The sequence below is a fragment of the Mobula hypostoma genome, chromosome 7 (genome assembly GCF_963921235.1).
Source record: "Mobula hypostoma chromosome 7, sMobHyp1.1, whole genome shotgun sequence".
Taxonomy (NCBI): Eukaryota; Metazoa; Chordata; class Chondrichthyes; order Myliobatiformes; family Myliobatidae; genus Mobula; species Mobula hypostoma.
The window spans coordinates 77,395,685-77,503,374 of record NC_086103.1 but is presented as its reverse complement, the minus strand read 5'-3'; the positions used below and the strand labels follow the sequence as shown (position 1 = coordinate 77,503,374).

Below are 107,690 nucleotides of genomic sequence, written 5' to 3'. Positions count from 1 at the left end.
CAAAGTTACTACTTGCTCAGATGGCTAGGGAAATTTGGCATGTCTCCTATGGCTCTTTTCAATTTTTATATCTGCACCATTGAAATCAGCCTATTCAGAATCAGCACAGTTTGGCCTAAAAACTGTTCTGCCTAAAACCACAAGAGAGTGCAGTGTCGTGAATGCAGTCCTGTCTATCATACAAGCCAGCCTCTACTCCATTGACGCTATTTGCACTATCTGCTGTCACAGGAAAACAGCTAACATCATCGAGGACCATCCCCACCCCAACCTTATCACTCTCTCTTCTCCCATTGGGCAATAGATACAAATGTTTGAAAGCACGTAACATTAAGCTCTACTCTGTTATCAGACTCTTGAGAAGACAGTAAAGATCAAAGTTCAAAGTAAATTTTATTACCAAAGTACATATACAGTGGCATGCAAAAGTTTGGGCACCCCGGTCAAAATATCTGTGACTGTGACTAGTTAAGTGAGTAGAAGATGAACTGATCTCCAAAAGTCATAAAATTAAAGATAAAACATTCTTTTCAACGTTTTAAGCAAGATCAGTGTATTATAAGAGCATAAGACAAAGGAGCAGAAGTCGGCTATTCGGCCCATTGAGTCTGCTCCGCCATTTTATCATGAGCTGATCCATTCTCCCATTTAGTCCCACTCCCCCGCCTTCTCACTATAACTTTTGATGCCCTGGATACTCAGATACCTATCAATCTCTGCCTTAAATACACCCAATGACTTGGCCTCCACTGCTGACCGTGGCAACAAATTCCATAGATTCACCACCCCCTGACTTCGCATCTCTGTTCTGAATGGGCGCCCTTCAATCCTCAAGTCATGCCCTCTCGTACCAGACTCCCCCATCATGGGAAACAACTTTGCCACATCCACTCTGTCCATGCCTTTCAACATTCGAAATGTTTCTATGAGGTCTCCCCTCATTCTTCCAAACTCCAAGGAATACAGTCCAAGAGTGGACAAATGTTCCTCATATGTTAACCCTCTCATTCCCAGAATCATTCTAGTGAATCTTCTCTGTACCCTCTCCAATGTCAGCACATCCTTTCTTAAATAAGGAGACCAAAACTGCCCACAGTACTCCAAGTGAGGTCTCACCAGCGCCTTATAGAGCCTCAACATCACATCCCTGCTCCTATATTCTATTCCTCTAGAAATGAATGCCAACATTGCATTTGCCTTCTTCACTACCGACTCAACCTGGAGGTTAACCTTAAGGGTATCCTGTACGAGGGCTCCCAAGTCCCGTTGCATCTCAGAACTTTGAATTCTTTCCCCATTTAAATAATAGTCTGCCCGTTTATTACTTCTGCCAAAGTGCATAACCACACACTTTCCAACATTGTACTTCATTTGCCACTTCTTTGCCCATTCTTCCAATCTATCCAAGTCTCTCTGCAGACTCTCCGTTTCCTTAGCACTACTGGCCCCTCCACCTATCTTTGTATCTTCAGCAAACTTAGCCAGAAAGCCATCTATTCCATAATCCAAATCATTGATGTACACTGTAAAAAGAAATGGCCCCAACACGGACCCCTGTGGAACACCACTGGTAACCGGCAGCCAAACAGAATAGGATCCTTTTATTCCCACTCTCTGTTTCCTGCCAATCAGCCAATGCTCTATCCGCGTATGTAACTTTCCCGTAATTCCATGGGTTCTTATCTTGTTAAGTAGCCTTATGTGTGGCACCTTATCAAAGGCCTTCTGAAAATCCAAATATACAACATCCATTGCATCTCTCTTGTCTAGCCTACTTGTAATTTCCTCAAAAAATTGTAATAGGTTTGTCAGGCAGGATTTTCCTCTAAGGAATCCATGCTGAGTTCTGCCTATCTTGTCATATGCCTCCAAGTACTCCGTAACCGCATCCTTGACAATCGACTCCAACAACTTCCCAACCACCGATGTCAAGCTAACAGGTCTATAATTTCCATTTTGCTTCCTTGCCCCCTTCTTAAATAGCGGAGTGACATTTGCAATCTTCCAGTCCTCTGGAACCATGCCAGAATCTATTGACTTTTGAAAGATCATCGCTAATGCCTCCGCAATCTCCACAGGTACTTCCTTCCGAACACGAGGGTGCATTCCATCTGGTCCAGGTGATTTATCTACCTTTAGACTATTCAGCTTCCTGAGTACTTTCTCTGTCGTAATTGTGACTGCACACACTTCTCTTCCCTGCCACCCTTGAGTGTCTGGTATACTGCTGATGTCTTCCTCAGTGAAGACTGATGCAAAATACTCACTCAATTCCTCCGCCATCTCCTTATCTCCTATTACAATTTCTCCAGCATCATTTTCTATCAGTCCTATATCTACTCTCACCTGCCTTTTACTCTTTATATACTTGAAAAAGCTTTTAGTATCCTCTTTAATATTATTTGCTAGTTTCCTTCCATAGTTAATTTTTTCCCTCTTAATGACTGTCTTAGTTTCCTTTTGTAAGCTTTTAAAAACTTCCCAATCCTCTGTCTTCCCACTAATTTTTGTTTCCTTGTATGCCCTCTCCTTTGCTTTAACTTTGGCTTTGACTTCTCGTCAACCACGGTTGCATCCTTTTTCCATTCGAAAATTTCTTCTTTTTTGGAATATACCTGTCTTGCACCTTCCTCATTTCTCGCATAAACTCCAGCCACTGCTGCTCTGCCGTCTTTCCCACCAATGTCCCTTTCCAGTCAACTTTGGCCAGTTCCTCTCTCATGCCACTGTAATTTCCTTTACTCCACTGAAATACCGACACATCAGATTTCGGCTTCTCTTTTTCAAATTTCACAGTGAACTCAATTATGTTATGATCACTGTCTCCAAAGGGTTCCTTCACCTCAATCTCTCTATTCACCTCTGGTTCATTACACAATACCCAATCCAGTACAGCCGATCCCCTAGTGGGCTCTTTTTAGCTGTTCTAAAAAGCCATCTCGCAGACATTCTACAAATTCTCTCTCTTGAGATCCAGTGCCGACCTGACTTTCCCTATCCACTCGCATGTTAAAATCCCCCACAATTATCATAGCACTGCCCTTCTGACAAACCTTTTCTATTTCCTGTTGTAATTTGTAGTCCACATCACTGCAGCTGTTTGGACGCCTATAAATAACTGCCATCAGAGTCCTTTTACCCCTGCGATTTCTTAGCTCAACCCATAAAGATTCTGTGCCTTCCGATCCTATATCACCTCTTTCTAATGATTTAATATAATTTCTTACCAATAAAGCCACACCTCCCCCTCTGCCTACCTGCCTATCCTTCTAATACACCGTGTATCCTTGGACGTTCAGCTCCCAGTGACATGCATCCTTTAGCCACGTCTCAGTGATGGCCACAATATCATACCTGCCAATCTGTAGCTGTACGACAAGATCATCCACTTTATTCCTTATGCTGCGTGCATTTAAGTATTAACACCTTAAGACCAGTATTTGGTACTTTTCGCTTTGATTTCACTGCAACTTTATTGCTCTGCAACCCATCCCAATGGCTACACATTTGCCCCATCACCTGCCTGTCTTTCCTGACATCTTTACTGCTCACTATCTTAGATTTATTTCTGTTTTCCTCTTCCTCCGCTCTATCATTCCGGTTCCCATCCCCCTGCCAAATTAGCTTAAACCCTCCCTAACAGCTCTATTAAACTTTCCTGCCAGGATATTGGTCCCCTTCGGGTTCAGGTGTAACCTGTCCATTTTGAACAGGTCATACCTCCCCCAGAAGAGATCCCAATTATCCAAGAATCTGAAGCCCTGCCCCCTGCACCAGTCTCTCAGCCACGCATTTATCTGCCTGATCCTACTATTCTTGCCCTCGCTAGCACGTGGCACAGGTAGCAATCCCGAGATTACTACCCTGGAGGTCCTGCTTCTCAGCTTCCTTCCTAACTCCCAGAAATCTCTCTTCAGGACCTCCTCCTTTGTCCTATCTATATCATTGGTACCAACATGTACCAAGACAACTGGCTGCTCATCCTCCCCCTTTAGAATATTCAGGACCCGATCCGAGACATCCCGTACCCTGGCACCTGGGAGGCAACACTCCATGCGGGTATCTCTGTCAGGCTCACAGAATCTCCTGTCCATTCCCCTGACTATGGAATCCTCCACGACTACCACATTTCCCTTCTCCCTCTTTCTCGCCTGCACAACAGCGCCAGGCTCAGTGCCAGAGACCCGGTCACCGTGGGCGTCCCCTGTCAGGTCATTCCCCTCAATAGCATCTAGAACAAGATATTTGTTGCTGAGGGGGACAGCCACAGGTGTGCTCTCCACTATCCGGGCACTTCCCTTCCCTCTCCTGACAGTGACCCAGTTTTCTGACCCCTGTAGCCTAGGGATGACTACTGACTCCTGTAGCCTAGGGATGACTACCTCCCTGTAGCTCCTGTCTATCACCTCTTCACTTTCCCTGATAAGCAGTAGGTCGTCAAGCTGCAGCTGCAGATCCCTAACACGGTTTCTGAGGAGCTGCATCTCGGTGCACCTAGTGCAGATGTGGCCATCAGGGAAGCTGGAAGTCTCCCAGGATTCCCACATCTGACACCCTGAACAAAGCACTAACCCTGCAGGCATGCTATCTAATTCTACAGGAATGAAACAGGAAAAATAAGTCTACTCACCCACTTACCTTGCCAAACAGACGAACTTTTTAAACCGTTAGCTCATACCGTTAGCTGTGAGAGCCCTGCTGTTCCTGTCTGTACCGGTCGATTCGCGGGGGGGGGGGTGGAAGAGAAAAAAATAGTTGGCGCTTCGCTCTCGCCTCTTCCCATTTACCGCTGAAGCCCATTGAAGCCAAAGCCCTACACTCTGCTACCGCTCACTCCACTGCCCACTCCGACAGCTGCCCGCTGTATAGGGTGGTCTCCTTTTTAAACTCTCCCCGCTGTCCTGTTACGTCACGCGCCTGTGCAGTCTCGTCCTTCTTGCACTCGAAGGAGTTTTTTAAAAAACTGCCTTCCTTCAGAATTCAGCTCCCACGCCGCTCTGTAGTCCCGATTTTTGTTTTGTACAATTTTAGAGTAAAAAGAAGGAAAGGAGCACCATGCAAAAATTTGGGCACCCTAAGAGATTTGAGCTCTCAGATAACTTTTACAGTACCAAGGTCTCAGACCTTAATTAGCTTGTTAGGGCTATGGCTTGTTTACAGTCATCGTTAGGAAAGGCCAGGTGATGCAAATTTCAAAGCTTTATAAATACCCTGACTCCTCAAACCTTGTCCCAACAACCAGCAGCCATGGGCTCCTCTAAGCAGCTGCCTAGCACTCTGAAAATTAAAATAAATGATGCCCACAAAGCAGGAGAAGGCTATAAGAAGATAGCAAAGCGTTTTCAGGTAGCCGTTTCCTCAGTTCATAATGTAATTAAGAAATGGCAGTTAACAGGAATGGTGGAGGTCAAGTTGAGGTCTGGAAGACCAAGAAAACTTTCCGAGAGAACTGCTCGTAGGATTGCTAGAAAGGCAAGTCAAAACCCCCGTTTGACTGCAAAAGACCTTCAGGAAGATTTAGCAGACTCTGGAGTGGTGGTGCATTGTTCTACTGTGCAGCGACACCTGCACAAATAGGACCTTCATGGAAGAGTCATCAGAAGAAAACCTTTCCTGCGTCCTCACCACAAAATTCAGTGTCAGTAGTTTGCAAAGGAACATCTAAACAAGCCTGATGCATTTTGGGAACAAGTCCTGTGGACAGATGAAGTTAAAACAGACCTTTTTGGCTGTAATGAACAAAGGTATGTTTGGAGAAAAAAGGGTGCAGAATTTCATGAAAAGAACATCTCTCCAACTGTTAAGCATGGGGGTGGATCGATCATGCTTTGGGCTTGTGTTGCAGCCAGTGACACGGGGAACATTTCACTGGTAGAGAGAAGTATGGATTCAATTAAATACCAGCAAATTCTGGAAGCAAACATCACACCGTCTGTAAAAAAGCTGAAGATGAAAAGAGGATGGCTTCTACAACAGGATAATGATCCTAAACACACCTCAAAATCCACAATGGACTACCTCAAGAGGCACAAGCTGAAGGTTCTGCCATGGCTCTCACAGTCCCCTGACCTAAGCATCATCGAAAACCTGTGGCTAGACCTCAAAGGAGCAGTGCATGCAAGACGGCCCAAGAATCTCTCAGAACTAGAAGCCTTTTGCAAGGAAGAATGGGCAAAAATCCCCCAAACAAGAATTGAAAGACTCTTAGCTGGCTACAGAAAGCATTTACGAGCTGTGATACTTGCCTAAGGGGGTGTTACTAAGTACTGACCATGCAGGGTGCCCAAACTTTTGCTTTGGGCCCTTTTCATTTTTTGTTATTTGGAACTGTAAAAGATGGAAATAAAAAAGTAATCTTGCTTAAAATATTAAAGAAATGCGTCATCTTTAACTTTATGCCTTTTGGAAATCAGGTCAGCTTTTACTCGCTTAGCTACTCACAGTAACAGAAATTTTGACTGGGGTGCCCAAACTTTTGCATGCCCCTGTATGTCACCACATACAACCGTGAGATTCATTTTCTTGTGGGCATATTCAGCAAATCTATAGAATAGTAACTATAACAGGATCAATAAACCAGAGTGCAGAAGACCACAAACTATGCAAATGCAAATATAAATAAATAGCAATAAATAACGAGAACATGAAATAACATGATAAAGATTCCTTAAAGTGAAATCATTGGTTGTGGGAACACCTCAATTGATGGGCAGTGTTGTTCGAGTGCCTGGTTGTTGTGAGGTAGTAACTACTCTTGAACCTGGTGGTGCGAGTCCTGAGACTCTCGTAGCTTCGATCTGATGGTAGCAGTGAGAAAAGTGCGTGTCCTGGGTGGTGAGGATATCTGATGGATGCTGCTTTCCTACAGCAGCGTTTCACGTAGATGCGCTCAGTGGTTGGGAGGGCTCTACCCTTGATGTACTGGGCCGAATCTGCTACCTTTTGTAGGACTTTCCATTCAAAGTCATCGGTGTTTCCATACCAGGACATGATGCAGCCAGTCAATACACTCTCCACTACACATCTGTAGAAGTTTGTTAATGTTTTAAGATGTCATGCCAAATCTCCATACACTCCTAAGGAAGTAAAGACACTGCCATGATTTCTTTGCAATTGCACTTACCTGCTGGGTCCAAGACATTAAAAGATGAATTCTCAATCTCCTAATTTAGCTTGTTGTGACTTTGTCTACCTGCATCGCACTTTCTCTGTAGATATATTCTGCATTCAGTTTTTTTTAAATCTCAAAGCACTTAAATATGCTATGATCTGCTTGGATGGCACAAAAACAATACTTTTCACTGCATCTCAGTATAGATGGTATCAATAAAAATAGCAGAAGTTGGAATTATAGAATAGCTTCTTCCTCCTCCAAGATGTCAAGACCAGTATGGTCCCCCAAATGGGTTTTTATTGGGCTAAAGTAAAAATCCAAATCAATGATTTCAACTTTCATATAAACAGGAAGTAGACAAGATGTTCATTTTCAACTGCCATCGTATACACATGAATATCTAAATTGTAATTCAGTGCTACCTTGCCCTACAGTAGCATAGTGGTTAGCATGGCGATATTACAGCTTGGGGCATCAGAGTTCAAAGTTCAATCTGTAAAGATTTTGTATCCATCCTCCCCATGGAAGGCGTGAGTTTTCCCCAGGTACTCTGCTTTCCTTCCACAGTCCAAAGGCGTACCAGGTAAGTTAATTGGTCATTGTAAATTGCCCCATGATTAGGTTACGGTTAATCGCTGTTGCCAGGAGTTGCTGGGCTGATGTGTCTCAAAGGGCTGGGAGGGCCTACTCTGGACTGTATCACTAAACAAATCAGTAAAACGTCAAATAGATCCATTTAATATGAATAAGTTTGAAACGACTTCAAAGTTTCAGTGTGACAGCTTGCCAAAAAGTTAACATCAATGATGTCCTTTCAAAGAGGAAAAATCTTAAGTTATCTTTTACTGACGGGGTAAAACATGGTTGCGTAACGGTTAGCGCAATGCTTTTCAGTACACGCTCAATTCCCACCGCTGCCTGTAAGGAGTTTGTACGTTCTCTCCATGACCACGTGGGTTTCCTCCAGATACTCCAGTTTCCTCCCACAGTCCAAAGACATACTGGTTGGTGGGTTAAGTGGTCATTGTAAATTGTCCTGTGATTAGGCAAGGATTAAATCGGGGGATTGCTAGGCAGTGTGATTCAGTATGCCAATTCCGTGCAGTATCTCAATAAAATTAAAAGAACATTTTTTAAAAATGGACAACACATGGGTGGATAACTGTGGCAAGATCAGCAGAAACCTCGCAATGCAAAAGTCTAATATTGCTAAAAGGCATGTATAGATGCAAGGTGTTGGATGGGGTGAAGGAAGGATACCCGTCAGATGCATCCTGCAAAATACCTACATCTTTTGATGCTAATTGCTAGAGTTAAGTTGTGAATTTGTATGTCATATGCAAATAATCTTACTTATCAAACCCAAATGATGAACTCTTGGCAACCCCTATACAACAATACTTAATGCTTATGAAAATCATTCTCATTTGGAAAAGTCATGTAGGGATAGAATAATTTATAGTGCAGTACGTTACCCGTATTCTTAGGTCAAAGTTCAATGTACATTCAAAAATAGTTCAAAAAGTACGTGCAGCAAGAAACACCAAACACCTGCGAATGAAGAATATTCTATTCGCCACCATCCTTCTACCAGGGAGAGTAAAATTTAAGCATTGCAAATACTAGTTTTTGGGACTATTAAAAAGGTGCAATTAAGCACTGAGACAATAAAAGACTAACAATGAAACTTAGTACATTCATGATTGTAGATTTTATAGGCTAATGGTTTTAGATCTAGAATGCATGGTTCACCTGGCTGAGTTGGTGAATGCATTTCAGTCCTGTAGGGTGTATAGGGTCCAAGTATTAACCGGAAATTCTTTAATAGCATCAAATCCAAGCCAAAATGTCAGGAAGAATCTCAGTTACCTTTACATTGAAAAGCAGGACAGCTGCAAAAGGATGGATCAGTAACAAGATCAAGATGATGAAAAAATTCTTTGCACTTTTCTATGACTGGAAAAGCATAGAAATCTTAACATTGGCTGTGATGTTCTCAAAGTTAATTCTTTTAACATAATGCTTTGTCTAAAAAGGCTCTCTTGAAAATGAAATGTTCCTTTGGCATATAGATCAAAAACAGAATGGCAATAAGTTATTTCCTTCAGTGTAGATGGATAAATGTTTGCATAAAATGCAAGTTATTTCTCAAGTCCTGGCAGTCATAGGAATTAGCAGAAGGCTGAAATCCATACTTATGGCATTGAACTGCCTATTGCATCAATCAGAACTTTGAAAATGAAACACAAGCACCCTACGAACCCAGTTCAATCCAAAGGAGTTCACCCCAGACCAGTTACAATTTAAAAGCCTTTCATGAATCTTGTAGAGCCTTGTTGTCACTTGTAGCTGCTCCCAAAAGAACAAAATATCAGTACATCCAGTGCAGTAACACTGTATGAGCAAAACTTCTAGACCAGGGGTTCCCAACCTGGTGTCCACAGATCCCTTGCTTTAATGGCGTTAGTCCATGGCATAAAAAAGTTTGGGAACCCCTGAAAGATAGCTGAAAGTAAAGCTTGGGCAACTTCTCTTGGCACACTGACACAGTTCACGTTTTACTCCTTTTCAGTCATGTTCAGAATCTGGCCTTTCACTGAAACAATCAACTTTAATTTTATTCTCCTCTGCAGATATTGTGCATTTTCTCTGACATTTATAAATACAATCAGTTTAGAACAGCACCGTGCAGGTCCTTCAGCCCACAATATTGTGCCAATATTTTACCCCTTCCCTTCCCTCCCCTCCATTTTTCTTTCATCCCAGTGTGTATCCAATGATCTCTTAAATGTCCCTAATGTATGACACACTTTCTATGCACCAACCACTCTGTAAAGACTTGCCTCTGACAAACCCTTATACTTTCCTCCAACCACCTTAAAATTATACTTCCTCATAGTAGCCATTTCCAACCTGGGAAAAAGTCTCTGGCTGTCCACTTTCTATGCCTCTTATTATCTTGTACACCTCTATCAAGTCATCTCTCATCCTCCTTTGATCCAAAGAGAAAAGCCTTAGCTCACTTAAATTTGTCTCATCAGACATGCACTCTAATCCAGGCAGCATCCTGGTAAACCTCCACTATACCCTCTAAAGCTTCCATATCCTGCTTATAAGTGGGTGTGCTCTAACCAGAGCTTTACAGAGCTACTACGCTCTTGAACTCAATCCCCAACGAATGAAGGCCAACACTCACATGCCTTTTAAACCACCTTATCAACCTGTACTGCAATTTTGAGAGATCTATTGATGTGGACCCCAAGATCCTTCTGTTCTTATGCACTTGATGTGAATATTATTCCACAATCATGGAGAGAAAACAAAAAGAATTTCAACTCAGACAGTTCTTTTGTCGAGGAGCTCTTAAGGGGTGGGAAATACTCAATTTACATAATTCTAACCAAAGTCCATACATTGTTAGGAGGCAAGAAATAACCCTGCAAATCAAATATTTAAAAGCTAAGGGGTGCTTAAGTCAATTAATTGGTAATCATTACCAGCCAATTCAGTATCCCTCCAAAAATAATGCCATCAGAAAGTTTTAATTAATAATTGTGATCCTTTATACATAATGCATCATAGTTTCTGAATCCTAGGCTTCCTGTTACATAATTATTTGTGCTGTCTTGGTTTCTTAAGACAGATTCTCCAGAAGTCCTGAATAATAGGTGAAGATCAGAAGTAAAAAAATGGATTTTGAACCCATGATTGAGAAGAAAAAGCATTTCAGGATGTACATTGTAGACATTTCTCTGACATTAAATGTACCTTTGAAACTTTAAGGTAAAGCTATTAGTAGGTGGATAGTCGAAAGAATTCAGGTGAACACTGCAACAATATTCGATAATGAGGCAACAGCTGACAGATTTAAGGGACAATGTGAATCCAGTGTCAGGATAATAGGATACAGCTGGTGTTTTAACAGTAAGGTGGTCAGTTAGATTTTGGTCTGTATTAAGTACCTATCAGATATTCAAGAGATGAATATGCTAACTGGCAAGCTAGATAAATAAACAGCATGACTGAAATCCTGAATTTTGCACACTAAGCTCCTCTGTGGGATTTCAACTTTGTAAAAGTTTAAGTACATCATATTCATTGGTTCTCTTATCTACTGCAGATATCCTCAAGGGATTTGACTAAGACATAGGAGCAGAATTAAACGTTTTGGCCCGTTGAATTAGCTCTGCCATTAATAATGGCTGATCCATTATTCCCCTCCTCAGCCCCATTCTCCAGCCTTCTCCACGAAAGCTTTGATGCTGTGTCCAGTCAAGAACCTAACAAGCCCTGCTAAAAAGTACACCCAACAACCTGGCCTCCACAACTGCCTATGGTAATAAATTCACCACCCTGTGGCTAAAATAATTTCTCCACATCTGTTTTAAATAGATACCCCTCTATCCTGAGGCTATGCCTTCTTGTCCTAGACTCCCCCACCATGGGAAACACCCTTTCCACATCTACTCTGTCTAGGCCTTTCAACATTCGAAAGGTTTCAATGAGATCTCCGCCCCCCACTTTCTAAATTCCAGTGAGTACAGACCCAGAGCTACCAAACATCCTCATGTGATAATCCAGGATCATCCTTCTGAACCTCCTCTAAACCCTCTCCAATGCCAGCACATCTTTTCTTAGATAAGGCACCCAAAGTTGTTCATAATACTCAAGGTGAGGTCTCACCAGGGCCTATAAAGCATCAGCATCACATCCCTGCTCTTGTATTCTAGACCTCTTGAAATGAATGCTAACATTGCATTTCCCTTCCTCACCACTGACTCAACCTGTAAGGACTCCAAAGTCCCTTTGCATATTAGATTTTTGGATTTTCTCCCCATTTGAAAAATAGTCTGCACATTTACTTCTACTACCAAAGTGCATGACCATGCATTTTTCAACATTGTATTTCATTTGCCACTTTCTTGCCCATTCTCCTAATTTGTCTAAATCCTTTTGTAGCCTACCTGCTACCTCAACACTACCTGCCCCTCCACCAATCTTCATAATCATCTGCAAACTTGGTAACAAAGCCATCTAGTCCATCAACTAAATCATTGATATACAGCATAAAAAGCAACCCCAACAATGACCCCAGCAGAGCACTAGACACTGGCAACCAACCAGAAAAGGATCCTTTTATTCCCACTCACTGCCTCAAATCAATCAGCAAATGCTCTAACCATGCCAATAACTTTCCTGTAATACCATGGGCTCTTAATTTGGTAAGCAGCCTCATGTGTGGCACCTTGTTAAAGGCCTTCTGAAAATCCAAATACACAGCATTCACTGCATCCCCTTTATTTATTCTGCTTGTAATCTCCTCAAAGAATTCTAACAGGTTCATCAGGCAAGGTTTTCCCTTAGGAAAACTATGCTGACTTTTCCTATCTTGTCCTGTGTCAGCAAGTACTCCATAGCCTCATCCTTAACAATTGACTCCAACATCTTCCCAACCACCAAGGTCAGACTAACTGGTCTATAACTTCCTTTCTGCTACTTCCCTCCTTTCTTAAAGAGTGGAATGACATTTGCAATTTGTAATAGTAACTTCAATCACTTCTCTTCCCTCACACCCTTCAACACCTGGAAAACTGTTAGCATCTTCCACAGTGAAGACTGATGCAAAACACTTTAGTTCATCTGCCATCTTGTTCCCCATTATTATTTCTCCAGCCCAATTTTCTAGTGGCCCTATATCCACTTTTTTTTTCTATGCTTGAAAAAGCTTTTACTATCCACTTTGATATTGTTTGCTAGCTTGCTTTCATATTTCATCTTTTCCCACCTAATAATTCATTTAGGAGGGGTTTTAAAGCTTCCTAATTCTGTGTTACCACTAATTTTTGCCTTGTTGTATGTCCTCTCTTTTGCTTTTACATTAGCTTTGAGTTCCCTTGTCATCCCTGCCAGCAGCTCCTTCCAATTCACTTTGGCCATCTCTCTCATACCACTAATTTCCTTTACTCCACTGAAATACTGCTACATCAGACTTTGCTTTCTCCCTACCAAATTTCAAGTTGAACTGAATCTTATTGTGATTACTGCCTCCCAAGGATTCTTTTACCTCAAGCTCCCTAATCACCTCTGGTTCATTACATAAACATTCAATTCAGTATAGCTGATCCCATAGTAGGCTCAACAACAAATTGCTAAATAAAGCCATCTTGTAAGCATTCAACAAACTCGCCCTCAAGATCCATTTCCAACTTAATTTTCCCCAATTGACCTGCATGTTAAAATCTCCCATGACTATCATACCATTGCCCTTTTGACACACACCTTTTCTATTTTCCATTGTAATCTATGGTCTACGTCCCAGCTACAGTTGACAAAGGGTCTTGGCCTGAAACATCGACTGTACCTCTTCCTAGAGATGCTGCCTGGCCTGCTGTGTTCACCAGCAACTTTGATGTGTGTTGACAGTTGGGAGGCCTGTATACAACTGCCATCAGGGTCCTTTTACCCTTGCAGTTTTTTTTTTAAAAACTCAGCTCACAAGTATTCAACATCTTCTGATCCCATGTCACATCTTTCTAATGATTTGATGCCATTCTTTACCAGTGGAGCCACACCGCCCCTCTACCCACCTTCCTATCCATCCAATTTAACACGTCACCTTGGACATTCAGCTCCCAACTACAGTCATCTTTCAGCCACAATTCAGTGGTAGCCACATCATACCTGACAATTTGTAATAGTGCAACAAGATCATCCACCTTATTTCTTTTACCCTGCATTGAGAAAACACTGAGTACTGTATTTTCTACCCTTTTTGGTTCTGCATCCCCAATGTACTGATTCTCACCCTGCTGGCTGTAATTTTGTCCTGTCATCTGCCCTTCCTGACAGCCTGACTGCACATTCTTTGCCTTTTTACCATCTGTCCTATCCTGAGTCCCTTCACTCCAGTTCCCACTCCCCTGCCAAATTAGTTTAAACCCTCCCTAACAGCTCTAACAAACCTGCCTGTGGTTCAGGTACAACCTATCCCTTTTGAACAGATCATACCTCCTCTAGAAGAGATTCCAATAATGCAAGCAGCTGAAGCCCTGCCCCTTGCACTAGCTTCTCAGCCACACATTTATCTGCCAGATCATCCTGTTTCTACCCTCACTGGTGTGTGGCACAGGCAGCAATCTAGAAATTACCACCCTGGAGGTAGTTTCTCAGCTTTCTTTCTAGCTCTCTGAATGTTCTTTCAGGACCTCTTTGCTTTTCCATCCCATCTCATTGGTACCAATATGTGCCAAGACATCTGGCTGCCTCCCTCCCCCTTCAGAATGCTGTGGACATAATCCAAGATGTCCCTGACCCTGGAACCTGGGAGGCAACATACTACTTAGGTGTCCTGTACACACGTGCAGAATCTCCCATTTTAAATTCATGCCAACTTCTAATCCCTTTTGAAGTTCTGACAAATTAAGCATTGCACCTTATGATTTAGCATTTTTCATGTAAAGGGCATTAGGCTTACAGGTCTGCACTTCCTCATTTTGCAACTACCCATAAAAATAGGAGAGGCTGGCAAATGCAGCTCCACTTATGGGAACTGCTCCAGAGTCTCAAGATTAAGAGTGAGAAATGCTTTAACTATTGCCAGGACAAAATTCTCTGAGAGACCGATCATACTCTGGTGAATTTGTCAGCCTTCAGCCCTTCAAGATTTCTAACCTGGGTTTTGAAAATGAATAGTGATTGCCTTCTTGTCCTGCCTCTAGCAGCCCTGTATCCCTTTCAAGAAATGGAAGTGAACCTTTCCTAAGGCAATAGCACACATTCAATTGTTCTGCCATTTCATTGCTTACTGACACCCCCTTCTTTGCCAACTTCTAATCAAATGGTTCAATTTAATATCAGAGAATGTATACACTATACAACCTGAAATTCTTACTCTTCACAGAGACCTCCACAAACCCCAAAGAATGAATGATAGTAATATCAGAGCCCCAAAGACCCCTCCCAAGTACAGGCATCATCAACACTCCACCCCCCCCAGCAGAAACCATTCCTCCACTGCCCCCCAGCAGAACCACCAGCCCCCCCACACCAAGCAATAGCAAAAGCCCCCAAAGAGACCTTGATCTATGTTTACCTTCACTACTTTGTCTCTTCACACTAAGTTTGCAGAGAACAAATTGTGAAAGCTTTCTTTTTCTATCCTTCCCTGTCCTAAACTCCTCTTCCCTTTTGCTTCATTCCAAACCACTTCCAATCTTTGGTTTAGTTACCTTTTCCTGCCAAATTAACTGTTAACCCCTAGTCCCTCAGTAAATTTGTTATTAAACTTATCCAAGAATTCACTGTCCTAAATCCTGTGCAATCCAGTTTCTAGCCCAATAGTTTATCTTCAGTTTTACTGAACTTGTATCAACCTCACCCACAGATTACTGGTGTATGCAGCTATAAGATACAAATTTGGCCGTCACGTTTCCCTGTATTTACGTGCAGGAAACGTATCAAGCACTATTGAAGTCTTGATAAGCAAAACATCACATGTCCATTCTAGCTTAATGCTTTTGAACTTATTGCCCTTTGCGATGCTCGTTTAAAAACTATGCCTCAAGTTTTGCATAAAGGTAATTGTCTTTACATTCTGTATTCTCAGCACCAGTCTGCTATCAATAACCAGAGCAATTGACTTTACCAGGCATTGCACTGATATTGTCTCCTTCAACCTCACTTTTCCCCACTCTTACATCAAGTCTAGATGGTTGTAGCTAGTCTCAAGCTGGGCTCAGAAACTTACCAGTCATTCTAATTTATACATTGATCAGTCCACTGATCAATAACCCATGAGTGAAGTCATTCTGCAACCATTTTGTGCTGTTGAAACTAGTCTGAATTGAACTCAACTTCTCACTTAGAACATTGTATGAAGTCAATCCAAGGACACTTAAATCTTCTAATCATTTTTATTGTTCAAACTTGCAGAAACTTGCCCTCACAGCAGAGAGAATCAAAAATCATTTAAAACAGAACATTTACAGACTCCAAAAGTGATATGCTCATCCTGATCCAAGGTAGTGGAAGGACAAATATAGGATACAGTCTACACTTGCTTAACTATGTCAATGAGGAATTAAGGGGCAATAAATATACAAAACTTCATCACACAAAGCTAAAAAGCATTTTGTTCACCCAGATTCAACTCCATGCCCAATTCAGGATTTAATTTTTTTTTTTTTTTTTTTTTTTTTTAACTATAGTGACTCTAAAAAGTGGTAGGTGAGAGAAACCACAACAAAATTTAATTAGGAAATAAGACTGGCGTTTGAGGGAAATGGGTGTTCAGAGATTGGTTCACAGTGAAGACATTGCCACATTTGGGTGGGGGGGGGGAAGGGAAGTAGAAATTTGCATAGACATGCACAATACTGTGTTACTGTTTCATTAGGCTTAATACAAGTGATCAAAAATTATTGGACAGTGATCACACATGCAGTGACAAGCACAGGGATCAAGTACAGGCCCAAAAAGTCAGGTGTGACAAGGTCACTTTCCAGAATACTCACAAACTTGATTAGTTATGGACGATACTAAAAAGTTTTTGAAAATTTGAAGTACAGGGGGTGGACTTAAGTTAATAACATGAGATTCAAAGTGTTCTCTAGAAAGTAGTTCAGCCCCAAAATTTTCCAAGTTAATTTGATTCTCACCGACTTGACTAAATGGAAAAACCCATTAGTTGAAAGGTGGTCAGACACCGGATTCTCCTCGTGGATGGAGGAGACGGAAGGAGATGGGAAGTGGGGTCAATGGAAGGATTCAGGACAGAATGGAGCCTCCTGTTCTGCTAATACCTTCTGTATTTTCCATACATGAAGGCTACAAGTACAAAGTGCTATCTATTAACTGCTCAGGGGCAGTTTCTCCTCTTCCATACACCATTAAGTGACTAGCTTTCAGCAGTAGGAAAGCTAGTTAGGAGTTTGGCTTTGACCTCAGTGGCTTTACTTTAAGCAAAGTACCTAAGAAAGTGTTTCATTTCTATTGTGCGTGAGGATCAGAGATAGTAAGCTTTGATATCACAGTGACATCTGGGAAAAATGAATCTTGCAGAAGTAAATTGAAAAAAGTTCAGCAATTTCATTGTTTAAAAACCTTATTGAATATGCTCTGTTAGGTACATAACCAAGAGGCTATACCTATAGATGATTTTGGGCAGGGTTTGAGGGAGGGGAAGCTCATCTGAATTAAGGTGCATTATAGCAAACTCAGGTGTTATTCCTGTGCAAAACCTCAAACATTGAGGTCATCCTCCTTCACCCACCCACAGAAAGTATTTCAGCTGTAGATCTCAGCAGCCAAGAGAAAATGCAGAACTTTAAAAATTCATGAAGCTAATCAGATGCAAAATTCATAAACCAAATCTCATCCTTCCACTTTACATATAGCAAACTCTTCCTCTGTATTCCGGACTGAAGTCCGTTCTCTCAGGAAAGTGGTGAATGATCTTTACCACGGTGTCCAGTCATTACCACGGCCTTTCCTTAAACACCTCAGCAGTTCAAAGGGATCTTCTCCCTTTTGGGAGAAGTCATTCTGGGGGTAGCCAAAAGGATAAGATTGAAAGGAACCTTGATCATCTGGCATCTGTAAAATGCAATGTATTGTGAATGGCATGGAAGGTTTCCAAACATCATACAATTTGTTAAATACCAAGTTGGCCATTTAGCTGCACATGTTAAAAGAATGTGTGGTTAAACTTAGTTTAGTAATGAGTGCTGTATAGTAGCCATTTCCTCCGAGAGGACCAAAGCCAAGATAACAGACATAGCAACTTCATTAAATTTCTTCCTATACAGTACAGGTTTCAACCAGTCCTCAAATGTAATAATTTCTTCACATACAAACATCCAGCCATTCCAAGCTGATAGAGCAGGACTGGACTCCATTCCTTCCTTTACCTTTATGTTTCTATTATGCACCTTCTAGACCTCACTCATCCCAGCCATTCTTTACTAAAAGGGAAGTAATTTGAGGAAAACATTGACAGAAGCAGGCAAGCTAAATTTCCCCAACCCTGAAAATTAGCTTAGTAAGAGGGAAATGAAGCTAAACAAACAGAAGATGCAAAGCAAAACATTGTTCTAGCATCAGAAAGGTATGGTCTCTATACTCCTGTTCTTTTGACCCAACATTGACACAATGTTGTGGCACACCCCAAAGTAATCTCATTTGCTGGTTCTAAAGTCTTTCATTAAACCACCAGCTTTGTTTACTTATCCCAATATTTCCCCACCTTGATCAGCATTTCTAAGAGCACTTAGAATGATTTGTGAACAGGCACTGCACAAATGGGACTGTTGAGATTAGGCATACAAATCCCTGGATTACGTAGTTCTGCCAAGTGATTAGAGAAGCTTACCGACGGCAAGGAGTTTCTTGTACTCATGCTTGCATAGCCCAGAGGACCAAACCATTCTTCTAATGGGCTCGTAACCATGTTTGTGCTATGAAGAGGAGTCCATATACTCATGCCAGGTCTGAAATAAAAAATTGTGGCAAGAGAGCTTCATCTACTTGATAAAGACACTGGAATAAGCAATGATGTCAAGTCACAATTTTAAGACCTAATCTCCAGAATTGGCTGAGCCTCCAGCCAAGCTGTTTCAGAAAAATTGCGACAATCTCCTCTGCTCAAAATGGAAAGTTAATGCATTTCATATTTCAGTAACATTGGAAATATATTGTTCACACATTGATGTTTCCAATTCATTAAGGGTTAATTAATACATGAATGGCACAATTCATTACCATGTCATATGTGCGCACCTCAAAAGGAAAGAAAGAACTAGTCCTGTTTCCTGGGTTTTTCCCTTTCGAAAAGATTCTGAAGTTACAAAACACAGTGGCAATGAGGATATTTAAAAAGTTAAAGATAAAAGGGCATAAACGAGCTCATAAACCGAGTACTGGGTGATAAACATAAGCACAAATGGCTGGCTAAATAGCAAAGATAGATGTGCTCAATTGTACAACAGATAACCAAATGAATTGAGCAGTATTTTGAAGCAAATGAAAAGTGCCAGTGTTACCGGGCACAAGTGGAAAGACATACAATTTGCTAGAATTTTAACTGCTCCAACCAAAGGGAGGTTTGCCAATACCATAAACTTAATGCAGGAGCATTTAGAACCAAAACCATTGTGAATTGCAGAACACTAGGTTTCATAAGCAGGATAAAATTCAAGTTACATGGCTGAATTGAAGAAATAGTCCAAACATTGTCAGTTCAGTGATGGGCTTAATGATGCTCTGAGAGATTGTTCAGTTTGTGGAAGCTTGCAAAGCATTCAACAGCAGCTCATAACTGAAGCACAACTTACACTTAAGATCAGTTGAAATAGCTGTATCGATGGAAACAGCAGCCAGAGATGCAATTGAGTTGCAGTCAGCAATGAAAGTGACTGAACAAAACTGCAACTTCCAAACAGAAACCTGACTGGCTAAACAAATTGTGTTACCATTGTGGCAGGGCCTCACACACCAGACCAATGCAGATTTAAAGGCTGAACTTGCAGAAAATGAAACAAAGTAGAACACATACAAAGAGCATGTCAGGCAGACAAAAATAAAAGGACTCCATAGGGAAGGAAAAGGGTAAAGTCAAGTTGCAGTTTCAAAAAGAACACTAATCTGCCCTTTTGGCATAATGAGAATATCTGATGAGTGACCAGGACTGAGTGGCCTTGAGATTTACAGTGAAAACTAACAAGCAAAATGGCTTACACCAGAAGTGAACAGCAACTTGATTCATATGGAATTGGACACTGGCTTGGCTGTTTTAGTCATTCCACAAAACAAGTTTGAACAGCATTTCAAAAATATTGAACTGAAGTCTGCAGATATTCAACTAAGAACTTATACTGGAGAAAAGACAACCCCTGTGGGAGTGACATTTGTAACAGTGAAATACGACAAACAGGCCACATTGACCTTGTATGTGGTAAAAGTGGGAGCGCCAGCAATGGGATTGTGATTGGCTGAGACAACTTCAATTTAATTGGAGATCAATCCAGTATTTGCATGCCACATCCCCCACCATAGAGTCGACTGAAACTGAATTAAGAAAATGTATCAGATGATACCACAGCAGTGTTCAAGGATGGCATTGGAAAACTCAAACATTAAGGGCAAAATAGTGTTAAATGAAAATGCGGCACCCAAGTTTTTCCAAAGCCCATCTGGTTCCTTGTACCATCTCTGATAAAGTAACCAGTGAGCTAGATCACATGGAGGCTGAAGGGATTCCTTCCAAGGTTGAGTGGAGCCCTTGGGCAATGCCAGTGGTCCCAGTAGTCAAGGGTCTGTCAGGATCTGTGGTGATTTTAAGACTGCCATCAACTCAGTATTGATAGTAGATCAGCACCCTCTGCCCAAGGTAGAGGATAGCTTTGCAAACCTTTCTGGATGGAAACACTTCAGCAAAGTGTACTTTACTGGGCCTTCCTAGAGATAGAGATTGAAGGGTCTAGACTGTTTCTCACCACAAACACTCAAACTTTTTTGCTACAATAGGCTTATTGTTAGAGTAGCATCTGTACTTTGACAGAAAGTGATAGACTAGGTCCTTCAAGGCTACCCAGAAACTCAGTTACCTGGATGACTTCATTGTTGTCAGCAACGTACATCTCAAATCCAGATAGTGTTATTATGATTAGAAGATCATGGGCTCAGAGCACAATGCAACAAGTCTGAATTACTTAAACCAATCACCTACTGTGGTTACACCATTGACACAGAAGAATTACACCAGTGCACTGAGAAAACTCTCAGTGGTGGATCCCCCAAAGCCAAAGGACATGTCACAGATGCAGAGAAAAAATATGTACAGATTGAAAGAGGCCTGGAGTATGGTTTGGGGTGTAAAACATTTCAGCCCATACTTGTATGGGAGAGAGTTTGCCCTCATTACTGATCAACCACTTTTGTCCAGTTTCAATCCACTGAAGGGCATTTCACCATCAGCAACACAAATGCAGAGATGGGCTCTGTTTCTAAGGGGACAATTACAAGATTGAATTCAAGAGGACAACTAATCATGGAAATGTTGATGGGTTGTTCATTTACTCTTGAAAAATGAAATACCAGAAAAAGAAGAGGCCATTGCTCATGATGTATTCTCCCTAATGCAGATTGAAAATCTCCCTATCATGACAATGAGGAGTCAAAGGGAAACAAGAAAACCCACAGTCTCAGGTCTACATGGTCACCACGAGTGTCTGGAATGTGCAGCAGAAATCTCAGTTCCCCAATTTTTATCAGCCCCAGGATGAACTTGACAGAGGTTGCCTTACGTGGGGATTGAAATGTTTTCTACCATTCAGCCTGAGAGCTAATGTGCTGGAGGAGCAACTGCCCAGTTTTCTAGGAGTGGTTATATTGAAGGCATTGGCTTGAAGATTTGTCTGGTGACCTGGGATAGATTGGCAGATTGAGCAGCTTGCCATGCACTGTTAAGAATGCCAACATGTCCAGAAGATGCCAAGGGCACTGCTTCCATCCCTGGGACCAGACCTGCATTTCCCAGGAAAAGGATTCATGTGGATTTTGACAGACCATTCATGGGCACACATTTCTTGTTAGTAGTGGTGACAGCTGGAAAGTGACTAGGTGTTCCTAAGATCCTCCACTACAGCCTTGCACACCAGTGTTGCGAAGCTTCAAGGTCCAATGTTCCAGGACACTTGGGGACAGTGGACCATAGTAGTGGAACAGTTCCAGTCATTCCTGAACATGACTGGAATAAGACATTACATCTGCACTATACCACCCACCCACAAATTGCTTGGTGGAAAGGTTTCTCCAGAGTCTAAAGAATGCACAGCAAGCAGTGCCAGCAGAACACTACCTTGACACTGAATCAGAAGCTTGCCAATTTTCCTCCTTGCATATGGTAATGTAGCACACTCCATAACCAACAACTTGCCAGCTATGCTGTTCCCAGGTGATCCCTTGGATCTGCACAAACCCAGCCTCAGGACAACAGAAACAAATGGCTCCTCAAACAAGTTTGATGTTTCACTCCCAGCAAGGGGCTAGAGGTGATCACAAGTGGGTACTTGAAAAAAGATTAAGGACAGAATTGGGCCACTCCTACTCAGAAGGATTGTTTGGTGTTATCTGGAGACAATGCAATCAGCTGAGGAGAACAGGCAATTGTTGAATTGTTGTTGAATGTGCCAAACTGTCAGAACCACCTGCTGCAGTCAGTCCCTGAATCAGCTGCTACAACCAGAGGACCAAGAACCAGAGATTGTTTTCACATCCACTAGTCTCTTCTGCCAAGCAGAGTGACTTCCCTTGTCAGGAAAGATGTTGCTCCACATGAGTAGGAAATCCTCTATCGTTATTAAATCTGTATTCCTGAATGGAACAATTTAAAATTTACTATGCTGTGGATATCTATAAAAGTGTATTATATATAGATATTTATATGCAAAATATACACACAATTACTAGATAAAGGCATTACACATTTGAGCTGAGATGCATTCTACATTGAATTGAGATTATAGCTAAACATGGAAGTATGTTGTGTATTTAATATTTCTGTACTTTTGTGAATATTGTTCAAGTATTGCTTACACAATTTGTTATTGGTTATATGTAAAAGTACATGAATGGCATACGTCAATATGCCACCACATCATAACTGCACACCTTGCCAAAGTTAAATTTAAAAAAAAATGGAGTAGACATACTTATCCTGGGTTCCTCTGTTTTTCTTATGGTTACAACACAGCAGTGCCAAAAGACACTTCCTGACATCCAAACCTATCAATTAAACTATTCAGGAGAATTGAATGTTCTCTACTAGGCTGGCTGAATGCAACTTGATATCCAAGACAAAGCTTTGATTGGCATCTGCTCACAACCCAACATTACTCATCACTGGCACACATTACGTGCTGCAGACAATGTACGAAATGCACTGTTTTTACTTGTCTAGACAATACCATTAGCATCTTCCAAACCTGCATCCTCTTGTGCACCAAGAGCAAAAGGTGCATGGTTCAGAAGAGAAGAAAAAAACCCCAATCACATGCTAATTGCCCTTTAGTTCATGCACCATCCCAATTTGAAAATTTAGGTGTGTGATGTGTTCTAGTCTGGATTATTCTTACTAGTTTTGGTGATTTTAAAGAATCGGGGCAGCCTGCAGATAATGAACACCGAGCTAAATCTATTCTGTGTTTTCACTTATTTTTTTAAAAATATATATTGCCATTTGTGCAATTCTTTTTTCATGTGGGGGGGGGAAATGTTTGATTTTTTTCTTTGAATGGGTTGGTTCCATGAGTTCTCTTGTTTTGTGACTGTGGTGAAGATGAATTTCAGTGTTGTATACTCTGAATCTTTGAAATAAATCTCAGGCTCATAAATTGGTTTTGAAATACCAGAATTCACACCCCAATTCAGGAACCTTCATCCAAAGGATTGCAACAGTTCAAGGAAGCCTCAACACCACTTCAGAGAAGTTAAGAACAAGTAAATATTGGAATTTCTAGTGACACCCAGGGGAAATAAACACTTTTGATTAGTGGGAAGGGCCAAGGAACAAAGGTTACAGAACCACAGAGCAGAGTCAGAAATGCACTTCAGAGGAATTGTCTGATTACATATACAATCCAATTTTTGACAAGTCTGACACCTCTCCAATTATCCCTACCCAATAGATTTACCAGAATACAATTCAATGGAGGAGTCACCCAAGGAACAATTTACACCTTGATTTGTTCTCAGAAAAGGTTGCTCAAAGTGAAGGGAGTGCAGAACAAAAGAACCATTTTAAACTTTAGAGCCAGGCATTGAAGAGGTGCTTGATGTATTGTGTTGCAGAAAATTAGAATAATATTCCACCCCGCATCTACTTTTAGGTTTGCCAAGTGGTAGATGATCATGAAATGAAGCCTCAAGCAACAGAAAATCTGCAGATGCTGGAAGTCCAAGCAACACACACAAGATGTTGAAGGAACTCAGCAGGCCAGGCAGCATCGATGGGGAGAAAAGTATAGTTGACCTTTTGGGCCGAGACCCTTCAACAGGCAATAAAGCTTGTTAAATGTGATTAAGATACTGATCAAAGACTATCATTCCAAGTCTTACTCCCTTCAGATTGACTCCACAGATTAACATACCCATTTCATACATCTACAGTATTTCACTTACACTGACTTCAGGCTGTCCCCCTGCTCGGCTGGTGGGTCCCAAGCATGAAGAGCCTTCCTCCATAGCCTGATCTGCTTGTCCCAGGAGCGCCGGCTGTATTTCTTATACTTATTAGGAGTCTGTGGGTGTATTCCTGGCACTCTGTGTCTCCTTTAAAAACAAAGGGAAAAATGGTTTATAACGCCACTTGCTTTCAAAATTAAGTGCCGGATTTGAACATTTGCATCATTCCATCTTTATTGTAGTGGAGGACCACAACATGCACTCAAGCAGATTTGAGTCCATCAGACCCAGATGGACTTGATATTCAAGCTTTGTGAGCGACTCTGAAAATGTGCAAGAAGCATTATAATGGTAGAGGAGTCCTGCTTTTGATTTGTGGGAGGGGAAGATAAAAGGTGGGCATGGTAATTTAGGTAAACTCAATTTTCCCCGTTATTCACTACACACGTTGAATGCAAATATTTACTCCTCGGGCATGTGGGTGAGGTTGGCCTTTTCAGTTGCAGACAACCATTGTTACAAGATTTCAAAAATCACAGTTCAAGATTAAAGGTGACATGCAAGGAGTCTTAGTTTAATTTTTTTTCCTGTTGCAAAAGCAGCAGTGTACTCTGACTACTGAAATGGAGATGGTAATACAGCATGGAAATGAACTTTGGCCCAACTCATCCATGCTAGCCCAAATGCCCATCCTATTGATACTAGTTCAAGATACCATTGAATTTCCTCTTGTGAACTAATATTCTATTAATGGTAGCATGTGTTCATTACCATTCTGATATGAACTTTCCATATCAGTTTCAGTAATTAATTTCCAGGAAATGCAATACAACAGAATTGGTTATCATACAACAGGATTTCCCTTGACCAATAAATTTATGAAACAATACTTGCTTTGGAACTTCCTGCAGATATCTTGGATAAGCAGGAGTGTTTTTTCCATAATCTATCTGCTTTTGTCTCCGCTTCAGCACCGTTTCATCAGTTTCAATTTCTGATGGCTTACATCCTTCAGTTGAAGAGCCACAGGGTGGAGGGGAAAAACTCCAATGCCTGCAAGTTTAGGGTGGAAGAGGAAACCACTTCAAATGAGCTCGGTCTTCAAGTAATGTTTGTCAGTTTTATACAGCTCGATACCATCTCTTCAGTTGACACTAATTGAACAAGGTTTGGCGTGCAAGCTAAATGCGCAAAGGTAGAGCAGGAAGTTATTTGGGCCAAATGATGGTATTACACTATCAAAGACATGCTATTGTTACTGTGCCACAGTTATTCTGTGAAAAATGATTTTGTAAAGCTGATGACATACTGCTCCTGGTTTTTAAAACCAACATGAAACTCAAGTATATTTATGACTTAAAACCATTTATAAGGAAACAGTGGGCAATTCAAGCACCAGCACCCTATTTGGTGTGAACATGTGTTCATGTTTCAGCTATGCTAGCTGGAGACTTTACACTCCATAATGGAGAGGATACCATAATTCTCAATTTGGTAATCAAAGTCAATACATCATCCATCAAATAACCCAAGAAACTCCTCAGGATTACTGTACAAGAATTTTACTCTAGGTTTAGCCTCTGGTGCCAGGGTGTCACCCCATTAAGTTACAGATTCTGAGTCTGTAAAGCAGCATGAAAACAGGCCACTCAGCCCAATTGGTCCATGCTGACCACTATCCTCCCATCTGGTCCCAGCTGCCTGCATTCAGCCGAAATCCAAGCCCTTCCATTCCATGTACCTGTCCAAATGCTTCTTAAATTGTAGTTGTACCCATCCATCCCAAGCATTTCCTCTGGCAGCTCATTCCAGGTACTCACTACCCTCTGTCTAAGGGTCTCCCAAGTCTTTCCGCTCTCATCTTGTATCTGTACTCTAATGTTGGTCTCCTCAATCCTGGGGAAAAGACTATGATCATCTACCTTGACCCTTATGATTTTAAGCTTCTGAGGTTTTCCCCGCATTCATCTGCCCTGCAAGGAATAAAATTTCAGTATGAACAGCATCTTCCTTTAACACAGGCCATCTAGACCAGGCCGCATTTTTTTATAAATCTCTTCTGCATTGCCTCCAACTTCATGAAGTCTTTCTATAACAGGATGACCAAAACTACTTAGTACTCCAAGTTATTCTGACAAAAAGTGTCCTGTTAGCAATGGGAAAGCACCAGGCAGAAAAAGGATATTAAAAAAATTATTGGCTTAACTTTTTAAAAAAAATGGTTCTAACCAAGTTCAATTGCTAGGTGAAGAGCATCAATGGGATAGAATTGGTCTTCAATATCAAACGCCGTAAAGTGTGATCCAGCTTCCCTTACTCCATAGTTATCACTAATACCCTCTACCTGAAGTTCAGAAAAGCTTCAGAATATTTATAAATACAACAGATTTTGTTTGAGGAATACTGACTTATTCTCCCAGCTCCATTCTCTGTTGGGTTCTGTTTCTGTACCCACTCCAATGCTGGCAGTTCGTGGTGTGTAAACACTTGGCCTAATGAACAGAAGTCACAAGTTAGTTCTCTAGAAGGCAAACAGCCGCTTAATTTCAGTAAATACATTGGGAATATTTACAATGGAACATTTCACTAATTACAGATTCCAATTTTATCTTCCCAACTAAAAGCTTTTCAGTAGAATATCGATATTAAGTCAAGAGTCTCCAGATAACTTTTTGATATTACATGAAGGGTAATGAAACAAACTGTGCCATTGAATTCTCATGCTTTTACAGATTCTTCCCCTAGCTAAATGATTGATTGAAAAAAACCTCTTTATTTTGAATAAATAAGCTTCTAAGAGCTCAAGAAAACTTCATTCATGAGATTGATCTGCTTAAAAGAAATTGTCTGCTCCAACTATCTCAAAAAGTTTATATTGGATTTGCCTCGATCATACTTTTAGTCAGAGAGCAAACATTCATGCACAAGCAGTGCAAGTCCACAAGTGAACTTTTAAGCCAAGCTATCAATCCAGAAAAAATATAGTTTACTGTGTTTGATTAGACTGGAATTAGAATGAAAGATACTGGAGTTGCTACTGAACAACCCCTGGAAAGGACTTCATGTGGGAAACACTAAAGGTCACATTCTCAAATTGTACATTCATCTCATTGAGAGATATCAGATATACCACTCCCTGCACAATTGGCATTTCCATTGACAGAAGGTGGGCCGGGGGGGGGGGGCGGGGGTGGAGGGGAGAAATTATTTTAGTTAAAAAACCCAAATATATCAGCTGCTGGACTATACATTTTACTGAAGTGAAAAATTCATTTACAACCAGTGAGCATATCTTTGAATTTTAAAAGAGTCCACTGGAATGTTTGCCTACATGAGCATAGGCCAAATGAAGGCCGGGTGACAGCACTTGTCATTCTCCAATCAGATAACCCAATGAAATCACAAAACAAACTTTCAGTATTAAGAAAGCACTCTCTAGTAGGAGTGGAGATGTTTCCATTGAAAGGAAATTGGGGAATTTATAAAATCTTAAATTCAGGATGTCTGCCAGCTAATCTCACTGGTACACAGAGTCATAGGCACTCTTAGCGTGGAAACTGAGCACAAGTGAAATGAAACAAAATCTGAGGTCTGTCAGTGTTGATCTTGTTAGCTTTCAAGCTAAAAAAAAGTCCCTTGCATTCATAGATAATGCCAGTATTACCAGCATGATTGTGGCAATTCAGGAAACAGACACTGCTCTATTGTGTTGGTTTAATACCTTTTCACTGCCCAACTGGCAGTGTTAACTTCTGGCATCGCTGTGGCACCAATGCTTCCAAAGTCCATCCACGGAACATGGGCATTTCCAATAGGGAGGCTGTAAAGATAACCAGTGCAGATTGAGTACAATTGCAAAGGATGGGTAAGTGTGAACTTTAGTACTGAAGGATCAGATGTTCTGGGACAGTTCTATATTAGTCACTGAAGATTCTTGGCAAGGAACAATGAGAAATGTTCATAATGTAAACTATTCATGACTAACACTATTGAACACATTCCCTAATTTATCCAGTATTTCACCTTGAGTCAGTCAGGTTGTATGATAAATTCATATATCCTGAATGGCTCAATTTAAATAAAAAATTCATATCATCTGGAAATTTAGCAACCAAAGGAAACAGTAATTTTAATCCAACTATTGAGTCTATACTTAAGTGTGTGTGTGGGGGGGGGGAAGAGAAAGAGGAGGAGGGTGGAAGAACAGAAAGAACACTACCATTCCACTTAATGCATTTGAGCTGGAGTTCACATGATACAAGCAAACACAAGAGCTAATTTGCTTGTATCACCAGTCTCCCTCCTACTACATAAATGTAGCATTTGTCCTCAGTAATAAATAGCAAATAAAGGGTTTACAAATTAGATTTACAAAGTTGTAATTAATGCAAATAAAAAATTCCAGCTCATCTTAATCTTTCCTAATCCAGAAGATATTTTAAAAGCAAAGCAACAATTAAAGCAATTCACTAGGTGGCAGCATTACTAGCATTATGAGGTTATGACAGATCCAGTGACCAAAAAAAACAAGAACTGTATGCATGGGGAGGGAAAGGTTCAGTCAATCCATAACTCAACTCTAGAACTGTCAGTAACAAAGATGATATACAGACAAGATGAAGGACCAGGATAATATAGCAAAGAGAGTGATGAGCTCAAGTTTAACAGAATACCCATAATATGCACCATCTTAATTTTGAGGACACATTTGAACATAGATGAAATTCTATTAATTATCTTCTGAACCCTGTAGTTAGTCATTAACAATGACTTATCAATCTGATTCACTTTCAAAATAGAACATGCACAATGAAACAGCTCATTCTGATCACTTTCTCTACAGAAAATTCACATTAAAACAGCCTATGGATGAAAAGAGCTATCTTGTTCCACATTTGTCTTCAATCTTCAAATACAAACTTAATAACTAAGATTTCCAAGTGAGTTATCAGCAAATAAGAAAGTTAATTAAACTAGATTAAAATATCAACAATACACCTAGCAGCTAAGCTCTAAATCATCATAACCTGTTTGCTTGGGGATCAAGACCATAAAAGTTAGACTGCATTATTATTTCTCTCCCCCTATTTCCTTTACCATGTCATTCAATGACAGCTGAAGCCTTTAAATACTACTCCATCTTCAAGGGGTGGGCATTGTCTCACAATTCAACCTATTGGCCTGCTTCACAATAAAAGTTAAGGGTCATGAATTTTTATTTCTCTTCATTGAAATTTATCATTAAGATCTGATGAAATATTACAATGTTAAGTGTATCCTGCACACTAAAATAATATGAATCCAGTGACTGATCTTTTAAAGAGAACTTATAATATCTACAATATTAAGATTCAATTATATCTCGTTAGATGTTTAACCCTTACCGAACAGTTGATAAATTTAGATGCTTTACATAGATTTTAAAACTAAAGAGTGATTTATACTTTAACATTTTACTGTTTATAAAGAAAGTTTGTGAATTACCTATAAATGTTAAATGAAAAACTTTGCAGGTTACATTTGAGCCACACTAATGCATGCTGGGATATCCTAAATCTGCAACCTTAGCTTCCGAAGTACATCCACACTGAACATGTAAAAGTGAGTTAGTTATGTTTGTCTTCTACTAGAAATTCTTTGTTAAAGAACAAAGAGATTTATGCATTAAATATTAATTGGGATCTTGTAACTCCATCTCAACATGAAGCATTACCTTAAAATCTGAAATCAGCTAATTCATTTTCTTTTCCTTCTAAGTCTTTATGATCTGTCTCTTTCTCCTTTGATTTATGTCAACCCTCTAATCTGATTGTGTCCTTATGAAGCAACTTGTTATGTTTTAGTAAGTTAGAAATAATACATAGCAGAAGTTATTTTTAAGATTGTGTAATGGTTTTGATGTGAATCTTTTGTGAGATTTTAACTCAAAACACTGGATTATGGGAAACTAAGGTATAACAGCTAGTTGTTGTATACTTATAAGATAGCAGGCCACTAACCTTCTCTCTTATTGGTTTGCTTTCCTGTAATCTTTGTGGGGATTTAGTTGAAATATACCATGAATGAAAAAAAAATTGATGAACTCTCTTCTTCAGAGCTTGGCCAGTGAGCTAGACATTCTGTATCTGACCTAAGTAACTAGACAAAGGGCATTGGCTCTTGCTGTGATAGCAGGTCAGCACAATCCAAGTTTCGTCAAACAAACTTTTGAAAGTGAAAAGGCAGGTCTGTGCAGTTAGATCATATTGACAGAGAAAATAACCTCCTATTCTGAACTTCAAACAGGTGAAATGTAGTTGGCAATCCCGCTCCACGGTGAGAAAGACGGCATTCATCATTAAGGACCCCCATTACCCAGGACATGCTCTCTTCTCATTGTTATCGTCAGGGAGGAGGTAAAGGTACACACTTGATGATTCAGAAAAAGCTTCTTCCCCTCCGTCATCTGATTTCTGAATGGACATTGAACCCGTGAACACTACCTCATTATGCTTTTCCCTTTTTTTGCACTACTTTAATTTAACTTATATATATATTTACTATAATTCACAATTTTTATTATTCTGTATTGCAATGTACTGCTGCCACTAAACAACTAATTTCACAACATATGCCAATGATATTAAACCTGATTCTAATTGTGGTATTACACTGCCAAATTCAGAGTAATGCTCTCTTTATTATGTCCAAATGATGCCCCATGATCTCTTTCCCAAAACAGCAGCCAGATATTTTATTGCTTCTACAGATTAGACTCTCTGTAGCTTTGTATAGGACGGCAAAGCAAAGTTTCATACAACTATCCATGGCCACCACTCAAACTCGTTTCATGTGGAACCTGTCGTGACAGCAGACAAACCTCGCATGGGTGACGTTCAGTCAGGACTGAAGTTTAGAAGTTTGTTACGATTCGATTCATCAAGCCAAGTTGCTGCTAACTTTGAATTGGTGGTTGCTAAAGTTATGAATGAAAGTAGAAAACCCAGTTATATGGTTCAAGCTGGGGCAATCTTTCTGCTTTTCTTCTGCACATCAATGATGTTTTCTTGTGATTAATTTGTATATTTGTGTTTATAAATTATCATGTAATGATTTCAAGGATATCTGAGTAATAAGAATTTTCAAATGTGAAAACATTTAACCTTTCAAATGTTAATTATAAAAATATTTGAATCTTATCCTAACAGTTATCTAACTATTTTGGATTCTAGTCATTCATGTCCTTCTCCGCTTCTTCAAATTTGCTATTCTGTCTCTAAAACTCCATGTCAGAATGGATAATTCTTTGGACATTAGAAGCCCTCTGTGTCTTCAGCCAAGCATCAAATATGTTAGTCAGCCTCTTCTCCATTTTGTTCAATGCTTTCTTGCCTTTCGAAAGAATGGTGCTGGAAACTGATGTGATATTTTAACTGGGGGCCAAACCTTATGTCTGTATTTGTGAAGCCCAGATTTCTACAAACTCTATTAAGTGTTTTATTGGCATATTCTTAGATATTACAGTCAAGATTGTGCTGAGCTGTGCCTCCGCCAAGGTTGTGTCTCAGGCAGTTTGTTTTAAGTTCTCTTTTTGGTTGGTAGGAATGGTTTTGAGCACAGAACAGGGAGTTAGGGTGAAGTTAGGGTTTAAGGACAGGAATCTGCAGGAATTAGAGGAGAGGCTGGAGTCTAAGTCTCTGCTCTTCATTTGAAGGCCAGCAACATGGACGTGGTTGGATGACGGGCCAGCAGACCAATGAGGATGAGGGCTGGTGCCCCCACACACCTACACCCCCACCCACCCACCCCCGGTAGGTCAGTGAGTTATCGGAGTGTGCTGGGATCAAGGTTCTGTGCGGGCAGGAGGAATTTGAGGCCTAGTGTTTGGGGTCCTGTCACTGGCAAGTTCGGGGCTTGAGGCCTGGAGTTGGGGGTCCTCATCCATCATCGTCATGAGTCCTGACTTGATACTGAAGATCGAAACCCGAAGGTCAATTGGATGTCCAGATTGAAGTCTGAAGGTTGATTGAAGTTGAGAAGGGGAGGCCCGACAGCCTGAGCCCTGAGTCTGCAATCTCTGTGAGCCTGCTGGGGGAGTCGAAGGCCCAGTATCTGAGAATCTGCGAGTCCAACTGGAGGCCATACCAACCTGGCCTTGGGTTAGAAGTGTGTGTGTGTGTGTGTGTGTGTGTGTGTGAGAGTGTGTGCGTGCGTGTGTGAATGAGTGTGTGTGTACCTGTGTATGTGTGTGTGTGTGTGTGTGTGTGTGTGTGTGTGTGTGTGATTGTGTGCGTGCGTGTGTGAATAAGTGTGTGTGTGCCTGTGTATGTGTGTGTGTGCGTGTGTGTGTGTGTGTGAGTGTGCGCGCGTGTGTGAATGAGTGTGTGTGTGCCTGTGTATGTGTGTGTGTGCATGTGCGAGCATGTGTGTGTGTGTGTGTGTGTGTGTGTGTGTGAGTGTGTGCCTGTGTGTGTGCATGCGTGCATATGTGAGCATGTGTGTGCACGTGCGTGTGTGTGTGCGAGTGCGTGAGTGTGTGTGAGAGTGTGAGTGTGTGTGTGACTGTGTGCGTGAGAGTGTGTGTGTGAGAGTGTGAGTGAGTGTGTGTGAGTGTGTGTGCCTGTGTCTGAGTGTGGTTGGAAGGGAGGAACAGAACAGAGCCTGCTTTGTCACTGTAATGTTCTGCCAAGCATGGTGGGCATGCTGTGATTGCATCAGAATGTGTGCTGACACTTCTGGGCTGCCCTCGGCACCTCTTCTGCGTTTCACTGTACCTTTCATGTGATAAATAAACCCGATTCCAAATCCAGGTATCAGTTCTTGCCATCTCCCACCATTTAAAAATTATATTATCTTGCAATTTTTTTTCCTTCATTTTATCAGCCAGTTCAAATATCTTCACTGTTGGGATGGATACACAAACATAAAGGGTAAGTTTTGTGTGGGGACTTATTACTGCAGAATTTTAGGTATTGTGTGCAATAGAACTAGCCTTATACATCCAAGGCTGTCCATCTCCTTTCTCTGTCACTGTGGGGAGAACAAGTCCTAATCATGCGATTTGTCGCTGGGCATGGGTTTGGCATAAGTGATGGAAGTGTAAAATCTCTAGAGTTGTATGGGAACATTTAGAGAGTGTAGTTCATAATTGGCTGGTGGGGTGAGGTGACGGATGCAAGTGAGAGATTGGTATCAACTTTAAAATATGCTGTTGGCATTCAGGGTTGCAAACAGGTGGCAAGGGAGTTGGGGGCCTGAGGGACAACCAAAGTGAGATTAAAATTTTAAACTGGGGGTATTTACACAGTGCTGATGTCTTTGTCAATATCTGTAGTTTGGAATTACTGGCCAGTATATGTGAATGAAATTTACAAACAAGGTCCCTAGTCATGTGTTTCCTCAACGTTGGGTGCCACTGTGCAGCTCTGGTCATCAGTGAGTCATATGTGGTTTATGATAGCGCTGGTGAAAACATTGAGTGGTGGCAAACGTCACAAAGAATACAACAAAATACCTCATTAATGATACTTTCTCTGGTAAAAGATTCTGTAAACAAACACCACAAACAATGGAGAGGAGGGCAGAGGTGAGGAAGAGTCGAGGGTCAAAGCAAATGGATGTGAGGCGAAGTCGGGACGAGGTTGAGGCAGTAGACTCGAGGCAAAGTTGGGGTAAGTGAAGGCGAGGAAAAGTCAAGGCCCATCCACCTAAGCTGAGAGCCAGGAAAGACCCGAGGTTTGATCGATCTGAGCACCAGGTTGACTTGGAAAGGTTGGGTACAGGCCAAAAGGTGGCGGCAGGGTGCAGGCCCAGCATATCGAATTGGCTGGGCCCAGGTCCTAGACTGAGGACCGAGATGTTTTGACAATTTAAACACCGGGCCAGAGTGAAAAGGCAGGGAGTTGGAGCTAGAGGCCAGGGTTGGGTCACTTCTCCACGATGTTTACTTGGCTCTGCACTGAACTGAGGCTGCGGCCTGCTTCGGCTGCACGAGGCCTCATGTCTATGGACTCACTTTTGCTCTGAACACTATTCGCTTACTTCTATTGATCGCACTATGTTTTTTTTTCATCAGCACATTCGGTGTTCGATGGTCTTTTTATTGGGTTCTTTTGAGTTTCTTTGTTTTGTGGCTGCCGGTTGGGAGACGAATCTCAAGGTTGTATAATGTATACATATTCTGATAATAAATGTACTTTGAACTTGGCAGAAATAACTAGAAGCAAAATCACAAAACAGATCCTGGATTACATTCAGCAAGTGGTTTTCAAATTAAATTTCATTGAGAAGCACAGATAATAGAGTCAGATGCAAAAGGAATTCTTGGTCATGACTTCACAATTTTTTCATTGGATTTTATCTGCCAAGTTTCTCTCCATTCCACCATTCTATGTCTTCTTGAAATCTTTACCTATCTTCCTCACTACTTATAGAAGCTTGAAGAGGACAGCACAGGAACAGGCCATTCGGCCCACAATGCTGTGCTGAACCAGCTAAAAGGCAAATCTAAAACATCCAAACACTAATCCCCCCTGCCTACACAATCCCTCCATCTTCCTCATATTCATGTGCTTATCTAAATGCCTCTAATGTATTTGCCTCTACCACCATACCAGGCATCCAGCACTCTCCGAGTAAAAAACTTGGCCCTCATATCCCCTTTGAACCCGTCCCCTCTCGCCTTCATTTCATGCCCTTTAGTATTAGATATTTCTACCCTGGGAAACAAATACTCCCTGTCTACTCTATCTATGACTCTCATAATCTTATAAGCCTCTCTCCACTCAGCCTCTGGCACTCCAAAGAAAACAACCCAAGTTTATCCAGCCCCTCCAGATAGCACATGCCCTCTACTCTCCAGGTAGTGTGTCGTTTTCAGATTTTGAAATTGTGCCAAGTGGCCCTGTTCCAATTTCAAGGCCTAATTTGCTCATGGAAGACGACCCACTACGAGGTTCAGCAGATGATTCCAGCTGTGACGGAACACAGGGTCTGCTAGGCCGGTATTTAGCAGAGCACAGAGGAACCGAGTCAGAATCAGGTTTAATATCACTGACTTACATTGTGCATTTTTTTTTTGTTTTGCAGCAGCTGTACAGTGCAATACATTAAAAACTGTAAATTACAGTAAGAAATATATTAAATAAGTAATGTAAAAAGAGAGCAAAAATAGTGAAATCGTGTTCATGGGTTGGTTCATTGACTGTTCAGAAGTCTGATGATGGAGGGGAAATTAGACTATGAGAACACTCAATCCTCTTTTATTGTCATTTAGAAATACATACATGTGTTAAGAAATGATACAATGTTTCTCTGGAGTGGTATCACAGAAAACAGGACAGACCAAAGACTAACATTGACAGAACTACATTATTATCACACACAGTTACAGCAGTGCAAAGCAATACCATAATTTGATGAAGAACAAACCATGGGCACAGTAAAAAAAGTCTCAAAGTCCCCGAGTCGATCGACTCCCGAGTCCCCTATAGCAGGCGGCAAAAGGGAGAAACTCCCTGCCGTAAACCTCCAGGCACCGTTAACTTGCCGATACCTTGGAAGTAGCCGACCACAGCCAACACTGAGTCCGTCCGTCCAAAAACTTTGAGCTTCTGACCAGCCTCTCTGATACAGCCGCCCGAGCGCCATCCTCTGCCAAGTGCCTTCAACCTCGCCCCAACCACTGAAGGCCAGGATTTTGGGGCCTTCTGCTCTGGAGATTCCGGTTACTACACAGTAGCAGCGGCAGTGAAGCAGGCATTTCAGAAGTTTTCCAGATGTTCCTCTGTACTCTCACGTCCGTCTCCATCAAGTCAGAATTGTGCATAGTCCCCTACTTGACAGATAACAGACATCATTCACTGGAAAGGCCGCGCGCGCTGCCGTTGCGCCGCCATCTTCTCCTCCTCCTTTAGGAAGAAGCTGTTCCTAAAATATTGAACATGTCTTCATGCTCCTGTACCTCCTCTCTGGTGGTAGTAATACGAAAAGAGCACATCCTGGGAGTTGAGGGTCCTTAATGATGGATGACGCCTTCGTGAAGCATCGCCTTTTGAAGATGTCCTCAATGCTGATCCCTCAATGAGGACTGGTGTGTGTGTGTGTGTGTGTGTGAGATCCCTCTACCTCCCTCCCTGAATGTCCTCAATCAGTTCCTTGGTTTTACTGACATTGAGTGCAAGGTTGTCGTTGTGGCACCACTCAGCCAGCTGATCTATCCCACTCCTTGTCAGCATCTCAGATTCTGCCCACAACAGTTGTGTCATTATTATGGATGGCATTTGAGCTGTGCCTAGCCACACTCGTGGATGTAGAGTAGTGGTCCCCAACCTCTGGGCTGCGGACCGATACCGGGCATGCAGGGGTGCAGCGGTAGCCGGAGTGCACCCAGCACATCTTTAAGAGAAAAGCCAAAATAAAGGAGCTAATTAATTAGGTGTCGCCTGGCATGTAAATGTCGGCTCAGATCAGAGGCAATTGCCGATTTCACTTGCTTTACGCGACGTTCACTCCTCTTTCCAGGGCACTGGAGCCTTTAGCTGTTCCATTGTTCGGTCAAGTTAAACGCCAGCCCAGACAGGCTGAAAAGACAGGGCTGTCAGGATCGAGGTGACATGTTGAATCTATACAAGCTTCTAATAAAGTACAGGCACTGCCGTGCTTTCTTTGTAATGACAGTTACGTGCTGGTCCCAGGACAGATCCTCTGACACTTTTCGGAGAGAGAAATGTCGATCCTTACTGCCGAAGAATTTAAAGTTATTGACCCTCTCCACCTCAGTTCCTCTAATGAAGACTGGCTTCTGGGCGGCACCTAATTAATTAGCTTGTTTATTTCAGCTTTTCTCTTAAAGATGTGCTGGGTGCGTTCCAGCTACCGCTGCCCCGCTGCATGCTTCGCAGATCGGTATCGGTTCGCGGCCTGGAGGTTGGGGACCACCGGTGTAGAGAGAGTAGAGCAGTGGGTGAAGTGCACAGCCAGCCTTGATGTGAGCCTGTGGTGAAGTGAAAATGTTAAGATGAGTAAGAAGAACTTATACAAAACTCTGAGAAGGCTGGATATAGGGAAGGTGCATCCTGACTAGGGGATCTAGAATGCAGGACGGAGACATAAGAGAATGCAGATGTTGGAATCTGATTCATAACAAAAAGTGAACTGCCTGAAGAAATCAGTGGCTCAGGCAGCATCACTGAAGGCAAAGAACTGGTCAGTGTTTCAGATCAGGAACTTGGGCATGACCCATTCATGTCTGAGATAAAGAAAGTTTCTTCACTCAGAGGGTGGTAAGGCTTTGAAGTTTTCTGCTACAGAAGGCTGTGGGGCTAAGTTGCTGAATGTGTCTGAGAAAGAGATAAAAGAGAATTCTGAACAGAAAGAGTATGAGGCCAGACAGCAATATGGTACTGAAATACAGGACCAACACAATCACTGAGTAGTCTATTCTTAAATCCAATTTCCTAAAATAGAAAAAGCAAGCCATCTTAGGAAAGCTAGGATAGAAAGCCCCTTAAAAAGTATCAAAATTCTGCATAGACCTCACGGAGTATTGTGTTCATTTCTGGTCCCTTATTATAGGAAGGGTGTGGAAGTTTTAGAGAGGGTGCTGGTGAGATAAGAGAAGAGATGTTGAGTGAGCTAGATTTTTCTCTTTGGAACAGAAGGTGTATAAGATGATAAGAGGCACAGACAGGGGGACAGTCAGCATGGAGAGGACATAATTTTAAGGTGACTGGGGGAAGTATAGGGGTGTGTCAGAGGGAATTTTTTTTGCATAGTGAGTAGTGGATCTGTGGAGTGCACTGCCAGCGGTAGTCGGAGAGGCAGATACATTAGAAAGATTTAACAGATTCTCTTAAATGGAGGACAACATCCATCCATCCATCACCTTTTGAAGACGTCAACCATCAAGGACATCTTTGAAAGATAATGCTTCAAGTAGGCAGCATCTATTAAGGACCCCCACCCCCACAATAACCAGGACATGCCCTCTTCTCATTACAACCATTAGCAAAGAGGTACAGCAGCCTGAAGGTGCACGCTCAGTGTTTCAGGAACAGCTTCTTCCCTTCCACCAGCAGATTTCTGAACGTTCGCAAACCCAAGAACACAACCTCACCATTTTCCTCTCTTACATTGTGAATTATTCATTTTTTTAATATTCTTATTGTAACTTTTTTTTAACGCGCTATACTGCAGCTGCAAAACTACCAATTTCATGACATCTGTCAGTTATGAAAAAACCTGATTCTGATTCTTGATGAAAGAAGACTGAAGGGCTGTGTGGGAGGGAATTGTTAGACTGATCTTGGAGCGGGTTAAAAGGTTGGCACAGCATTGTGAGCTGAATGGCCTGTTCTCTGCTGTAGTGTTCTATGTGCTGTGATTTAGAACATTTTCACTTGATCCATTCAGGTTGGATTTAAATATAGGTTCCAGAATTAAATGGCTGATGGTAAACTGCTTTCCCCCCAGATATTGCTCTTTAGCCAAAATCTAGAATTAGATCTTTGAAAATCATGGCAAACTAAGGAGGAAGATCAAGGCTTTAAAATACAGAGCAATACCAAGATTGAAAAGAGCAAATTAAAAAACAGTCATAGAGTAAATGAGGAAATGATCAAAAAAAGTGCAGACAATAGAGGCAAGTATAACTTAAACTATTCTGAGCTTCTCGAAAACAACTAACATGGACAGTAATGATATAGCCATAAAAGCTAGGGCCTATTCCACACTGTATCTCAATAATAATATGTTATCTGATCTTCTGAGTGTTTCCAGTATTTGCTGTTTATGCTTCAGATCTCCAGCGTGTCCTTTGCCTAATGTTTGGCCATTGCTATTGGACCAGTCAAACGTCAGACAAAGGGAGGGAGAGAAGCATTGGGAACTTGAGGAGAATGTTAAGTCTGAGGACTGGGGGAGAAAGGAGGCCAAAGAGATGAGGAAGGACAATGATGATGAATTGTGAATAAGTCTTCATATGAACACAAAGGTTGCTGAGACTAAAGGCTGATTTATACTTGTGCGTATGGGCTACGCCGTAGGCCTAATTTATACTTTTGCATAGCCCTATGCCGTAGCGAGCATGTATAGTTGTGTCTGCGTCGCCCTGCAATTCACCGCCAAAACGCTAGTTGGCGGTGGGGTTTCTATGCCTCTGTGTTGAGTTTCTTTGTGAGAGACATGGACGAGGAAATACATTTCAAATATTTTCGAATGTCAGCAGGTAGATTTGACGATTTGGTTCATCGTCTCCAACCACTTATTTCGCATCAGTGTACAGACATGGCGGAGAACAGCAACCGGAAATGCGTAGGAGGAAATGCGATGCTACCAAGCGGACCAATCACAGTTGTTGCGGTCTGCGTTGCCACGACGCATGAGTTACATTTTTGGGGAGGTACACGTCAACCTGCGGTGTAGGGTATGTGGTACCTACGGTGTACATTTGATGCACAAGTATAAATCAGCCTTTAGAATGTGGAGGTCAGTCTGTAATTTATAAAATAAGGGGATTAATAACCATCGATTGATGAAAAAGTCAAGAAAGAATGACAAAAGCTGTGGGCAGGCTCTAAAATAGGAATTGGCAGATTAAGATTATGATCAGCAATCATTTTAGTAACTTTGCCTTATTCCTGGTAAAGACATTGATTTGTACCAGTTCCACAGATATAGATCCTAATCTCCAATGCTGAATAGCAAGGTTGCATGAAAAGAGTAAGTCACTGTTGGACAGAATCTGATGCAATCATTGCAAGTTTAGCAAATGACAACTGATTACTAGTGTAGAATTAATATGATTTATTTTTTTAATTATGCTACATGTTTTCCCTTGCTTAGTGAGCTTTAGCCAAGCATTTTTATCTTATTCTGAGCAAATGGTTCTCAAAATTAACTATTTTAACTACAAATTTGATCACTAAACCATGTCACAAGGTAGGCTGATCTAATCCAGTTATGCTTATCTACTGTGGTACTCAGCTTGGAAGTGTGACATGGAGTTTGTTCCTATCATTTGTTCAGACATTTATTCATTGGCAAGTTGTAAATTTGGTCACCTCCTTCATGGGCACTAGCCTCCATAGTGTCCAGGACATCTTCAAGGAGCAATGCCTCAAAAAGGCGCCATCCTTCATTAAGGACCCCCATCACCCAGGACACGCCCTGTTTTCATTGCTATCATCAAGGAGGAGGTACAGGAGCATGAAGGCACACACTCAGTGATTCAGGAACAGCTTCTTCCTCTCTGCAATCTGATTTCTGAATGGACATTGAACCCATGAACACTACCTCACTACTTTTTTAATTTTATATTTACACTACTTATTTAATTTAACTATTTAATAAATATATACTTACTGTAATTCACAGTTTTTTCCTAGTATTATCTACTGCATTGTACCGCTGCTGCAAAGACAACAAATTTCACACATGTGCCGGTGATATTAAACCTGATTCTGATTCTGATTATATATTGTGTATGTTCTTGTCTTTTCTCAAAAGGCATTGACTTTTTTTTTGCATGGGTAACTTCTTGGGCAGCAGTAGGCTTACTTTTTCTTCATTCAATTAGTTTATTCTTCATTGGCAAGTATTCTGAACAAATGATAGGAGCAATCTCCTTGCCACACTTTAAAGTTGAGTACTACAGTATACAAGCTTAACTGAATTAGATCAACTACCTGATGGCATGGTCTACCAATCAACTTTGTAATTAATCCCTGCAGAATGATGGCAAGTTTTGGGGCCGGTTGATTTTTGTTGTAGTTCAAACACCTACTGACAATAACACCGTCATGATGACAGCTCCAGGCTTTGTGCAGTTGTATGAATGTGAGACTTTTCACTGCTGGAGGTAGATCTGAAAAATAGGCTGTAGAAAATCAAACAGGAATTAGACATAGTCATATAACAATCCCAAACATTATTATAGTGACTGAATGTTAGGTTCCCATTCTCCCTTCAGAGATTGTACTTTCAGCCACTACCTCATTTCCTCACTTTCCATTGTATTTTTGTGATGTCTCTTTTCCTTGTGTCTTCCATCACTTTTGCTCCTCTTTAATTAGAGATGGGAAGAATGAGGTCATGGTATGAGTGCTCTGATATTTTACTTGAAGAGGTTATAATCAACATCTCTACTTCTCTCCATCTCTCAATTGCTCCTCAGTCTCCTAACTTCTTCAGATCACAAAATGCTTCTCTAGTTGGTCTCGAATAGCTGTTCCACCTTATGCAAGCTCACCTCAATCATTAGAACCAATACCTGCTCCTTTATTCAATTATTATTTCACTCCCCTTTCTGCCCTGATTCTTCTCTTCTTTCATTTACTTTTCCTTTAAAGGTTAAGCTTATTTGTGACCTTCTCAAGTAACTCACAAGTCCATTTGCTTCGGTACTGCTCAATCCCTATGCTCCCCTTCCTCTCTAAGGTTGTCAAGTGCTGCGCTACAGGTTAGTGTCTTACTTCTCTGAAATTCCTGTTTGATTTTCTACAGCCTATTTTTCAGATCTACCTCCAGCAGTGAAAAGTCTCACATTCTCTCCTCTATGATGGCGGTACTTTACTCATTCTGGTCCAGCTGGACCTTTTTGAATCAATTTGATCCTTCTTCCCTATTCCATTGTCATTCAGCTTTGTGGCCTAGTACCTCCATGGTTCCCTCTGACCTAAATAATCACTACATGCAGATCCCCATTTCCTCCCAGGCTCTAATGTAAGGGCATTTGGCTAAAATGTTATCAGAGGGTAGTGATTCTCTAGCACTGTCTACCCTAAAGGATATTTGATGTATTTAAAGAGAAAGTAAACAATTTTTGTAAAGAACAGGAATTCTGCAGATGCTGGAAATTCAAGCAACACACATCAAAGTTGCTGGTGAACGCAGCAGGCCAGGCAGCATCTATAGGAAGAGGCGCAGTCGACGTTTCAGGCCGAGACCCTTCATCAGGACTTCCTTCAGTTAGTCCTGACGAAGGGTCTCGGCCTGAAACGTCGACTGCGCCTCTTCCTATAGATGCTGCCTGGCCTGCTGCGTTCACCAGCAACTTTTGTAAAGATCAGGGAATTGACAGCTATGGCGAAGTGTAGAGGAATGTTGGGACAGATTAGCCAGGACCACATTGGAATGGCCTGGCAGGTTTGAGAAGCTCTCTCTTGCTTTTATGCCCACATTGCATGTTGAGCATTTTTTGTTCTTTTTTGTGGAGCTCCAGTATTAGCTTTATTTATTTAATGAGATACAGTGCGGAGTAAGTCCCTCTGGCCCTTTGAGCCGCGCCTCCCAGTCTTCCCACAATTCAATCCTAGCCTAATCACAGGACAATTTACAACGACCGATTAAACTACGTCTTTGGACTGTGGGAGGAAACCCGAGCACCCGGAGGAAACCCACGCGTCACAGGGAGAATGTACAAACTCCTTATGGGCAGCGGCGGGAATTGAACCCATGCCCCCTATACTGTAAAGAGTTGTGCTGTCATGCCACCCAAAGTTGTTTCTTTTCCATCTCCTGCATAGGCCATGTTAAGAGCGTGTTACCAAAATACTACCTGCATGTCTCCTGTCCCACCAGGGGCCCAAGTACCATGACCTTTGCTACACAACTATTAAAGATGCCTGCTTAGCCACCCCTGTCCAAACTTTGGTACCAGGCTGTGCAAACAGAGCATTGTACAATGCTGGTCGGAATAAATCGATGAGTGACTGCTTTGAGTTGACAGACTGGTCCACGTTCAAAGACTGAGCAGCCCCCTTAGACTGACCAGATTTTATCAGCAACTGTGTTGAGAACTGTGTACCAAAGAGAACAATGTGGATCTTCCCAGACTGGAAACCATGGATGAACTGGGAGATCCACTCACTACTGAAGTCTAGGACTGCGGCATTTAAATCAGGTGACCCTGACGCTTACAAGAAATCAAGATGCAACCTCCTTAAAGCAATCAGAGATGCGAAGAGATAATATCAGTCCAGGATCGAGCCCAAGACCAGCCATCATTTGCGTGCTATAATAGGCACACAAAGTCAGGCAGAATTGCCATCAATAGCCTATCTCTTCTCAGTGAGCTTGGTGCATTCTGTGCACATTGTGAACAGAAGGGGGTTGGTATGTCACCACCCACGGTGACAGTCTCCAATGCGCCTGAACCCACAGTAACCGTTGTGGACAAAGGGTCACTTTTCCAGAGAGTGAACCCACAGAAAGCATTTGACCCAGATGTTGTCACTGGCCGTGTCATTAGATCCCATGTAGGTCAGTAACTGGTGGTATTTGTAGATATTTTTAACCTTTCCCTGTTTCAACTTCAGGTCCCCAACTGCTTCAAGAAGACCACTGTAACGGTGGTAGCAAAGAAAAACAAGGCAACATGCCTTAATGACTACCGCCCAGTGGCTCTGACATCCACCATGATGAATTCCTTTCAGGAGCTGGTCAGTAAGTCCAGCCTCCTATACAACCTCAACTCACTGCAATTTGCCTCCCACAGAAACACGTCAGATGCCATCTTCCTGGCTCTACTCTCACCCTAGAACGTCTGAACAGTAAAGACACCTAAACACAAGAAATCCTGCAGATGCTAGAAATTCAAAGCAGCACACACAAAACGCTGGAGGAACTCAACAGGTCTGGCAGCATCTGTAGAAATGAATAAAGAGTCAACGTTTCAGGCTCAGACCTGTCTTCAGCGCTGGAAAGGAAGGGGGTAGACAACAGAATAAAAAAGTGGGGGAGGGGAAGGAGGATTTCTAGAAGGTGATAGGTGAAGCCAGGTGGGTGGGAAAGGTAAAGGGCTGGAGAGGAAGGCATCTGATAGGAGAGGAGAGTGGACCATAGGAGAAAGAGAAGGAGGAGGGGACCCGGGGAGATGATAGACAGGTGAGGAGGTAAGAGGCTACAGAGAGAAATAGAAGAGGGAAGAGGGAGGGGGGAGAGAATTTTTTTTTACCTGAAGGAAAAATCAATGTTCATGCCATCAGGTTGGAGGTTTCCCAGATGGAATATGAGGTGTTGCTCCTCCACCCTGAGGGTGGCCTCATCGTGGCACAAGAGGAGACCATGGACTCGGGTGTAAGAACGGAAATGGGAATCGGGATTAAAATAGTTGGCCACCGGGAAGTTCCGCTTTTGGCATAGGGAGCAGAAGTGTTCAGTGAAGCGGTCCCCAATTTACGACGGGCCTCAGCAATGTAGAGGAGGCACTGGAGCACTGGACACAATAGATGGCCCCGGCAAACTTGCAGGTAAGCGTTGCTTCATCTGCAAGGACTGACTGGGGCCCGGAACGGAGGTGGGGGGGAAGGTGAATGGGCAGGTGCAGCACTTTGGCCAACTGCAGGGGTAAGCGCTGGGAGGGAGATTAGTGGGGAGGGGCGAATGAACAAGGGAATGGTCCCTGTGGAAAGCGGGGCTGGGGGGGGGTGCAGGTACAGATATGTTTGGTGGTAAGATCCCTTTGGAGGTGGTGGAGGATGATATCTTAGTTACAGAGCCTCATGGGTGGTAGGTAAAGACTAGAGGGACTCTATCACTGTTAGGATGCAGGAAGATGGGGTGAGCGCAGATGCTTGGGAAATGGAGGAGATGGAGCTGAAGGCAGCATCAATGGTGGAGGAAGAGAAACCCCATTCTTTGAAGAAAGAGGGCATCCCTGAGGTCCTGGAAAGGAAAGCCTTGGGAAGAGAGGCAGTGGAGGTGAAGAAACTGAGAAAAGGGAGCAGCATTTTCACGGGAGGCAGGGTGGGAAGAGGTATGGTCGAGATAACCATGGGAATCAGTAGGTTTTTATAAAAGACGTCAGTCAACAATTGACGTACTGAGCTGTATCCACAACTCTCAGTAGTTTCTTGTGGTCACTGGGAGACTGCTACCAAACCAAGCCACGATGCTTCTAGATAAGATGTTTTTCATGGTGTATCAATCAAGAAATTGCAGACATACCAAATTTCTTTTGCTCCTAAGGAAGTAAAGACCCCTACATCGGACTATTGTTTACTGGTTTACAGCTCCACTTTCAATACTGTATTTCTAAGCAAACTCATCTGTAAACTGTGAGACCTGGAGAGTCAACACCTTCCCTGTCCAACTGGCTCTTCGACTTCCTGACCGACAGATCGCAATCAGTAAGGACAAGCAGCAACACTTCTGCAATGGTTATTGTCAACACAGGTGGCCCGCAAGGTTGAGTCCTCAGCCCCCTTCTCAATTCCCTGAACAGGTATGACCACGTGGCCAGAACCTGCTCTGACTTTCTCTACGAGTTTGCAGTGGCCTGTATCTCAAACAGCGATAGGTAGGAGTGCAGGAAGGAGACAGAGAGCTTAGGACTTATGACAAGGACTATTTCCTCTTTGCTGGAAAGCAATTGACTTTCGGAAGGGGGCGAGGGAAGATGTTTATGCACGTGCTTCAATCTTTATCAAACGTGCTGGGTTGAGAGGTTCTAGGATGTTCCTAGGAGTAAACATCACCACCAAGAAAGCTCACCAGCGCCTCTACGTCCTTAGGGAGCAAAAGAAATTTGGTATGTCTGCAATTTTTTTATCGATACACTATGGAAAGCATCTGATCAAGATGCAACATAGTTTGGTACAGCAGCGGCTCTGCCAGTGACCGCAGGAAACTGCTGGGAGTTGTGGATACAGCTCAGTACATCAAGGACACCAACCTCCCCTCCACAGACTCTCTCTATTCTTCTCACTGTCTCAGCAAAGCAGGCAGTATAATCAAAGGCTACATCCACCTTGGGCATTCTCTCCTCTCCCCAGGAAACATGAAAGCCTGAAAACACATTCCACCGGGCTCAAAGACTGCTTCTACCCCTCTGTCACAAGACGACGGATTGATTCCCTAGTACAATAAAATGTACTCTTGACTTAACAACCTACCTCATTATGATCTTGCATCTTATTGTCTACCTGCACTGCACTTTCTCTGTAGCCGTTGCACTTTAATCTGCACTCTGTTTTGGAAGATGGCACTGGAGTACCTCAGCGACTCTGTGCGGGCTGCGGGAACTTGAACCCGTTTTTCACTTGCACAGCTTGTTTACGTTTACAGTTGCTGATTTTTACAGTTTACAGTCACTGTTCTATAGATTTGCCAAGTATGCCCGCTGAAAAGGAATCTCAGGGTTGTATGTGGTGACATGTCTGTACTGATGATAAACTTTATTTTGAACTTTGTTTTGTTGATATACCATCTTCTCCCTCAATGCACTGTGTAACGATCTTATCCGTATGAGCAGTACGCAGGACAAACTTTTCACTGTATCTCAGTACCTGTGACAAGAACAAACCAGATCAATTCAATTGTCACCCCTTGCCCCTTACTCTTTTGCTACTTATATACTGCCCAGTAGTGACAACATCACTGAAAGACCCAGCATCACCGTTCCTGTTTGTGCTAATATATCTAGTTTTGTCTTTCCTCCACTCTTCAGCAGTTCCCTCCTTCCTAACATTGCCCATGGCCTCCCGATAATCAAGAATGCCTGTTTTGCACCAAGTTCTAGATAATATTAGCCACAACATACTCCAGTGGAGTTTTGGGATATATAAGTATTTCAAGGCGAACATCATGACCTGTGAAGACAATCTCATCGCTCTGCTTTGTAACAAGGTGTAACAGAAAGTCAAAGTAAAAAGATCCTATGGTGGAGGTGGGGATCAGAGCGATTCTGGAAGGGAATCATGTGGCCACCAGAGAAAATTGAGAAATAAAAATTATTCATGAAGCCTCAGTGACATTAGTATCACCATTTCCACTAACTGCCTTGATTTTACCACCACCACTGGTTTGATTTTCCTCCTGAGGATGTCCCAAAGATGACCTCTTACCCATCTCTGCCTAAAAGTTACCCCGCTGAACTTCTACTTCTGGCCTTTGCCTGTGAGTGTTTTATTACTTCCTTTAATATTCCTTAAACAAAAGATGTCCAAAATTCTTCCATGTGTATCTTGTCACTTTAAATTCCTCATTGGCTATCAGCCTCAATATTTTTGGCATTTCCTGATATATCAAATTAAATATTCTGGTAGTCACCTGCAAAGTTCTTTGCTTTTATTACCCCCATGACTGCTGAAGCTCTTTCCAACCTGCTGTACATCCCTCTTTTGGGTCAATGCTTCTGACAGCTTTTAACCGAAAATTTTTACTTGAAACTCAACATGACAAAGTTAAATTGGACAGCTATATGGACAGGAAAGGAATGGAGGGTTATGGACTGAGTGCAGGTCGGTGGGACTAGGTGAGAGTAAGAGTTCAGCATGGACTAGAAGGGCCGAGATGGTCTGTTTCCATACTGTAATTGTTATATGTTATATGTTTATATGACTGTACTCAGGAATAAGATCAATTTCAAGTTGCCCTGTCAAACTCCTTCAGCCCTTGTTTAACAATTTCTATAAATCAATTTATTAACTATTTTATTATGTTAGATTTCACATTGTAGGCGCTATTCAGAAGGGTTGTTGACTTTCTTTTAGATTTTGTAAACAACAGGAATTCTGCAGATGCTGGAAATTCAAGCAACACACATCGAAGTTGCTGGTGAACGCAGCAGGCCAGGCAGCATCTCTAGGAAGAGGTACAGTCGACGTTACAGGCCAAGACCCTTCGTCAGGACTAATTGAAGGAAGAGTTAGTAAGAGATATGAAAGTGGGAGGGGGAGGGGGAGATCCAAAATGTTAGGAGAAGACAGGAGGGGGAGGGATGGAGCCAAGAGCTGGACAGGTGATTGGCAAAGGGGATATGAGAGGATCATGGGACAGGAAGTCCAGGGAGAAAGACGGGGGGGACGCGGGGAACCAGAGGATGGGCAAGGGGTATAGTCAGAGGGACAAAAAGGAGAGAGAGAGAAAGAATGTGTGTATAAAAATAAAAAATGGATGGGGTACGAGGGGGAGGCGGGGCATTAGCAGAAGTTAGAGAAGTTGATGTTCATGTCATCAGGTTGGAGGCTACTCAGACGGAATATAAGGTGTTGTTCCCCCAGCCTGAGTGTGGCTTCATCTTTACAGTAGAGGAGGCCGTGGATAGACATGTCAGAATGGGAATGGGATGTGGAATTAAAATGTGTGGCCACTGAGAGATCCTGCTTTCTCTGGTGGACAGAGCGTAGGTGTTCAGCAAAGCGGTCTCCCAGTCTGCGTCGGGTCTCACCAATATATAAAAGGCCACATCAGGAGCACCGGACGCAGTATATCACCCCAGCCGACTCACAGGTGAAGTGTCGCCTCACCTGGGAGGACTGTTTGGGGCCCTGAATGGTGGTAAGGGAGGAAGTGTAAGGGCATGTGTAGCACTTGTTCCGCTTACAAGGATAAGTGCCAGGAGGGAGATCAGTGGGGAGGGATGGGAGGGACGAACGGACAAGGGAGTTGCGTAGGGAGCGATCCCTGCGGAAAGCGGAGAGAGAGGGGAGGGAAAGATGTGCTTAGTGGTGGGATCCCGTTGGAGGTGGCGGAAGTTACGGAGAATAATATGTTGGACCCGGAGGCTGGTGGGGTGGTAGGTGAGGACCAGGGGAACCCTACTCCTAGTGGGGTGGTGGGAGGATGGAGTGAGAGCAGATGTACGTGAAATGGGGGAGATGCGTTTGAGAGCAGAGTTGATAGTGGAGGAAGGGAAGCCCCTTTCTTTAAAAAAGGAAGACATCTCCCTCGTCCTGGAATGAAAAGCCTCATCCTGAGAGCAGATGCGGCGGAGACGGAGGAATTGCGAGAAGGGGATGGCATTTTTGCAAGAGACAGGGTGAGAAGAGGAATAGTCCAGATAGCTGTGAGAGTCAGTAGGCTTATAGTAGACATCAGTGGATAAGCTGTCTCCAGAGACAGAGACAGAAAGATCTAGAAAGGGGAGGAAGGTGTCGGAAATGGACCAGCTAAACTTGAGGGCAGGCTGAAAGTTGGAGGCAAAGTTAATAAAGTCAACGAGCTCAGCATGCGTGCAGGAAGCAGCGCCAATGCAGTCGTCGATGTAGCGAAGGAAAAGTGGGGGACAGATACCAGAATAGGCACGGAACATAGATTTTGTGTTTAGTTTGCATCCTAAAAGATTTTTAGCTAACTCAAAAAAGGCATATGATCTGATCTTGTGGTGAGGTGTGTGTAAAAGCTGCATGCTAAACAGTCTTTTCTGAGGCTTCACCACCAATGTGAATTTTCATTCCAGGAAATATCAGCTGAAGGTGAAGCTATTCACCTTCATTCATTGCAATGTGACTCTTGACATAACTGTGCTTTTTACACCACGCTACCCATATCAATAGCATATGCTTTTTATTAAAAGACATTTCAGTACACGCCCGGGTTTGAGAGAATGCAGGAAATCACCAAGCTGCTTTTAAACGCCAGTCCAGAAATTGCTCTGCACAGCTAAAGTATAAAGGAAACCGCGGCTTGATTGGCACTCATCTGCTCCAATCATGCGCGTCATAATGTTATTCCGTCACAGCTACTCTGGGAATTGGTCCCTGCCTCTCTGACGCCACAGGTAGTCGGTTGCGATTTGTCGGATTCAGAAAGCAGGGACTGGATTGGCTCCGGGAGTAAGGCGTCATCGCGGCAGATTTAAAATCCATTTTAAACCGGAAGTGAGCAGCTCGGGATTGTTTCTGAGTGGATGGTGGTTGCACATCAGCGGGGGGTAAGCGAGTGAAACTGGATTCGGAGAACTGGGTTTTACGGTAAAGAAAACCTGGGGCGGGAGCCGATTAAATAGTTTCTTTTCTTGGTGGGGAGAGCCTGTTAGCATTATACACCCTTATGAACCGGGCATTAGGTTAGGAGACAGAAGATCATGTCTTTTGGGGATTAGAGTTAGATCCTCTTTACTGGAAGTTGCGAAGAAAAGTATTGGAACTTCTTTGAAAACTGGTAATTGGCAAGAGAGTGAGAAGTGAAAGTCTTTTTAAAATGAATTTCAGTAGACACTGAGGTTTGAGATAATGCAGGAAGTCCACGAAGCTCTGATGATTGCTCTTTATTTCGAGAAGCTCCAGGATCCCTTGTGTTTATGAATGAGGAAAGGAAAACGTGATCTCACAGTGTCAGATAGGGAGGGATTAAATCCTGTAAGGCTGAAAGAAGACTAGATTCCATTTACTGGATGTCAGACCTAGACCAGGTTTCCTTCTCCTTCCCCTTCTCCTGTGGTCCACTTTCCTCTGCTATCAGATTCCTTTTTTTCCATCCCTTTATCTTTCCTACCCACCTGGCTTCACCTATCACCTTCTAGCTATCCTCCTTCTCTCACCACCTTTCTATTCTGGTGTGTTCTCCCTTCCTTTCCAGTCATGGAGAAGGATCTCGGTGCAAAACATTGTCTGTTTATTCATTTCCATAGATGCTGCCTGACCTGCTGAGTTCCTCCAGCATTTTGTGTGTGTTGGTAGACGTTAGACAACTGGGAAAGGAGGAAGGGAGAGAAAAAGACATTAGTCTTTGTTAGGAGTTAGGGTATAAGAGAGAAGAATCCTTTAACTTATTTTATAGTTATGTAATTATTTATATTTATGTTTGTATTTGTTTAGTTTATACTTATTTCTCTATCTGTTTAGAGATACAGCACAGAATAGGCACCACCCAGCAACCCTTGATTTACCTCCAGTTTAATCCTAGCCTAATCACAGGACAATTTACAATGACCAATTAGCCTACTAAATGGTACGTCTTTGTACTGTGCGAGGAAAACAGAGGACTTGGAGAAGACCCACACGTTCCACGGGAGGTCATACAATGTCCTTACAGGTGACAATAGAGTTGAGCTCTGACTCCCTGAGCTGTAATAGCATCACCTTAGTGGGCGATGCAGAGTTGGAGAGGGAAAAATGCTTTTTTATTTCGGCGAGTTAGGGTAGCCACTGGGAGATGGGCTTAATTTTGTTCCTCTCGAGGCCTGAATTGGGGTGAGACAATAGAAACAAACCCTGTTTACTGGAGGTTGAATTGAGAAAGAACATGTGTTCAGTCTGTTCCATTGACGAGAGAGTATGTCTGTATAGACCAAACCTTCTGCAGATGGTGTTGGATGCAGGAATATAATTCTTTTCCACTTTTAGGAATGAGGGTGTGAAAGGAAGAATCCTTGTACACGGTGTTGAATGAATGGAAGCAACAGATCATCTTTACGACATCGTGGTAGAATCTATTCAACAGACAATAGCACTTGACAATTCTAAACCGGGTCCTTAAACTTGGAAGAAAGCAAACCATCTGCATGATCTGTTTTAGCCTTGATCAATTCATGCTTGTTCAGGCTTCTTGCAGCTGATAATCTGTTAAACCAAATTCACCAGTTTCTAAGAGGTAAGTGATTGTGTGATGGAAATAGCATTTCCTTTGATCTTTTAAAATACTTAAGAGGGATTTATTAACTGCAGTTTTGTGTGGTGTATTTGCATAAGTGTTGCAGTTGGGGTTTCAGGTTTAAATGAATCCACAATGTGTGTATGCTTATCACACATTGCAAAATGAGTTTTCCTTTCTATTCTAAATAGATTATTTCTCCACCTGTGGGATGTAGGTGCTGAGGAAGAATATTTCTAATTGCCAAGTAGTGGTGAGCAGCATTCATGAATTGCAGTCTGTGGAATGGAAATATCAGAGATATTCCAGACAGAGGTGCTGAAATCTGATGCAACAGTGATGTGAGTTGAGAGGAACATTGAGGATGGGTCTAGCATTTTCCAAGCTGACAGCCAGAAGTTTTACCAAGTGAAGAGTAGAGCAACAAGCAATCTCGCGGAACCTAGCAGGCTGAGCAGCAGTGGGAGGAAAGGACTGTCTACCTGCCGTGTTCCAACAGCAGACTGTCTGTTGCACCAGTGTGCTTTCAGTTTGTATTCTGCTGTTCTCGCCATGATCATGCTGAGATGCCCAGGATGTGGTCGTTCTTCATTTGGGGTTGGTGCAGACAGGCTGTAAGACTGTAACAACCTGAGCTCAGTCATGTCCTCACCTTGATGTGCACTCTACTTTCCAGTGAAGGTTCCCCCACTGCTTGGCTGTTTCTTTGGAGTCTTGGCTGAGGGAGCTGGTAAATCACAATGCAGCTGCCAGATCACATTCAGAAAATTGGTTCCAGTCATTTACTCCCAAACCCAATCCTCATTCCTCATGAATCATCAAAGTAATGTTCTTATTGATATCTACTTAAAATATTTCTAATGTATTATTATGGCCTTAACTTTGATTAGATTGTAAGGATGGCATTTCTTTTAAATATCTCTCCCTTAGCAAGTGTAAGATTATTTTATTCCTGCTATGACCCCAGCAAGTATTTTTGAATTTTTTGAAACGCTGCAGTTGTTACTGTATCCATGCATATTGTACAAGTTCCAGCAGCTGCACTGGATGGCGGTGACGGGCAAATTCCCAAAAAACAAAATTGCCCAAAAAACAAAAGCTTTTAATGGTCTGGCACAGATGGAGACTTGGTTCCTGAAGTGAGTTAGTTTGTGGTGCGTGGAACACGTGGATGGTCGGAGATGTTTTAGATTTTACAGATTTTAATGCTGAAGTTACCCTTTGCTCCAGACTGCTTTGTAATGGCTGCTAGCAGAAATCCATCTTCAGAGCAGTGAATGAGGTATCAGCATAAAGTGAGCAGATTAGTGCCAGAAACCAGATGTTGATAAAGAATACTGATTGAGCAATGATTTAGTGGAATCTATGGATTCCTGACTGTAGACAGAGTCTAAATTCCTCTCCCACATTTGCTCTTTGTTGTTGCATGGTGGATACCAATCCCAGCCTGTAAGTGGGTTCTGGGAAGGTGTTTGGCATCTTTTGATTGTCCTTCTGCTGAATGCTTGCCCTGAACTGTGAGTAGCTCAACATGTGATATCTATAGGTGCACCTTTAGTGCAATAATTCAGATTGTTCTTGGGGAAACTGCATTCATCCCCAATTCAATTGTACGCATTGACTTTGCCCTGCAGTGTGGCAAATTATTTGAATTGTTATTGGGCTACGTTACATTATAAACCCAGTTGAATGCATTGGTCACATCTTGTATGAATCTATTTCGTTGGAACCGAGCAATTAATCATAAAACCTCCGTGTTCTATATTTTGCATTCCATATCGCTCTTGTGCTTTAGCAAACGATCATGAGAGAATCTTAAATGAAATCTCTGCATGCTTTTCCTCTTTCCAGATGTTTGGGAACTGTGTTGCCATGATAGATGAGTGTGAAGATGCCTCCATGACACTCAGTCCTGACTTCTGTCCAAGCTATCGACTGAACAGCAAGAAGTTGCTCTCCTTTATCCAAGACAGCAACTCTTCCATGTCCTTCTCTCCTGAGCCGACAGCATCGCCTATGCAAAGCCACTCCCTCAGTCTCAGCTTCTGTGATGGGTAAGCTGGGGGTAGGGGGGCAAGAGAGGATCTTTTCCTAGCTCATAACAACTGAAAGTGGAGGGAAGATTTTATTGTGTTCCTTCTTTACGTGTCAATAATCCAGGGTGAGAAGAAAAGCAAAAAGAGGTGTCACAAGGGCTCATGAGAATTCCTTTTACAGATTGCCATGTGCTCCATTATCTAAGGCAGAGTTTAGACTAAGAAATGTGAAGGAATTTTAGAGCATCACAGTTGTGTAACTGAATGATTCAGAGGTATTTGTGCCAGTGAATCATTTAATGAATGATTAATGGATGAACTGGCACAGAGGGGTGGGCTAATCTGTCTTCCTGAAGGTTGCTCCTGCAGTTCACAGCTGGGAATAGCTGCTCTCAAAATCTGATGCTGAGGTGAGGAAGGGAGCTGTTTGGTGGGTTGTTCACTTTCCTTAGGTTTGCATTTCTGTGGAGCTGCTGACAATCTATTCAGTCTTCGCTTTCCCTATAGCCCGGATTGCTTTCTCTGCTCTGTTTCTATCTGGTGTTTTATTCTTGTGCTCGATCTGCACACAATCTTCCATTCTATTTCGTGCTCTGGAATTCTCTAACTTGTCTCATTATTTTACTCTCTGTGGTTTTTCCTTTCGAAGCTTCTGTATACTCTCTGACCTACTTGTTGGCATTGTCTTCTTCCAAACGGTTCTTGAAGTCTGGGTCACCTGCAGTGACGCAAATCGTTTTTAGTTATGCTGGCAGTTATGAGGTTTGACAGCTGCTGTTTACCCAAAGTATTTTTTTGTCACTGATTTGTGCAGCTGTTTAGCACATTTCCTACGCAGGAAAGTCTTTGGGGATCTCTGGGGATCAAGGATGGCTTGCTTCCACTTTGGTTTTGTGAATTCCAAGGTGCCAGATGAGTCGAATGTGGAGAACTACAGACTCGATCAGAATCAGGTTTAATATCACTGGAATATGTCGTGAAATTTATTGTTTTGTGACAGCTGTATATTGCAATACATAATAAAAACTATAAATTACAATAATAAGTATTTTAAAAATTAAATAGGTAGTGGAAACAGAGCAAAAGAATATTGAGGTAGTGTATATGGATTCATTGTCCATTCAGAAATGTGATGGCAGAGGCTTAAAAAGCTGTTCCTAAAGCGTTGAGTGTGTATCTTCAGGTCCCTGTGCCACCACCTCGATGGTAGCGATGAGAAGAGGGCAGGTCCTGGGAGATGGGGCCCTTGACGATGGATGCCGCCTTTTTGAAGATATTGATCACTTTTTGAAGATATTTTCGATGCTAAAGAGGCTAGAGTCCATGATGGAGCTGGTTGAGCTCACAACTTTCCTGCAGCTTTTCCTGATCCTGTGCAGTCCCCTCTCCGTACCGGACCGTGAGACTACCAGCTGAAATGTTCTCCAGAATACTTTTGTAGAAATTAATGAGTCTTTGGGGTCGTACCAAGTCTCCTCAGACTGATGAAATATATCTCCTGTTGTGCCTTCTTTGTAAATTCATTAGCATGTTGGGCCCAGGATAGATCTTCAGAGATGTTGACACCCAGGAAAGTGAATGTGCTCACCCTTTCCACTGCTGATTCCCCAATGAAGATTGATGTGACTTCCCTTTCCTGAAGTCCACAATCAATTCCTTGGTCTTACTGACACCGGGTGCAAGGTTGTTGCTGTGATACCTCTCAACCTGCTGATCTACCTCACTCCTGTACGTCTCGTCACTACCTGCTATCATCAGCAAATTTATAGCTGGCATTTCAGCTGTGCCTAGCCCTAAAGTGGTGGGTGTTGACAGAATACTGCAGTGGGCTAAGCACACATCCTTTAGGTGCACCGGTGATGGTCGTCAGCGAGGTGGAGATGTTATTTCCCATCTGCACAGACTGTGTTCTTCCAATGAGGAAGTCAAGGATCCATTTGCAGATGGGGGTACAGAGGCTCATGTTTTTATTTACTATTTATTGTTTGTTTGTTTATTGATCTGTTGACCTATAGTATGGAATAGACACTTCTGGTCCTTCAAACCACGCTGCCCAGCGATCCCAGCCTAATCACAGCACAATTTATAATGACCAATTAATCTATCAAATGTGGGAAGAAACGAGCGCCTGGAAAACCCAGGCAGTCATGGGGAGAACGTAGAAATGCCTTACAGGCAGCTGTGGAGTTGAACCCAGGTCGCTGGTACTATATGCTACCATGCTGCTCTAAGATTTGGAGCTTGTTCATTTGTACTGAAGGCATGTTGGTGTTGAACACTGAGCTGTAATCAATAAACAGCGCCCTGGAGGAGATATTGCTGTTGTCCAGGTGATCCAAGATCGAGTGGCGAGCCAGTGGGACTGCATCCACTGTCGACCTATTGTGGTGGTCAGCAAATTGCAGTGGGTTCAGGTCCTTGCTTGAGCAGGAGTTGATTCTCGCCATGGCCAACCTCTCAAAGCACTTCATTGCAGTAGGTGTGAGTGCAACTAGTCGATGGTCGTTGAGGCAGCTCATCCTGCTCCTGGCCACAGGTATGATTGTCCCTCTTTTGAAGCAGATGGCAGCCTTTGACTACAGCAATGAGAGATTGAAGAGGTCCTTGAACACTCCCACCACTTGGTGGGCACAGGTTTCCAGTACGCTACCAGCTACACCATCGGGGCCTGATGCCTTGCAAGGCTTCACTGTCTCAAGATGTTCTGACGTCGGCCTCAGAGACAGATTACCGGACCAACAGATGCTGCAGGGATTCTCGCAGGTGTAGTTTTATTCTCCCTTACAAAGCGTGCATAAAAGGAGTGTGTTGTTTCGTGACTGCTGATCACGGTACTCAGCTCCTCCAGTACAGCCTTGGCCTGAGATGGAATGTACCAGGATGAAGGTGGAAAACTCCTTCAGCAGGTTGCATGGATGCTGCTTGACTGGTAGAAGCTCCAGGTCGGGTGACCCTTCCACAGATGGAGCAGTAAGGGAGAGTAGCTAGTTTATGGTGTGGACTCAATCTGTTGTCTACACGGGCTGATAAATGGACTTGAGGTTCCTATTATCCTCCTGAATGATCCTTTCCTACTTCAAGCAGTTGTGGACTGGGGATCTTAAAGTGTCAGTAATGATATTCTTTCCCAAAGAGGCTTTTGACCAGATTCATGCCTCTATTTTTGTCTGTACTTTCATAATTCTTTCTGTGATGGAGCTCAGAACAGAATTTCTCTGTGAAGTATAAATACCGGCCAGAGGCCAAAGAAAACTAAGAATTTTCTGATGATATTCAAGCTAGAAATCACTACATTTAGAATCCAATTATTCTCCTAAATAAATAGCTAAAAGCATTCCACCTTGGACAGTTTGGTTTAAGAATGTTTTAAGTGAGTTTCCTGAAAATGAGAACATTTATGAAGTGAGCTTCAAAAATATACAACCACTCTATGTCTGGGTCCAAATTAATGAGCAAAAACAGCAAAGAAATGTTTATGTTCTTGGTGTTGAAGCAAATGACATTTACTTTACTAAAACTGAATGTTATCAGTAACATTCTTAATGTATAACATGACTGCAAAGGTGTCATCTCCTGTGTTGAAGAATGTACCGATTTCAGTTAGCACCTGCTCCCAAAAGCAGTACTGGTTAAATGTCTTCTCAGTATTGCTTTTGGTTTTATTCAGGTTTTGGAGTACGTTGGAATATTGTTGGAGTTGCAAGCAATCGGCTGTTTCCGTGGTTGGCAAACTTTGGCAGTACTTCAAGTTGAGAATTAGAGGAAATGGCAAAATATGAAAATCAATTTTAGGGAGAGGACAAGAGAATAGTAGCTCGAGTTAGAAAAGAGGGTGCAGCATTGGTAAAATAAAGCGGCTACAATAGCTTGTAGAGTGGCAAGAGGGAAAAAGGGCCAGGTCGGGTCTACATTAGGGAGAAGAAGACACAGCACATTTTGGTGTTGGAATGTGGATGTGGGGTTTTCTACAGGGTTGTAACATCTGCATTTAGTGCTCTGTAGAAGTTATTGAGTAAAAAACCGAGAAAACAGTAGTTCTTGATAATTAGATGGAGAAGCTGATGAGAAGGAATGCTTTAATTTTCCAGTTCTAAACTGCGTACTTTCTTTTTTTCACAGAAATTGTGGAAGCAGAAGGGTTTGGTAAAACTTGGGTGGCTGTAATTAAGATTTATGGGGAGCTGGAGCGAATGTCCCTGATGTGAGCCATTTGGGTTCTCTGCCTGCTGTCCTGATGGCAATGATTGATTTGTTTTTCCATTTGACTTCAAATTCTGGCAGTCTGCTTTAAAGATATTTCTCAAATGTAACTGAATAAGTGTAAAACTGCAGGGGGAAAGTGTAAAACTGTGTATAAAAGCTGAAGTACTTTGAAGCTGAAATTAGTTGCAATTGGTATTACAAAGTCTGTTCAACTGTTTTCTTTCTGCATCTCTGTGCAGGAACAAAGACAAACCTGGAGTCTGTTAATTATGTAAGAATTAATTTTGAATCACTCCCCCCGCCCCCCCAAAACGTACCTAGTTTTCTATTGTCAAAGTGCCTGAATATACATGGACGTCTTTTAGCAGCAAGATTTAACGGTTGCCAAAGATGATTTGTATGTTTTATAGCCAAACTACTTTAATTCTTTCAGTGAAACTCCGAAACGTTGCCTGGACTTGTCGAATCTGAGTAATGGGGGTGAGGCATCAGCCTCTCCAGACACTGTACGCAGAGGTCAGTAACACTTGCTTTTAAAGTAGTTATTTTCTGTGCTAAAGCCCATCTTTCTTTGTGCTGTAACTTTATATATAAAGTAAAACCAGAACTTAAAGTATCCGGCAGATTAGGTAGCATTCACAGAGAGCTGATCACTTTTCATGAAAATGTTTGGGTTTCTTTGGGTTTTGAGAAGAGCTGAATGGTAAATGTAACAAAAATAAACAGTTGTAATATCACAGGAAGGTTTGTACATGATAGGATAAATGCATTTTATTTGTAAATTTAAAAAAAAATGAAGTTATTTTATATCAAGATGTACTTCTGCAGAGGAGCTTTCCTTTTATTTGCTGGATCAAATAGGATTCTGGTTTCTCGCTTCTCAGAAGCAAATCAAAATATCTTCAGATTTTTTGGCAGAAGTGTAAGAAACTTGTGCTTAATTGCTTCTCTAATTATGTGCTCTGCTCCCGTATAGGATGTGGGGGCTCCCCACAATAATCAGGGAAGTAATTTCAGCTTTTTAGTAATCACTGCCATGCTGGCTACCCATTTTGGATTTAAAATGGTGCACTTTGTGTATGCGATGTCAGACTTTATTACGGATATAAATCAATCTTAAATCAGCATCTTCGGCCACCAGCCTGTGGAAGAAAAAGCAGATGCTTTTCAATCTGCGATACAACAAACCTGAGTTTTCATTCTCTTTTACAACAATTGAAGGTTTAAATATATATCAGACTTTTCTATTGTTCCAGGTTGGTGCCTCGATTCACCTGGTGTAACAGATGCACAAACGGGAGAATTGTGAGTAGTTATCTGCTGCTGGTTTGATTAGACCTTTAACAGAGAAAGCTGTGTAGAATAGCTTGTGAGAGCCATGTATAAATTAACATGAATTAAGTAGTATTTATCTCAAATGAGCCATTTTCTTGATGATTGGCATCCCTATTTGCGATAAAGTTAAATTTGAGGAAATGTGATTTAGCCATCTTGCCCATAAGAACATACAATTTTTTTGAAGAAGTAGTCCTGTTTGCATTATCAAATTATTTTTTTCCAGAAACTGGAACACATTTTTTGTTTGCATTCAGAATGAATGTGCCATCCACTTGTTGGGAAAGATACTGTGGGTGGATTACGCCTGTAAATTCCCCTGCTTTACTGTGCACTACCCTCTTCTTCTACACCTTCCAATCGAACTCTTTCCAGAGAGGCAAGACTGTTTGCCTCATATCCCGACTGTTACCATCCTCTCCCCTACTTTGAAAATGGTTGTTGGCACATGTATTATTTAGGTAATGTCTCGGCATAGAATACAAATGCTATTTAATAACAGCATTTTTCTGGAAGAGGTTGTTCCTCGAAGCATGACAAAGATTGTGGAAAAAGAAGTGATGTGATGAATGGATATTCCATTTCTAGTGCCCAAGAGACTCATTGCTAACTTCAGCTTTCTAGCACCACAACATGACCTTCCCAAAGGGTCACAGATATTTGTGACAAAGTTAAACTAACCAATCAAAATTCCATGCTCAGCTTTTTGGTGTAAACAAGTAAAGAGTGAGGTCTTGTAGCGCCACATAAAAGAATGGGGTTATGTTAACAGGCCTGCAACAAAACAGACAACACTGGCTAAGTTATTTGCATCATTGTGACTGAGTTCAAGGAAACTTACAGACCAAACCAATTTGTCACTTAACTAATCAAACATGGTCATGGTATAGTTAATCAATAGTTTCGCACGTGTCTGCCCTCACCCCATCTTCCTGCCAACCCTACCAGGGACAGGGTTCCTCTTGTCCTCACCTGCCACCACCCCACCAGACTCTATGCCCAGCACATAATTCTCTTTAACTTCCACCATCTCCAACGGGATCCCACCACCAAGTACATCTTCCCTTCCCTCCCCCATCCCCCGCTTTCTGCTTTCTGCAAGGATCGCTCCCTACGTAATTCCCTTGTCCATTCGTCCCTCCCCACTGATTGTCCTCCTGGCACTTGTTCTGCTTGCGAGGTTAAGTGCCATACCTGCCCTTACACTCCTCCCTCACTACCGTTCAGAGCCCCAAACAGTCCTTCCAGGCGAGGCGACACTTCGCCTGTGAGTCTGTTGGTGTCACATACTGTGTCCAGTGTGCTCCATCTGCCAGAAAAAGTGGGATCTCCCAGTAGCCCTTTCACCAATCAACTCTTTACTTCACCCCTTCCCTCCCCCCTTCCTGGTCTCACCTGCCACCTTGTGTTTCTTCCTCCCCTCCCCCACCTTCTACTCTGACTCCTCATCTTTTTCTCCAGTCGTGATGAAGGAATTTGACCCGAAACACCGACTGTACTTTTTTTCCCACAGGTGCTGCCTGGCCCACTGGGTTCCTCCAGCATTTTGTTGTTTAGATTTCCAGTGACTGTAGATTTTCTCTTGTTTGTGGCCTATCTCTTCTGTTGCTTGATTGCCTGGGTTATGTGTGTTAGAGTTTGGAAGGGAGTGGTTGCAGGAGGAGGAGGGTTGCAGTTTTTTCCCCCTTGCACCAGGGAGCAAGGAAAAGAAATAATTTGAGATGGTGGGGGGATTGTAGTGAAGAAAGGAACAGGATCAAGCCAAGGAGTAGAACAAGCAAGACCCAAGTGACGCGAATAGGTGAGCAGGGGTTGGGGTGGTTAGATAGTTGTGGTTTAGACATTTCTCATGGTGTCAGGAAATCAAAAGCTTGAAGCTTGAGTCTCAAATCAGTCAAGGAGTAGGAGATTTTGGAGGTAGGAGGGTTTGGGATCTCTGGTGGAAGAAGGTGGGAAGAGATGGGTCTAAGTGGAGGCAAGGATTTGGTAGGCATTCAGTATTGAGATACTGATAAGGAAATGATAGTCTGAAAAGGTAATTAATTGCCTGATGAGAAGGTTCACCTGACTGGACGTCTGGCCCTTGCGAGTCTATGCAGCACATTAACATGCAACTAATTTTACTTTTATTCTCCCCATATTCCCATCAGATTTATCTGCTTGCACGATAGGGGGGAATTTACTGTGGTCAATTTGCAAGTAACCACATGTCTTTGGGATGTGAAAAGTAACTGAAGTACAAGGAAATGTGCGTTTAGTCACAGGGCCAACAGCCAAATTCCCCCACAGATAGTGTTGGAGGTCGGGATTGAATCCAGCCAGTGGAGCTACAAGGCAGTTGCTCTGCTAGATGAGTCACTGTGCTGTTTAATTGCAAAGGAAAAATAAAGATGAGCTTTTTCGTTACACGTACATCGAAACATAGAGTGAAATGTATCTTTTGCATCGGAGACCAACACAGTCAGAGATGTGCCCGGGAACAGCCCACAATTATCACCATGATTCTGGTGCCAACATAAAATGCCCACAACTCACTAAAACTAACTTGAACGTCTTTTTGGAATGTGGGAGGAAACCAGAGCACCCTGAGGAAACCTATGTGGTCATGGGCAGTACATCCAAACTCCTTACAGGCAGGCAGTGAGAATTACACCCCAGTCTTACAGTTGATGCTGTAGAGCAGTATGCTAGTCTTAATAGTATGCAGTTGAATTTCTGGGCATAAGATTCTGAGGGGCAGGTTTCTCTTTCTAGGTAGTGAAATTAAAGCTTCCTTACTGAGTCTATTTTTCTGGTCTGTGGCTGGTTCTCTGGAGAAGTTCTCCTAAACCGTTGTCCCATGATTACAGAAGAACAACCCGGACATGCTGAAAATGGACGTGTTTCTATTTAAGTTCTGATATGCAACTTCCTTTCAAGACTGCAGCTGTTCTGAAAAGCATGGAGTTGAAGTTTTAAGCCTAATTTAACGATACATAAAGTCTCTGCAAGGTTTGAGGTTTCCCAAGCCAAATACAAAGTCTGCTCATTCGCAGTCAACAAATTTTTTGAAGATTCCTGTTCATGGTTGTGGTTAATGTTTAGATTTTTCTGTTCTCCCACTTTACCCCCACCTCCCATCCCTTTTAGTAGTTGAGGTATTCTGGGTTAGAATGGCTAATTGAATTGAATTATAATAAATAGTATGTACAACAGGACAGTCAATGTAACATAGAAATACAATTATATCAGCATGAATTAATCAGTCTGATTGCCTAAGAAGCTGTCCCGGAGTCTGTTGGTCCTGGCTTTTATGCTGCGATACAGTTTCCCGGATGGTAGCAGCTGGAATAGATTGTGGTTGGGGTGACTCAGGTCCCCAATGATCCTTTGGGCCTATTTTACACACTTGTCTTTGTAAATGTCCTGAATAGTGGGAAGATCATATCCACTGTGTTTACCTCACACTCTCAGGATTGTGAGGGATGAAATGGTACTTGATTTTGTGTTGTTTTTTTTTCCTGTTCTGGAACATGTCCCAGTGTCTCCGTGATATTTTGTATTGTTATGACTGCAAACCTGTGTGTTGGTGTGCACTGCCAAGATTCTGTGAAATTGATAACAACATCTGGAGTTCACACTTGCAAAGTTCAGAGTGGTATTCCAAGTCAGTGACATCCTGAACCTTCTTTGAAGGTACTGCTGATGTCACTTAGCTCATGTGAACTTCAACATTTTACATATTACTTCTGTAAAAACTTGCTGAAGGGAATGTTAAACCTTGTTAAATGAGATTTTTTAAAAATCCCAACTAATTCATAATTAACACTGAATTAACTCTCTGGATGTCTAATTTTTATATTTGCAGAGCCTCAGATATTTCCATTCCATCTTTGAAAAATCAGTGGATTATATAATATCGTATTTTTACCTCCATTGCAATTTTTAATCACCCTTCTACGGAGTATAAAAACCCATTAGTCATTCAGTTTGTCAGTTCCTGGTTTGCACTGATGGGAGAAATCTTCACTGCAAATGGCTGCTCAGCTTGCTTGATGATGTAAACGGACCCCTGCAGTATGCCTAGAGTTGGTGTCAGAATGCAACTGATATTAGGAATGCTGCCATCCACAACACTGACTGTTAGAGTTCCATAATTTTTCTTTGAAGTCCGCAGCAAGTGCTGTGAATAGTCTGCTCATCGTAAAATCCATTCTAATGCTCGTAAATGTGCAGCCCAGGGCACCCAAAGGGACCATCAAATAAGTACAGCTTTTGTAGCCGTGTACTACCTTTAGAAATATTGGAAGTAATACATTTAGCGGGTATGAGGTGTCAAGAACGGCAGTGAGGTGTTGACTGAATAATTTAATTTTAGTGTTGTCTGATTGGAGGTTGATATTATTGACGAAAGCGTTTCCCCTATACTTGAGATAATTGTTATGGGCCACTTTATATCCTAGTGGGATGGGAGATGATTTTAATATCTCATTCAGAACCAGGTTTATTATCACTGGTATGTGTTGTTGAAATATGATAATGTCTTGATGATGATGTGTCCTTTCATTACTACATTGGGGTGCCAGCCTAGAATATGCCTTCAGATCTCTGGAAAGGGGCACCAAACTAAAAACTTCTTGCTCCACAGTGAACTCTTTCATAGTTGCTTTCATTAGTTCTTTGTGAGTTGGCTAAGGAGAGATCAGATGCATTTACCTGTGCCTTTGTGATGCGGGAAAAACAAAGACAATGCTGGATAAAGCCGTAAGAGATTCCTTTCTCTATAAAAGTACTCCTTGTTAGTTTGATTCATGCCGGACTTTTCCTTTGTGATTTAGGTCCCTGTTTGGACTATGGATTTGAAATGCAGGGTATTGTTGCCTCTGCAGATTGTGTGTTCTCTAATGTGATTTACCTTTGTTTGATTGCAACAGGCACCTTGTGGGAAGAACCCGACAACTACTGGTAAGTCTGCATCTACTCTGAGAAAGAATCTTTTGAAGAACTGTAAGCAGTGTGGTGAGAAGCATGGAGCAGAGCCTGTCTGTTCCTAGGCTGCCTCCTACATAAACTACTGACCTAAACCGTTTACTGAGATGGACATGAGCTCTCGGGTGTTATGTAGGTTGGGGTAAGGTGGCAGGACAATGCCAGTAGGCTGGTGGAATAGGTGACGACGACAGAGGATGTGATGGAGGTGGAGGGAGTGAAGAGATGATTCACCAGGATGTTGCCTGGATTGGAGCATTGCAGTGATAAGGAAAGATTGTTTAAGCTAGGGTTGAGAAGGCTGAGGGGTGACTGATAAAGGTGTATAAAATTTTAATAAGGTTCATAGTAAACAATTACTTTTCCAATGGTGGGATGCCTAAGCAGAGAGACAGGAGGTTTAAGTTGAGAGGTAGGAGGTTCAGAGAAGACTGAGGAATTGAGAAAGCACTGCCTTAAGAAGTGGTGGAGGCAGATACACAGACATTCCACCTCTCCCGGAAGTTCCGGGAGTCTCCCGCATATTGATAGCGGCTCCCTGACGCCTGGAAATTATGTATATTATCCCGGAAATCTTTTTTTTGAGAGGGAGAGCGAGAGCGAGCATCCTGACTGGTCTCTCTTCGTGCTAAGCAGACCTATCAGTTTTCTCTGTGGCCGGGCTTTACAGTCGACCTCAAAAATAATGACAGTGTTGTTCGCTGCACTGTTTGCAACAGTGACTTTTCTATTGCCCATGGTGGGTTAAAATGTAAGAGACATGTTGAGGTGAGTTTAACAGGTGTCATTCGTTCATTAGCATAGCTAATGTTATTTAAACTAGCTGGACAGCTGCTAAAGAGCTACTCTATTGATGTCCTATGTGATGAGGCCAAACTCCCTGTAGACTTGCTTAAAGTTGAAATAGAATAAAAAAACAACTCCATGATAATATAATATAAGTACATATTTTAATGTCACATTTTCTGCATATACACAACTTGGTTTACAGATTAGACAAAATCACTAAACAAAGTATTACATACACCCTTGGAGGTTGACCTGGAGAGGGGGGATATGGGGTTGTGGGGAGTGGGGGCACTACCTCCCTGAAATGAGTTTTTGCAGAGTGGGATGTCTGGATACACTCATGTAATTTAAGAAGCATCTAACCGAAGTATCAGGACTGTGAAAGAGTTGGTGGCTACCTATCTATCACAGGCCATCTGTATTAGTGTAGATGGGTACATATAGAGAGCAAGAACGTGGTGAGGTGAAGGACTTGTTTCTGTGCTCAGACTTCATGACCTACTTACACTTTTCTATTTAAGATTATTGAACAGAATTTCTCAGAAAACTAGTATCTGTTGGTTATTGTATGTGGAGTTAACTGCAGTAAACGGGTTCAAATTCTGTCCTCTCCAATCCCTTTTTGTCCCAGTAGGAATGCTCAGGATATACGCAGGCTTGTGTATCTAGCCTTGTCCCAAAGAACCTTTCCAATAAAAATAACAAAATCCTTATTTGTGTGAGGTCCTTTTTGAAATGAGATTGGCTGTGACACAGCTGGTGTAATGTTCCAACACCTGGTGCCAACCTCTGTTCTTGAATGTTAGCCCAGCGGTGAGGTGTTTTCATTGCTGACCCTGTGGATGAATAGCTGAGCCATACAGGGCACAATGGCCTGGACTTGTTCCCATTTTGTGCTGTTTTTAATTTGCTCCCCCAATTGAAAGGCACCTTTCATACCCACCTGAGGTCAGTGGATCCAGATCAGTTCAGTCAACGTCCGCCACATGGAAAATGGTGGATATCTCGCCCTACTGGGAATTAGTAAATTCACATATCTGCTGGGTTATCATGATAATCCATCAGATATGTAAACTCCTTTACTAATTTTGTTTGTTTTAATTTTTTTAACTGAATTCTGGTACTACATCTGCAATCACAAGTCTTAACATGGAAGTAAATCCAAACTCCTGGATCGTTTGGGTGTAATTAATATTAATTATAATCGACCTCGATTTGATAAGGAGGTATCAGGCATAGTTACTGATTCTGACTGATGTCCAGGTTTTGGAATCAGAATCGGGTGTAATATCACTGGCATATGTCATGAAATTTGTGTTTTGTGAAATTTGCTTTTTTAGTGGCTGCAGAACATTGCAATGCATAATATAGTAAAATTTAGTTTTTATTATTAAGTATGATTAAAAAAAAGTAATGCTAAAAGAGACGGGGAAAATAGTGAGGTCATGTTCACGGGTTGATTGTCCATTCAGAAATCTGCGGCAGAGGGGAGGAGGCTGTTGCTGAAATATTGAGGATGTGCCTTCAGGCTCCTGTACCACCTCCTTGATGATAGCAACGAGAAGGGGGCATGTCCTGGGTGATGGGGGTCTTGATGATGGATGCCACCTTTTGAGGGTGTCTTGGATGCTGGAGGGGCTAGTGGCCATGATAGAGCTGGCTGAGTTTACAACTTCCTGCAGCTTTTTCCAATCCTGTGCAGTGGTCCTTCCATACCAGACGGTGATGCAGCCAGTTAGAATACTCTCCACGATGCATCTGTAGAAATTAGCGAGTGTTTTTGACATCACATTTCTTCTCAAACTCCTAATTAACTATAGTCACTGTCATGCCTTCTTTGTAATTTCATCAATATGTCAGGTATAGGATAGATCTGCAGAGATGTTGACACCCAGGATCTTGAAACTGCTTACTCTTTCCACTGGTGATCCCTCAATAGGACAATCCCCAGGGGACAGTGCTGGGCCCACATTTGTTTTTACTTTACATTAATGACATCCACGAAAAAGTCACAAGCACAGCCAGACTTTTTGCTGATGATTGTTTAATATACCAGCCAATTAAGTCAACTGATGATGAAGATGCTCTCCAAAAAGATCTTGATAGTATGGTTGAGTGGTCTCAACAATGGGGCATGCAGTTCAGTCCTTCCAAATGTGAAACCATGCATGTCACCAGGAAGAGAAAACCAGGTGAAACTTCATATAAAATCCTAGGTGTCACCCTTGAAGAAACCAAACATATCAAGTATCTTGGTATCAAAATCCAGAATGATCTACGCTGGAATAGTCAGATGCATCATGCAACAGGGAATGCAACAAGAGTCCTAAATTTTTTGAGACGCAACTTTCACCATTGTTCACTTCAGTTAAGGAGAAGTTGTACCTCACCATTGTTAGGCCACATTTGGAATATGCAGTTGCTGCATGGGACCCATACACAAACAAAAACACTATTTTCATGGAGCAAGTCCAAAGACAGGCAGCCCGATTTGTCACAAATACCTATGAGAGAGAACCGAGTGTCACTCAACTTTTAAATTCATTAAAGTGGAACTCTCTCCAAGATAGACGTGGAGCTCACCGCCTGACCTGTTTTTACAAAATGTTAAATGGTCAGCTCGACATAGACTACCAATCCCACATCAAACCCAAATCTATTAGGAGCAGACGAGGGCACTCAACTCAATTTGAAATGCTAACTACCAAGTCAGATGTGTACAACAATTCATTTCTCCCCCGCACAATTACAACATGAAGTAATCTTAATCCTAACCCAGTCACATAACCAAGCCCAATTAAATTTAAGGCAGTTTCTCTTCTTCAAAAATCTCCTTCTTAAGCCCGCCCTCTGCCACCTCCAGTTTAAATTCCATGCGGAATATTTTGGAGGACCAAGAACCAAGGACTGGTGTGTGTTCCCTTGACTTCCCCTTCCTGAGGTACTGAGTGCAATGTTGTTGCTCCAACACCACTTAACAGCTGATCTATCTCATTCCTGTATGCACCCCCCCCCTTCACCATCTGAAATTCTGACAGCAAGAGTTGTTACTGGAGCTAATGGTTGTGAATTCATTGAGATCTGTCCCAGTCAGGTGTATGTCTTGCATGACAGAAAGAGCTGGAAACACCCAGCAGATCAGGCAGAATCAATGAAGAGAGAAGCAAAGTTAACATTTCCATAACATGTAGGCCTTGTAAAGATAATGAGTTGAAAATTGCCTAGGGGTGTAAAGGACAGCTGTGAAATTGCTACAGAGATAGGTAGCAACTTTAAGAAAGAAAATATGGAGCTGGGGATATACGAAGCAAGAGGAGAAGGAAAGAAAGAAACTTAACTTTTAAAAATTACATATTTTGTACATTGAACAATTGTGTTGTATGCATATTACCATGGCAACCATTGGAAATTCTTCAAAACAAATTCTTCAAGGAATTGTACCAGTTCCTCAAGGGATTTCAATCAAAGAACTTTAACTAATTGCTTTCTTTCTCACCACTAACTTCAAGGTTGTGAATTCAAATTCTACCTTAAGAATTTTTTTAAAACAAGAACTCATTTCAGACAATCTAGTTACTGGAGTTGCTACTGAAAGTCACCAGATTGCTGCTAATACCTCAGAGGTCCTGCTACTATTGCACTTGGAATTTGGCTTTCCACAGCCGTGCCAAGGTTCAGCTCTAGGGACGTGCAAGTGCCGCTGATTGTTAAGCTTTGGAACACTTTTCCTTGTCTTTCTGATCTTGTTGCTATTAATGCAAAAAGCTAACTGACCAAGCAAAATGCAAAAAATGTAGAAAGACCACATTCTAAAATACTGACCTGCATGTAAATATTCATTGCCTTTCAGCCGGAGATTCTCTGCAGCAGTCCTATGCTGGTTACATCTGGCCCTCAAGCCCTGCTCCAAGATCATGTGAATTTCAGAAGTCTGGACCACAACAAGGAAAATGTAAGAAGTGTCTCTTACTGTTGAAGAAATGAGATTGGAAGTGCTGTGGCCGAATATGCTTATTTCTCAAAATCTTGCTGTGGTTTGGCTATTTTGTGTTTAGTTTGAGGACATACAGTGCATTTTGGTTAATTGCAACACATTGTGGCCAGTACATTTTGGCCCAGTTAAGCGAATACCACAATTAGCCAAAGGGTCATGGAAACCCTTGCATACCAAATTAGAACATTACCAATTGTACTCCAGTATAGTAAAACTAGTGTATTAATTCCTAATAGTTACCAACAGAGGAATTCATCCAGTGTACATAATGAACAAAATCTGTGCAGGCACCTAGTGCAGATTTGCAGACAGACTGCCTTCCATACAATGCAATCAACAATGGATCCTCCAAATCTTCATTTTCACTGTAACATTCAAGACTATTGTTATACCTTCAAATTTTTCATTGTTCTTAACTTGTTGAAGTAGTGAAATTATTTCATTTTCATTCCTAGCCATTTCTGGTATCTCCAAACCTGAATGCTTGAAACCACAGTGAGCAAAACAGATCAGAATCCTCTAAGTGCTTCTTTCTTGCCAAACATCACTGCTTTTGAACACAAACACATGCAACTGATGCTATATAAATCTTCGATCTAAGCATAATGTGGCATCTAATGGCCACACAACTACATATAACTGACTCTAATTAGAACTTGTTCAGCAAGTCACCAGCCCCAAATTAAAAAAAGGGAATGCCAGCAATTTTATCAGTTAATATTTGTTCTTTAAGAGTTGCTTCAATTAACCAATGATCCAATTAACTGAATTGACTATATTTGGAGTATAAGGCAAATTGCTTGAGATGCTCAGTTGGTTTGGTAACATTGTGGAGACAAAGGGATTGTCAACAGTTTTCTTGCAGGGTGTTGACTTGACCATCCCTTTGCCTGCATCGATTTTGCCTGAGTTCCTCCAGAGGTTTTCGCTCTAGATCCTTGCGTCTGCAATCTCTTGTTTCTTTATCATTTAGTACAGCCTCTTTCTTGTCTGATATCTGATTAGTATGTGTAATTACATTAGTGAGGTGTTTCCATTTCCTGTTGCTTCCATCCAAAATCCTCCCAGACTTTGTCTGCTTTCTTTGTTCTGATTTCATTTCCAGTTGAATCATCCTTCAAGTCCATATCTGAGCCAAAACTTGTTTTCTCCAAAGGTTGGTAGGGAATAGAACAAACAAAATTTTAGTAGTTTTGTTTTAATGTTTTTGCTTGGCAGCAACTGCCAGTAGGAGTATTGGGGATGGTGATTGGGAATAAGTGACCTGTGATGTGCTGTATTGTTTTTAAAAATGTAGAAGCAACTTCTGCAACACCTTCTTAAATCTGTTTTAATCCTTTACTGATAATCCTTAACTTGAACCCCACAATCACCTTGTATATATGTTTACCTTTGCCTGTAAGCACCTCTATCATATCACCCATATTGTGAAGCAAAGCGCTGGGAATGTTGGAAATCTGAGTTAAAAACAGAAAAGACTCTTTGAGAAGTAGAGCCAGTTTAAAATTTCAGATCAATGACCTTTCGTTAGAATTCTGCTTTTGTCTCTGATCTAAAATTACAATACCACTTTTTCATTAATTTCTTTTCAAGTATTGTTTTTTTTCTTTGTGTCTGTTTTTTTAAAAAAATGATTGTGGAGTAGGTGTTTGATCTTTGCTTTGCCTCAATATCCTATCACACAAGATTCAAAGTTCCTATTGTACAAGAAGCAAAGAATGGAAATGGAAGAAATTCATAACAGGAACCTTGATGTACTCAACAGCATCTATGGAGAAAGCTGGTTAATGTTTCTAGTTAATGACTTTTCATAACCTGTAATCTGATGAAATGCTATCACTTTAAAACGTATCACTTCGATGTATTGAAGAGGATCTGCTAAGTGTAGATGGAATGTCCACTGGAAGCTTGAGTGTTCCTTTGCACAGCATTTCCAGTTAGTTTTTATTTCCTATTAGGCTTGCTAAAGATATATATAGTCACCATTACATCCTGTTTATATTCTGTAGCTCTGACAATGTAATTCATGATCATTTGAATTTTATGACCGGTTCTACAGGAGATGTTGCTTTGAAACATAGCCCAAATCCCTGTGCTCCTTCACATCATCCTTTTCCTCCATTTAAGGAAGGGGCTCCCAAACTATTGTATGACACCCACCCCTTCCATTAACTGAGAGGTTTGTGGACCCCAGGTTGGGAACCCCTGATTTACGGTGTAATTAGTCTTTCCTTATTTTATACACCCAAATCCTTTGTATGACACACGCACCATTCCTGGAGTCAGTCAAGTGAATGCTTACTGCATGGTTGATTGGGTTAGTATTTAACAAAAGTATATGAAAACTAAAGTAACAGACTAATCTTGATTACAATATAGAAATGTTACCACTAGTGTTGCAAGTTTTATCCTCACCGTTTCTTTTGCCAGGAAGGAGATGAGTTTAAGAAGCCAATTTGCCTAGCTCCCAAGATAACACTGCCACCCTCCCAAGGACAAAAAGTCTGTGAAACTATTTATTCCTCAACATCATCTTTGGTGAGTCTTACTTGAACAGACATGTTCAAAGGGAGTGGAAGGGTATATCTTTAGCTTGGTGTTTGATTTCCTCATTTCTCCTTTATCCATCCCCAGTATTGACATAGCTATTCAATGAGTCAGTGTGGTGAGCACCACTTGAATTCTTGACTCCTCTGGGAACTCTTTCCATTGACCTCTCAGGATGCAGAGGCCAGTTGCAGCTGCCCCATTGAGAGGCTGCAATCATTAGAAATGCCTCCGAAGAGCTTCCTGGTCTTTGTGGGCCAGTGGGTAGGCAGGACCTCCCTGGTGAGCAAATGGTCTTCTGTTGAAACTCAGCAGGGCCAAGCAGATTCTGCTATAGTCTAATGCGGGGTTTCAACTCGATGTCAACAATTTCTCCCATTCTCCTTCTCCCCCACCCACCCACAGATACTACTGTGTTCCTACAGTAGGTTGTTTCTCGCTTCAGATTCCACCATTTGCAGTCTCTTGTGTTCTTTCTGTCAGTGTGGGTCAGGTGTACCCTACAGTTCATTCAATGAGTGAAGGATGATAGCTTGTTGTTTTCATTTTGTTAAGATTGGCCTTATTTTTTAATTATGCATAATACCAGGCAAGCTAGGATTTAATATTCATTCTTGATTGCTCTTCTGAAGGCCTTGCGCTTTCTTGTAGAGTGTAAATGCTTTAGGAATTTTCAGAGCTTTAACTCAGCAGCAGTAAAGGAGCAACCATAAACCAGTTGGGATTGTTGCACAGTTAGTCCTCTGGCGTGGAAACTAATCCCTTGGTTCACCATGTCAGTGGTGACCATCAACCATGCATCTGCACTGATCTATTTACCAGGATTAGTCTGCAGTCTTTGTCATGTCAGTTCATGCACTCATCTATCACAGTACCTTGAGAACCACAGAAAGGTGGTCGATGCGACTCTGCTGAATATTACTATACTAATCCCTTTTGGTTGGTGTTGGTGCATGGCCAAGTGGATAAAGCATCGGTCTAATGATCTGAAGGTCGCTAGTTTGAGCCTCAGCTGAGGCGGTGTGTTGTGTCCTTGAGCAAGGCACTTAACCACACATTGCTCTGCGATGACACCGGTGCCAAGCTGTATCGGTCCTAGTGCCCTTTCCTTGGACAACATCGGTGGTGTGGAGAGGGGAGACGCAGCATGGGCAATTGCCGGTCTTCCATACAACCTTTGCCCAGGCCTGCGCCCTGGAAACCTTCCAAGGCACAAATCCATGGTCTCACGAGACCAACGGATGCCTATAAACATCCCCTTTACCAACACTTGGTCTTTAGCCTTGCATGCCTTGGTGAATCATGTATATGTCCATTAGATGCTTAATATTGTAAGAGTACTTTCCTTCATTGGCCTCTTCATATGGGTTGCATTGACTTCATGTAAAGCTGTTCCTGATTTTTTTTTTCCTCCACTGCTCTATTATTTTCTCATGTGATAGAGATTGTGGGATTGGGTTATAAGGCTGAAGAAGTATTGTCGGGCTGCTATGGTGTCTTCAGTAGCTAGTTCACACTGCAGATGCTGCATGCCAATGGTGGAATGGGTAGGTGGTTGATGGTATGCTTTATCAAGGTTGGTAATTTTTGTTGCTACCTGCAACCATGCAAGTGTTTCATCACATGCCTGACTTGTGTGTTGTAAATGGTAGGTGGTGTCCTTGTCCATAGGTGTTCCTTGTTTTAATGTGCAGTGTATTTAGGTAGTGGGTTGCGGGGTGGACATGTGTCTCTACCAAAGGAGGTGCTCGCCTGAAAGTCACCCTTGGGCAAGACGTGGTACTTGCTTAGACCCCCCTTTCCCCTCCTCCCATCAGGGTCACATGAGCCATGGTTCTATGAGCAGCTGGTGCACAAGTCCAGCTTGTCTGCGACCAGGCAGGCAATCTCTGAAGAGTATTGACAACGGCTGAGTCACCCGTCTTGTAAAGACACTGCCCAGAAGAAGACAATGGCAAGCCGCTTCTGTAGAAAAATTTGCCAAGAACAGTCATGGTTATGTAAGGAAACTGAGGTCCTTTAACATCTGCCGGACGACGCTGAGGATATTCTATGAGTCTGTGGTGGCCAGTGCTATCACGTTTGCTGTTGTGAGCTGGGGCAGCAGGCCGAAGGTAGCAGACACCAACAGAATCAACAAACTCATTCGTAAGGCCAGTGATGTTGTGGAGATGGAACTGGACTCTCTGACAGTGATGTCTGAAAAGAGGATGCTGTCCAAGTTGCATGCCATCTTGGTCAATGTCTCCCATCCTCTACATAATGTACTGGTTGGGCACAGGAGTACATTCAGCCAGAGACTCATTCCTCTGAGATGCAACACAGAGCGTCATAGGAAGTCATTCCTGTCTGTGGCCATCAAACTTTACAACTCCTCCCTTGGAGGGTCAGACACCCTGAGCCGATAGGCTGGTCCTGGACTTATTTCATAATTTACTGGCATAATTTACATATTACTATTTAACTATTTATTACTATTTTCTATTACTATCTATTATTTCTATGACTATTACTATTTACTAATAGTAGTATTACTATTTCTATTACTATTTATTATTTATGGTGCAACTGGAACGAAAACCAATTTCCCCCGGGATCAATAAAGTATGACTACTACTACTACTAAAGACCATGATCATTTATGTCATATGACACAGCACTTAACAAGTGAATGATGTTTATGCAGCTGGTGCATTTGAGCTTCTGATCAATAGTTGTTCTCTGGAAGTTGCTGGTGGCAGTTTTGATAAATGTAACACCATTATTTGCAGAGGAACAATGTAAGCTGCAGACAAAAAGAGAGTCGACTTGCCCCGTGTATGTTTAACTTATCATTTGGATACTATCTAGGTTTTGGGGGGGAAAGCAACAAATGTGGTCAATGGGGCACATTCCCACTGGGTAGCTGGCTAGTGAAGGGAAGGCCAACGATGAAGGAGCTTAAAATACCTTGGACCTAGGATGCTGTTTTGGTCATTTCCTATCTCCTACTTCAACATCCTGGGCTGAGATGGTTTGCCTCCAAATGTGGCCATCCTCCAGCTGTAGGCCCAACCACTGTGGCACTTTCCTCTACCTCCACCACTAACCCTAAGCACAGGGGCTAAAATGTTAACAAGAGTCCATGGTGTCACTGTCAGTCAAGTATTACCCCATTGTCGAGTTCTCCTCCCCTGTGAAATTTGTGGTGAGATCAGGAGCTGAGTGTTCCTGATGGAATAGACCCGATTATTAGTGAAGAGTAATAATGTGACACTGTTTATAAAATCCTTGAATTATTTCCTCCCTGATGTGTCTGTGTCATCTGAAATACAGTGGATTCTGCTTAATTGCTTCATATTGAGACCAGTACATATTGGCCCAGTTAAGCAGCTGCCCCGGTTAGCTGAAATTTCATGGAAATTTAAAAGGTATAAAAACACAAGCTAATTTTAACTGAATAGCAAATTGTGTACTTTAATGAAATACAGAACAAGTTGGAACACAAGCTGTAATAGTTCCTAATAGTTATCAGCGGAGGAATTATACACTGCCATGTTCTTTAGACTGTAAATGAACAAAATCTGTGCAGATAATGGATTACCTTCATACAATTGCTTTTGATGACTGCATCCGCCAAATCCTCTTCTTTCTTTCTTCTCTTTTTTTGTAAAAGAGAAGATGATTATTAAGGCCTTCAAATTCTTAGTATTTCTTAACTTGTTGAAGTAGTGAAAGAATTTCATTTTCACTTCTGTTTCTCGCATCTCCAAGCCTGAATGCTTGAAGCCACCGTGAGCAAAATAGTTTTTGCATTGTCTTGCGGCTTATTTCTCGCCAACTATGCAGTGACAGAAATCACTGTTTGAACACAAGCACGTGCAACTAACTACTTAAAAGCTGTTCGCTCTAAGCAACTGCATCATCTACTGGCCACACAAATGCACACAACTAGCGCTAGTTAGAAATTGTTCGGCAATGGTTTCTTATCCCAGTTAGGTGGCATCGTGTTCCAAATAAAGGAAGGGAATCCTGGCTATTTTCTCGATTAGTTTTTTATTCTTTCAGAGTTGTCCGAAATAAGTGGTTATTCCGATTAACTGGAATACACTGAATTTGATTTTAAAAATGCATCAAGTGTTACTGAATTGCAGATTTAGAGTGGGCGGATTAGTGTTTTTTTAACATTGGATTATTCCTGTAACTCTCTCCACACAAGGAAAGCAGTTTTGTTCTTTTTTTAAAACTATTATTATTTTTAACTTGTAGCTTGGATTTGAGATGGAGGCAGTCAATCATGCAATGTCAAAAGACTCTGTGTGCCTGGACTATGCCATGGGTGAAGACAGTTCTCCTGATGAGTTTTTGGAGTTGATTCAGAATGATCCAGAGGTAATGTGGACATTGTTACTCCAGGTAGAAAAAATATCTGCTTTGATTTTAGTTTCCCCCTTGACTGTTAACTATCTACTTTGCAGGCACATATGATTCAAGATATTAAGGTATACCATTAAATGTACCCCTTTTCAATTGTCTGTGTTATTTGAGTAAAATTTGAAAAACTTAAATCTCAAGTCTCATTCCACCCTGATCCAGGGCAATCCACTGAAATGGATGCCATTTAGAATTCTACAAATATCAGGAAGTCTCATCTTTATTCACCAGCAGCCAAATTGGTAATGAGGTTTATAAATATATGGGGTGACAGGGTATATATGATGGGTAACTACAGCCTTTTCCACAAGGAAGGGGAATCCAAAACTAGAGCACACACATATAACTGAGGAGGGATGAGAAGTTTAGCAGGGACCCAGGGGGTGTTTTTTTTTTTGACATAGAGTATGTTCTTTATGTAGACTAAGCTGCCAAAGGAAATGGCTTAAAATACATTGAGACAGGTGATGGGGTAGGAAAGGTTTAGAAGGATATGGGGCCAATAAGTCTAGCTTAGTTGGGCAGCATGACTGAGTTGGGCTGATCAGCCTGCTTCCATGCAGCAAAGCTCTGTAATTCTCCTCTGCGGGTTTATTGGGTGGCAACGGTGGTGATATAGGAGCAGATGGGTTGTTACAACTGGCCTCCTGGAATTGGGGAGAAGAAGCTGGTGATGCACACTGACTGCGGCTGAAGTGTGAAGAATGGAGTAAGATGAACAGTGTGGTTCAGTTTCGAAGCCCACACAGCTGAGTAATCTGTTAACACTATTTTTGCATGAACCCAATAATAATTGCACTTGTGTGAGGAACCAGGGACTTGGGGCCAACTGGCGAACTGCTTCTGTGCCGGAAAGTGAAATTGCGCTGGGGAAGCTGGAAAATGAAATCCATTTATTTTAACTTCATCTCAACAATTTAATTAAAATCAGATTTATTATCACAGACGTGTTGTGAGATTTATTGTTTTGTGCCTGCAGTACAATGCACAATGTTAAATATTTCCATAAGTTCCAATAAATAAATAGTGCCAAAGAACAATAGTGAAGTAGTGTTCCTGGGTTTATGGACAGTTTACAAGTCTGATGGCAGAGGAGAAGTGTGTATTGAGTATTGAGAAGAAGGCCATGTCCCAGGTAAATTAGTTAAACTTAATTTTATTTGTAAATATTGTCCCAGGTTTATGAGGTTTATAATTGTATTTCCATACACAATAGGACTTCACTTTCAACATTCAGCAGGCAATGGTAATGATACAAGTATTATTTCATTACAATTCACACTGAAAACATGTTTCACTGATCATATTTTAATGCTGTAGTGACCAGTTTTTGATCTCGATTCCCTTTGTTTACTCAGCTCGAGGTTCCATCTGGTATGATGGTTTTGTTGCATCTGTAATTGGACAATTCCTGTAGCTCTTTTGATTTTGTTTCCACAGAGGAATTCGAGCATGAACGAGGCCATGTCCTCCAGCATGGCTGCTCTTTTCACTGGAGATCTCATGAACCAGGGAATGGACACAAGCACAGTAAGAATATATATGAAACTAAGGTTGGGATGGATGAGGGGACGCACACACACATTTAGGGCGGCAATGAAGGTTCTCCATCTCTGGCGGTGTTCAGGGCTTCCTTCATCATTTGAGTTTCCTCTCAGTTTTCACTACTAATACCATCGCATTCAGATGTAGAAGGATTCTTTATTGTTGTTTTCGTAGCAGTCAGGGTTGTTACCCCCGAGCTGAACCCCCAAACCTGGAGGTCAGGTGGACTACTCTTAGTCTGACCTCTACCCTTTGACCTGTTTGACTTAGGTGACCCTACCAATAGCCAAAGCATGAGGCCCTGACTCCAGCCAGGATAGTTCTCTGGGTCTCTAAACCACGACAAGGTTGTGATCCTCTTGGAGGGGATGAGGGGATGATGCAGTAATAATCCCTTTGGTGTTTCCTGTCTGTGGTTGTGCTCTCCTGAATGATTGCTTGAGTCCTATGGTTGATACTTGTGGTCTTCATGAAGTTTCGACGTTTCCTAGAATTGGAATAAATTGGGACTCTTCACGCTCGAAGGATGAAAATAAATGGATACCTTGGGATTAGTTTCTGATCATCGGTTATTTAGTACAGTATTTACTTTAATGACCTAGCGAAGGGAATAAAATGCAAAGGTTCCTGGTTTGCTGCTGACACAAGAATTAATGGAAGGGCACCCTATGATGTGGACATTGTTATTCTGCAACAGAATATCAATTAAGTGATTTGGCAGACGGAGTTTAACGTAGTGAAATGTGAGGTTATGTATTTCAGTACGAGGAATCAAAAGGTGGAGAGTGACTGTGAGTGGAGTTTAGACGGCTTTCCGTGATCTAGTGCACAAACTAGAGATAGCCTGGTGAATCATAAACACAAATTCTGCAGATGCTGGAAATCCAGAGCAGTGCACACAAAATGCTGGAGGAACTCAGCAGGTTAGACAACATCTATGGAAATGAATAAACAGTCGACATTTCACCCTGAGACTCTTCCTTTCCACTGCCTGAGCTGCAGGGTTGCTCAAGTATTTTGCGTGTGTAGTCTGGTGAATCGCCAAGTTTGGGTCTGTATTTCTTGGGGTTTAGAAGAATGAGGAGTGACCTTTTTCAAATATATACCTTAAGAATGCTTGCCAGGACAGATGCTGAGGTGTTTCTGTTTGCGAGAGAATCACAAACAAGGGGACATTGCTACAAAATAAGGGACTGGTCACCTAAAACTTGCAAGTGTAGAAATTTCTTCGGGTAATGAATCTCTGGAACTCTCTGTCCCTGTGGGTATTGGAGCCCAGATCAGTAGATATACTTAAGGTGGAGAAAGAGAAATATTTTGAAAATTGAGGAATCGGGAGTGTGGGGAGTTGGTATAGAAAAGGAGATAAGGCCATTGTGGATCAGCCAGGATCATATTGAATGGCAAGGCAGGGTTAATGAACCTGGTGGACTACTCCTACCTCTATTGTCTTTTCCATTTCAAGAACAGTCAAGGTATTATTTTGCGTTCAATGTAGAAGGGGTGATGTAGTACAGTAGAAATAAAGGAGAATCAAGCAACAAACAGTGGCAAAGATCTTGGTCAACATCACTGACAAAGTATTGGAGAATTTAGAAAGATGAGTCAAATCTGTGGACCTAATAACTCACATCAAAGGTGCTTGAGGAAGCTGGAGAGGTGGTGTTGGATTTACTAGTGAAGATCATTGGTACAGTGGGCCGGCTGGTGGCGCAGTGGCATCAGCGCTGGACTCCGGAGCGAAGGCTCCCGAGTTCGAATCCAAGTTGGGCCACCCCCCGAGCACGCTTTCCATCCGTGTCGGGTTAAGCGTCGAGCTAGCCGCTCGGCCTCGTTTAAAAAAAAAAGGGTCGAGTCAGGAACGTTCATATCGTGACCCGGTTAATCTGAAAGGAGACCAATCTTGACACCACGCGCCAGACAAGAATGGCTGACTGTCTGGTGCGACACGCTAAAAAAAAAAAATTTGATACAGTCCTAGCTGTTTAAGGTAGCAAATACGACTTGAAGCAGGGAGGGAAATTATAATAAACTGTAGATGCAGTAACCTCACAGCTGTTGGCAAAAAGTTGAAACCTATCACTGATTACATGGAAGGGCTTGCTTTAAAATATAGTGATGTGATTAGGTGAATCAATACAGTTTTATGAAGAAATTTTTTGATAATTCCAACATTTTAAGAATTCAATGAATAGGGATGAAGGGGTACAAAGAATTTTCAAAAGTACCACATAAAATATTGTTATGTAAAATGAGGGTTCATGGGTCTGAGAATAACATATTAACCTGGACAGAGATGGGAGTAACATTGGCCATTATTTACTGGAATTTGAAAAAATGTGAAGTGAATTTGCTGATGAATGAGTTTCTGCAAGTGAATGACTGGGTAGGTGCCAAGAGGTTGTTTCCTCAGCTGAGGAATCTATAAGTGAAGAGCGTAGACTGGATAGGAGTGGATCATCTTGGACTAATATAAGATGGAACCTTATTGATGCAGATGTTTGTAAATCTTTGGAATTCTCTGCACTCAAAGCCTGTGACACTTAGTTCTCTTTTACTGAACTTGTGGTCAATAAATATAATGGATTCCTCAGAAAACTAGACAATGCAGTGACTATCTACAGTATATATAATGTCAAGTGTATTGATATGCTGGGGCACCAAGGTAAAGGAGGAGGTAGTGTTAAGAACGTTAAGGTGGATAAGTCCCCAGACCCTGATGGGATACGCCCCAGATTATTGAGAGTCGTAAGAGAAAAAATTGCTGGGGCCTTGACCAATATCTTCGTGTCCTCTCTAGCCACAGGCGAGCTCCTGGAGGTATGCGAGTAGCTAATATTGTTTCACTATTCAAAAAGGGAATCAGATAATCCTGGAAACAATACACCGGGGAGTCTCACATCAGTAGTGGGGAAGTTACTGGAGCTAATCGTTAGGGATAGGAATTATGACCATCAGGAAAACCATAGCCTAATTAGGGAGAGCCAGCATGGTTTTGTGCAGGGCACGTGGTGTCGTACTAACTTGACTGAGTTTTTTTGATGAGCTGACGAGGGAGATTGATGAAGATAGAGCTGCGGATGTTATCTACATGCATTTTAGTAAGGCATTTGACAAGGTCCCTCATGGGAAACTCATCCAGAAGATTAAGATGCATGGGATCAATGGTGAATTGGCCATTAAGATTCAGAACGGGCTTGCCCAGAGAGGATGGATGGTAGTGGCTGAAGGAACTTATCCCAGCTGGAGGTCTGTGATTCGTGGTGTTCCACAGGGACTTGTACTGGATCCGCTTGTTTGTGATGTATATAAGTGACCTGGATGAAAGTGTGGATGGATGGGTTGGTAAGCTGGCAGATGACAGGAAGATCGATGGTGTTGTGGATAGCTTAGAAGACTGACAAAGAATACAGTGGGATATAGATCAGCTGCAAGACCCTTAACAGTGTTGATGATCAGAGGGAACTTGTGGTCCAAGTTCATAGCTCCCTGAAAGTGGCTACAGATGTTGATAGGGTGGTTAAGAAGGCATATGGCATGCTGGCGTTTATTAGTTGAGGCACTGAGTTCAAATGTCAGTAAGTTATGTTGCAGCTTTATATCTCTGGTTCGGCCACATCTGGAGGATTGCTTACAGTTCTGGTCACCCCATTATAGGAAGGATGCTGAGGCTTTGGTGGGGGGAGGGTGCAGAAGAGGTTTACCAGGATGTTGCCTGGTTTAGAGAGCATGTTCTATAATGAGAGGTGGTTTTCTCTGGAGCGGTGGCGGCTGAGGGGAGATTTGATAAAGGTTTATAAGATTATGAAAGGAATAGATAAGAGTAGACCCACCTTTCTCAACTTTTTTGCCCTGGAGGGAGCCTTGAAATAATTTTCAGGGTCAAGGAATCCCTGCATAAAAATTATAATATATCTACAGCTCACAGTATGTTAGTGCGATCCATAAGTTTGTGAAATGACTCAGAAGATTGTAATTCTTCATCGTTAACCTCATCAGAATTGTACATAAGTCTAGGCCTAGAATGCTCCTCTTCCATCTCAGACCCCCTCTTCAGAAATTCCCACACTGGACCATCAGACATGCCTGTAAAACATGGATTCTTAAAATATATTTTTGAAAAAAGGAACAGCATAATAAATACCTAAATGAGAAAACTGCAAAAAATACGAAAACTTCACAATACAATTCACTTCTAGCCTACACAATACACCTTTTGCAATGTTTACAACAGCAAAGCAGCAGGCCAGCAGCTGAGTCGTAGCAAGTTTTTTAAAAAAAACTTTTAGAATGAAAATTTCCCTTCAATTTTCTGCTATACCAGTAGAGTTTCTTCACTCTCATAAGTCGGTCAGTGGCACGTCAGGGGAAGTTGGGGAGGTAATTCATGAGAAAGAGGCTGACATCACAGCCCAAGTCAGGTGAGTCCATTCAATGCTTGGAAAATGCACTTCACGCTCCTCATCAGCCTACTGTCCTGCCTCTATGCAATACAGCGCTCACCAATTATTAGTCTACCGTCCTCCCTCCGTGCAATACAGCGCTCACCAATTATCAGCCTACTGTCCTCCCCACAGTGCAATGCAATGCTCATCAATTATCAGCTCTACCATCCGCCCATCTGAGCAATACAGCGCTCATCAATTACCAGCCTACTGTCCTTCCTACAGTGCGCTATAGCACTCCCCAATTATCAACGGCCTCCCTTATCTCGCATCAAAAACTGAGAATGGACTCAAGCCAATGAACACGGCCTTACTGCACACTGCCATACTGTGCTGAGAGACCTGCAATGAGATTGTCAAGGGGCAGCTCGGTCACTGCCCACCACTGTGAGCAGTAGCATTGTACACTGCGTGAAGTATGTTTTTTTAAAATCATGATCTCTTGCAGAACTCTGGCTGAGCAACCCTGGAGCAGACAGACTATCTTTTCCCCAAGGTGGAAACGTCTCATACCCAAGGGCATGTATTTAAAGTGAGAGGGGGTCATTACAAAGGAGATATGAGGGGCAATTTTTTTTTAACCTAGTTGTGGGTGCCTAGAGTGCACTGCCTGGGGGTGGTGATGGGGGCAGATATATTAGGGACATTTAAGAGACATTAGGGATGTTTAGATAGGCACATGAATATGAGGAAAATGGAAGGATATGACATTGTGTGGGCAGAGAGATTAGTTGGCTATTTGATTACTAATTTTAATTACTTCAGCACAACATTGTGGGACGAAGGACCTGTTCCTGTGCTGTACTCCATGATCTAATGGGAAAATGGGCTCGAGGATCTACCTTAATCTTACTGTATAGTAGAGAGGATCATGGAGCAAATGTCTTAAGGTTTCCATTTGTATAGTCATGGATTTACACAGAGGAGAAACGAGCACTTCAGCTTCCTCCATCCAAGCTGACCATCAAGTGCCTGTCTACATTGAATCTATTGCAGCTTTAAAGATACTTGCATCTTGTGCAAGAATTTGCTTCTTGATAGTTCTGTCCTTTACTGTGCATTTTAATCGGTGCTGTTTAATGATTAAGACTCAAGATAGTTTCTTTGCTTCCCTTGATTTCAAAAGGTTTGTTTTAAAATGTGTTGATGTCAAACCATTATTATTGACGTCCTGTAATTGCCCTGAAAGAGACAGAACCTACAGAGAGGCCCTACCACTTCAGTCAAGTAACTGAGAGGGTTTTTGCTTATTAGGGGAATAAATATTGGCCAGGTGCTTGCCTGGGAAAATGGCACCTCTTCAAAGTGCTTCAGAAATGGTGAGAGTGAAGGCTGACATCCACTCTGAAGTTTTTAAGATGTTACTACGAGACTGTATTCCAATGTAAAGGTGAACCCCTTCAATAAAGGTGCTATTTTGTCTGTTGGGTTTTTACACAGCATTTAACATTTACATAGCATTTAACACTACTCCCACATATCAGATCTTCTAAAATCATTAGTTCATTTAAATTCCTGACTTCTATGTGGCCAGTCTTGGGGCATGTGGTGGGAACCACAATGAATTAAGTGGACCTTTTAATGAAGTTAGAAGGAATTCCTATCAAGGTTGGAGCAAGGCTTACCTTTTGAGCAAGTGCTGCAAGATTTGGACACGATGCTGTGTGTCTTCTATTTGATAGATGTCCTGCTGGTATTGTGCTCATCACAATAAATAAAGCTTACTTTAATATGAGGACACTGTTTTGAGACTTGCCGTGATAGCAGCTGTTTACACCAATCTTTACACTGTGACCTTTCCCCCAGGCATGTCAAGGTTAATTTAAAGTTAATATTTGTTATTTTATGACACTTAATTTGAAAGTAATTCTTACATTTATTTATTTATTGAGATGCAGTGCAGAATAGTCTCTGCTGGCCCTCAAGCCATAGAGAAGTACGGCACAGAAACAGGCTGATCAGTGCATCCAGTCATGCCAAAACTATTTAAACTGCCTACTCCCATTGATCTGCACCAGGACCATAGTCCTCTATACCCCTCCTATCCATGTAGTTATCCAAATTTCTCTTAAACATTGAAATCGAGCTCACATACACCACTTGTGCTGGCAGCTCATTCCACACTCTCACGAACCTCTAAGTGAAGATGTTTCCCCTCATGTTCCTGTTAAATTTTTAACCTTTCATGTTGCCTAGCAACCCTGATTTAATCCTCACCCAGTCAAGGGGGAACTTACAATGACCAATTAGCGTGCCAACCAGCACGTCTTTGAACTGTGGGAGGAAACCAGAGCACCCGCAGGAAATCCACACGGTCATGGGATGAACATACAAACAGGCGGCAGCGGGAATTGAACCTGGGTCACCTATACCGTAAAGCGTTGTGCCAACCACTACGCTCCCATGCCACCCATTGCAGAATTGTCAAATGTTCGTTTCTCCTCTGTATAAATGCATGACTATACAAATGGAAACCTTAAGACATTTGCTCCTTGATCTTTTCTAGTATACAATAAGATTAAGGTAGATCCTTGAGCTCGAAGGAGTGAAATTCAGAAACTTTTAGAGTTCAACATATTGCCACCTGAAATTGGGATGATTGACTGAACACTCCCTGCATAAGAAGGAGGGGGCAGACCAATTAAATTCATTGCTCCCTCTAATTATTGATCGTTTAGTTTTACTTTCAGGTTCCTGTCAGGAGGAGCAAGCCAGGCCTGTTTCGGTCACCTTCTATGCCAGAGAGGCTGCACAAGCCATTCCTGAAAAGATTGGAGCGGTCTCGGGAAATGGACACGCCTGTGAAGAAGAAGCGGCAGAAGAGTTTTGAATACCCCTCGGAGGACAAGCAGGAGGATCAGTTCACGGTAAAGAGCTCTTGACTGGGTGCTCAGTTGGAACCTCAGAAATGTTAAGTTAAAAAGGAAGTGCATCATTGAGTCTATAATTTACAAGCTAGGTCTTGGCTCAAGCAAACCAAAAATATTGCCGCTGTCTAATCCATCCGACTTCCTGTCTGCCTTTCTTTGAATCAAATGGTTAAGCACATAGGACAAACTTAGATGTAGAATGTGATCATACAGGGTCCCTTGAGTTGATTTTGTCTATGAATAATATCAAAGATGACCCTTTACCTTGTCTACTCTTTTGCTCAGTGCCCATATCTCATTTGCTTCAACTCAACCTCTCCCTGTGGCAAACAGTCATGCTTTAATAAAACTACTACAATGAAAATGAATCTCTTTTGAGATTCATTTTAATAAATGCTGATTTGCTGTTGAATTCATTGTCAGAGGTGATGGTTTTTCAGTTAAATGGTTGAAATTCATGATTGTCTTAATGTCTACAGTGTGTTTGATAGAGCTAATATAGTCAGATTATCTAAAGCGGGTTTCCCAACTATTTTTATGCTATGGACCCCTACCATTAACCGAGGGGTCCATGGACCCCAGGTTGTGAATCCCTGATAATCCCTAAATTTGATAGTCATGTGCATTTCCTTCTCTTCCCCCTTTCACCCATTCAGCAAAACTAACAGCTGTACCAAGCATGACTGTCCAAGTAGAAAGTCCTGGAGAACTTTATCTACTTATTTTCTTACCTGACCTCAATAAAGAGAGGATATACTTTCCATAAAGGGAAGGTTGAGGCTCTAATATTGTCACAAGAACCATCATAGTTTCCATTCCAGATTAGACTATACCTTGAAACAGAAGGATTCCACTTGTATTACTGTTCTACAATTCAGAACGGAGAAAAATAGCCATTAGTTCTCTATAAACTAAAAGAGAAATGCAATTATTTCCTTGCTTCTCCAGCTGTCCTGAATGTCTGCACTTGCTGGAGAAGGCACATAATTGAAATGGCAGGAATTGGTTTCATTTCCTCTCAGTATCCACTGATTCCCACGTATCATGCTAATGAGATATTGGGATGAGTGCCCTTGGCTCTCAGGAAGATGAGTAAGGATGAAGGGATGATTATAACTACTGTCAGTTCTTTAGCCCTTTTGTAATGACACTGCGATGCAGCATCTGAGAACCGTAATATTTGGTAGGTGGGTACTTCAATGTAAAAAATCTGTGCTGGGGTGGAAATCCTGAGCATCTCTTGGAGGTTAAATAGCAGTTTTCAATGAGGGATTTGAGAATTCTTTTCTTACACACCACTCTGCTGGGGATAAAGATGCATGATAAGTATACAGATGTTAACTATTTGATCTGTTCTCTACAGAGACAAGATGCAATCAGCTGCAAGATCAATGCTTCAAATGCTTTGGAAGATGAGAGGAACCCCATGGAGCTGATAGGGAACTTTTCCAATGTGAGGTTTTTCACCTGTTATACATTCTTTGAAATTTCTCTTAAACCATGACTAATCCCACCTGGATATGGTTCAATGAGTACCAGATGTCCCTCCATAATAGACTAATAAAGGTCATACATCATGATCGTCATCTGCCCACTGAACTACAATGTTCTGTAACACAATAGGCGAACCTATGCAGGCCAATGGTCATGCTACATATCCCAGCCCCTTTCAGCAGATGTTGTAGAAAAGGACATCTAATTCAGCTCTTTAGAGTTCCATTAGTCACTCGACTGGTAGGGCAGCTCCAGTGATCTGCGTTTGATCCTGACTTGTGGTATCTGTGCAGAGTTTGCATGTTCTCCCTGTGAAAGGGTGTATTTCTCCCACGTGCCTGGGTTTCCTCCTTTGTCCCAAGACATGGTGAGGTTAACTGGCCACTGTAAATTATCCCCAGTGTGTATACAGGTAATGGGGTGTTGATGAAGATATAGGAACAACAAAATGAGATTAATGTAAATGGGTTCTTAGATGGCTAGCAAGCACTTGCTGGGCAGAAGGGCCTGTTTCCATACTACCTACTACTCACCACTATGACCCTATGACTGATTAAAAAATCTCACCTTCCTTTGATTCATGATTGCTAAACAACTACCACAAAATTAAACAATCGGCCTCATTCTCAGAATTTTTCAGTAACCTGGCATCCTGATTTCTATGCGTGCAATAGAAATCCCTTCTGAACCTCATGAGAAACGCACATAAAATGCTGCAGGGACTCAGTAAGTCAGGCAGCACCAATCAAGGGGAGTAGACAGTCACCTTTCAGGCCAAGATCCTTCACCTCCTGATCAGCCGAACCGATTACAGAACTGTACAAGTTGCCTTAACATGGTGGTTTCTGTATTGTTTTGGATTTTCTGATCCCACAAAATCCATTCTCTTCATCTGTTATCAGAATCAGGTTTAATATCGGGGGCATGTGTTGTGAAACTTATTGTGTTGCCGCAGAGTACATTGCAATGCATAATAAAAACTACATATTACAATAAGTATCTATAGGAAGAGGCGCAGTCGACGTTTCAGGCCGAGACCCTTCGTCAGGACTAACTGAAGGAAGAGTGAGTAAGGGATTTGAAAGCTGGAGGGGGAGGGGGAGATGCAAAATGATAGGAGAAGACAGGAGGGGGAGGGATAGAGCCGAGAGCTGGACAGGTGATAGGCAAAAGGGGATACGAGAGGATCATGGGACAGGAGGTCCAGGAAGAAAGACAAGGGGGGGGTGACCCAGAGGATGGGCAAGAGGTATATTCAGAGGGACAGAGGGAGAAAAAGGAGAGTGAGAGAAAGAATGTGTGCATAAAAATGAGTAACAGATGGGGTATGAGGGGGAGGTGGGGCCTTAGCGGAAGTTAGAGAAGTCAATGTTCATGCCATCAGGTTGGAGGTTACCCAGACGGAATATAAGGTGTTGTTCCTCCAACCTGAGTGTGGCTTCATCTTTACAGTAGAGGAGGCCGTGGATAGACATGTCAGAATGGGAATGGGATGTGGAATCAAAATGTGTGGCCACTGGGAGATCCCGCTTTCTCTGGCGGACAGAGCGTAGATGTTCAGCAAAGCGGTCTCCCAGTCTGCGTCGGGTCTCACCAATATATAAAAGGCCACATCAGGAGCACCGGACGCAGTATATCACCCCAGTCGACTCACAGGTGAAGTGATGCCTCACCTGGAAGGACTGTTTGGGGCCCTGAATGGTGGTAAGGGAGGAAGTGTAAGGGCATGTGTAGCACTTGTTCCGCTTACACGGATAAGTGCCAGGAGGGAGATCAGTGGGGAGGGATGGGGGGGACGAATGGACACGGGAGTTGTGTAGGGAGCGATCCCTGCGGAATGCAGAGGGGCGGGGGAGGGAAAGATGTGCTTAGTGGTGGGATCCCGTTGGAGGTGGCGGAAGTTACGGAGAATAATATGTTGGACCCGGAGGCTGGTGGGGTGGTAGGTGAGGACCAGGGGAACCCTATTCCTAGTGGGGTGGTGGGAGGATGGAGTGAGAGCAGATGTACGTGAAATGGGGGAGATGCGTTTAAGAGCAGAGTTGATAGTGGAGGAAGGGAAGCCCCTTTCTTTAAAAAATGAAGACATCTCCCTCGTCCTAGAATGAAAAGCCTCATCCTGAGAGCAGATGCGGCGGAGACGGAGGAATTGCGAGAAGGGGATGGCGTTTTTGCAAGAGACGGTGAGAAGAGGAATAGTCCAGATAGCTGTGAGAGTCAGTAGGCTTATAGTAGACATCAGTGGATAAGCTGTCTCCAGAGACAGAGACAGAAAGATCTAGAAAGGGGAAGGAGGTGTCGGAAATGGACCAGGTAAACTTGAGGGCAGGGTGAAAGTTGGAGGCAAAGTTAATAAAGTCAACGAGTTCTGCATGCGTGCAGGAAGCAGCGCCAATGCAGTCGTCGATGTAGTGAAGGAAAAGTGGGGGACAGATACCAGAATAGGCACGGAACATAGATTGTTCCACAAACCCAACAAAAAGGCAGGCATAGCTAGGACCCATACGGGTGCCCATAGCTACACCTTTAGTTTGGAGGAAATGGGAGGAGCAAAAGGAGAAATTATTAAGAGTAAGGACTAATTCCGCTAGACGGAGCAGAGTGGTGGTAGAGGGGAACTGATTAGGTCTGGAATCCAAAAAGAAGCGTAGAGCTTTGAGACCTTCCTGATGGGGGATGGAAGTATATAAGGACTGGACATCCATGGTGAAAATAAAGCGGTGGGGGCCAGGGAACTTAAAATCATCGAAAAGTTTAAGGGCGTGAGAAGTGTCACGAACATAGGTCGGAAGGGATTGAACAAGGGGTGATAAAACAGTGTCAAGGTATGCAGAAACGAGTTCGGTGGGGCAGGAGCAAGCTGAGACAATAGGTCGGCCAGGACAGGCAGGTTTGTGGATCTTGGGTAAGAGGTAGAAACGGGAAGTGCGGGGTGTGGGAACTATAAGGTTGGTAGCAGTGGATGGGAGATCCCCTGAGCGGATAAAGTCGGTGATAGTGTGGGAGACAATGGCCTGGTGCTCCTTAGTGGGGTCACGATCGAGGGGTAAATAAGAGGAGGTATCCGCGAGTTGTCGCTGTGCCTCGGCAAGGTAGAGGTCAGTACGCCAGACTACAACAGCACCCCCCTTATCAGCGGGTTTAATAATAAGGTTAGGATTAGTGCGGAGTGAGTGGAGAGCAGAGCGTTCCGAAGGAGTGAGGTTGGAATGGGGACAAGGTGCGGTGAAGTCGAGACGGTTGATGTCCCGTCGGCAGTTGGCAATAAAGAGATCCAGAGCAGGCAGAAGACCAGAGTGGGGTGTCCATGAAGAAGAGGAGGGTTGAAGACGGGAGAAGGGGTCATCGGTGGGGGTGTAAGAGTCCTTGCCGAAGAAGTAGGCTCGGAGACGGAGATGGCGGAAGAAAAGTTCCGCATCATGGCGAACACGGAACTCACTGAGGTGTGGGCGAAAGGGGACAAAGGTGAGGCCCATACTGAGAACAGAGCGTTCTGCCTCCGACAGTTGAAGGTCGGAGGGGATGGATTCCGCAGGGATCGCTCCCTACACAACTCCCTTGTCCATTCGTCCCCCCCATCCCTCCCCACTGATCTCCCTCCTGGCACTTATCCGTGTAAGCGGAACAAGTGCTACACATGCCCTTACACTTCCTCCCTTACCACCATTCAGGGCCCCAAACAGTCCTTCCAGGTGAGGCATCACTTCACCTGTGAGTCGACTGGGGTGATATACTGCGTCCGGTGCTCCCAATGTGGCCTTTTATATATTGGTGAGACCCGACGCAGACTGGGAGACCGCTTTGCTGAACATCTACGCTCTGTCCGCCAGAGAAAGCAGGATCTCCCAGTGGCCACACATTTTAATTCCACATCCCATTCCCATTCTGACATGTCTATCCACGGCCTCCTCTACTGTAAAGATGAAGCCACACTCAGGTTGGAGGAACAACACCTTATATTCCGTCTGGGTAGCCTCCAACCTGATGGCATGAACATTGACTTCTCTAACTTCTGCTAAGGCCCCACCTCCCCCTCGTACCCCATCTGTTACTCATTTTTATGCACACATTCTTTCTCTCACTCTCCTTTTTCTCCCTCTGTCCCTCTGAATATACCTCTTGCCCATCCTCTGGGTCACCCCCCCCCTTGTCTTTCTTCCTGGACCTCCTGTCCCATGATCCTCTCGTATCCCCTTTTGCCTATCACCTGTCCAGCTCTCGGCTCTATCCCTCCCCCTCCTGTCTTCTCCTATCATTTTGCATCTCCCCCTCGCCCTCCAGCTTTCAAATCCCTTACTCACTCTTCCTTCAGTTAGTCCTGACGAAGGGTCTCGGCCTGAAACGTCGACTGCGCCTCTTCCTATAGATGCTGCTTGGCCTGCTGCGTTCACCAGCAACTTTGATGTATGTTGCTTGAATTTCCAGCATCTGCAGAATTCCTGTTGTTTTTATTACAATAAGTAATGTGTGTGTGAGACCAAAGCCACCACTTACTGCCCAAATATAATTGACCTTCAGTGAATGGTGGTGAATTTTTTTTTATCACCAAATAATTAGATTGCCTCTGAACCTTAAATTATGGGATATATGGCAGGTTTATTCAGTTTCTTCTCATAATTAATCTGCAGGAGGAGGAATGTGGCTGATTACCTCATTGCGTCCCAGAGCCTGACATTCACAAGGCCTGAGGCCAGATACCTTGCTGCAGTTTGAAACCTGGTGTAGAGTTGATGCTGGGACCTCCTAGTCTGTCGATTTACTGCAACATCAGGCATTGTTTTTATCACTAGGCTGGAGGTGTCTGCTGATTTGTTTTTTTAGTGTGTGAGTCACATGGTGAGTGGATTGTTTCTGATTTAAGTCAGTCAGGATCAGTCAGAAGAGTGAGAAAATATCTTTGATCATTTGACTTATTAAGCATTTGGAAAAGAATTCAAAATAATTCCAACCTCTGGGTATTAGGTGCACTCACCTTTCTCCGATGGCGCATTCTTAAATTTTTGTGATGTAGATTTCTACCTCACTTTCAGAAGCCATTTTATAGACGCTGCTTGTGCTCATTGCCAGGCAAATCCTTTCTCTCCATTGTGGTGCCACGGTGTTCATCATGATTTGTGCCATCCAGAAAGGGGAAGGAGGAGAGAGATTGCACAGAATGCATCTGATCTTTTCCCCCCACAAACTACCCTGGTAGATTTCCCCCTATTTTCAATCTTCACTTGAAGTTCATCAGACACTTCACTGTTCAAAGCAATTATATAAAAGGCAATGTTATCATAACAGTACTCTTGTACGGAATAAGAAGGATGTGGATAGCCCACCTGATGTGATATTGAATCTTCAAACATGTTTTCATTGTAGTACCAGTTCTCATTCTAATAACCTATTTTTTTTTGGCAGGTATATGTGTTGCCCACTGTAATGGGTAAGCATGAAGATCTGAAATACATCACCCCTGAAACTGTGAGTTCCACCATTTTACCTGGTGTCACTTGTGTTTATGAAGAAATTGATTTAATTCATTGGAAGAGGGCTCTTGTGTTGAAATAGTGCCCACTTATACCCCTAAGTGCTTCATGGTCAAAACATTAGTATCTGAATGGACCAGGTGTTTGGCGGTGCCCAGACAATGCCTTTACACCCAAGTGGTATGTGAAGAGTCTTATCTAAGAATTAAATGTGAAGATTAGAATTCAGCTTCATTTTTCTTGTGCAGCAATCAATATGGCATGAGTGAGAATGGTAAAGACATCTGTGGACTAATACAGGCTTGCCTTTCCACAGTTTGTTGCCACTAGCAACCTTTTTATGTTTGTCTTTGCAAGTCCTGTTTTGCAACTTTTGAGATCTTCCCATTGCATTTTAAACTGTCGTCTAATTGTTTCCTCCAGCTTGTGGTGCCAGAGCCATGTGAGAGAGCTCTGATAAGATCCCAGATAGACAGTCTAATGCCAACCCCAAAGGGCTGGTGACAGAACAGAGCTGGAGGAAGTCTGACTGCAGACTTCTCAGCTTTAAGGTGAATCTAGTTAATATTGGTGGGCATCCTTACTGGGTGTTCCAGAAGGGAATGCTCAAATTCCATGATGTTGGAGAAATAACATCACTTTAGTATAAGCTGCTACAGCATTCTTCTTTCAGTGCTAGTCATCAATGTGAATCATTATCAAAGTGACTCTCTCAGCTTTTTGCTTGGTCAGTGTGTGGCCCTGAATCAATTTTCATTTTGATGAAGGGTGTTTGACCTGAAGCATAACTATGCTTGTCTTTTCTCAAGTGCTACTAGATTTGCTAGTTGCTCATAGCATTTTCAGTTCTTTCTAGCATTGCCATGTTTTGATTTTCATTTATTTTTGGAAGAGTGTGTTGATGCTACCAATTCATCAGTGTCACTGGTTCTCTTTGCCATTCTGCTTTGGAACTCTCCTTTGTCCAGTCTCCTTGTATTTTAGTCTGTGATTCAATGGGACATTGCCTATTAAGTTTTCCCACCTCACCCAGAATTTCTCTACCCTCCAGTATAAACTCATCCTGTGGGCAAAGCATAGTTGTGCTGAGTTCAGAGTAATGTTACCCTTGCCATTACCGATCACTGTGGTGTCCTTAGCTGGATGTTTGGGAATTCATTCAGTTGCAAGACTTGAAAATGACCATAATAGGTGTACTTAAAACTTCCTGACTTTGCACAGATGGCTAAGATACTACATGGAGAATATGACCACCTTTTAGAAGAAGTCTATATCGTTGACTGCCGCTATCCTTACGAGTTTGCAGGAGGACATATCAAGGTAAATGCATTGCATATTAAATGAAACGGTGTTTTCCTTGATTCCACCTCATCTACACCTTTGCCTTCCCGCCGAGTAGAAAAGGTATTTGTGGGTAATCTCCTGCCACCAACTGTAATTAAATTGGCTGTTTTTCCCCTACTGTCGCTTTCTGCAGCATGAAGTGAATGATAAGTTATTGATAGTGAGATTATTTCTGCTCTCGAGCAGGCTACATCCGCGTTGTTGAGCAACCCCAGCGTGAGCAAGGATTTGATTGTGCGAGGATCTGAACTGGTTGCAGAAGTGCCTTTATTAACTTGGGTGTGTTTCAACAGTTGCACATTTCTAGTTTGTGTTTGGACTGCTTGTAAAGTTTCTAAGTCCCAGTCCAGGATGAATGTTTCCTGTTTTAAATAATGCTGCTAATTCTCGCTGCTTTCCTTACTTTCCTAGGGTGCCCTGAACCTTCACAGAGCAGATGATGCTGTTGATTACTTTCTAAAGAAACCCATTATTCCTAAATCCAAGGAGAAGAGATTGATTCTCATCTTCCACTGTGAATTTTCATCAGAACGAGGACCAAAGATGTAAGTTCTATAGATTATCTTCTTAATCACCATCGAGAGTGAATTGAAAACAGGAAGAGCATTTGGAAGGAAGCATCTCGTACTTTTTGGAATCAAGGAATGATGTGAAATTTCAACTGTTAATGCAACTTGGGCAGTGAGTTTAAAAGCAGGCAAGTTCTCAGGGGAAAGAGACTGGTGGTCACACTCATTCCTTCCGTAGGACTTGGGAAAATAGGCGATTATTTATAGGGGATAGAGCCAATTGTTTCCCTCCCCTTTTTTTTGCTGAGAACTTTAAAGGATGTTAGCTATGAAATGAGTAGCTTTTTCAAACCTGTAAATAAAGAAATATCCGCAGAAATCTTAAAATTAGTTGCTCTGGTGCTGTAGACTCCAAGGCCATCCTACAGACGTGAAGGGGAATTGTGTAATAAGGTGTAAGGCAATTTTAATGGATTTAAGAGGACTTGTTTCAGAGCAAGGGTAGTTTTACAGTTGGTTCCATTGCCTAGCAACGTCAGCAACCTGGGGTCAATCCTGACCACTGGTCTCTGTGGAATTTGCAAGATGTCCCCGTGACTCCATGGGTTTCCCCTAGGTGCTCTGGTTATCCCAAAGTGTGGCCAGGTTAATGGCCACTGTAAATTAGCTCTAGTGTAGGCAGACAAAAAGAACCAAGGGGGTGTTGATGGGCACAGGAATGCAAATAAGCAGCAGAGGTACAGTGAAATAAGACTGAAGAGGACCTGCTCTGCTGGGAGCTCAGTAATTGAATGATCTTTTCTGTACCATAGTATGAAAAAAGGAATTTAAGGAAAGTCCATGATTACTCATAATTAAGTGAAAATGCTAAATGTGCCATTGACTGACAGCAGTGTCACTCTAAGTGTAACTCTTAAATAAAGGGAAAACTAGCCAACATTTTGCTCTTGTCTGGTGGTGCACGTGCCAGGATTGAGCCACGCTTGGTTTTGTTACCTCTTGCGTTCAATCATCTCAAGCTCATTGCACACAAGCTTTTTAAAAGAATACACCTCAGAACCCAAGGGCTGGTAGTAGGAGAGATCACCTGCACCCTCACATCTGCTCCCCCATTCAATAAGATAATTTTTGATCTCTGACCTCAGCGCTATTTTCCTGGCAGAAGCTCTTATCCCTCTCAATCTGATTTGACCGAACGCAGGTACAAGCCTGCTTGGGGAAGAGAATTGCAAAGTTTCACTATCCTTTGGAAGAAGAAATTTCCATTCATCACTAATGTATAACTGACTCCTTGTCTTGAGACCATGTTGCATTAGCTTTTGATATCCCAGCCGAGGGAAACATCATTCTTCTTTCTGCCCAATCAACCCCTATAAAAATTTCTTTTATGTTTCAATACCATTGCCTCTCGTTTTTTCTAAATGAGAGACTATGTCCAATCTATTCAATCTGCCCAGTGAACCTGTATGTTTTATTGGATGATGTAAAATGCCATTAAGTGTTTGCCGATACGCAACGTTTAAATTGTTATCGGCAGGAAGGGAGAAGCAGAGATAAAGCACATCAGAGTGGGGAATTAATACAACTTAACTGTCAGGTTGTAAGATGCTCCACACGTACTCCACAGAGTAGCCAAGTCTCCTTTCTCCTCGAAGGTGTCGGTTAGTGCGGGAAGAGGATCGCAGTATGAACGACTACCCAAATCTGTACTATCCAGAGCTCTACATTCTGAAAGGAGGGTACAAAGCTTTCTTCTCTCAGTTCATGGTAAGTTGTGGCTCATCGTTTCCTGGGAAAACGGAGGGAGTGGTAGGAACCGTATAGTGGGTTTCAACAGTTGTGAAGTCAACCAGCTCTGAATGTAGAGGGTGGTGGAGCTGCCCTTTGCTGCCTGACTCAGATTATGATGACTGGCTTAACACTTGAGTTCTTGCGCATTGAGTATAATTCAGATATATGTGCAGTTTCAAGTTCAAAGATCTTGTGAGCTGTTTCAAACAGGGTGTGGTCGGTCATTCTAGCATTCTGATTTTTTTTTTGTCAAACAACATTGAATGCAAGGTAAAATCTGCCTTCTACACCTCCATTCAGTTTGATTGCAATTATCCACAAAAAATAAATGAAGTGAATCAATTAAAACCTGGATACAACGTGACCTTCTTACCATTATTGATTGGTGAATCATAGTGTGCTGTGGGGATCAGGGCCCCAGTGTAGTTTGAAAGTCCATGGGCAGTCAGGAATTTCCTTCTCTTTCCATCTTCCCAAGCCAATTGTGAGGAAAGCATGTCTCCATTTCCATTCTTGCTCCTCTCCCATCCCATAGCTAGTAAAAGTCCCTGGGAACTTGGTGTGTTAGAAACAGAAAACCTACAGCACAATACAGCAGTGCTGAACATGTACTTACTTTAGAAATTACCTAAGGTTACCCATAGGTAATGTTGCATAGATATAAAAATCCTGAGGCAGATGTACAGTCCTTCCATATTAGAGTTAATTTGATATCAACCACTGTTTTCTTAAAATCATTACTGATGGTTCAGGTTAGGTGACAGAGGAGCTTGTTTCCATGTTGTTTCAATTTAATCTTAAAATGAAAGTGAGATTACAGAGGATGTTTCTATTGATACCTGAATACTGCAGTTTGTTTTAGAACAGTGCAGCACAAGAGCAAGTCTTTCAGCCTGTGATGATTTTAAATGCAAGAAGTAATTGTACGAGGGATGATAGATAAACTCGTGGCCTAAGGTGGAAGGGGTCAATTTTAGAAAACCTAGCACATTTATTCTCCTACATTTACACACTTAGTCCAGCGGTCGTGGAGCATAAGGATCCCTTCTTTGTAGAAGTCTGCATCTTGGACCTGCAGAAGTGGTCCACAGCAGGGGTGGTTGATAAGTCCACGACCACTGGATTAAGTGTGTACATGTAGGAGGGGATTATGTTGAAAAATAAATGTGCTAGATTTTCTAAAATTGACTCCTACCTTAGGCCACGAACTTATCGATCACCCCTCATACTTCTAAGCTGACTAAACCACTCTTTTAAATTGTTAAATGCTCTTACCAGGATCAATTATTGGGAAATGACGTGCTTTGCTACTTGATCATGAGATACTTTATTTGCAGCTGTTAAAGATTTTAATGTTCACCTAAAGCTTTCATATCCGATTAGAGCTTCCCAAGCAATGGGCCAGGGACTTAATGAGAAATTCTAATGATATCTGTGTGATCTGTCTCCCCTACGGGCTTTACAGCTGCTTTCAGAGTTAGAAAGCCACTGGTTGCTTGATTTTTTTGTTTTCTGTTACTGTATTGCAGAATTACTGTGACCCTCCCACGTACTGTCCCATGGATCATGTAGACTTCCAGGAGGAGATGCTGAAACTGCGGAAGAAGAGCAAATCCTGGGCTGGAGAGCGTCAGAGACGGGACCTCATCTCAAGACTGAGGAAGATGTGAAATGTTGATCCAGCTCATTTTCAGCACCTGTTGGAACTGGCCAATGGAGCCTTCTACAATGGGGTATCCATCCAAATGCACCACTGCCCATAATATAGCAGAGGATGTTTCCCCAACACCCAGTTCTTAATATACCGTCACATCAAAGCAGGAAGATTGATTGCAACCTGATGCAAGAATGGATTTGAAACATGAAAGTTTTAACCTTATTTTTTAGTCTTATTGCGGGAATTGCTTAATTTAATAGCATCTTGCTCATCTGTTTTTATTTGAGAAATACTTTGCATTCTGAGAATCTCTGCCTATCCCGAGGGCATGTGATGATTTGCTGTCGATCCTTGATATTGCAGTAGTATTTGGACGAGTGAATGGATTTACCTGGTGGCTGCAAAATCCCATTGGTTTCAAATGTTTTAAAGTGAAGTGGAATTATTAAAACCCTGGTCCCAGCAGTTGCAAGACATGTGCGTTTCTACTGAAACAGAGTTGCTTTCAGAATCCAGAACAATAACAAACCCCACCTTTTCAAGGTATTATATTAATGAAAGTAAAAATAGTAACACATTAACATTCTCTGACTTTGTTTTCTTCCACTCCCTCTGAATGTCTGACTCGCTTGTGAAAGGTTTTGATGTGTATGAGCAACCCCTGTCATTTAATATGACTGTCCATTTTCACTTTGACTTTAAGCACGAGCTGTGTTAAGGATTGAATTGTAAATGGCATCATATTCTTCCCTGAAAAGCCTCTCCATTATTACTGTCAAAAGTTTTATGAAAGCTGGATATGGACCAACCATTGTTCCATATCCAGCACACAGACAAGACTTTTCCTTCTAAACAACTTTTCCCTCCTGATAAAAGGGCAAGATTTGGTTTAATTCCTTGTCCAAGCACAGCTCGGCCCAAGATCATCTAATCAGGGACAAAACAGGTTTGTGGTTGTTTTTAAATCAAGAGGAACTGGATAACTTGGAAATCCCATTCTCCCCCCACCCCCTTAATGTCATTCGCTGAATCAGCTTTTGATGTTTTTCTTGACTCCATATGACTGGCGGTTTCTTTCTGCTTCTGCTGAAAATGCCCAGGAAAGGGCTTGTTATAATACAAGCATCTTTCAAATATATTAAATAATATGATTTCTCCTTCCGAGAGGATGCAGAGATGTTATGAAATTTGTTAAAGTGTTGAATATTATGGCAGTGGTACGCATCTAAGACTGTTAATTTTGAGCAAGGCGTCAGGGAAATAGACGGGTGTGTAACATCATGGTGGGTGCTTTCAGTTTGGTTTGGCAAGGTGCTGGATGTTGGTATGCTGATGGGAGCTGCTGTGTTGTTTCCCTGTCATGGTTGTCATGTCCAAGGAGACTGAACTGGATGCTTTGAAATTAAAATATAGTAAATGGCAGGAAATCCTGTGGTAGCAGAAAGCTGTCTTGGGACCGGTCCTATTTTTTTTTACGCTTCCTATAGGGGAAAAGTAGGATTTAGTGTGGATCTGGGAAAGTTGGCCTGCAGTCACAATCATGTGACTCTTGATAGATGTTCAAGTAAGAGAAACTAATAAACGCAGGATCAGGAAATAATTGTAGCCAGGCAATTTAATGTAGTGGATATGATGTCATCCACATTTCAATTGTTAATGATGCATGCCTCCACAAATGGAGGTATGCAGAGAGCTCACTTGTTGTAGTTCCAGAATGGTTTTGCCTGCAGATGAGAAGGTGTTGGATGTAGATTTGTCCTAATCTGTGACAAAACACAATGGAACACCAAACCAGCAAAAGAAAAAACTGGATTTGAAATCTATTACATCGTGAGTACATGAATGTTGTTTAAAAACATGACTGGTTCAGTGATAAGATGTGTAGTGCATTGCTCAGGGTGAGAGCTGAACCCAGAATTGGCAAGCATTGCCAGCCCTTACCAGAAGGAATAACATTAAACCTACTTACTTGAGGCCAGTTCCATAAACATACAAAATGTGTACATTCCTCCATTGAAGTATGCTGGTATTGGATGTGAGGAATAATCCAAACACAGGATTCTGCTTAACACACAAAGCACTGGGGGAACTCTGCAGGTCAGGCAGCGTCCATGGATAGAAACGAACCACCGACGTATCAGGCTGCTACCCTTCATCAGTACCAGTAGATCTGAGCTTTTGAAATCCATAGCTGGAGTATGAATATTCCTGGTGTTTAATGCCCATAGTGGTGGGCCACCTTCCTTAACACTGCAGCTTGTGTTGAAAAGGCACTCCCACAGTTAGTTATTCACTAGAAACTAACAACAGCTCATTCACCAGCTCTCATTTTGAGCCACTCAGAAAGAAGTTTTTCTTTTCCCCACAGTAAACTTTAATAGGTTTGTCGCAGTGAGATGAGATGTCCCAAAGATGTATTCACTAGCACTGTAGAATACTGTGTTGGTAAGCAGAAGGGTGTGTGTGTGCGCCTCTGCATGACATATACAGATTCATATTTGCAGCGTACTTTTGTTAGGATCACCTGAATATTGATCCCAACACGAAATGGTTGGCTTAAAATCATTTGGGTTCTTTTGTATCTTCATTGTTTCTGTGGGATAGGTGACCTTACAGAGGGTATGTGTGGTTTTCTGTATCCCTTTCAGAACAAAGTGGACCATGTGCCTTTGGTTGTACCTGATGAATGACTGAAGAATGAGAAAAGGAGGCACAGGAGATGTATCATCTCGGGGTTATGGACAACCCACATATGAATGAGTTCCCGTTGTGTTATGAAATTAAGAAGTCTGATATTCCTATGGAGGGCAGAATTAGTTTCTCATCTGTGTCTGTCCTGCTAGTAGTTGCTCATTCTTGATGCTGTTCATAACAGTACTTTGAAGGTTCACCATATTGAGTGTTTTGATTTTTGTTTGATGTGTGTTCTGACATGTGCAAAGTCAACATGTGGATATATGCAAAAATGGGACCTATTATTGTAAAGGGGTGGCCTATGTATTGTACCCAATTGTGAGACTACATTTATTTTATAAATGAGGCTTTTATTTAATTTTCATCAAGCCATGCATTTTTTAAGTCCTGACTTTCACTGCCTTAAAGATCAGTGATTGTCTCCATTGAGCACTGGTCGCTTGGTGGAGCTCTCAGACACAATACTGAGCCCAGCTGAACTACCAGATCCTTGACAGTAATTAATTCAACGTCTGTGTCTAAACCATCATAATCTTTGTAACTTGCTGGCTTGGGACTTTTAACCCAACACATGCATTAAAAGCTGGTTGTTCAATGTTTTGTTTTCATTGTGAGTTTTATTGTGGACTATAAACTGCAAATCACTTCAAGAGCGCCGTTTATCTTATCTCTACCGTCCTGTGTCTATCCTGCGTTCACTTCATTGAAGGCCAAAGGCGAATGCCAATTTTTAATGCATGTGAAAAGTAATGGCAGGTATGTAGGGAATGCTGGTTTTGATGGGGGTTGTGGGATAAGTGATTATTGGGAAAAGAAATTTCCAGAGATTGTCCATGTTATAGGCTCAGTTGTATGGGACTGAGAGGGCTAGGACAGAGGAGTGGGTGGTCAGCAAGTGTCCAGTCAATGTTTCTTTAGACATTAAGTGTGCGGTAGGTCTGATGGGACAGCAGGTGGTGGCTGTTCCCGGTAATGCAGAGGAACTAAGTTCTGTAGTGGCTAGGAGTTGCTGTGGACTAGGGCACGGGCCTTAGGCATTTGAGAAGTAGGTTAGAAGATTGGAGATAACAGACTCATAAGGATGGGCCAGGTGCCTTCATTCTCTCCCATATGCAATTCTGGGATTTAACCTATTTCACTCCCCCCACCCCCACCCTCCAACCTCACTTGCTCTGCTTCAGACCTCCAATTTTAGCCAACAGCTAAACGCACTACAAGGCCACTTAAAATACGAGACTGAAGTGGGAACTCAAGTCAGCAAAGTGTCCGTTGTAGGAAGTGGGAATCTTGGTATAGGAGGCAACAACGTTACATTGTTGATGGATTTGCCCCTTTCCCCACATGTAAACCAAGAAGTAGATGAAATAGTGAGACTGGAAATGGCGGATTGTTTCACTGCTCTGCCATCAATTATGTGGGGAGGAAGGTGGCGTAATGGTTAGCACAGCGGTTTATAATACCAGCAACCAGAGTTCAATTTCTGCTGCTGATGTAAAGAGTTTGTACATTCTCCCAGTGACCTCATGGGTTTCCTGAGTGCTCTGGTTTCTTCCCACTGACCTATCGGTTGGTAGGTTAATTCGGCACTGTGAATTGCCCTGTGATTAGGCTAGGATTAAATCAGGGTATCGTGGGGCTTGAAGGGCCGGAAGGACTTACTCCACACTGTATCTCAATAAATAAACTTATCAATTTGGCATGAGTAACTCTCTCACAAAGGCACAGATACTATCAAAGAATACTACATAGGTTGGGTTGGTGAGAAAAGTGCATGTGGACCTGTTTTAGGTTTCACTGATTACAATGGAGCATTCAGTCCACATTATGCTCTTGTTCCTGACTGGTTCCCCTCTCAGAAATGCATGTAATAGAATAGACCAGGAAGCACTCTGGCTCTGATCCATGATCTTATGGCATGAGGTCTGAGATGCTGCTCGTCCAAAGGTGCATGAGATTCAAGATCTGTGGTCTGATTGAGGGTCAGGAGTCCTACCTGCAGTACTTTGCAGGCACCTTCTGTCTGAAGCTATCTCCTCCTGCCTTTGGCCCTGAAAATGCAGCAGTCTGTGAACCAGATTAAATTGGTAGCTCTGCTTTCAATGAGTTTTAACTTTCTAGTCCCTGGAGTCCCTGGTTGTCTAACACCTGTCCAGTGCCCTTCAAGCCAAGAAGCAGATTGGCTGGGGTTGGTGCGCAGATTCTAGAACACAATTCTTATTTTACTCACTCCACATCCAATCATAACTCATTCATTTTTGTTGGCCAAAATCCACCAAGGTCACCACCTCTCCCTCTGCCAGAGTCACAATAAGTTTTGGTTCCTTGCTTTATATTTGCACTTTTTGCACATCCTCCTCATTGGAAACTTGGCTCCAATGTTTTCAACTAGCACCTTTTAATTCAACACCTTTAAAAATAGCAAGTTTATTACTACAATAAATCTACATTAATCACTTGCAAGTTAAGCATTCTAATGGCACAGAATGGTAAATGTCTCTTTGAGACATTAATAAATGTCACCAATGATCTAATGTCTGCACACTGGAAAAATTGGAGCTAGAATTCCAAGCTAGCTGAGATTCTGGAAATGAGGTCTTGCAATGAAGTTCTCCAGCATTAAGAATTGAGAAATTTTAATCACAAGTTGCTTTGTGAAAATTGAGTTGCCGTGATCTTTAGCACTGGTTTAAAAAGAAAGGCATAAAACATCATACCCTTCCATAAAGTGGGTCAATTAATCTCTATCATGAATTTCCAACAACAGCGACTCTTTGCAAAGTTCATAAAATTAATTCTGTAGGGTGATCTGTCACAAGTGGACATATTATTCTTCAGATACTCTGTACTCTTCAGATCCCTCCTTTAAGAAAATGCTGACTAGAGTGCACCAATAGAATGGTGTCACCATTTGTCTGATTTTAAATTAGATTACTGATAAGTATAGGTCTGGCTGCCTTCATTTAAAAAAATGATGTGAAACTCATTTTCAACTGCATTGATATTCAAAACTATTCAAAATACTACTTGAACTACGTCAAGGAATATTTCTTTTAATAGACAAAAGATGGAGAAACAATTTTTATGATGTTGGCTCCAGGAAAACTTTGTGAAATCTTGTCTGGACACTTGTCCAATGAATTCTGTTGGGGAAACAAAGACAATTTGCCCAGTACTGCTGATTCCATCCCAGCGTTATATTGGCTGACCATTTTCATCCTGTCCTCTATTAATCTATGAACAATGCTCCTTTCTGTTATTCCAGGCTGCAAAGGGAAACCAACAGCTTGAAAGAACTGGCTGAGTAGTAATTGCATAGTTGTGGAAACATTGTCAGGCTATAATCTAGTTATGGTGAGGGACTCAAAACTAGTAGAGTACTGCTTTGGAGAATAGTCGATCCATCCATCAAGGTGGCCATTGTTGCTTCCAGATATTAAAATAGAATGACCTTGTATTGATTGAAGTGGGCAGGTGATAGATGCTGCCACCTCTGTTCTACACCAAGGCAGAGGTAGACGTCTCGTGTGTGATTGATGGCTGTTCTGTACTTGCACTGTGCCTTGAGGAATGGGATTTGCGAATCTAAATCTCATCGATATTGTAGAAAAGAAGAATGAATCTTGTTCTGGGAGAGCCATGAAAATTTCTCCAGCATGCAACTTGTCAGGGATATTAATGTCAGTTTGATTTTCTTCAGGCATCAGCATTGAATCCTGCATTTTGCTTTTTAATAACCAGCAACATTTATTTGCTGTAAGGTGTCTCTTTGCTGTTTTGCACCAAAATATTAAATATTTACATATATTGCAGAAACCAGGGACATTCTGCACCCAACTACCTGCTTTCTAATAACCAGCAGACACCACTTCCACTGGACTGTCCTATTGTACATACTAACAATCACTGCAGCCCCATCCACAGCAGTTCCTATTTATATTTCCCCAAGTCTTTCATGTGTAACTCAATAAAAGAAGTGATACCAAACCACAAAGGGATCTTTTGGGAGAGAAATTCAAATCTTATTTGGAAGAAGGGCTTAAGGATCTTCTTAAAGGTTGAGATGATCTGCAGCAGAGAGTTTGGTGTGATTGGGAGGGGTAGAGAGGGATAATGGAGAGGGCATAGCACCACAAGTGGAATTTCAGAATTTAGGATTTGGGAAGGTGAAGGCAGGAAGTGATTAAAATGCAAGGTGATAATTTGAAGATGGCAGATAACAATGGTTCAATTTAATATCAGAGAATGTGGACAGTATGCAACATGAAATCCTTACTCTTTGCAGACATCCACAAAACAGAAGAAAAAACCCTCAAGAATGAATGACAGCAAACGTTCGAACCCCAAAACCCCCCACCTCCCCCCCCCCCGGCTCCAAACACAAACAACAGCAAAACCATCAATGCCTCCCTCCCCCCCCAATAGAAGATAGAATGGTACAGCACAGTACAGGCCCTTCAGCCCACAATGTTGTGCCAACCCTCAAACCCTGCCTCCCATATAAGCTCCCACCTTAAATTCCTCCATATACCTGTCTAGTAGTCTCTTAAACTTCACTAGTGTATCTGCCTCCACCACTGACTCAGGCAGTGCATTCCACACACCAACCACTCTCTGAGTAAAAAACCTTCCACTGATATCCCCCTTGAACTTCCCACCCCTTATCTTAAAGCCATGTCCTCTTGTATTGAGCAATGGTGCCCTAGGGAAGAGGCGCTGGCTATCCACTCTATCTATTCCTCTTATTATCTTGTACACCTCTATCATGTCTCCTCTCATCCTCCTTCTCTCCAAAGAGTAAAGCCCTAGTTCCCTTAATCTCTGATCATAATGCATACTCTCTAAACCAGGCAGCATCCTGGTAAATCTCCTCTGTACCCTTTCCAATGCTTCCACATCCTTCCTATAGTGAGGTGACCAGAACTGGACACAGTACTCCAAGTGTGACCTAACCAGAGTTTTATAGAGCTGCATCATTACTTTGTGACTCTTAAACTCTATCCCTCAACTTATGAGAGCTAACACCCCATAAGCTTTCTTAACTACCCTATCCACCTGTGAGGCAACTTTCAGGGATCTGTGGACATGTACCCCCAGATCCCTCTGCTCCTCCACACTACCAAGTATCCTGCCATTTATGCCTTGGAGTCTGTCCTTCCAAAGTGTACCACCTCACACTTCTCCGGGTTGAACTCCATCTGCCACTTCTCAGCCCACTTCTGCATCCTATCAATGTCTCTCTGCAATCTTTGACAATCCTCTACACTATCTACAACACCACAAACCTTTGTGTCATCTGCAAACTTGCCAACCCACCCTTCTACCCCCACATCCAGGTCATTAATAAAAATCGCGAAAAGTAGAGGTCCCAGAACCGATCCTTGTGGGACACCACTAGTCACAATCCTCCAATCTGAATGTACTCCCTCCACCACCACCCTCTGCCTTCTGCAGGCAAGTCAATTCTGAATCCAGCTGGCCAAACTTCCCTGGATCCCATGCCTTCTTACTTTCTGAATAAGCCTACAGTGTGGAACCTTGTCAAATGCCTTACTAAAATCCATATAGATCACATCCACTGCACTACCCTCATCTATATGCTTGGTCACCTCCTCAAAGAACTCTATCAGGCTTGTTAGACACGATTTGCCCTTTGCAAAGCCATGCTGACTGTCCCTGATCAGACCATGATTCTCTAAATGCCCAGAGATCCTATCTCTAAGAATCTTTTCCAACAGCTTTCCCACCACAGACGTAAGGCTCACTAGTCTATAATTACCCGGACTATCCCTACTACCTTTTTTGAACAAGGGGACAACATTCGCCTCCCTCCAATCCTCCGGTACCATTCCCGTGGACAACGAGGACATAAAGATCCTAGCCAGAGGCTCAGCAATCTCTTCTCTCGCCTCATGGAGCAGCCTGGGGAATATTCCATCAGGCCCCGGGGACTTATCTGTCCTAATGTATTTTAACAACTCCAACACCTCCTCTCCCTTAATTTCAACATGCTCCAGAACATCAACCTTACTCATATTGTCCTCACCATCATCAAGTTCCCTCTCATTGGTGAATACCGAAGAGAAGTATTCGTTGAGGACCTCAGTCACTTCCACAGCCTCCAGGCACATCTTCCCACCTTTATCTCTAATCGGTCCTACCTTCACTCCTGTCATCCTTTTTTTCTTCACAAAATTGAAGAATGCCTTGGGGTTTTCCTTTACCCTACTCGCCAAGGCCTTCTCATGCCCCCTTCTTGTTCTTCTCAGCCCCTTCTTAAGCTCCTTTCTTGCTTCCCTATATTCCTCAATAGACCCATCTGATCCTTGCTTCCTAAACCTCATGTATGCTGCCTTCTTCCATCTGACTTGATTTTCCACTTCACTTGTCACCCATGGTTCCTTCACCCTACCATTCTTTATCTTCCTCACTGGGACAAATTTATCCCTAACATCCTGCAAGAGATCTCTAAACATCGACCACATGTCCATAGTACATTTCCCTGCAAAAACATCATCCCAATTCACACTCGCAAGTTCTAGCCTTATAGCCTCATAATTTGCCCTTCCCCAATTAAAAATTTTCCTGTCCTCTCTGATTCTATCCTTTGCCATGATAATGTTAAAGGCCAGGGTGCAGTGGTCACTGTCCCCCAGCTGCTCACCCACTGAGAGATCTGTGACCTGACCCGGTTCATTACCAAGTACTAGATCTAGTATGGCATTCACCCTAGTCGGCCTGTCCACATACTGTGACAGGAATCCGTCCTGGACACACTTAACAAACTGTGCCCCATCTCAACCCTTGGAACTAATCAGGTGCCAATCAATCTTAGGGAAGTTAAAGTCACCCATGATAACAACCCTGTTATTTTTGCACCTTTCCAAAATCTACCTCCCAATCTGCTCCTCTGTATCTCTGCTGCTACCAGGGGGCCTATAGAATACCCCCAGTAGAGTAACTGCTCCCTTCCTGTTCCTGACTTCCACCCATACTGGCTCAAAAGAGGATCCTGCTACACTACCCACTCGTTCTGTAGCTGTAATAGAATCCCTGACCAGTAATGCCACCCCTCCTCCCCTTTTTCCGCCCTCTCTATCCCTTTTAAAGCACTGAAATCCAGGAATATTGAGAATCCATTCCTGCTCTGGTGCCAGCCAAGTCTCTGTAATGGCCACTACGTCATAATTCCATGTATGTATCCAAGCTCTCAGTTTATCACCTTTGTTCCTGATGTTTCTTGCATTGAGGTACACACACTTCAGCCCTTCTACCTTACTGTCTTTACACCGTTTATTCGGCTTCTCTTTCCTCAAGGCCTCTCTATATGTTAGATCTGGCTTTACTCCATGCACTTCTTTCACTGCTCTATCGCTCTGGTTTCCATCCCCCTTGCAAATTAGTTTAAACCCTCCCGAACCATGCTAGCAAACCTACCTGCAAGGATATTGCTCCCCCTCGAGTTCAGGTGCAACCCATCCAACCTTCCCCAGAAGAGATCCCAATGATCCAAAAATCTAAAACCCTGACCCCTGCACCAACTCCTCAGCCATGCATTCAACTGCCATCTCCTCCAATTCTTACCATCACTGTCACGTAGCACTGGCAGCAATCCTGAGAACACCACCCTAGAGGTCCTGTTCTTCAGCCTTCTGCCTAGTTCCAGAAACTCACACTTCAGGACCTCATCCCTCCTCCTGCCTATGTCGTTGGTCCCTACATGTATCATGACTTCTGGTTGCTTTCCCTCTCGTACCAGGATGTCGTGCACCCGGTCAGAGACATCACAGACCCTGGCACCTGGGAGGCAACAAACCATGCGGGTGTCCTTCTCATGTCCACAAAATCTCCTGTCTGCTCCCCTGACTATAGAGTCTCCAATGACGACAGCTCTCCTCTTCTCCATCCCACCCTTCTGCACCACCGGGTCAGACTCAGTGCCAGAGGCCCTGCCACCGTGGCTCACACCTGGTCGGTCATCCCCACCAACAGTATCCAGGACGGT

General features: G+C 42.4%; 2 protein-coding genes across 5 annotated transcripts; one reads left to right on the top strand and one right to left on the bottom strand.

The window, feature by feature from the left end:
* Window positions 1-17,529: 17,529 nt before the first annotated feature.
* Window positions 17,530-28,089, bottom strand: LOC134348963 (oocyte-specific histone RNA stem-loop-binding protein 2-like). Its single transcript, XM_063052776.1, has 6 exons — window positions 28,014-28,089; window positions 26,701-26,784; window positions 25,178-25,345; window positions 24,290-24,430; window positions 18,483-18,600; window positions 17,530-17,707 (listed from the first exon to the last, which is right to left on the bottom strand). Exons 1-6 carry the CDS (start codon window positions 28,079-28,081, stop codon window positions 17,570-17,572), a joined length of 717 nt encoding a protein of 238 aa, XP_062908846.1. The 5' UTR covers window positions 28,082-28,089; the 3' UTR covers window positions 17,530-17,569.
* A 21,771-nt stretch (window positions 28,090-49,860) lies between these two features.
* On the top strand, window positions 49,861-100,266 carry LOC134348962 (M-phase inducer phosphatase 1-B-like). Of its 4 annotated transcripts, none has more exons than XM_063052773.1 (17): window positions 49,861-49,925; window positions 51,340-51,586; window positions 53,438-53,640; window positions 58,259-58,341; window positions 59,082-59,130; window positions 64,074-64,104; window positions 68,768-68,869; window positions 71,342-71,449; window positions 75,707-75,829; window positions 77,312-77,401; window positions 84,552-84,728; window positions 86,095-86,184; window positions 91,626-91,688; window positions 92,915-93,013; window positions 93,449-93,582; window positions 95,202-95,313; window positions 96,867-100,266. In XM_063052773.1, exons 3-17 carry the CDS (start codon window positions 53,438-53,440, stop codon window positions 97,005-97,007), a joined length of 1,605 nt encoding a protein of 534 aa, XP_062908843.1. In that variant the 5' UTR covers window positions 49,861-49,925; window positions 51,340-51,586; the 3' UTR covers window positions 97,008-100,266. The 4 variants fall into 4 exon arrangements, with proteins under 4 accessions (XP_062908843.1, XP_062908841.1, XP_062908844.1 ...); XM_063052771.1 differs by having other exon boundaries at window positions 84,540-84,728; XM_063052772.1 differs by lacking the exon at window positions 49,861-49,925 and adding an exon at window positions 49,940-49,965 and having other exon boundaries at window positions 84,540-84,728.
* Window positions 100,267-107,690: the final 7,424 nt, after the last annotated feature.

Excerpts from the sequence above, each read along its gene's own strand:
- LOC134348962 (XM_063052771.1), top strand. The coding sequence starts at position 53,438 with ATGTTTGGGAACTGTGTTGCCATGATAGATGAGTGTGAAGATGCCTCC. Across the intron at positions 59,131-64,073 it reads GATGCACAAACGGGAGAATT|GCACCTTGTGGGAAGAACCC; the intron begins GTGAGTAGTTAT and ends TGATTGCAACAG. Across the intron at positions 64,105-68,767 it reads GAAGAACCCGACAACTACTG|CCGGAGATTCTCTGCAGCAG; the intron begins GTAAGTCTGCAT and ends ATTGCCTTTCAG.
- LOC134348963 (XM_063052776.1), bottom strand. The coding sequence starts at position 28,081 with ATGGACTTTGGAAGCATTGGTGCCACAGCGATGCCAGAAGTTAACACT. Across the intron at positions 24,431-25,177 it reads GAAGTTCCAAAGCAAGTATT|AGTGCCAGGAATACACCCAC; the intron begins GTTTCATAAATT and ends AAGGAGACACAG. Across the intron at positions 18,601-24,289 it reads GGGGACAGCCTGAAGTCAGT|ACCTGGCATGAGTATATGGA; the intron begins GTAAGTGAAATA and ends TTTTTATTTCAG.